The sequence below is a fragment of the Numenius arquata genome, chromosome 6 (genome assembly GCF_964106895.1).
Source record: "Numenius arquata chromosome 6, bNumArq3.hap1.1, whole genome shotgun sequence".
NCBI classification, from domain to species: domain Eukaryota; kingdom Metazoa; phylum Chordata; class Aves; order Charadriiformes; family Scolopacidae; genus Numenius; species Numenius arquata.
The window spans coordinates 51,029,593-51,173,771 of NC_133581.1; the positions used below are offsets into that span (position 1 = coordinate 51,029,593).

At 38.2% G+C, this 144,179-nt stretch overlaps 4 protein-coding genes and 1 long non-coding RNA gene across 10 annotated transcripts; 4 read left to right on the plus strand and 1 right to left on the minus strand.

Moving 5' to 3' along the window:
* Positions 1–908: 908 nt before the first annotated feature.
* Positions 909–8,896, plus strand: ZNF770 (zinc finger protein 770). Of its 2 annotated transcripts, none has more exons than XM_074149534.1 (2): positions 909–946; positions 4,902–8,896. In XM_074149534.1, exon 2 carries the CDS (start codon positions 5,043–5,045, stop codon positions 7,221–7,223), a length of 2,181 nt encoding a protein of 726 aa, XP_074005635.1. In that variant the 5' UTR covers positions 909–946; positions 4,902–5,042; the 3' UTR covers positions 7,224–8,896. The 2 variants fall into 2 exon arrangements, with proteins under 2 accessions (XP_074005635.1, XP_074005634.1); XM_074149533.1 differs by lacking the exon at positions 909–946 and adding an exon at positions 1,650–1,730.
* Positions 8,897–17,292: 8,396 nt separating this feature from the next.
* On the plus strand, positions 17,293–73,970 carry AQR (aquarius intron-binding spliceosomal factor). Its single transcript, XM_074150027.1, has 35 exons — positions 17,293–17,437; positions 18,287–18,343; positions 19,449–19,489; positions 20,469–20,504; positions 22,400–22,520; positions 23,799–23,939; positions 25,566–25,634; positions 26,133–26,233; positions 26,912–26,988; positions 28,285–28,349; positions 30,301–30,417; positions 31,375–31,488; positions 32,310–32,413; positions 33,245–33,347; positions 33,731–33,851; positions 36,699–36,840; positions 37,619–37,797; positions 39,675–39,842; positions 40,289–40,458; positions 45,287–45,528; positions 47,109–47,255; positions 47,792–47,861; positions 49,138–49,248; positions 52,296–52,405; positions 54,994–55,129; positions 56,564–56,773; positions 57,584–57,721; positions 58,375–58,446; positions 62,151–62,338; positions 64,017–64,188; positions 66,784–66,954; positions 67,697–67,782; positions 68,876–69,050; positions 70,114–70,227; positions 73,376–73,970. The coding sequence occupies exons 1-35, from the start codon at positions 17,354–17,356 to the stop codon at positions 73,622–73,624; spliced, it is 4,401 nt and encodes a 1,466-aa protein (XP_074006128.1). The 5' UTR covers positions 17,293–17,353; the 3' UTR covers positions 73,625–73,970.
* Positions 73,971–100,836: 26,866 nt separating this feature from the next.
* LOC141466219 (uncharacterized) lies at positions 100,837–103,189 on the minus strand. Its single transcript, XR_012463292.1, has 3 exons — positions 102,766–103,189; positions 102,470–102,637; positions 100,837–102,214 (listed from the first exon to the last, which is right to left on the minus strand). It is a non-coding gene; the product is annotated as an uncharacterized lncRNA (long non-coding RNA).
* Positions 103,190–103,930: 741 nt separating this feature from the next.
* Positions 103,931–110,271, plus strand: ACTC1 (actin alpha cardiac muscle 1). 5 transcript variants are annotated; one of them, XM_074148775.1, is made up of 7 exons: positions 103,931–104,435; positions 105,094–105,242; positions 106,093–106,417; positions 107,037–107,198; positions 107,308–107,499; positions 108,669–108,850; positions 109,212–110,271. In XM_074148775.1, the coding sequence occupies exons 2-7, from the start codon at positions 105,114–105,116 to the stop codon at positions 109,353–109,355; spliced, it is 1,134 nt and encodes a 377-aa protein (XP_074004876.1). In that variant the 5' UTR covers positions 103,931–104,435; positions 105,094–105,113; the 3' UTR covers positions 109,356–110,271. The 5 variants fall into 5 exon arrangements, with proteins under 5 accessions (XP_074004876.1, XP_074004877.1, XP_074004879.1 ...); XM_074148776.1 differs by having other exon boundaries at positions 104,391–104,712; XM_074148778.1 differs by lacking the exon at positions 103,931–104,435 and having other exon boundaries at positions 105,114–105,242; positions 106,093–106,219; positions 106,331–106,417; positions 109,212–110,265.
* A 19,545-nt stretch (positions 110,272–129,816) lies between these two features.
* Positions 129,817–131,289, plus strand: GJD2 (gap junction protein delta 2). The gene is made up of 2 exons (XM_074149275.1): positions 129,817–129,887; positions 130,446–131,289. Exons 1-2 carry the CDS (start codon positions 129,817–129,819, stop codon positions 131,287–131,289), a joined length of 915 nt encoding a protein of 304 aa, XP_074005376.1.
* The last annotated feature ends 12,890 nt before the right edge of the window (positions 131,290–144,179 follow it).

A 144,179-nucleotide genomic window follows, 5' to 3' on the forward strand; every position in this document is an offset into this window, starting at 1 on the left:
AAAACTGATGCCCCTTGTCCTGTCACTATAGGCCTTAGTAAAAAGTCTCTGTCTTTCTTATAAGCCCCCTTTAAGTACTGAAAGGCCACCAGAAGGTCTCCCTAGAGCCTTATCTTCTCCAGGCTGAACAACCCCAACTCTCTCAGCCTGCCTTCAAGATGAGAGGTGTTCCAGCCCTCTGACCAGTTTCATGGCCTTCCCTGGACTTGCTCCAACAGGTCCATGTCTTTCTTAGGCCCAGGACCCCAGAACTGGATGCAGGACTCAACTGTAAACAGTTTCTGGCTGTTCCCTGGTGTTCCTCTGAGGTCACCTCAGCCAGGCTGCGCTCACTGAGGGGGCTCTGGCTACTGCACGGCCCCTGCCCATGAGCTCTGGCACTTGTTTGACCCCTCTCTCCCGCAGAAGAGGCAAAATTCTGCAAAACCGTTACTTCCGTGCACACTTGTTATTCAAGGTCTTTTTGGACTTCCCAGGGAATCCCCTCTTTTCCTCTTCCATTCCAGGCGCCACCTCCCAGGTTTTTTGGCGGCGGGTTTGGCCTTGCCATGCGTTTATCACACAACCGGGTAGTTCTGCCAGCACCCTTCAGTTGCAAACCCCACAACCTCCTGGAAGAGGATATTTGCTGAAGTTGAAAATGTGTCTTATTTGTGGGGAATAACGTGTCACCAGCGACAGATAAATGATTCACCAGCAGAGCCAGGGGGCATTTTCTGCTCGGAGAGAAATAATGCCGGGCCCGGCCTCCCCTCAGCCCGGCCCGGCCCGGCCGCGGCGCCTCAGAGCGGCGGAAGGCGGGGCCGGATTGCGCGGGGGAACGGAAAGCTCCGGCCCGGGTTTCCCGGCGTCCCGGAGCCTCGGTGCCATCCGGGGGGGAAGAGTTTAGGCGGCAGCAACCCCGGGAGGGATGAAGAAGGTGGAGGTGTGGTAGTTGTTTTTTCAGGTCGCTTCTTCTTTGCCCTCCGGTCTCTGCTTGTCGTCCTTTCCCTCGGCCAGCACCGCTGCAGGCTCCTCCGGGGTGCTGGGCCGGTTACGGCCCCGTTACGGCGCTGCCGGTCGCCAGTGCAGCGCGTCGGGGCCGGGCCCCTCGGCAGCGCCCGGGGCCGGGCCGGGCCGGGGGAGCCGCGGTGAGCGCAGGGCGGGCCGGGCCGGGCCGGGGGAGCCGCGGTGAGCGCAGGGCGGGCCGGGCCGGGCCGGGGGAGCCGCGGTGAGCGCAGGGCGGGCCGGGCCGGGCCGGGGGAGCCGCGGTGAGCGCAGGGCGGGCCGGGCCGGGCCGGGGGAGCCGCGGTGAGCGCAGGGCGGGCCGGGCCGTGGCCGCCCCAGCAGGGATCCCGCTTTGCGCTGCGGGAAAGCCGGCCGCGGCTGTGCCCCTGTTGGCGGTCTGCTTTCTGTAAGAGCCGCCTCGCTAATTGCTTTTAGGTTTTCAACTGGATGTAAGTGTGTCTTGTTGGGGGCGTGCGTGTGTGGTGGTGTCAGTCCCAGGGGGCTGGAGCCCTTTCAGCAGAACTTAGGTTTGTTCTTAAACCAGCCCTGCTTCTCCGTCCTGTGTCTCTTGTTTTGTTTCAGAAAGTGTTTTGGAGAAATACATGGAGAATAACGGAGAAGGTTAGCTCTGAGGCGCCGTAATGTGTGATGTTGATTTCTAGATAACGAGAGGTGAAGGTTACGTTTCTGGTGAAATTTGTTCCCCCATCGCAGCAATCTGGTCTTTTCCCGAGGGAAAGCCGGTGAGGAAATCCAGCACGCAGTGTGTTTGTCGCGGCCCTCGGGTTCCTATCTCTATGATTATGTGGTTTCTGTTGCATGTGATGTGTTTCATAAATCAGCGGCTGGATTTTCACTTTTCTGTTTTGTAGCTAATGTTACAAGAGGCATCTTATGTTTCTTCACACGTTTATTATTATTATAATTTTCTTGTAATTGTGGTTGGAGAGCTGTAAGCATTAGCTGTAGGGTAGGAGGATATACTAATAACAATGTGAAAGACTTCTTCAGTGGCAAATTTGGAATTATCTTGAATTTTCAATTTTTAAGTGGTCTGTTGTGAATTATATTAATGAGTCACAGGAAAACAAACAAGAATATTCATCTTGTATAGGGTCAACTATAAGGGTGTGGGAATTTGAGACATGTTTGTACAACCTCTTTTGGAGACCTCCAGTGTTGGAGGTAGAGCACTTTCCCCATGCAACTTATTTGTATGCTTATTAAGAAAAACTTTGCAACTGTAAGGACAATAATGTGCTTGCTTTGTGCTATAATTTGAATCCATTTCTAGTTGCAACTATAGATGGCTTAGGAAACAGCTTATTTATGTTTTCTTTAAAGTTGCTCTTATGTTTGGTTTTGTTTTGGGGATTTTTTGTGCTTTTTAATCAGATTTCCTCTATTTTAACTTAAACACTCCCAGTTATTTTAACATTTTCCTGTATATTATGCATTTGAGCTGTGATCATTCTTGATCTCTTCTCTGGACTCATTCCAGTTAGTTCATATACTCGACTCAATCTGAAGGGCAGCATTCAGAACTGGACAGAGTACAGCAGCTATTGTAAACAGAGTACGGCAGAATTATAAACAGTAGTGAGTAGAGTGGAAGATGTATGTGCCATCAAAGCTTTTTTTTTTTCTGTTTACGCATCTTGCTGTGGATGGCATTCTTGCTGTTTGCATATTCAGCTTCTGTTCCAGTTTAGACTCCAGGTCTTTTATGGCCTATGTTACTTCTTGACTCTGTTTTTCTGTATGACCTTGCAGCCAAGATGAAAAGTAGTGTCAACTTAATATTAAATCGGACCTATGCCACAAACTAAATCTTTATCACATAAGGAAATAGGTTTTCTGACTCTAACTAGGACAAGACTGTATACTACCAAGGCTGGCAGAAGACAAAATTCCAAGCTTGTCTTTTGCTCTTTGATCGTTAGCAGTAGCATGTTTATTCCTTAGATGTGCAAGGTGCAGAGCACCCTGAAATAGATGTGGAGAAGTCTGTCCTTAGTAAATAGGATTTGAAAATATATTTGGGCCACACAATAATGCCTATCTTAGCTCCTTTCTCTTTCTCCCGCATCCCCTAGGTTTACCTCATCTGAGCCTTTAGTCTTTCATGGGGCACAAAGACCACAGCAAGAAACTCTATTCTGCTTTTGACACCTTGTACTACAGAGCATTTTCCCCATTCACCAGATAGACTCTTTACAAAATTTATAAGCTAAATACAAAATCCCTTGTGTAATATGCCACAGCTGTCTCTTACTTCAGAATTTTTTTCTGTGCATGTCACTATACTGTTTGAGCACTTTCCTGATGTGTAAATTAGATCTGTATGACAGTATGTTAACTAAAATTCATCAGTCTTTACAGTTCTTTCTCAGGAGGTTTTCCTTCCCTGCTAATGGAGGCTGCCTTGAGCTGTACAGAAACTTCCAGCATAGCAGAGAAGCTTTTCTCCTTTGCTCAGCCTACCTGTCTCTAACTTCACGGTAGCACAAACTAGAAAGCATGTGATGTCATGTGCTTACTCTGTCTAAACTCCCTGCCTTCACGTGATGTGACAACAACTTGGAGGAAAAGGGGGTCTCCTAAGAGTGTTGTGTTTTCTTGCATCTTCAAAAGAAGACTGAAACTCAGTAGCTGTTAAAATTCTAAAGGAAAAGAGAATAGGAAAGGAAAAATTGACTTTAGAGCTGCTTTATAGCATTGATAAGTCCTATCCTGAATGATTTCAGTGAGATTAGTTAACTCCTTAGTGTAGTGACAACTGCATCTAAGGCATACATCCAAATGTTATTAAATAAGGCCCACAATTATAGGAACGTATCTAATAGAGGTGGAACAGTCCTACGAGATGACCAGGTTTCTTTCCATTAATCTTAAGAAAGATATTGATGCACCAGATATTTTCAGTCTTTTGTGCATATATCTTGAATCTCATTGTAACTTGCCTTATATTGCAGTAGGCTTTTATTCTTTGCAATGACTTTGAATGGACTAAATTTTTGAAAACTAGGGCCATTAACTCTTTCTGAAGAGACAGGGCTTTTGAAGACACTGAATAAATTACTTTTTATTTGCTGGTATGTAGAAAGACTATACAACTTGTGAGTTGTAGTATCAAAATACTACAAATTATAGTTAGTAGAAATGTACTGTGTATCTCAAAGTTCTTATAAGTCCTAACTATTATGCTGTTAAGTTAAAGTTTGCTCCCTCCATCCCTTTTCTTTTTTATAAGGGGATATAGGCAATACCATAAGAAGTATTTTTATTCTGCTGTTCTTACTACTGTTGTGGACTGAAATACTTAATCTGTCTTAGATGCAGCAATTTTGGAAGGATGTGACCAATTGAAATTAGTCCAGAGACAATTTAATTTTACTTTTTTTTTCTTTTTTTTTTGAAGCCCAAGAGTGCCCGGTTCTCTTTATAAAGACATCTTTATAAATACTATATTGTAAATACTTTACATCTTCATAAATATTATATTGGGGAGTTAGAATTATTGCTGTAGGGGATAAATTTATTACCGTACATTTTTGTGATTTTAAGAATATGCTTTATTTGTATATAACCTAAATGTTATAATGTAGCTGAACTGTATATTATTTGGAAGTAATTGCAAATTACTTGCAAATTGCAAATTGTAATTTGGAAGTAATTTGCAGGACTAAACAGTATGTGTTGCACAGATGACTTAAACTTGTTTGTTTCTTCTGAAAATTAGTTTTTCTGTATCATATAACATGATGAGTGATTACTCTGTTATGAAGAAGGGACTTTAAGAGAAATCAGGAGTATTCTAATCTAGATGCTTTTGGTCTCATGTGGAAAACGAGACAAACTTAAACAATTACGTATTAATATAGGCTAAAATAATACTCTCTTTCTTATTTTAGGGACCTGTGGGATTTAAGAATATCTCTCCTAAGAAAACTTGCTGCTTCTACAACCTTCATCTTAGTGAGCGATTGATGGTTTCACATGAAATAACTATCTCAAGAAATTAACAGTAGGCGAGGTGTAATTGCTTTTTAAAAATGTTAAAAGTTCAGCAGTGTGTAGCAGCTGACAGGATACCCAGGAAAAAGCCATATATTTGTGACATTTGCTATAAACAGTTTGAAACACCATCAAAATTAGCTAGGCATTATCTGATACATACTGGTCAAAAGCCATTTGAATGTCATGTGTGCCATAAAACATTTAGGCAGCTAGTCCACCTGGAGAGGCACCAGTTAACCCATAACCTGCCTTTTAAGTGTATTGTTTGTCATAGAAACTTCAAAAACTTAATCACTTTCTTAAAGCATCAGCAGCTTCATAATGAAAATTATCAGAATGATACCAAGCAAGCAGAAAACTCTATGAATTTTGAGCAAGACAGGGTCACTTATGCTGTATTTCGATGTTCTATGTGCTGTAAATCTTTTACAACTGAAGAGAGGTGGATGCTGCATCAGTGCCTGAAGGCAGATCATCTACATGGTGCCAGAAGGAGAAAGAAAACTCATGCTTGTGAATCGTGTAACAAGACATTTCCATCAAGATCTAAGCTAGAAAGACACTTCCTTATTCACACTGGCCAGAAACCTTTTAAGTGTTCTTCATGCGGTAAATCTTTCAGACAGTCAACACACTTGAAAATCCATCAGCTCACGCACTCAGAAGAAAGGCCTTTTCGGTGCTGCTTTTGTCAGAAGGGGTTTAAAATACAGAGCAAACTCATGAAGCACAAACAGCTCCATGCCAGAAATAAGACTTCCCCCAATATTTTATACAAAGCAAAGACTCTTAAATATCCCAGACCACAGAACCTGTTGGAAGGAAAGAAGGATAGTTTTGAGAACGCTGACACTTACGAGTCACACGAGAGTGACCCACATGATGTTCACTCGATTTATATCGTACCCTTTCAGTGCCCAGCATGTGAGCAGTGTTTTGAAACGGAGCAGGTTCTAAATTTGCACAAATGTTATCTGAGAGGTGGCAAAATTTCAAATAATGGTACAACAGCACGCAGCCACAGAGTCAGCATGAAAAATAAGATCCTCACGAAGCTGAAGCGTACTGGAGGAAAGGCAACAGATTTTTCTCTGACTGACAGAAAAAAAATAAGATCGGGTCACTTTAAAAGTCCTGACCTGGTTGGAGCTAGAGATCAGCGTTGTGATCAGCATGCTTCCACTAAACCTTTCAAGGATTGCCAGAGCAAGCTTGACATGCACAAGGCACTTAGTAATCGGATGAAAAGAACGTTTGCTGTGCCATTACCTAGGCAAGAGCACCCACAACCTCATGACTTTGGAATTAATTTAAAAGGTATGCTTACTGGGGAAAGCATGTTAAACATCGGTGATTCACTGCATAATAAAGATGACGCTTTTTATGGTTTATCAGATGATGGCTTCTTTGATAATCCAGAAGTACTTCACTGTGCTTTTTCAGCTTCTGCTAAAAATATACATAACAGACACAAAGTGTGTAAATGTGACAGATGTGAAAAAATCTTTCCATCTTCATCCAAACTTCAAAGACACTATCTTATACACACGGGACAGAAGCCCTTTGGCTGTAATGTTTGCGGGAAGACATTTAGACAGTCAGCTCACTTAAAAAGACATCAGCTCACCCATACTGAAAAGAGACCCTATAAAAGCCCCGTTTGCCAGGTAGAATTTGAAAACCTGAGCAAACTTTTCAATCATCAGGGAGATCACACTGAATTTAAGTCTTCAGAGCCTGTGGGTTATTCTCAAACACCTTCACAGGCATCTGGCTTTCAAGAATTCAAGCTGATTCAGTCAAACCAAGCAGCTGGAATCAAAGTTGAAATTGAGTCAGGGGACTTTGTTCTCGACACCAGCAGCAGAAACACACAGCCGTATTTGTGTAGTAAATTGTTGGAAATGGAGCAAAGCTGTTACAGCTACTGGCATGACTTTTCTGAAGGTACTGAAAAAAGTGACGTTATTAACAAATTGTATCAGTGCAGTATCTGCTTTAAAACTTTTAAATCGCCTTCTAAGCTTGAAAGACATTACCTAATGCACGCTGGACAGAAGCCATTTGAATGTTTAGTTTGTGGTAAAAATTTCAGACAGGCCCCACATTTGAAAAGACACCACCTTATACACTTTAAAGAGAGCTTAAAGCTGAGTTCCACTGAGCAACGACAGGAGAATATGCTGTTTTTATCAAAACTGGGTAATGTCCTATGAAATTATATATTAAAATTTTTGGTTGCATAATTATTAAAAGGCTGATGTCAGACCAAACAATTGACTGAAGGAGATTATCTTTTCTATTACGGAGATGACCTGGTTGAAGAGTTAACTTACTGTCTTCACAACCGTCTACTTGATATAATTTGCGATGAATGCGAGATGTTTAAAACAAAAACAACATGCAACAAAAAAGCCACCTTGCATTTCTTTTCCTAACTTAGTTTATAAATACACATTCTTACTATATTAATAGCGTTGCAGCAATCTGCAGTGCTTCATGAATCAGCTGTTTTAAGTTATGCCTTTTCCCGTATAGTATTTTATGACGTTATGCTGTCCAATGGTAACGATCAAAAAAGTAAAGATAAAAAGGTAATTTTCAGAATACAGAAAAAAAGAGTACTTTTACTTTTTTCTGGCTCTATATATGTTGCAAGAAAAGGACACTTGCTGTATTTTTTTCATACTTTTGTTAAAAAAAATGGGTTTTTTAGATAAAAGATGCAACAAAGAAGAAACTCAAAAAAGAGGAAAAGGAAGTTTAATGAGGGAAAATATGTTGATATGGCATCATAGAACAATTAATAGAAAAAATTTAACTGCATTGTAATGTGCTTGGAGGTCTATGGATGAGGAATTAGAGCTTTTCCCTTTTTATCATAAAACTATAAGTAGACAATGCTAAAATAGCAGAGTTTACGATCAATTAATCCATTTCACCACTTAATTATCTCTACTTCTTTGTATATCCCTTGCATTTTCCCTTTTTGTCCAATTCATGCAATACTGAACTATTTTTCTGCAAGAAAAGAGAACAAGAAATTATCATTAGTATTACAGACGGGCTTACTATCTGTTCCAGTCTCCTTTCCTTCTAGCGTACATATTACACCAGTAAAAGAAATATTCTCTAAGATGTGATAATAACTCAGATGAACAGTTTTGTCAGAAAGTCATCTTCTCGTTACATTAAATGTAAGAGACTGAAAATTACTATTAGCTTAAATTAAATAATTCTGATTTTGTATTAATAGAATCTGTAGTTATACTTTCTGGTAAGTAGAGAGCTTTGCCCATTGTGCCTGTGGGGCTGGCAAAAAGTGTAAGTGCAGTGGAGCTTTATTCATTATGAACAAGAATGAAGTTTGTTTCTTTTTTTTTTTCCTCTGAAAAAACTACCTTTTAGGATATTTTCCGTTGTTACGCATATTCTGAATAGTTGAAACCTGAAGTTTTTAATCCTATTTCTAAATTAACATATCTGTAAGATATGTGGCATTCTTTTCACTATTTAAATAGATCCATATTTATTTAAGTAAAATGTTTTTGATTATTTTTTTTAAGTGATTTATCTGGATCTTGCTGTGTCATAAGCTTTGTAGTATTTGGTATAAATGAAGTGAAGGGTGAAGGGAGTTTTTATTTTATTTTCATAAATGTTTTCAGAGAGAATAAAACCAGGAAAGATACTCAGAAACAGACTGCAGTTATTATGATTTTTGTATGACAGACAAATTCAGTATGGTAATAATGACTATAGTTATATATTGAGATTTTTTTCTCCCTATGTGAATTGTTTCATATTGAAAGACAGAATACTGTATAAAATGTTTTGAAAGTGTATTGTAGAGCTCTTTTAAAATACTCGTAATAAACTATTTTATTTATATTGTACTTTTATTATATACTTTACATGCAAACCAGAGTTTCAAAACTACAAAACATTCAGTATGCTACAAAGTTCAAGACTACACATCCAAATAACTAACTTTGCACTGTTAGAAACTATTGTTAATAGGTTTTGTTTCAGGTATTTTTGTTATAGAAATAAAATAGATCTTATTCTCTTTAAACGTATTTCTTTCTTAAGGAGTCACGGTCGTTTTAAAAAATGCTATGTTTGAGAGTAATGTTTAGCGAACAGTAAACTTGGTATGTTTTGCAAATATCAGTTTGAGTAAAATGAGGGGAAGGCAATACAGAAAGCTACTTTGCAGGCATGAATAGACATATGTGGGAAGTTTGATAAATTTGGAAATGAATTAAATCTTTGGGCTCAATGGGATTTCAGAAGGGCAGTAAGGGCCGCTTTGTTTATCTGGTGCTCTGCCCCTTTGTGAAAAGTTTTGTGTTGGTATAAATTCACAATTTTCAGGGGATTATAGCATAAACTAGCTAGAAAGGGGTAAAGCAGTTTCTAAGAGTCAAGAGAAAAAAAAAATCTAAGGTTGAAATCCTGTCTCTTTTGAAGTTAGCAGTAAAAGTATCCAAGTACCTTTGAGAATTTGAGCTAGAATGGTTTTTTCCAGTGTTAACAATAACACTTTGTTGTTCATTAGTATGTTAGTCATTTTCCATAACGCTTCAAGGCAAGTTCAAGCCATCAGTCTTTGAAGTACCTTTGGTGGCAGAGACGTTGCCTGTGGTTTTGTTAGAATGAGCTGATATCTAGTAGTAACAATCTTGCAGTACTGAAGTAGTGGATTTTTTAAGACTCTATACAGAACCAAAGCATATCGTAAACAGGAAAACAGTGGGTCCTCCAGTGTTAATATCGAGCTCCCTCCAGGACAGCTTCTCAAATTGCATGGATTCAGCTTCAAGGTAGTTCTGGGTGGACTAAAAGAAGGGTCAAATACTTCAAAACAAGCAGAAAAGGGTAAAAGGCTGTTTGCTGTTTCTTTTTTTTAGAAAAGACAAAGTGTGCAATACTAAGTTGACTGGAACTGCAGCACTAACTCATCAAATCGTCCATTTTCTATCTAGGAAATGTGGCCATGGATAACTTTAAAATGTTCCTGATTTTGGTTATGTGCTATCCTTGCAATATTTGGAGAAAGTCAAAACTTGCAAAAAAAATAATGTATTTACGTATTCCTATATATGTCTAGGGAAAAATTAAAACAGGAAAAAAGCCACCATAAATCACAGAACTGTTTAATCACTTTTATAGCCGCTTCTCAGCGAGTGTTTGGTTTCTTCCTTGTCTGTCATCTGCTCTATTATACTCAGCACTAATAGGAAAAGTTGTTGAGGCAAATGGAAGACAGACACAAAAGGAATTTAAGTGAAGTTAGTGAGAGCTTAGGCTTCAAACTGAGATGCCGGATCTAATGTTTAGTTTTAGTATAAATGTAAAACTCTGAAAGTCATGATCTTGTAACAGTAGCTCACTCGTGTAACACTTAAATAAGTACAGTTGGATGACTCTTAAATCAATAAAGACTATGGATTCGGTCCTTCTAATGGCCCCTTGTAATAATGTTGAAAATGCCTAGATCTCCTAAATAACTAAAGGGGTCACGGTTCATATTCCTAGCACAAGATTTTGTGGATTTTTAAAGTGCAAGTTTTAACTTAATAGCCTAGTTTTATGGTCTGATGGCTATAGATGAGATGCGTCTGAGAGGCAGTTATCATAAGGAAAATTGAAATTACAGAAGTGACTTCTCTATGCTCTCATATATCTTGTTTTCTCCAGGTTGAACAAATTAATTGTACTTCTTCATATAATGACTATTTCTGTCAAGCAGCTTTTAAATAGCATCTTTTTTAGCATCTATTAAAAAAGTGAATCTTCAAAGTCCATGCAAGTGAAGGAGAAATCAGCCTTACGCCAACAAAATCACTTACAAGTAGAATTGATCATTTTCTCGTTCAGAAACTGCCGTTCTAACATGAAAGTGTCATTATGTCTGCCCTGAATTGTAACAAATCTTTGAATGCTGTTTTACTTGTGTACTCTGCCATTCCAATTCCCGTCTGCTTCCAGGATGTGCTAATGTGTAGCTTGATTCTGCTCTACACCTGGCACGGTTGGGATATGCGGCTGCAGTGTTTCCTTTTCATTGCAATCCCTCCAGTGTCCCTGGTCCCAATTTGTACGGATCTGTGAAACCCTGTATGTGACAGGGAGAGGACGGAGCTGGTTGTTGCAGGTGTGCTGCCCTGGCACGCGAAATGCTGCCTGAGGATGCCAGAAGCTGCCCAGCTGTGACACAGACTGCGGCCTGTCATTCTCCACTGAGAGCGGGCTGGGTACCAAGAGCATATTGAAAAGGCTAATTCGGGTTTGCCCATGGCTGCTTCGCTGGAATGTACCTTGCTGGCACAGTGAAGGAGGGGAACACACAGAACTGTGTGAACACGGCTATATAAAAAAGCAAAATTATGTTCCTAAACTAAAGAAACCAACTACGCAGGCTGTCTCCCCTCCCTAGCTGTGCTGCTAGTGCCCTGCACTCAATTTCTGTAGGCATCAAAGAAAACGCTATCTTCCTGATATGCAACTTTATTTTATTCGTGCATTTTTTGAAGGAGTATAAATTTCAAGGCTTAATATGTGTTTGCAGAAGTAGCTTGCTCAGCTCCAGAACCTCAGATGATTTCCTCAATTTCTACTTTATTTTGATTTGAAGAGGATCCTGAAAGGTTTTTTTAACTAAAAGAAATTATTAAAAGTTAATAAATTATTTTTCAGTATTGCACCAGTGTGAATTTTGCTGTTTTCAGTAGGTATTCTGTTTTATTGCCATTTTATCCTCTCTTAAAATCCTGACCTGCTAATGGGAATGCCTACCAAAAGCATACAAAATATGGAGAAATGCAAGGATGAACTCTTTAGGAGACTGGAGCTGGCTCTCAGCATCTTAGAATTGTTCTCTCTTGATTAAGTTTTATGCTGCATATTAGATATGCTTCAGTTTTGTCTGCAATCTATTTTTTTTCTATGTTGTGAGAAAGGCTATGTGATTGAGAACCTACTTCTACAGTAATTCTGCAAATAGACTCAACTTTTCTATAACATTTCTCATGCTAGCACTAGCAGAAAGGAAGTTATTTGCCTAAGAAATTAATTTCAGTGATGAAGGCCTTATGTTCCTCCATCAAACATTTATCTTGCATTAATTTTTTTGCCCCATAGAAATTTTATCACAAAACAGCCTCTCACAGGATTTCTAGCAAATATTTCTAGAGCTTTACTGGCCATTGCTTTCTTATGTTCATAGCACTCTTCTGACTCGGTAGGAACGGAACTAAAAGTCTCTGAAGAGAATTAGAATAGCCCAGAGCCTGCTGTAAGTTGAGCTGTTGCCCAAATGTGAGCCCAGCAACAGAAAGCTGAGTGACATAAACTCCCGTATTTCCCCACCTCCTTCACTAGAGGCACTGCTTGCTATTCTGGGATATAAAAGCAGCTGGGTTGCTGAATTAACCATATTTTTCTCTAGTCATAAGCTCGGAATTTCCATTGAAGTTACTGTAAGTTTTGCACAAAATCAGGGGCAGTACATTGGCCAGAACGTGTGCTAAATAAATATTTATACACAAATCAGAATGCTACTGACGGCTTCTTTACACTTTAAAATTCTAAATATTTTAAGAAGCATCTGTTACTAAACTGAGGCATCATTTTTGAAAGTACCCATATTTACTGAGTGGAAGTACACATATTTACTGAGTACCCATATTTAATGAGATGAACACAGTGACAACTCTTGAACTAGAAGAATGCACATAAATAAAATAGTAAAAGCAATGTGATGTGATTGAATTAAAACTATAATGAACATTTAATTTATGTGAATATTAACTGCTATGCAGAAAAAACTGTTAACGGAAGCAATAATCCCATCATTGTGCAAAAGCTTTTTACATATTCAAAGATCCCCTGATCTTTACTGAGAAGCCTTTCCAAATTTTATTTACCTGAAAGCAGGTTAAATCAGTATGTTTCTTCTGTTGTTTCAACAGGTAAGAGACATGGGAGGTTTCTGGTCTTCTTTGAATAATGTACATATTATTTCATTTCTATGCCATTCATACCCCTCACCCCTTTCAAAAACTGACTTCCTGTAACTTTGTAAGTAATATTTCAAAATGCATATTCACCATCGCTTGCTTTCTTTGGTTAGAGGAAAAGCTGTACGTGCAAGTTTGTATATAAACATGGTGAGTCTTGAAATTCTCATGTTTGGAGCTTTTCTTTTCAGAGAGATGCCTCTCAAAAAGAGTTTTGTTTATGTGTAAAAGTCAACAAGCTAGAGACGAAATGCTGTCTCCTAAGCATTACAGCCTTGCTGCACAGAAAGCCTACCCGACAGATGGCTTCATGTCACCGGGGCTGGGATTCATCTGCCCTAAGTTAAGGTATCCAGTGTGCAGTATTAGGTACTTCCCTAAAGCTAGGCTTACGCATTTTAGTATAATGCAATTGTATTAGGCCAGGTAACAAATTCCCGTACAGCAGTAAGATGCTCCCCACCCTGGCAAGAAGGTTTTGATACCTTAAATTCTGTATTATGTTATGGGAACTTCCGCCATCTCTGTTCCCCTGGTGACCAGGAGTTCAGGCGACAGAGGTGTGATAGTAGCCATCCCGTCATTCCATGTCAAAGAGCCAGGAGAAATTGCTGCTGCTCTACTGCAGTGACCAGGCTGAGGCACATGGGGAATCATCTGTCCCTAAGGCAGTGCTTGCTTGGAGAAGGAGTCGTCAGCGGATGCTTGTTTATAATTTTGAAAGAACCTGATGACTGGAATGGGGAAGGGAATGCCATTTTGCAACCTGAGTGCAGTCCTGGTATTTGTTACCTGCTTTGGAGCAAAGCTTTCCCACCAGAGTTTACATAGGTGCAATACGGTATCCATACCGAGTCTGCATCTCTCTGTGCAGGGTTTATTTACATCTAAGAAGCTGAAAGATAAAAGATTCAAAGGATAAATCTCTGTATTTGTGTAAAAGAGGAACAAAAAATGAAACAACTTTTATAAAGTATGTAGCTGCTGGAATCTAGTTCCACTGGTCGTGTCTCACTGGAGACCCTAAAACAATAACAAACCTTAATTAATATTAGAAATCTGTAGAGATTAATTGTTTAGAGTTTTCATTGCTAGAATTAATCATTTCTCTGACTCTAGGTAGAACCTAAAATAATCTAAAAGATAGACAGGCCAGAACATAGAATCAACCTCTGCTAATTATCACTCGATACTTCCTGACCCCCTGATACTGCATTCCAGAGAGTATCATTGAGATAAAAGCAACGGTCAGCTTATTGATGACCTTGGCTTTTATCATTTACAAAGAAGAGGAGAAAAGCATATTTTTCCTGGCTACAATAATATAGAAGGGCAAGCATCCAAAGCAAGAAGAGCTAATTAAGCAAGAAAGCAGCATTGAATATAAATTGACCAGGACTGTATGCAGCCTAGAAATGAATAATAGTCTTGAAAACTGCATCTACTCAAATGTGTGACTTTTTAAATAATACATGTCTTCATGAATGAATTAACAGATTTTTGAAGAGAAAGAATATTTTATTTTCTTGGCACGTTAAGTCAATGAGCAGAGAAAGATGGAGAACTTCACAGAAGGCTGTGGGGACCATGGAGTGCAGGGTTTTATTTTTCCTCTGACTACAAAGCATTTTGGGGTGGAAAGTGACAGATGTGCCTCCACTCTGGGGGAAACTGAGCGTAGCATTCAAGAGACCAGTCCTAACAGACAGTTGTGAGCTGGGGTGAGAGTTGCAGATGGGGACATAGGTACAACACCAGATATCATTATGCCTGGTCCCACCACAGCTCCTCTTTAAAGGTTGGGCTGCTCGTGAGGCTTGATGTATTTTACCAAAGCACTAATTTATACTTTTGTTATTCATTTGTAGTCCTACTGTGTAACTAAACAATAGCCCTATGTAACTAAACAATAGGGAGGAGATCTTTATCATTTTATTTGACATTGCCAGCAAGGGATGTAATCACATTGCCTATCAGGCATCTAATACTAGTTTCCAATATCAGAAGCTCCTTCAGAAAATGAGTCAGAGAACTTAAATTAGTTGTTTTGCCCTCTGGAGGGACTTTTGTCACCACACTGACTGTAGGCAGGTTTAAGACAACTAACCTCCTCACTGGGACACCTAAGTGCCAAAAGTTAGATAAACACAGATTCCTCGTTGAGCTTTCATAGCTTTGATACCATATGGTTTTAACCAATTTGCAGGTTTTGACACATGCCTAATGATCTATCAGAAGGAGAGGTGAGAAGGTTGAAGTTAGCCTTGGAAGGCTGTTCTAGAAAATTTACCAAGTCCAAAATCTATTTGCCTGCCTAATTTTTGGCGTGGTAATAACTAAAAAAAAATAAAAAGAAGTCACATTGTAGGTAACACTTGAGCATGTGGTTAGAAAAGAAGTCTAAGGTAATCAATTACTGCCACCTCCGATCCCAAGAAATCATCATAGCCTCTTCTAAGCATCCCATGGTCCATCTTAAACACAAGTCAAACTTTTGGCTTCCATCTGAAAGCCAATTTTAGAAGCTTTCCTATTTTCAGGCAATATTTATAGGTAACAAACCTGTATTCCTTTGCTCTTTTTCACCACTGATTTATAGCTTCAATAGTTCCCTTCCTGCCATTTACCACTTATGGATAGTAAAAACACTCGTTTTGGGGTTTTTTTTTTGCCACCAAACTGACAAGCTCTTACATTTCTACTTGTTCTGATACATACAAACATAAGCTATGTATGTTCGTTTCTGAGGCAGTCAAATATAGAACAACCTAACTGTGGAAGGTAAGTTGGAGAGGACACTGTAGGCAGTAAAGGCGCAGCAACATGCTCATATGGCTCAGCCAGCTTAGAGCTTAGGTACATTTCACTTGTATTTTGTACACCTGTGCATGGACACAAGTGCTAGCACTTGTACCAAGTGACAGACAGGGCAGACACCAAAAGGGGTAGTTATATTTTCATAGACTTCAATAAGCCTAAGTCAATCACGAAGCTGGAATCTCTAGGTTGATTAACGTAAAATGAAGCATCTTAATACAGTGATTTTTATCACAATTTAAGTGTCAGATGGGGTACATCAGTTTAAGTGTATTTTAACTTTTGCATTTGCATATGTTTCATCACATAGAGATCTCTCTAAAGATCTCAATCATTAGACAATGCTCAGTCCTTGTTATTGACAGAATTTATTACTGGTACTTTTGTAACTTTTTGATTTAACTAGCTTTCATACAGAAAACTTAAATCTTCTGGATCATTTAAAGCAAAAGCATGCAGTAGGCATATTTATTTGAATGCAGTCATTGTCTGATCCTATCCAAGGTACTGTCACTACTTTTTTCCATTCCCATTGTACATTCTAATTCAACTTCAAAAAGAATATTTAGTTTAACCTCTGCTTGAAGAAATGAAATGGAGATCACCTTCATATCAAAACAAAGGAGGTCATATTCAAGCAGACTTCAATGGTATCTGCCTGGAAGTTTAAAGTACTCAAGTGGCAGGTGCTGGATAATGAGCACAGAAACAAAGCACTGTAACTTCTCTGGGGAGCCTGTTAATTTCCTCCTTAATTAATCTGTTTACCAAATAGAATGAGTTAATTGCGAACCATTCTAAATCATTACTGAACTGCTGACTTCCGTGAGCCTGTACTTTTTCCCTCTTACCTTTGCCTCTCCTCCACAGATTTCCCCAATTACGGGGACGTGTGTCAAGCGGAGCACGGAGCTACGCTCAGATCTCGGTGGCGTTCGCTTGGTGTTACTAAGAGCGGGTCTTTTCCACAGTAGATGGACAGAAACCTTTGCTCTAAATGATAAATAAACGATACTATAGAAGGAGTCACCCTATTTACACAGCAGTTCAAGGGCGAGCGTTAAAGCTACCTGGCACGTTAACTGCCTCCCTCTTCTTTTATCGCAGCCTTTCGGCCTTTACAGGCCCCTGAACAGCTCCGTGAGCTGCTGCTCCTCGAAGTGCTCCTCTTTGCCAAGGACGGCCGGGCCCAGCAGGCGGCCCGCTACCGAGGCCGGCCCCGGGACAGGCCTTGACAGCGACCGCCGGAACGCGGCCCTCAGGAGCCCCTCACCGCCCCAGGGGTTGGCTGGGGCGTCCCCTGCTCCGCGCCCGCCGGCTGCAAGGGCAGGGAAGGCGCGGCAGGGGGCGCAGCCGCCTCCCCGCCCCTCGCCGCCGCCGCTCTAGCGCTCCTCGCCCCGGAAGCGCTCCCCTCTCGGCTGCTCCTCACCCGGAGGTTGGTTCCGCTCGGCTTCCGCGGCGGGCCCGGGCTGAGGGCGGCGGTGTTCCCGGTGTGACCCCTCGCCATGGCGGCGCCGGCGTCCTCGGCCCCGCCGAAGAAGATCGTGGCGCCCACCGTGTCGCAGATCAACGCGGAGTACGTGACCCAGGTAGGGCCGGGCGGGGGAGCGGCCCCCGGGGTCTCCGGGCCTGGAAAAGCGCCTCGAGTTAGAATGGCCTTTGCGGTCCGTGGGTGTTAGGGAAAGGGTCCTGCTTTGTCGTGAGCGAGGAGAGATTTAATGTCTGTGTTACACATGAAGGAGCACGCGCCCCCAGCGTTTTGAGGCTGTGGAGATTTACAAGAGCAGCCCGGCAGGATAAATCAGAGTTGTTATAATACGTGAAAAGTCGCTGACAGTTTCTTGTAGCTGAACGTTTCAAGTGGTTTTATACAAGCCCTCATTTTTTTGTGCTGGCAATACTGCTGTCCTTGCTGTTCTACGGCATAAAATTGGTTAGGAAGCTCTTGCTACCGTAGCTCAGGAGTTTTGGTAAAGTGATGGCTACAGCAAACAGCCTTAAGATATTAGGCCTTTGTATGTAGATTCTAGTTCTTTGTGAAATTTCTCTATATAATCATTTGTAGTCTGACGTGTGCAGTCCTTGAAAGATCGTGATATATATTTGAGGTAGAAGTAACTTAGAAAGTAGAAGCAATAAGAAAGTAAGGCTAGAAGTAACTTAAGAAAAAGATCTGTTTATTTTATAGCAGTCACTGCATCTGAAATTTTTACAGAGGATCACAATTCTGTTGAAGAAGGTTTAGACATAAAACCTTCGGTGGTTGAAAAGTGGTGGTGTTGGAAAACATAATTTTGTTACCTGTAGTTACCATAAGCTGAAATTAAGCAAGATGCTAATGAAATAAAGTTTGGGGATGGGATCTGTTATAGAGTTATTGTATCACTACAACTGAAAATGTATATATTTAACCTTTCTTTTATTTTCCCCCCGTACAGTTAGCAAATAAATACTGGGCTCCACATGTGAAGAAAAAATCATCTTTTGATTCGAAGGTAAATACTGGAATTTTGTTGGGGTGTAAAAGAATGACGATCAGCCCTTTGTCTGATGTACTTATTTTGTATAAGAGTACAGGAGATTGCTTGGAAGGTCAACAGTTGCTTAACACACTGTGATTATAAATTGTTATGTATCTGTAGTTATGAAGGTGTGCTATAGCAGTGCAGTTCTGTATGCTATTTTAAAGTTTATTTTGGCCAATAACTTATGAGGCTAAAAGATTTTTGAGCATGTTCTTTTGAGGTTAAAAGATTTTTGAGGAGAGACTACTTTTGGAAATCAAAGAAAGATAAAAGATGGAGGTCTTACTGAACTGTACACTTCTTCCTAAAAGTTTCCTCAGAGAGTTTTGAGCAGACAACTTTAGTGATGTTCTGGTGGATACATGTGTGTTGAATGTTTAAAATTTGGCCTGATATGTTTGGTTTTGTGATAGTTTTCTGTAGAGCAGGGTTCTTAAATATTAGGTTTCTTTCCCTTGTAGGTATTTGGCTAAATCTCCCTTTCCAACCTCAGTTTACTCACTCTCTTTGTAAGTATTTGTGATAGCATTTGTCTGGGATGTACGTAAGCAGCTGAATTGCATCTCTGTGTCATGCGATGTGCACAGATTCTTTCATTCCTTTTGGAAAGACTATCTAAAAGTATCTGGATTTGATTGTCAGTTGAAAGAAACAGTGACAACAGATAACTGAGTTGATGCAGACTTGACTTTTGAAGACTGTTCTTTAAATTCAACAGTAAGCCAAAGATTAACAATAAAAAAGCTTGCTTATCTGTTTGACTTTAATATAAAAATGTTAGTGTGGTGTAGGCTATTCATTCAGAATAATTTGAATGAAAGCCCTATCAGTTCTTTTATCATTGTGTGCTTTCCCCTAAGTTGATTCACAATGTGTGACAATGTGTGTCTGAAGCTTTTGGACTCTTCAGAGCTGAAACATAATTGTTACAACATTTTTGATCAAATAGCAGTAAGCAGAGAGTAATTAATTCAGAGGAACCTTTGAATGCCTAAGATATCTTAATGCATTTTTATTCACTTCATGAAGTATGTAAAATTCTTAAGCATTTTTTTTTAAATATTCTTTCCTGTAGGTTATTGAAGATGTATATACAAAAGAAATTGTCAGGTCAAAGTAAGTACACAAGTCACTTTCACTTATAAACAAGCCTTCCAACATTGTCTGTGTTGAAGTGGTTTCTGATATTTCACAGAGGATTTTAAAATTCAGTAATGTGTTAAAAGCAGTTGAAAATGACTCAAAATGAGTTACTTAATCATTATGGTATTTCAAAGTCTGAATGTGGCAAAAAGTTCATGAGCTCATAATTCTTCAATGTGATGGTTGGACATAATATTGTTTGGTTTCTTATCTGTTGTGTTTTGTGCTGGTTTTGTTGTGATGCTTATAGAAGGCTGGTACCTTCTTTTGTCACCAAGGTATATAAAGAATCAGTTGAGTAATGTGCTGCCTCTGTCTTTTTGCTGTTTCCCTAATTATTGTTACCAAGTTTATAAAGGGCAAGTCTCATTTCAGTGAATTGTTATGTTAGATGGGGGAGACAACACAGGATAAACTGCATTTTACAGCTGTGTGTACAGAAAACAATTGTAACCGTAGCTGTTTGGAGCTTTTCAGGGGAAGTTTGAGCTCTGGAGATAAATTTATTTATGATTCCTTTATGAAAGTAATCTAAGAACTGCCATACAGGATTAGAGCAAGCTTCCATTTCCAGTCACTGAGAAGAGATACCATTACGAACTGATTAAATATATGGTTGTAGTTCTCCAGAAGATACTCTCAGCTTCTAGCAATTTATGTCTTCAAGGCTGTTGGAAGCCGCGTCTTCATATTTAAAAGATCTAAATTTTTTTAATGTGAATTTGATTGCATGAACCTGCATGAACTTTAGCTTCCACAGTGCTGCAGGAGTTGCTTCTGCATTCAAGCAGTTGCTCTTGCATGGAAATGGGGGGCAGAAATAATTCCTAGATGTTTATACAGGTTTCATTATATAACAAAATAAGGAAAAATATAGCTGATTTCCATCCAGCTAACATGTTCATGGGAGGCTTTTTACCCCTGTGTTAATTGATTACTTTTTCCTTTCTAGGTTTGCTATTAGAAAGATAATGCTTCTTGAATTCAGGTAAGGTAATTGGGGTGAAATTTTAAGTCACGTTTTTGTAGGAACCTGTAAAGATGAGAAGCAAACGTAGGGTAGTAAGTCAGTTTGAAGGTAGTATACTTGCTTGTTAGTACCTACTAAAGCCAAAGCTTTGTGTATGTAGGAAAATTGAGGAGAGCTTAATTTGAGGAGGAAATAATTTCATAAGCATAATTAATATATCAGAATGTCTTGTTTTATGATTCTGAATTTCTAATTTAAGTGAAGCACCAAAGAAGGCAGTGTGAATGAAATAGGTGAAAAACTTACATCTGTAATTTGGAATGTGTCATTAAGCCTTAAGTCAGAAGTCGCTGATGTCAGCGGAAGTTTTTGGATTGTCTCTTACTGTGAGGGTGAAAATAAATTGTGCTGCAGCAGCATCACTAACACTTTCTTCACTTAAAAAGAAATGGAAATTTGTTTGGGGGATTTTTACAGCTAGTTCAGACTTTCTTGGAAGAACATACAAATCTTGTCTAAAATGATATAAACCAAATATTTTTAGTATTTACATATTTAGAAACCCAATATTTAGTGTTCTGTTTGGCTCTGTTTTTTTCTCTCAAATCTTACGAGCAGAAAGAATGAGATGGTTTTTGGTTGAGATAGTTTCTCTGAAAATGCTGAAATATATAAGTCGAAACTAGACCCAAGTAGAAAACTAGGACAAACTTCCTCTGTTTCCTGCTTCTTTGTTAGAGAAGGCAGAAGAGGAAATGTAAGCTATAGTTTGGGATTTGGCGCTAACAAATGGCATGCTGGTGCTGTGACTTCTGGAATTTGTATGCCAGCAATACCATGGAGTTAGAGGTTTTTAGTCTTTCTGTGAACATTTTTAATGTTACCAGCTCTAATGTAACTTCAGTACTTTCTGGTCTATAGCCCCATCTACTGCTGTTTGTCCTGCAAGTCATTTTCTCTCTTTTATTTCCCCCCAGACCTCCCCATCAGTCTGTCAAACTCTCCTGTTTTCACACAGATGAAATTTTGTTCTTCGTTCTTGCTTACATATATTTATCCTCACTTGGGGGCATAATAGTGTTTTTACTAAAATGTATTTAAATTTATTGGAATTCCTGGGTGAAATTAAGTATGGAGTTCTGTGGATTTTGTGGAATTTTTGCCCCCATTTTGAGATGGATTTAGGGATTGCCTCCTCAGGAGTAACTATCCTGCATGGCTTCAAGAGGAATTTAAAGGAGGGAGACAGTTTCTTGTCCAAATAGCCTCTCTAAGATGTAATTTTAGGAGTTTCTTCTGAGAAATGTGCTATATTAATGAAGAAGAAATTCTCGTTGCTGGGAAGCTGCTATTTTCCAGTGTCCAGTAATTTTTTTTCACCTTCTTGAAAACACTTAATCACTTAATTAATGATGAGAAGCTTAAAATCTCTCTAGATGATTCGTGGTTTTTTAGGAGAAATGTTATTGAATGATACAAATAGTGTTATACAGTAGTTGTTCTTTGTGTCTTAAGCTAGGAAATGCTGCATGTGACGTTCTTTGGGGGTGGAGAAGTGAAGGGTTTTTCGTTTGTTTGTTTTTTTTTTTTTCCTCCTTTTGGAAAATCAACACGAATTCATGTCCTGACTTTGTATTGAGCTGTGTCTATGTGGCTACTTGTTACATTTGAAAACCCTCTGGTGAATGTGTCTTCCTGAAAAGAAACTCATCTGTCTCTTGTAGCAGTTACTGAGTCTAACAAGTTTTGCTGCAGTGACCTAGATGAGAGGTAACTTCAGGAACTACTCACGAACTATAAGGATGGCTTTAAGGAGAAGGAGGAAAACACCCCTGTGGATAACTGCTCATTCAAATGAATGACAGATTATGTGGGTGGCAGCAACTAATGAAATACTCTTTGTCTCTTCACAGCCAGTACCTTGAAAATTACCTATGGATGAATTATTCTCCAGAGGTGTCCAGTAAGGCATATTTAATGTCAATCTGCTGTATGGTGAATGAGAAGTTCAGAGAGAATGTCCCTGCGTGGGAGGTAACCAATTTCAATTACAGCTAGAATTGTCTTTGATCTGCGAGTTGCAGCTCTTGCGGTGTGCTCACTTACACTGACAGAAGGTAGCAAAGCTTGTAGCATTAAAAGTAAATGGTACCTCAGCTGGAATGTCTCATACAGTGTTTTAAACTGTGTGTTCTTTTTGGAGAAAGCAATGGATGGACAAAAAAAATCACCTAATTCTTTCTGGAATTCCTTTGTTCTGCTGTGTGATGCCTGTACATAATCCGCAGCATTTGTTTTTTTGGCAGTTGACAAAGGTTGGACATTGACAGAGAAGTTCTTGCTCTGATATTGAAAGAAAAAAGATTTTTATATCTATGGATAGAAGAAAGCACTGGAAATTTAACGTATTATCCAGTAGTGTCTTGCTTAAACTGTGAATATGGTTTTGTAGCTTTCTTCCATGAAATTTTATACTGACATAGTCTCTTACTCTGCTTCCCTGTGTACTTTTTTTTTGTAATAATACGTTTAGAAATGATTCAGTATTTCTACAAACCGTTCAGTTCTCGCAGGCCATTTCAACAGCATGAGCCTATTTAGAAATTCTATGCAAGCGTTATTTCAGAAGGTCACTTACTCCCATAGTAGTGCCATTACTTCAGTGCTGGCAAAGCACAAAGGATTAATAACTTGCTCATATGATGTCTATGCCTGGTTTTGTTCTAGATGCAAAATGACAGGTACATGTTACTTTCCAAGCAGCTTAGTTAAATTTGTTATTTGGTACATGGCTGCTCTTGTAAAGAAACCATTTTATTTGCACAGTTAATTGGTTTATCCTTTTCTAGCTTAGATACACGAATGGGAGTTCCTCAACTGTAATTAATCTCTGGTGGTTTTTTACCTGCTTACTTTTTGCAGATCACTGAACAGCTGCCATAGTTTTGTCCCAAATCTACCGATTCTCTTATAACCTGTGTCATTTTACAGTAATTCTGTGCCATCACCAGTTGAATATCAATCCACTCTACTCATGCTTCTTTGTCCTGTGCATCACCTTAGATGAGGCAAAAGGCAGTAGTCCCACTGAGAGCATTCCCATAGTGTGAGGATCCTTGGTCAGGAGAATATCATTAGTCTCTTTTGTTTGTGCTGCCTGGTCAGAATAAATGAAAAAGAGGAATAAAATAATCCAATCCTTCCTTTTATAGATTTAAATGGGTTTAGAGAACTTTAGCTATGTTGTGTGAATGAAGATTAAAATGATTTTTATCAACCTGACTCAAAATTAACTTCCTCTTCTATTCCTAGACGTTCAAAAAAAAACCAGAACACTTTCCCTTCTTTTTCAAATGCATACTGGAAGCATCGCTGGTTGAAAATGACAGTGAATACTCTCTGCATGAACAGACAGTCCTGCTGCTTTTCCTTGATCACTGCTTCAATAGTTTGGTATGTTAAAAGTAACTGTAATACTTCAGTGTGTTTATGCTGTTCTGTGTGAATAGGCATTTAGTTTAAGCAATTTCTTCTTACAAGACAGATGAAGCAAAATTCCCATTTAAGGAAGAAGATGCTACCAGAGGACTTTTATCTCTTTTTTACTCTTGCTTTTTTTCTCACATCACGTTTGCTTTTCTCTGACACGAGGTCATAAAAGAGACTCGAAATTGGAAGATTGGCACTTACTGCCATTTAAAGGCATATATGCAGACAAATTTTAAATGGTGCTTAAAAAAATGTGTTTATATTTGAAAAGGTGCTTCGCACTCAAAAGCAGATTACTTACTACTGTACTCTTTTTAGTTTGGCTGGCAAATTGCGCAAAATTATTTCCATTAACTATTGAGAAAGACAGTAATTTTTTCACTTTTGAAACCAGGTTTAGATAATATTTATATCTACACTTCTCTTGAGTTAGTTTTAAGAAAGCATTGGACCAAGTTGTGCTCTCAGTCTATAGTGGACAAACAGTTATACATCCTAATTAGCAAGTGTGGAGACTAATTTAAAATTATCTGTTACATGAAACAGTACTCTGTTACCTCTCTTGCTACAGGGTTTTTTCTTTACTTATACACAGGATGTATCAGTCAAAATCAGGATCTGCACAAGTAAAGAACAAAATCGTGTCTGGCAGACAAAACAGTTGAGAAAATGTATGATTTGATGTTTGGACTTAGGAGTGATTATGGGAGCCAGTAACCATTGTGAACCTTATGCATATACTTTATTGAGGTAGTATTTTTCTGTAGTGGCTGTGGTACAACGGATCTTCACTTTAAAGGAGGGTTTGATAGTGACTGTACAGAATCCAGTTTGCAGAGCATGTTTTTCATGTAACATGGTATAGAAGCCAGTAACAAAGTGTTTGTAAAAGCATACTGCTATTTGATGCTGCACTTCTTTGTGAAATGCAGAATGGGATAGACACAGTAGTGTTTTAAGTAAGGAGAGCTGAAGTGTTAAGTTTCAGAATGCTGAGAATACAGTATCTGTCTGTGAAGACACGTTTAAGATTTTGATGGAAGTTTTTCAGTAGTTTAGGCGAGAAAGAAAGCTTTGTGAATCCAGGTCACGGGCAGAGTTGGAGAGAGAACACTTGAAACAACAACTGAAGTTACATGAATTATAGAAAAAAATAATTATTTCAGAGAATGGGAAGAGTGTAGATGAAGTTGGAGAAACTTGATAAATGAAGGGCTTCAGGAGAGAACAAACAGAGTAAAAACAAATAGAGAAAGCACAGTAAGAAAATTCAGTTCAAGAGCAAGAAATGACTGAAGAAGCGACATCAGTTCTCATCAGCTTCTGTGCTGAAAATACTTACATTGATGGGGCCCCTGCTAAGTATTAAGAATCCATGAAAAGAACCTAAAATGCAAAAATTATCAACAGTTTTAAGTGTTACTGGGTAGGGCTATTGTGCAGTTTCCTATTACAAAATTGTGAAATCTAATACAACAACATACAGATTTTTGTCAGATAGTGATGTACATGGATGTATTTTGTAAGACAGGCACATCAGAAAACATAAGAATTTTTAAAAAACATTTTCTGTCTGTAACTTTCTAACAGGAAGTGGATTTGATCAGAAGTCAGGTGCAGCAGCTCATTTCCTTACCGATGTGGATGGCTCTACAACCTGTAAGCATAACACTGTAAACTGGCAAAGCAATCTTCTAGGCACTATGCAAGTCCTGTAAAGTGAATTCTTACGGAGTACTGTTATGGAAGTCTAATATTTAAAGCTGCCTGCCTTGCTATGGAATTATATTTTTGCTTGCTTGGTAAAATTCTCTTTATTGTTTGTTGTAAATTTCCATGTAATTGTAATTATTAATTAATTATGTAATTTTTCATAAAACCAAGCTTTGTTGCTTATAGCTTTTTCAAGCTACAATTTGTAGACAAGGCCATGAGATCACAGCAACTGGTGAGTGGAGCTGACATCTAGCCATGGCTAGACTCTCTCTGGCGATTACATTCTTGTTTTACAGTGATACTTAGTGAGATTAATCCAAAGCAGCTGTTTATTTCAGTTTGTTATATATTTTTTCTTTTTCAATAAGAAGACTGGATTGTGTTTTGATCTCTCATGAAAACAAGGATTCTTGGTGACTGAATAACATTTTAACATTTCAGAAACGACTGGAACAAGAGCTGAAAAAGACACCAAAACTAAGAAAATTCTGGAATCTAATTAAGAAAAATGATGAGAAAATGGATGAGGAGACAAGAATGCAGTATGTTACAGAAACCTTCTTTCCTGTTAAATCCAAAGCCCTTAATGTGTTCATTGTGTTTCAGCTAAAATAAATTGTTTCGTTAAAAAAATGTGTTTTTTAAAAAAAAAACTATAAAGATGGCAAATAAAGATTGATCATATGTGGTTTCCTGGAAACTATTTTGTTTTCCAGTAGTCTTTGTGCAAAGTACTATTATAGAATTCTAATGTTTTATTTGATCAGTGAATTTGCGATACCAAACATTTAAGCTAAAGGATGAAAGCCATAAGAGAATATTCGTGTAGTTACTCATATTTTTTCATGACCTTTAGCAAATGTTTAGCTCTTGAGTAAATAGCTTATGCAAGTCTTTGACTAAATTTCTGTGTATCTCACCAAAGTTAAATGTTCCAATACCTTTGTGTTGCAGTGTGGTGAGGTGTAGGTGGTGACATACTTCTCTTGGAGTCAGTAGAAGCATGGGTTGTTAATGAGTTCTGTGCCTAAAAATGTAGACTCTGCTAATCTGTCTGCATGAATGCAGAGAGAAAAGTTATCATCTAAACACTTTATGTGTGTTTCAAAGCACCATTATATAAATTTTAAAGCAGCTAACTTTGTATTAGTGAAAGATACAACGTGCTTCTAGTCTGCATTTAAGGAATGTTAATGTTTTTATCATATGTCTGATTTTAGAGCATATCGGGAGAGAAGATTTCTTTCACAGCTCATTCAGAAGTTCATTTCTGTGCTAAAATCAATACCTGTCTCAGGTAACCGTGGTTCTTTTGCTACTTTGTTATCTGATAATGTCTTACATTTTTTTTTTTCTGTTGCTGACGCAACTACTCCTTAGGATACCAACCTGAGGTTGGTGACCTTGTCTGGATGGGGTTTTAGTGAAATCCATGCCTGTCTGTATGGATTTCATGTCAAAATTAGTATTCAAATCTGTATATGCTTTAAAAATGAAATAGCAGAAAGCTACTTTTAACCTCTTCTCCTTTTGTTCAGTATGGATTTAATAAAGTATTTCTGGGTACTGATATTCTTTGTTGTGTGCTTACAGCCTTCTTACAGCATTAAAGCATTTCTTACATACTTAGATGCATTGTTAAACAGGTGGTATAAATGCATATCATAAGGCTCTATTCTGTCAGTACTGTAGATTTACGGTAAGAACAAAAGTGTAAGTGAAGTGAAATTCTGTAAGATTTGACTGCTCTTGATTTATAAGTCATTGTGACAAGCAAAATTATATGCTTGCCTGATTTAGAAAGGAAATGTGTTTGTACAGGGAGGTATTAGCCTTTTGACAAAAAAGGCTTATTATGCTTTAAGTGCAGCACAATTTGGGTGAAATCACTTCCCAGAGTTCTGCTTTTCCTCTTAAACTCTTAGCAAACTTCAGCTCTCAACTGAGCTCTAAGGGGAAATTCTGTGTATCATGGCTTCCTCAGAAAGGATACCTATCCCCTTTGTTTTCCCAATTATGCAAGGCCTTTTTTAGGAAGATTTACATGAACAGTTCTTTGGAGGCTTGAGGAAATGGATATTCATTAAAGCAGACTTAGCGTTATGTTTTGACATGATTCTAAAGGCTCCTTAGTAGCCACCACTGAGCACCTTTCAATATTGTCAAGGCCTTTTGCACACACCTTGATTGTAGCTTTTAAACAGGTATTTTTGAGTGCCTGGAGTTAAAAGTTCTTAAGCAGCTTAGCAGGCCCTTGGTATCTTGTGGAAGTGTGCATTTTTGTATGTCACATTGGTTGTTTTTTTTCCGGAGTGGATAAAATCACTTCTGATACTGTGTGATTCCATTACTTTCTTATATCCAAAAATCTTCTGGTTTGCAATGAAAAAAAGGATTGTTTCAGAAAACAAGAAGAATATGCTAGTTAACTTTTTTATTTTGTTAATCTAATACTGGTATATTAGTAGCATTTATTACATTTTTAAAGAGTAGTTCAAGTACAAATATATTGTGATGTAGATCAATGGCAAAAAGAAAGATTTTTTTTTTTTTATTATTTTTATTTATTTTTATTTTTTTTTTTCCTATCTAGGTCCTATTTCTATGGACAAAGTTCATTATTGTGAGAGATTCATTGAACTCATGCTAGATCTTGAGGTAAGTTACTAAATTGTTTCAACCTGTTACCAGGTGTGCTTTTCTAGGGTTTAAATGTATAAAGTCATTATTACAGCCTTATTCCTGTTACCAGATGGTTATGTCACAGTTGTGCATATGGTTGCTTAATAGTGGTTTTCCATCTGTAAATAGGAGGTTGTAGCAGTGCATCCACATTGGGAACTGACTAGCAATGTTTATAAACCAGATGAACTGTTAGATAAAACTACTAAATTGCTCAGTGAAGAAGACTGTTAATTGGAGTAGTGGTAGGTAATGATTCTGGCAATTGATGAAAAAGTGTGACACTTTAATCCGCTAGGAATAACCCAGGAGTATTCTTCCCAGTGCCTAATATGTCTCTTAAAGTATCTTTTGTGTTGTGGGGTATAATCCCAGAAAGCATTGTTAGTTCTGAAACGCAAGCTATTTCTATTTGACTAGAATTCATTATCTAGAAGTAACAGTGCTGCTGATCTAGGTTTGTTAAAGAATAAAAGGAGGTTGAGTGAGGTTTTTTCCGTAGGTACTGAGAAAGTGGGATGCCTTACCACATTGCTTCACACTACCAGGATTAAAATAAAAGACATTAATTTATAATTTGTCACAAGTAGCAATTTATTTAAGATAACTTCAGATTTAGAAGACATTCTGAAATAAGACGGTTTTCTGAGACAGTAAGCACAGGGACTTTTAAAATGGCTTGATCTTGAACTTATACAAGCTAACTGTCCTCTGCTAAATCACTTAAGTAGCCTTTGCTTTTAGTTGCAATAGAAGGCATTCTTTAAATGAGTGCTTGTTTTCTTACGGAGATAATATACCCTCATAGAGAAAATTTGTATTTGAAGGTAAACTTAAGTCTGGCTGTTGGCCAAAATGCTTGGTCAGTATGTTCGATGTTGGTTCTCACTAGGTATTACAGGAAGGTTGAAACTCAGTTTATGAAGGCTGTGTAAATGACTGGAAAAAGCAAATGAGAAATTAGCTGTAAATGCAAGTCTTTTTGCCTCAGTAGCCTGTACTGTGTTCATGGGCTCTTTTTACTTATGTTGAGGCCTCTTTTGGAGTATTTGTTTCATATTAAAGTATATAGACTGCCATCAAAACTTGGTGATTCGGTAATTTGAAAGGAATGACTCCATGGAAAGCTCTTATAATTTTCTGAGTTTGGTTTTTGTAATTACTGTGCAGGGCAATTAACATTTTCTACTGCAGATTCTTTTATTTTCTTCTTCTTAGTTCTAAACACCATGTTGATCTTTTTGGCTTTCTGAATTTAGTCTGTAGATTCCATTGAGAACAACTCATTTTTCTTTTGAATTGTTGAGGTGTACTACTGTATGCTGTTGAACAGTTGCTACATATAGCAGCTTAAGCTATTTATTTATTGAGAAGAACTGATCTCAGTTTTGTTTACAAAAAAACTTTTACAGGTTTTTAATTAAGGTTTGTAAAATTCTTTGATCTAGTTTGAGTATAGAGTCTTGACTAGAAGATACCATACCATATTTAGAAGTAACACCGTTTGCAGTCTGGAGAAAGACAAGCTTGTCTTTCATTAAATTAGTATAGAAAACAAAAGTTTAAAACTATTGCAGTACTTTGACGTATCTTTTTGTAGCACACAGCCATTATGTAGACGCTTAGTAGTAGAACAATTGCTTTATCTAATTTACTGTTATTACTGGCAGGATGCAATCCCACTAATGGCAGGTTTGTGCTGTGTTCCCACTCCTGTGAAAGGCTGTGTTCGTACCTGCATAAAACCTGTGTCTTGGCATATGTAAATGCTGCTTTAATATGAGACCTTCTGTTAGTGTATTAGATATGTAAATAACTGTGCAGCAATCTATCTTGATATGCCTTCTTGAAATGTAAAGTTATGAGAAACCAGGATTTCTTAAATCTTGAAGAATTGCTTGTACTAACATGAGGTTGTTTACCACAGGCTTTGCTTCCTACACGGCGCTGGTTTAATACAGTGTTGGATGACTCCCATCTTGTTGTTCACTGTTACCTGTCCAGTCTTGCTAAAAGAGAGAAGGAGGGTCATCTCTTTTGCCAGGTGAGATACAAAGTTGGTGAAAGTAAGTTTTTCGTTCTGATGCGGCTCTAAATATCTCAATTGTTTTGTTTATTTTTTTTGTTAAGGCAGGTTTTTCTGATGGATGCAAAATACATGTTTATTTAAATCCTTCAGACAGTAGTTCTTCCTTACCTCTACGTCTGTGTGTAACTGCTCTTAGGTTTCTAGCTCTATTTTTGACCAATTCTTAAAAGTACAACCTAGAAAACAGCGCAGCTTCTGGCATGCTTTACCCCACGTATTGCAGAAGTTGTCACCAGTGCATTCTTCTGTGCTTCGTTTTGACCTCAGACTGTTCTATATCGCAGCTGTTTTTCACTACTGTCCTTCAGTTTACTCAGTCATAGACAGTATATTGTTTTTTATGGCAGGATCTGAAGCTCTCTCCCCTTTCTTGCATCTCAGCTGCTTTTCCTGCTGCTTGCTGTCCCCCATCTCTGGCATTTGCTCTGTTTTGCTGAGGGTCAGCATTGATGGAACACAAAGCCAGCTGCACATCTGTATAATTTTCTTCTTCTGAGTTAAATAATCTTGTTGAAAGGTTGGATGAATTCTGGAGCTGGCATCAGAACGGGCAGTAGGGAGCAAGACCCTCTCCCATTTGGTAGCAGCAAGCCATAAGTTGGGCTCAGTGTCTCAGTGAACTGGGTTACCTTAGTGCAGTTAGTTTCAGTTTCAAGTCCTGGTAGGTAAATGAAAGGGCATTGATTGTGGTCTGTGCTGTAATTTCTATGGCTTGTAGATGAGATACCTAAACAAAATGATTTTGTGCATCAGCCAAGTATAAGATTTACATACCACTCCTTTGTTCATTTCTTCAAGAACTGTGAGGAGCTCTTGTTTGTGCACAGAGCCCAGATTTGTCCTCTTAAATTTTTGTTTGTGGTAGGGTGTCTCTTATTGTTAATCCACTAATTTATACGGATGATGTCTCAGCTTTTAGATATGCTTAAATTCTACACTGGCTTTGAGATCAACGATCAGACTGGAAATGCTTTGACGGAGAATGAGATGACAACAATTCACTATGACAGAATTACGTCTTTACAGGTAGGCGGACAGCAAAGTGCTTACAAGAGGAAAGGATTTGGTTTTATTTTTTTGATCTAATTTGCATTTGGAATAGACATTAAATTATTTCCCAAAACAAACCTCTTATTCCTGTAACTCAACAGGAAAAATAGTTTTAACTTGACTTTCTATACTATACCAAAGACGCTAATGCTTCAGTGTTGTGTGTGTGACTGTGACTAAATAATATGCTCTAGCAAAAGACCACCACTTTTGATTTGATACTGTTGAAATGAACTGCTCCCATTAAATCTATTCAGAAGGGAAAATTAGGTGGTGTAGGAACTTAACTTATGATTATGCAGTAGATGGCACCATTTCTTCAAGATCAGTGCACGTGTATGGTATCAACAGTGGTCCTTTGTACATAAGAGACAAAGTAAAAATTCACTTTACTTGTAGTCATATAATTTTCAGATTTCTTTTCCCATCAGTTTAAACAAAAAAAATAACCAAGGAAGCATGGTTAAATTAAACATGTTCCTTGTTTTTCCTAGTTGTCTACAAGGCTACGTGTCTGCCCCATTATGTTTTATTTTAATGATAGAACAAATGCTGATAGGAGGCTGTATAAAACAGATGGTGTGTCGGAGGCACAAGAGTAACAAATAGACAAATAGGTGGTGCTAAGAAAAATGGAGATTTCACCTGGGTTTTATTAATATCCTGGTAGCATCCACAGAGTGGTACTATGTGTTACAAATCAGAGGAAGCTGTGCTCTTGTATAAATATGTACATTTTTATTAAGTTGTTTCATTAATATGCTTACATTCGGTTTCTGGGCATGGGTCTTTTGTAGAGAGCAGCGTTTGCACATTTCCCGGAGTTATATGACTTTGCACTCTCAAATGTAGCTGCAGTAGATACTCGTGATTCCCTGCTGAAGTTATTTGGACCCCTTAGGTAAGTTACCAAAATGAAATTTAACATGAAATTCAAATTCTTTGTTCTCAGTATGTTTTAATTTAAAAAATTTCCAGCCTTTTTTCTTTCTGATTTCTCACATGCCTTCTTATGTGACTTCTGAGGTCTTTGTGACTTGTCGTGGTGCCTTTACATCTGCTGAAATAGGGAGCAAGGGAGAGTTTGCATCCACTAGTCGGGAAGTACTAGAATTCCAGTATGAGAAAAATATCTGTATTTTCCTTTATTCTGATGAATGTGAGAAAGTGGAAAAAAAAAAAGTGTGTGATTTTTGTGGAAAATAGCTAGCTGCTTAAACTAAGTGTAGCAGTAATTCGCTTACAGTAGTTAACCTCTAATTTTTTTAATTTGACTTTTTTTACTCTTGTGCAAAAACTACAACAGCAATTGTAAAAGTATACCACTGAGTTAACTGTACTGTATTGTAAAAGCTGTGATTAAAAGGATAACAGTCTGTATTTTGACAAAGGCAACGTGTGCTCTGCTGTTTGGTTGTTTTCAGGTACATGTCTTGAAACAATAAATATTCACACCTTGCTGTGTTTATTGCAGATGAGTGGTTCAGCTTACAGCTGCGGCTGAGCATGGTTCACCCATGGAAGTGCTCCAGAGCACTTTTGTAATAATTCCAAAAATCAATATTTTAAATATGTCTTCACTTAAAATACTGATCTGTAATTTATGGTCTCTGATGAATTTCATAGTTGGAAATTTTTTTTTAAAGGAAAGCAAAAGAAAGTTCCCATAAGTGCTTTCTGTGGCGTTTCGGTGTCAGTGACATAAGCTTGTGTTTTTCTTTCTGCTGTGCAGCTCGAACGTTCTCCACCAGGTGGCATCGTACCTCTGCCTGCTGCCGCCCCTGCCCGACGGGGAGGACTCCAGCTACGACAAGGAGTTTCTGCTGGAGTTGCTGGTAAAACCATAATTCATATTGCTTGTATTTTTTCATTGCAAACTCAAGGTGCAGCTAAATCGAGCAACTACACTGTAGTAAAGTAGCTATATAGGACCTTTTTCTGAACCACCTGTGAACCACAACATTTTGGGTCTGCTGAGTAGCCAAATGCTTGTTTGACTATAGTGCTATGACCAATAGTTGGACTGTGTATTTGTTCATCTTCTGATGTCACTGTCATTTATATATTTAATTAAAAAAACCTACAAATCCAGAACTTATTAAAAGAGAGAAAATGGCAAGTGACCACCAGCAGTCTTATGGATTAATGTGTATGTCTCAAAAATAGCTTTATTGTCTCTTTCTGACTTACGGAAGTTTAAAATGCATCCTTTCTTTAGGTTTCCCGTCATGAGCGACGAATATCTCAAATTCAGCAACTCAACCAGATGCCTCTTTATCCCACAGAGAAGATTATTTGGGATGAAAATATTGTACCAACTGAGTATTATTCTGGAGAAGGTATGATTAGTAGTTCAGTAAATGCTGAACAGGGAAGTAGACACTGCAAAAAAAAAAAAAGCAGTTCTGATGCTGATGTTCATTCTGTCTTTGGAACTTATATATGCAGTACTTTGGCACACTCCAGCATGTTAGGGTAAGGTCGGGTTTTTTTGAGTTATGAATCAAGAACTTTGAGATGAAATTGTTAGCAAATTTATAGTGAATTTAAAGAAAAATCCAAAGGCCTGTGTTTATACAAAGACACTTACTTGCTTCTAATCTGGGTAACAGATGTGCTGTACCACCAGCTGTGGGACAGGTAGTTACTGTAAGGTGAAACAGGTTATGAAGCCTTCTGAAAATTAAAAAAGGGTGAGGATGGGAGGAAATTAACACTAATTATCTTACTCTCTTATTTCAAGGTAGAAGTGTACATGTAGAGTGCATATGCTCCCTTTCATTAACTAAATTTAGAACCTAGTGTTCTTGCTCAATGTGTCTGTGATGAAGGAAGCAAACTGCAGGTATTGCAAACAAGGAATTACGTAATTTTAAGCTTTGCAATACACAGCATGTATATTTTTGTCTAGCTACTTTAAAAAACTTATTTGAATGTGGATCATGAGAATTTTTATTATGAATCTGAACATTTTAATTTGGAATGTGGAAATTCCAAATAACAGTATATGTTTTCGAAGACCAGTATAAAGTATGTTTCTGGTTTGAGCAGTGAGTATTCTGTACCCTCCTCTGTGTAGGTTAGATTCAGAGGGCTTTTTGTGTAGGTATAAGCCTTAAATTCAGCTGCTTAGCATAAATTAGTTTTTTGGGATAAATTTTCTATGAACAAGTATTAATGAGAAGGAAGAGATTTTTGAAATTTGACTCCTTTAGATAAGGCAGGGTTATAGGAAACAAAGGATCTTTTCCAGACAGATATGGTACAAATGCCATCTAGAGATCTGCTCAAGAAGAGATGAAGTACTTATGTTTGCTATGATGCAAGTAATTAAAAGCTGATTCAGATTCTTCTGAATAGCAGGTCTCCTAATAGCGGGTTTATCCTTTAAATAAAAAAAAAGGCACAACAGAAAATAGACCAGAAAAACCCACCAAAAAAAACCAAAACAGGGTGATTGCTGTAATTTCTAGGAAATTAATATATAAACCAAGATTTTTTTATTTTTATTTCAGTAAACACAGAGGTTGCTGTAATACTCTGGAACATTCAGGTTTTTAAATACAAGTCAAGATAGCTTTACTAGCTGTCACTCAAACTGTATTCGAAGGCTGACTTTGCAGTACTTGAACTTGTTCATGCAGTGTGTGTATTTTGTGTTTTATTAGCCAAATACATTAACCACAATATATGTGTTGGTGTGAGGGGGAAGGAAAAATAAAGAGCGTCTCATCACACCTGTTTATGTGCTGTTTTGTGACTTCTTAATAATGGATTGAAGAAGTTTTATTAATGGTGGTATGTAATTTTGGCAAGTAACAGTGGTTGTTAGTGGAAACACTTCCTCCCGTGGTGACCTCTTTTGCTGTTATTATCTGTGTATTGATAGCAGTGTTGGGAAGCATTTCTGTTACTGTCAGACTGCTACAACTATTTTTCTATTTTGCTGCTTTTAGTTTCAGTTTATACTTTCTCATTTTGATCTCCACGTATTCTCCAGCCCTGATTTCAAACAAGACAGTTTTGGTTTCACCTTGGGGTTTGGTTTTTTGTGTGTTCTTAAACGTAGCTAAATTCTTGTGTATAAAACTTAAAAAAGAGTAATTTAGCCCAAGAAAGATAGGCATATTGTTTTTATTTTTTATTTTTTTTAAATGAGGGAAGAAGAGTATCTGTCTGATAAATGCTGTACAGCCTTTAAGAGGTGTTGCTTCAGGCCCTGCCCTTTGTGCATATAACCAGCTTTAGAGGACAGGGTTTGCTACTTGGTGTTGGGAAATGTGTTAAAGTATTTTATCACCATGAGGCTTTCCAGAATAGAAATTACTGTGTTCTGTCGCCTTTCTTCACTGCCATTGTATCTCAATGCATGTGAAAGCCAGTATGTAGTACATACACCAGTGAAAGGTTTCAAGGATAATATTGCAAGTTACAAAAGCCTGATGCTTTCACAGGACGTAAGCGTAGGTGTCAAACTGGAACTTCAGTCCGGAAATGTTAAATGAGTACCATATAAGAATCTTTATTATGGAAAATTTGCATCTTAGACTACCTTCAAGCTGTGCAAGCTTTAGGACCTGTCTAGGAGTTTTAATACTCATTGTGTAGTTAGATCTAATCTTCCCATATTTTTCATTCTCATTAAAAAAATATATGTAACAGTAACAAAAAATTGTGTATTAGAATTTGATTTCTTGGCTTAAAACTTTTTTTGTACATTAATGGTTTTCATGACTTCAAATAAACATAAAGGATTGGAATGGAGGACTGTTGGATAATGCATTGTTTTTATTAGTTAGTGAGCCTTTTTCACTATTATTTAATGCTGTCTTAGTACTTTGGGAATTCAACAATTGTTATTTTGCCCTGCATTTTTACAAAATCAATTTTATTGTAGTCTGAATACAGGGAATGATTCAGTCTTTAGAGAGTTCACTGTATTACTGCTAGAAGGATGAAAATTCCTTTAATCTTGTGCAGGTTCATCTAGAGAAAACCTGAAAAATGTATGATTTTTAGTGGTGTGTATGTATAAAAGGAGTAGTCCTTAGAATCTCCCAGAATAACAACTATGGTAGTTACATAATAGCATGTGTGCGTATTTATGAATCTGTATAACCAATATATTAATTAATCTTTTTGTTTATCCATCAAATACCTCTTCCCTTCCACCCTTACCCCATTAGGCTGTCTTGCACTTCCCAAATTGAATCTACAGTTTCTGACTCTTCATGACTACCTGCTGAGAAACTTCAATCTTTTCCGCTTGGAGTCCACCTACGAGATCAGGCAGGACATTGAAGACAGTGTCAGCAGGATGAAACCATGGTAATGTTTATTAGCTGATGCAAACCAGTCAGTTCAACTTCAGTTGTAATCAAAGTGCGTTCAAGAATGAATAACTGATACTGTGTGTGTATAACAAATACATAGTAACAAATGTTTTCTAAATAATTGCATGGATCCTATGTTTCATGCTAACTTCTTCCATGAGGTGTTGCCATGCTGTGGGATGATTTTGTAAGGTTGTGTTGATACTTATCCTTGTAGTTGTGTTAAGACAGTCTGTTGGATGCTGGAAACCAACCTTTGTTGCATTAAGACAGGTGATTTAGTTTTCTGAAAGTACTAAGCCTTGGCTGACATTACAAAATCTGGAAACTTTACCACCACCTCTTCTGGTTTGTGAAGGGTGTTACTGAGTATTCTTGAATTTACCATCTGCCACACTTCGATCCTCTATAGATTTCAGGGGTTCATTTGGTGTGTTCTCTCTTATATTCAGTCGTTGCTTTTTGTTCTCTTTTTCTTTCCTCTCTGTGAATTTTTGTTGGGTTTTTGTTTATTTGTTTTATAAAATCCAGCATAAGTTGCCTTTGTTTCTTGAAATATAGGAGTAAGTCAGTTCATGTTATGCATCAGTTCTGAAATGCAGGATTATGTGAATCTACTTCAATAGCATGTAAAATTAATACTTCTGCTTTTGCCTTAGAGCTGACTGTGAGGTAAATTGTTTCACAGTTTAAAAAAAGAACTAAATCCCTTATCTGATAATGACTAACAGAACGTTGGTGGTTGGGGGGGTGGTTGGTTTGGTTTTTTTCAGGTTATCAGAATATGGAGGTGTGGTCTTTGGTGGATGGGCCAGGATGGCGCAACCCATTGTCTCTTTCACCGTGGTGGAGGTGGCAAAGCCCAATATTGGTGAAAACTGGCCCATGCGAGTACGAGCAGATGTTACAATTAATTTGAATGTCCGAGATAACATCAAAGATGAATGGGAAGGTACTTATATTCTTTGAAATAAGGTGCTCAAAATAGGTGCTCATCAAAATACACTTTGATGTAATCTTATTTTAAGAAAGGTTTTTGGTTTTTTTTTTGTCCAAGATACAAATTTTTCCAGTCTTCATGCACTGTTTAAAAGTCAGTTACTCAAATTCCAAGTCTAAGAAGATTATACTTCCTTAAAGATCGAAATTATTAAAGTATTTACACGTCCGCTGAGGACAGAACATTTGCTCTTTCAGATTGATGTCATTCAGTTTATAACTGTAAAATTCTGCCCTTTATAGGGAATGTAGAAAAGTAACTTAGCATTTTAAATTAATATGTGTGCTGATAATGTAATAATGGAAAAGTAGCGGGGAATGTGATATCTGTCTCACGAGTGAAGAGGACAGATTTTGATTTAATTCAAACCAATGCATTTTAGTAGTTTTCAGTGTATTTGAATATTATTAGGAAGTGTTGACTGTACCAAATACTGTTTCTTATAAGTATCCACAGGCGACACTTCTCTTGCTTGGGGAATTGAACTTTAGTTGACCGTGTTGGCAAGTGGCATAGAAGCATGTACTTGTACTTGGATTATCAGTAAATGTCACTCCCTTCTCTTTTGTTAGAGAAACTTGTTAAATGTGCTGGAGCTGCATAGTGTGATTACAGGTCATGCAGCAAAACGCTAAAGCTGGAGCATGTGATAAATAAGCAGATACAAGTTTGGGAATGTAGATTTCTATTAAAGTAGAGAAGGTGGGAGGATGGCAGCAGACTTCAGTGTGCTGAAGGTAGCTATATAGTGGTGCACCTAGCTTTTTAAATACTAGAACAGCCTCTGTGATTTCAGAAGCCGTAATGCTTTAACTTAATCAAAATTGAGTTAAAGAATTGATGAATCATTGCCCGGTGTAAAGCAGTTTCATCAAGACCTTATTAGGTTGGATAATATCCAGTGAGTAATGAGAAGTTACTTGTCTCATATGAAAAATACAGCATGGGTTTACTAAAAATTTGGAAGGTGTCTTAGATCTGTGAGAATCTGCAGGCATACTAAAGAAAAGGATTAGTGTTTAAAATTACATTAGTTAACTGGAGAAATTGCAATTTAAAAGTAGGGTGTAGTTCAGCAGGGATGAATATTAAGATACTAAACTAAAGCCAGAACAAGTCACTGCACAAATGCATGTTGGGGGAATAACTTGTTAGGCACTAGCTCTGTAGAATGAAAAGAGTCCGAGGACATCGTTGCTCAAAAGCAAATGTGACTCCACAACAATATGTTGCTGCTGAGGAAAAAAGAAAAATACTCAACCAAGTCATATTGGGATTTATAAACTGGAACGTAGCATGGAAAACAAGTAACTTAAGTGACCTTTTACCCTGTTAAGTAGATAACTAAAATAACTATTTAGGATTTTGTGCCCCATTCTAGCCACTGCACTTAAATTGTTGTGGAAAAAATAAAATTGGAGGTTAATCAAGAAGAAACCACTGAGAATAAGAGATTGATGGCACACAACTTTTGAGATAAGACTGAAATTATCTAGGTTGTGTAAGTTAAGTAAGACTATTGAGAGAAGAAAAATCTTGAAATAAATATTTGTTGTCATGAAAGTAAGCAGACATTTTCTCCTTTTCATATGTAAAGTCCTAGCAGATATTAGTGTGCAGGAATAGTGGAAAAGATGACGATATCCTATGGTTCTGTATCCTCTAAGTTAAAGGCATATTTTGAAACAGAACACATCATTCTCTGTAAACAGGTGAGGTTTTATTTAAAAGAAATTTTCATGTATTCTATTGTGTGTATATATATATTAAGGAATGGAAAAAGGAAAGGGCGTTCAATCAAATCACTGAATATTCCTTTTCGGAATCAGGTCTGCGTAAACATGATGTCTGCTTTTTGATTACGGTACGTCCCACACAACCTTATGGCACCAAGTTTGACCGACGACGACCTTTTGTTGAGCAAACTGGTCTGGTGTATGTCAGAGGCTGTGAAATACAGGGCATGTTGGATGAGAAAGGACGTGTTATTGAAGAAGGTATGGCATACCAAAGCTTCTTCAAAATATTTACTTTTTTTCTGCTTTTTTTTTTTTTTTTATTTGTTAACAGCCTAATCATGGACTTGCTTCTCTTTTGAGTAATTCTCTTTGAATTCATTTCCTACCTGAAAAAACAAACTAATTCCATAAGCAGCCTGAGAAAGGTTAACTAGTTTTCCTCTGGTAAAATCTGATATAATTAGATTATTTAATAAATCCATTATATTTTGGGTTTAGGAATAAAATAACTTATATTCAAAAACTCTATTAGAAGTGGGATGAAAACAGGTAATAAGAATGTTTGTAATGCCATGCAGAAATTAGTTTCATCATCTAAATTTGTCTAAATTTCATTTTAAGAATGATTATATATCACTTAAATGAGTGATAATCTGCTTGTAACACTACTTCAAATTCTAATCTTACTGTTTTATTACGGGCAGGCCCTGAACCCAAACCAAGACTTAAAGGGGATTGCAGAACATACAGAGTATTTCTGGACCCAAACCAGTATCAACAAGACATGACCAATACAATCCAAAATGGAGCAGAAGATGTTTATGAGACATTTAATATAATAATGAGAAGAAAACCAAAAGAAAACAATTTCAAGGTAAGGTACTGCTCATTGACTCTAAAGAGTTTGTCTGAATATGCCAGCAGTACTGAGAAATGTTCATTTTAGATGCATGTAGTTAGGCTTTTTAGATGGTGTTGGATCACTTCAGGAAGTCAGAGCATGTCACCTGGTGATAACTTCCCCCTGCAGCTAAGTGTTGAAATGACTGAAAATTGGAACACTCCTACTTCACATGATTATATAAAAAAAGATTAGTGCATAATTTTGGTCTTTTAACCACTAGCCTACAGATCAGTTGTATTCGTCCTTCTGCGTCAAAGGATTATGTGGAACATTTTTGTTACCTGATGTAGTAATGGACTGTAGGAAAAGGAGGAATAACTACTCAAAAGGTGAAAATCAGAGAAACCTGTTAGCTTCTTATTGGCCTTTGAGGGTGTCAGATGAGATTTTTAGCACTGATATATTTGATAGTCCTTAGAGCTTGTATTCTAACTGGAGCTTTGTAGATTGAATGGTGCTTCTTTTCCTGCCCTAATAGTTTTCACACTGTTGCAGTGCATTCTTTGGCATTTTACTTCCTTGGGTACTCATTGTCAAGAGAGCCTTCAAGGAATCTGGTCAGGGTTCAAAATAAAACTGTTGCTATGCATTATGATACTCTATATTGCATGTAAGTAAGATTAAAATTATACACACAACTTTAATTCAGTTTTGCATATAAATTCAGCAAACATTAATGATAAGCTTTCAGGAAGCTTATCAGTAACTTAACTTTCCTTGCCCTCTGTTAAAGGAAAACCAGGAAAGTTCCCCAGCAAAGTTGAAATGTGTATTTGTGTTTCTAGAATTGGGAATTGACATAAATTTAACTTTGTCCAAGTGGTCAATGTTGCCCATAGTAAACTTTTTTGATCAGGTGGCATAATTACACAATCATAGGATCATTCAGGTTACAAGGCAGCTCTGGAGATTATCTAGTCTGAGCCCCCTGCTCAAGCATTGTCACCTGCAGCAGGCTGTCCAGGACCACGTCTAGTTTGGTTTTGAATATCTCCAAGAATTAAGAATCCAAAACTTCTCTGGGCAACCTCTTCTAGTGCTGAATTGTTTTCACAGTAAAAAAAAGTGTTTTCTTGTGTTCAGATGGAATCTAATGTTTTATTTTGTGCCCATTTTCTCCTGTCCTGTCACTGGACACTGCTGAGAAGAGTCTGGATTCCTCATCTTCATCTTTTCCTATCAAGTATTTGTCACATTGATACAATACCCCTTGAGCCGTCTCTTTTCCAGGTTGAACAGTCCCAGCTTTCTTGGCCTCTCCTCCTGTGAAAGATGCTCTGGTTCCTTAATCGTCTTTGTCTCTGCACTGGACTCACTCCAGTAATAAAATGCCTCTGGTTTACTGAGTTTACTGAGGAGCCCATTGCTGAACTGAACACAGTGCTCCCAGTTGGGGGACAGGATGCCATTCAGAGGGACCTGGAGAAACTCAGGAAGTGGCCCCATGTGAACCTCATGAGGTTCAACCAAGGTCAAGTGCAAGGTCCTGCACCTGGGTTGAGGCAACCCCTGATATCGATGCAGGCTGGGGGATAAATGGATTGAGAGCAACCCTGAGGAGAAGGACTCAGGGGTACCAGTGAATGAAAAGCTGGTAATGAGCCAGCAATGTGTGCTCACAGCCCAGAAGGCCAACCATATCCTGGGCTGCATTAAAAGAAGCGTGGCCAGCAGGTCGAGGGAGGTGATTCTGCCCCTCTACTTGCTCTGCTCTGGTGAGACCCCACCTGGAGTACTGCATCCAGCTCTGGAGTCCTCAGCACAAGAGGGACATGGACCTGTTAGAGTGGGTCCAGAGGAGGGCCACAGAAATGATCAGAGAGATGGAACACCTCTCTTATGAAGACAGGCTGAGAGAGTTGGGGTTGTTAGCCCGGAGAAGAGAAAGCTCGGGGGAGACCTTATTGCAGCCTTTCAGTACTTAAAGGGGACTTATAAGGTGGGGACAGACTTTTTACTAGAGCCTGTAGTGATAGGACGAGTAATGGATTTAAACTGAAACAGGATAGATGCAGACTAGATATAAGGAAGAAATTTTTTATGATGAGGGTGGTGAAACACTGGAACTGGTTTCCCAGAGAGGTGGTAGATGCCCCATCCCTGGAAACTTTCAAGGTCAGGTTGGACAGGGCTCTGCGCAACGTGATGTAGTTGAAGGTGTCCCTGCTCATTGCAGAGGGGTTGGACTAGATGACCTTCCAATGCAAACCTTTCTGATTCTGTGATTCAGCCTCAACAGTGCTGAGCAGAGAGGAAGGAGAACCTCTCTTGACCTGCTGGCAACTTCCTAATGCAGCACAAGATACTGTTGGGTTTTTTTGTTGGGAGCAAACGTGAAAATATTTTTTGTATGCTTGCTCAGTTTCTTTGCTGTTAGATCATTTAGACCTTTGAATCTTTAATGTTCCTTAAGTTTTCCATTATGAAAATGCAACATGAACTAAAAACTGCCTTTCTTTTGGTGCCTTAAAATCATGCATTGTGTAATTGAAGTGACTTTCATTTTAAAGGCTTCTTCAGCAACTTCTGTGCAGATGGGTAAAGAGGGAGGCAGGAAGACTTTGCCTTTTTATTTTCTGTATCTGGAAAGATGCTTCTGGTGTGAAACACTAGCTTGCGGTCTGCCCAGAGCATTCTGGTGCCATCCAGCTGTGGATTGGTGGACTGGAAGTACTTCACAGAGGGTCCTTTATAACTCTACTTTAAAACAAAAACCACAAAAAAAAAAAAAAACATTAAAAAAAGAAAACAAACAAACAAACCTACCACCTGGAACTGATTGTTAATGTTGTGTGTCTGTGAGCACAAGTAAGCTCTGCCAAATCCTGTTTGCATGTTGGCACTATAGACTTTTTTTTAATTCGCATTTGTACGCATTTTAAGTGTTGCAGTGAAGTGCTGCTTAAGTTTGCTCAGAATTGCTGTTAGATGTGAGTGTACCTTTCAGATTTGTGCTGTGTACTTGCAGCTCAATTACAGGCAAATCACAATGCAAACCATTCTATGCTGGTTTTACGTAAGTCCCATGCATTTCTTTGTCAAGACAAACTAAGATATTTCCAGATTTTTCACGTCATTACCAGTTTGGGTGCAAGCTTTCCATGTTATCTACAAACTCTTCTAACTTCAGCTGGATAAAAGAAAACAAGGGTATCACCGTGATTAGTGTTGATAGTGTATTGAGTAGATAGAAGGCAGCTTGAAGTTTTAAGCTGAGCTTGTAGGAGAGAAGACAGGAGAACATTTGTGCGGTCTTGGGAAGTTAAGCAGATGAGGCAGCAGTGGAACTGCAAACACAATGTGTTTGCTGGAGCTGACACCACTGTGTCACTACAATTGGTCAGCGGTGTTAGTTCTTACAACACCTAATCCTACTGGTTTTACATATATAGAAGTTACTTTTGAAAAGCTGAAGCGAAGTTTTTGTGATGTCAAAACAGCACATGAGCTGTTAGGGACATATTTCTTAATCTTTCCTCTGAGAAATCAATCATCTAGATTTAGAAAGATGACCTGAAGAAGTTTTCCGATTTATTTGTGCTTTTGTTAGCACAAATATGTTATGCTATGCTTAGTATGCATTTAAGCCAGAATCACTTGTTTTATATTTGCAACAAAAATAAATATTTTCAGTTAATATGGGACTCGTCCATCAGTATATCTTGGGCCTCTGAAGTAATTGCAGGACCTTCAGACTTCAGAAGTTCAGTGCAGGACCTCTCATTTAGTTAAAATGCACAGCCTCTGTGCAAGTCTGAAATCTGGAGTTTTTACAGAAGATGGAAAGGAGAGAAAATTCCGACATAACCACAGATGAGTAGAGAAATTAATTTGGGGATGAAGGGCAAGCTTTTGGAGGGAAACTTTAGCTGGCTGCAGGGATGAAATCTCTAGGTTTGAAGAAGAAACTTTAAGCTGCGTGAGGGTGTTCTTGAATTTATTAGATTTCCAGTGAAAAATGAGTCTAGGTTTTAGGGTGGCTGAGGCATCCATTTGCCACACAGTTGTGCATTACACTAAATACCATTTTTGTGCTGTTCAAACTAAAGAATAATTGTTTTAAAACACCCTGTGTCTGTAGTCTTCAAAAAGCCTGACCTAATGCTTACCATTTGCTGCTTCCAGAAATTGGTAGCTCAATCAGTATCCACAAAACTGAAATTGTGTAGAAGAATATGTATTTGGAACGTGTTGGGGACTCTGTGGTGTCATCAGTTGTCTTCTTGGATTAGTAAATTCAGTGGGGAAAGAAAGGGCCAAGAAGCAAGGCAGGTGCAGTTCAAGATTGTACACAGAAACCCAGTGTGTGCCAGGACTACAACCATGCAGAAGTTTCAATGTATTTTTGGTATAAGCAGCTTGACTGTATGAAAGTCCTGGAGAAGAACCTCAAGCAGAAATATGTGTAGCTATTGACAAAATGTGAATCGTTCATTCTAAAACCAGGGCAATAACCTAGGGCCATAGCAGACACTATATTTTGTTCGTAGGTTATTTTGAGCTATGCCTTTTTTTTTTTTTCTCCTCTGACTGTTCTGGAATGAACACTTTACTGATGATTGTGGTCCTCTTTACTAGCTCTTTATTAACAGGATAGTTTAAGAATGACATGGTTTGATGCTGTTCTGTTGCATTTATACACAGTATATATATTGTCTCAACCTAACCAAACACCTGTCAGTTAAAGACTGTTATGTGCTAGCATCTTAGAATAGACTTGTTTAGTCTTCAGTATGTCACACATTCTTGGTAAAAAGTCAATCTCTCTCATAATTTTTTCTATTTTTCTAATTTACAGGCTGTTCTGGAGACTATTAGGAATCTGATGAACACAGATTGTGTGGTTCCTGACTGGCTGCATGACATCATTCTCGGATACGGAGACCCAAGTAGTGCACACTATTCGAAAATGCCAAATCAGATTGCAACTCTGGATTTTAATGACACTTTCCTGTCCATTGATCACTTAAGAGCTAGCTTTCCCGGATACAATATTAAAGTGACTGTTGACAACCCAGCTCTCCAAATACCCCCCTTCAGGTGATCTCAAAATTTCAAGTATTCCTGGTCCGGTATTCTTGCTGAAGGGCGTTGTCAGGTGGACTTGAGTTCAGTGGTTGAAAAGAGGTGCCCTTTCTTTTAAGAAAAGGTGTTAATATGTGAATAGTAAGATTTAAATAGTTATATAACAGAGTTAAGTATACTGCAGTTTGGCTCAGGACCAGCTTCTGCTCTGTTCTGTTTAAAATTGCATCAGAGCATTGCTTGTAGATCAGCCTATTGAATATATGGGAAAAGCAACAGTGTGATATAAAATCAAGACACATAGTCGCTTTTGCATTATGGTATCTAGCTTCCTCAAGTTCAGCCTAAAGATTTTTTTAATTACATAGTTCCCTTACATATCTCATTAAAGCAAGCTAAGAACAGCAATTTCAACATCAGTTAAAATTTGAGGTTTTAGAAGCACCATTCACTGAAAATAATTAAGCCTGAAATCACATGGTATTTATTTTAATTTAGAAATGCTTTCTGAAATAGGATGTCTACCTTTGTGACCACTAAATGAGATTTACATGTTTTGTATCAGTGGTGCTGTTGTCCAGCATTTTTAGACTTGACAGTTCTGTCCCCCCCGTGGACCTCCTTGGACTTGGCAACTGAATTTCACAGTGCATGGCGTTGGAGAATAGTTTCTTTAGCTGGACTGAAGAAACTCTGTCTTTTTTCCTGTATAAGTTAATAAGAATTGAAATATATTTCCTTTTGAAGGAATAGATTTGACTGGGAAGGGAGAAGATGCCTTTCCCCCCACAACAGTTAGCTCTCGTCATGGCTAAATTTAGTCTTGAAAAGCAGGGAGATAATCTTCCATGCTTCTTTTTCAAACACTGCCTGTAGAATATGCGTGGAGAAGGCACTAACGCTGTATGATCATGCAAAAGTAGTCTGAAGGTATCAAGACAAGATAGCATGCACAATTTCCCCCAACAAACTGATACTCATTTTCAGTTCATAGATTAAAATGCAGATATTCCTATTTATGAAGAGCTATTGCTCTTCCTTCTGCTGCATTTGTCCTGTAAAGAGACTAAGAGATTTATTGCTGTTAAAGATGTCTGCATTGTTGTCTCAAGATATTTGGATATGCATTGGAATTCCTTCACTGTGACTTATTTCTGAATTAGAGTAGAGAAGCCTGCTAACATATGATACAGAGGGCTATAAAACCAAGTTATTACTGCTGAACAGACAGTGCCAGTGGCTTTCTGTTATAACTTTATTCCTGGCCCTTCCATTTTCATTTATGAACTCTTTGCCTTCAGTATTTTTTCCAGCTGGCTCACTCTCAACTGCTTCTGGCTTTTCAAGCTATGTGAGGAGCACTTCTGATGTACTTTTTGTCAAATATACTTTCTTAAAATTGGCTTCATTGATTTATTTGTCATTTCTTTTCCTTATCCTCATTAATACTTTGTTGTCTGCAGCTCTGGTTTCCCTATTGTGTGAAAGTTTGTCCTAATGGTGAAAAAAAAAAAAAGTCTTTCTGTATAAACTTCTAAGACAGTCTGGTGTCATAGAGAATGTGTTGAAGTGTAGTCTTAAACTATGTGTTACAGGATAACTTTCCCAATAAAGGGTGGTAAAGGAAAGAAAAGAAAAGAAGAGGATGGGAATGAAGAAAAACCTGAAGAAGCTAAAACACTGATTGTAGAGCCTCATGTCATTCCAAACAGGGGACCATATCCATATAATCAACCAAAACGGTAATAAACAGATGCGAACTTAATTACAAATGGTAACACATGCATAGCAGAAATACTTAAAAATACGTTTTCAGAAATACTTAAAAATAATATTGTTGTTTGTAAACAAGTCATTACTGAAAGAAGATTTGAATATGAGACTGGTTTGTTTTACATTTAAATCAAACTAGTCTATTATCTGCTCTCTGTTAAAAAAAAATTCCCTTGAAGAACAGTGAGAAATACTGTCTTTTAGTATTGTTTCAGGACTTCGAACATTAGGAGAATCATACCTAAATAATTTTACAGCATTCTCAGCAAATAATAACTAAAGACAGACAGTCTTTTAGATGGGATGATTTTGTTGTTACATGGACAACATGATTTACTGTTTTGCAAGGTTGTTATGTCTATAAAAAAGTTAATCATTTGCAAGCATGTGGTTCTGAAGAAACATGTAGCCAATTAATTTAAATCAAACTTATTAAAACAATTGCTTTTATCAAAACTCTTGGCAAAATCTATCAGTTCTCTGATCTTGTTTCCCTTTGTTACAGCAATACTATTCAATTTACCCATACTCAGATTGAGGCTATACGTGCAGGAATGCAGCCTGGGCTAACTATGGTAAGAATTCTTTTTAAGGATTTTATACTCTTCTTTTATGTGATTCTGGCTTTAGGTACATTTCTATAACCTTGCTGAGGTCACTTCTATTAATAGTTTAAAAATATGAAAAATTAACATACAAAAGTTCAACATCCTCTCATCTTCACAAAATCATACAGAAACACATTTGATTTCTGTATAACTGTATCCTGTGTTTCAGTGGGTGAAGACTGTTGACAACAACTGAATTTACTTTTTTGGTGGTTGCATTGCTAGTTTTAGAGTGTTAAGCTTTTGCCATGTCTGTTATTTTTGGCTATTTTAAATTACTTGCATCATTTTCAGTTTGATCTAACTCCATTAAAGGAAATGAAAGTCACTGAATTGTCTTCAGGGAGTTTTTTTTTGCTGTCTTGTGAAATGTAATGTACAGTCCTTTATATCCTGCTGACTTCTAGAACTAAGAAGTTACAAACCAAACCAAAGCTGTAGATCTATTCTGAAAGTAATTTTTGACCAGCGAATTTCTGCAAAGGTTTTTTAGGTTTACCACTCTCTATTAGACTTTGAGGACAAGCATCTGTGTCCCAAGGAGGTATAGTCTATCCTGGTAGTGACTCAGTGGAATATTTTAATGACTTTTCTCTGATATTTCTCTGATATATCATCAGTGGTAGATTTTTGAGTAAATAAAAAGAATGGACTTTTTTTTCCTGTTCTTTATATCTGCCTCACCTTATTCTCTTTCAGTTATGTATTTTGATGCTTTTTTTTGCCATTTCACCTAGTCTGTCCTGAGGCTGCTAAACAGCCTCTTTTCTCTTAGGAAGTCTGTTTTCATGGGTTGTGAAACAGTACTTCATAGTACTGTGAAATAGTACTTCGTATGCTGGACTACTGTATTCTTCTTTGGCAGGAATCTTCCTAACTAACTTGAATTAGTCTTTCCTAATTAATTGTATTTGTTCTTGAAGTTCTCAAAAGCCAGCAAGTAATTGCTGTATTACTGTATTCCTCTTAGGCAGGAATCTGCATTAATGTTGGGCTAAGTCTTTCATAGTGTGTGCACCGGTTCTTGAAGTTCACAGAGGCCAGCAAGCAATTGTACATGAAATGAGATTTTTTTATTGTTAATGTTTGATGTCAGTGTCTTGTGAGATTGTTCTGTTTTTTTCCAACTGATTATATTTCTGTATTGTGCAATATTCTGATAAATTGTGTGGGGTTTGTTTTGTTTTTAAACAAAAACTGTTGATTTTTTGTTTGATTTTAATCTATTTTGTTTTGGTTATAGGTGGTGGGTCCACCTGGTACTGGAAAAACTGATGTAGCCGTCCAGATAATATCTAACCTCTATCATAATTTCCCAGAACAACGAACTCTTATAGTTACACACTCTAATCAGGTAAAGTGTCAGTCATGTATGAAATTTTCATGTAATTAAAATCAAGAAGACCAGCAGGTATTGAGGTCAGTAGGTTTGGGATTGTAGTTGTCTCTTAACAATGAAAACTTGAGTTGGCTTGTGTGTGGTTTTGCCAGTTGCATAATGTGAAATTAAACTTTTGAATTTCAGGTTTGTAGTTCTGAGCTATTTATCAGAAGTTTTCAGTATATTTAACTGGTTGGGGCTGGAAATTAGGAATTATTTTGAAAAAGTTGTTACAGTTGCACATTCACTGCATGCCTGCTAGATTTTTGCTAACCAAACCAGCTTTCTTGGACACTGATTGCTCTGTGCTTCATATTTGTAAGGAAAGGGATGAAAGGTAGTAGGTAACTTATCATAGAATCATCATAGAATACCAGGTTGGAAGGGTCCTCAAGAATCATCTCATCCAGCCTTTCTTGGCAAGAGCACAGTCCAGACAAGGTGGCCCAGTACCCTGTCCATCCGAATTTAAAAATATCGAATGATGGGGAACCCCCTGCTTCCCTTTGGGACATTATTCCGATGGCTGACTGTTTTCATTGTGAAAAAATTTTCCTTTTGTGTCCAATTGGAATCTCCCCAGGAGTGATTTGTACCCATTACCTCTCATCTTTTCCACATGACTCCCTGTAAAAAGGGAACCTCCAGCCTCTTTGTCCCCACCCTAAGTACTGGAACGTGGTGATAAGGCATCCCCTAAGCCTTCTTTACTCAAGGCTGAACTAACCTAGTTCTTTCAGCCTCTCCTCATATGACAGGCTTCCCAGTCTTTTGATCATCTTGGTGGCCCTTCTGTGGGACACCAAGGGAGTCCCCCTCTCCAGCCTGTCCACACCTTTTTTGTATAGCGGGGACCAAAACTGAACACAGTATTCGAGATGTGGCCTGACAAGCACGGAGTAGAGTGAGATAATGACTTTTCTGTCTCTGCTGGTGATGCCCGTGTTGATGTAACGCAGCATCCTGTTCGCTTTCTTTGCCGCAGCAGCAAACTATTCAATCATACTGAGCTTGTTGTCCACCAGGACCCCCAGGTTCCTTTCCACAGAGCTGCTTCCCAGCCGGGTAGATCCCAGCCTGTGCTGCACTCCTGGATTGTGTTTTCCCAGGTGCAAGACCTTACACTTGTCCTTGTTGAATTTCATAAGGTTCTTGTTAGCCCACTCTTCTGGCCTATCCGGGTCTTCCTGCAGGGTAGCTCTCCATTCTGAAGTGTCCACTTCCCCACTCAGTTTGGTATCATCAGCAAATTTCATCAGGGTACACCTGATTCCATCATCAAGATCACTTATGAAGATAGTAAACAGCGCTGGGCCCAATACTGATGCCTGGGGGACCCCACATGTGACAGGTTGCCAGCTTGAAAAGGAGCTATTTCCCACCACCCTCGGGGTGCAGCCTGTCAGCCAGTTCCCCACCCACCGCACAGACCACTTGTCTAGACCATAAAACATCAGTTTCTCTGGGAGGAGGCTGTGGTGAACCGTGTCGAAAGCCTTGGAGAAGCCCAGGTAGACAATGTCCACCACTCACCCCTCATCAACCAAGCCGGTTACTTTGTCATAGAAGGCAATCAGGTTTGTCAAGCATGATTTGCCCTTGGTGAATCCATGCTGGCTTTTCCTAATCATGTGCTTCATTTGACTTGTGATAGCCCCCAGGAGGATTTGTTCCATAACCTTCCCAGGGACTGAAGTAAGACTGATGGGCCTGTAATCTCCTGGTTCGTTCTTTAAGCCCTTCTTGTAGATGAGGGTGACATCAGCCTTCTTCCAGTCTTCTGGAATGTCCCCTGATCTCCACGATTTCTCAGAGATTATGGGGAGCAGCCTTGCGATGATGTCTGCCGGGTCCCTTAACACTCGGGTGGATAGCATCAGGGCTCATCAACTTGTAGGGGTCAGGCTCCTGTAATAGCTCACATACGAACAGTTTGTAACCAGTTTGGAAGGATTTGTTTGGAAGCCAGGGTTATCTATTTTCTGGTCTCCCTAATCAGCCTATCTTACCTCAGCTATGAGCTATTTTAGCTGAGTGTACCACTTTGAAAATGTTTAATCTTTTTCCATCAAAGCAAGATCAGGCACTTTGACTGTTGTTCAAAGAATGGTGGATGGGGCTTCATTTTGTTGAGGAGTTTCAAACTGGAGTAATACAGGCCAGCCTACAGTGGGTTGCAGGAGAGTAACAGGTACTGTAGTTGGGAGAAAGGGTTGAGAGCCTGTCTGTTGGGGAGAAAAGGAAGGAAATAATTTGAGGCAGGTAGGAGGCTCTTCTTAACAGACAAGACCAATATGAGAGCGTGACCGTGAAATTGTACTTCAGGAAATAAACTGTATCTCAGCAGGGTTCATTCCCTATGCCTTGACACTGTATTTTAACATATTTGCATGACTTCCAGCTGACATGAAGTACAAATGAAGCTTGCTCATGTTTATTCTTCGTTTCATAACTTGATGATCCAGCACTTACAAACGTAATTACACTAAATTGTACAGCTGTGAGAGAATTGAAGAGTTTAAGGAAGGAGACTAGCACACCTTCAAGTTTAGTTCAGCAAAACTTATTTATCCATATGGAATACAGTTACAGCACCTGCCAGTCAGTACCAGATCATGCTCTTCTAATATACAGTAAAAGTTAAATGGTTTAAAGTCATCTAATGAAATCGGTGTTTGCAAAGTGTGCTTCTTGAGGCAGTTTTATAAACTGATAGCTTTATCAACGAAGTTAACTAGGTGATAGAATCGAATTTTAAAATTGCTTAAAAATCATAAAATGAAATTTAAGTGTTGTATAAAGTATGCAATTACTTTAGTAGAGTTTTAGTAGGCTACATTACCTGTTTTCAAGATTTAGAGCTCTAGTTTCAGTATTAACTTCATGTTTGCTTTGGCTTTCATTTATACCAAAATAGGCATAACTTCCTAGCTGGCTTACCAACAATTCTTCAGTTTTCCCCTCCAAGAGCCTTGGGACTTCTAAAAACTACCTTTTCTCCTGTTCTTGTCAATCTTTAGGCCTTGAACCAGCTGTTTGAAAAAATCATGGCTCTAGACATTGATGAGCGTCACCTGCTGCGTCTGGGTCATGGAGAAGAGGAATTAGAGACAGAGAAAGATTTCAGCAGGTGAGAAAGGAGGTGCTAATGATAAACTCACTTGCATAAATGTTTGAGCAAGATGTATGTGTTGGATCCCTTCTACCTCCCTTGGAAATGAGCAAGGGGCTGTGCGTGGCAAGTTTTACCTTTCTCCTATTATTGCATAGCAGTAATGCAGAGTACACTTGTATTCAATACAGGGTTAAGTAATTTTGGTTCTTATTCACTATAGAAACTGTGTTCTCTTGAGAATCCAAAGGCAGAATCGGGCAGTTGCTTGTTCACAAACTCAACTGCCTGAATAGGTGCAGTTCATTATATTCTGGGCCCATGTGCATTTTATAGAATTGATCTGTTTTGTGAGAGAAAATTGAATACTAAAGGTAGGTTGTTGCAGTTACAAATTTTTTTATGCAAATATATCGCTTCTACTGGCATGGTGAATATTGCATTAATAAATATAAATATAAAATTAAACTTTCTGATTAAATTCTTTAGAATATTGCTTAATTACAAAGTTGCTTATTTTATTGGTAAACAACACATTTTGAAGAATATATATATAAGGAAAGCTATCAAGTCTGTGTCTGTTCAAAGATTTAAGAACCTGTTCTTGTAAATACTTTTACATTAGTCCAATTGACGTCAGTAAGATTACACACATTCATAAATGTAAGCAGGGGTATAAGGGTCATGCACTGGAAATAACTGAACTGTCCAGTACTGGATTATTGTAGCAATACTTTGACCTCAAAAGCTGCAGTAAAAAATTATATATAGTCACTAGAAGCTACCCACATATGCATAGTTGAGTTTCATTTAGCGAACAAAATACCTTGTGATTTTTGGGGGTTTTTATTAAATTTCACTGCTTTGACATAGTCAAATTATTTCAGAAATTTGATAGCCAAAATCTTAGTGAAGTGATGCCATGGCAGATATTTATTTAGTAATATCTGCAGTTTAGTATATTCCTTGAACGGTACTGCTCATCATTAAAAGGGGTTTTCTTTGAGACATTCTACATTGTCTATTTTCATTCTTTTTCAAGGTAGCTCCAGACATTACTGGGAGTCCCGTGGGTTCTGGCAGTTTGGGAGGGAGGGATAAGGGTTGAGGAATATATTTGAAGGTGGGCTGCACTGCTGTGAGAAGAGAACTCTACTTTCCGTTTGCCTTTTGGTTATTTTTAGGTTGCTTCTGAGTTTCTGGTTTTTCTGTGTCAAGCTGCTTTAGAGGGCACAATACTGCTTAAGGAATTTCTACTGCTTGGCAAGCTTGGTGTTCCTTTCTTGCTACCTCTGCAGGCACAGCAAAGCTGGGCAAGGGGTATAAGAACATAAGGTGCAGAGGATCTGATTGAACTGGTGCTGTCACTTAAACACAAAGGGAATCACAGCTAAAGAAAACTTTTTTAGCAATGAATGAATACGTAAAAGAGGGCATATGACTTGAATTGTGAGAAATAAGAGGACATTGGAAGCGTGAGGAAAAAAAACACAACTGGTTGCAGTCACTTGTAATTACAATGGATTAGTTTTGTTGAAGAAGAAAAAACTATTTAGTATTCCAAGGATCTTAACTGTCATAGTTCCTGAGGAACGTTTTTTCTAGTTGTGAACAATATCATATTCAGTTGTCTTCGTAAATTCAAATTTCCAGCTTTAACTACAGCTTTAACTACTCTCACCCTTCTAAGTAAGACAGTGGAACCCATTGTGATTACCAGGGATAGTGGCGGGTCTTTTTTTTTCTGCGCAGAAGGCATATTTTATGACTAGTAAGTTTAATAAGAACTTGAAATTTAGCCTTTATTCACATTTGAGTTTTTAATTGCATATGCATTTTTAAAAGAGTGTCCTGTTCCTCTCAATTCTTTAATTCCACCCATTTATACTACTTTTTAATTTGTTTTCTTTTTAGAAAATGTGATACAATGATTTTTGTTCTTCTTGTACCCCTTCTGGGATGGGAGAAGTGCATGGATTAAGGAAATTGATTTATAAAGGGAAAAAATTGGGCTTGAATTGGGTAAAAGGAGGAAGAATGGAAGGAGTAGTTACAAACTACTCAGTCATAAAAGTTATTGAACTGGCAGCTGTGAATACAGGACCTCCCATGTGTGGATACAGACCTGTCTGTTATGGTGGGCTGAGCATTATTGCAAGACACTTCATATATCGCCAAAGGAAGTCAGCCTTATCGTACTGAAACTTTGGGTATAGGTTCTATTTATGATGCTCTGTAGACTTGTATAACTTGCTCGCGTTTGTGTAACGTGGTATAGCATAATTCCCAAACTGCACATTGAAAGTAATGCTTTTCTGCTTTACAGGTACATTATGAGAATGTTAAGCTTTTATTGACATGATAGGGTAAAAGGAACTTTTTCTACAGTAATGGCTTTTGCATGGCTTTGTAAATTATTAGGTCTCTACTGATAGAAATACTCAGCATATAGCAAATTCTTGGTTTTTGGAACCTAGTAGTAGTTGTGGGGTTTTTTTTGGGGGGTGTTGTTTTTTTGGCAATCTCGCATTGTGATACTCAGATAAAACAGTTTTGAATTAAATATATGTAAATACAAATTATGTTATATTTAATCCACTTTGTAGGTATGGAAGAGTTAATTATGTCCTGGCTCGAAGACTTGAACTTCTACGAGAAGTTGGGCGATTGCAAGAGAGTCTTGGAGTCCCAGGAGATGTTTCTTACACTTGCGAAACAGCTGGCCACTTTTTCTTATACCAAGTAAGGACTGAAATACTTCTACTGTATGACCTCAATATGTTATGAAACACTTTGTAAAAATTGGACTGAATTTTTCAGAATTGAGTCTAAAAAAAAATAGGCATTTTCTTTGGTGGTTCAAAACATAGTAACAGCTAAAGCTATAATTGCAACATTACTTACTTGTATTGCTATTGTTTTAAATTCTGTGCGATGACTCACCAGTTGAAAGGCTAGCATTGCTGCTCTTCATGACTGCTGGCAAAGATTCTGACCTGAAGTTTCTCCTTCAGATAGGAAAATCTGTGGGCTGCTTTACATTTTGGACAAGCATTAGGGCAACTATTTGATGATCCTGCTAGAAAGCTTCTGTGGTGTTACATGCTAGTGTGAAATCAGATGCATAGTATACAAAGTGGTGATCTTTCTGTATATCCCTCATTTCCCTTCCATATATTTTTCAGGGACATGGTCTATGTTAGCAATTAGCGTGGCTTAAGCAGACTTGTAGAGTGGTACTTAGGATCAAATGTATACACTATGTGGTTTTACAGAAGTTACTCTGGGCTAGTTTCAGTGTAGGCCTAAACATCAGATGGATATTAGCTGTTGAAGAATACTAGGAGCACTGCTAGAGCTCATCTTCTGGCCCCACATACCAATGTCAGAAGGAAAAGGAGGAGAGGCACCTCCAGGCACCAGAGCAGAGATTCCCCCATAGCTCACGGAGAGGACCATGGTGAAGCAGGCTGTCCCCCTGCAGCCCATGGAGGACCATGTCAGAACAAATATCCACACTGCAGCCCGTGTAGGACCCCATGCTAGAGGAGATGGATATGCCCTGAAGGAAGCTGCAGCCTGTGGAAAGCCCACGCTAGAGTAGGGGAGAAGTGTGAGGAGAAAGGGGTGGCAGAGGTGCAGTCTTACGAACTCAAATGACAAGCCCCATTTCTCCTGCACTGCTCAGCATGGGGAAGAAAAAGAAGAATTGGAAATGAAGGAGTGAAATTGAGCCTGGGAAGAATGAGGGGGTAGAAAAGAAAGACAAAACTAAAATCACCTTTCTCACCATCCCACTCTATTTTTAATCAGCAATAACTTAAATTAATTTTCCCCAAGTCAAGTCAGGTTTGCCTGTGGTGGCACTTGCTAGGTGATCTCCCTGTTCTTATCTCAACCCATAAGCTTTCCATCTTATTTCCGCCCCCCCCCTCCCCCCCCCCCCCGTGCTGTTGAGGAGGGAGAGCGAGACTTGCATGGTGGGAGTCTGGCAGCCAGCCAAGATCAACCCACCACAGCATCAAAGATGTTGTCCTGATACAAGGTCAAATGCTAATTTAAACATACCTTACTTTTGTGATTTTTTTTGTTTTTTAATACTGTATGCAAGACTATCCCTTGACAATGACTTTATGATACAAAAACTTGTAAATATGACACTTTTGTTTGCCATAGGTAATGTCTCGTTGGGAGGAGTATATCAGCAAAGTCAAAGTTAAAGGTGGAAAATCACCAGATGTTAAGGATGTTTCCAGTTTGTTTCCTTTTCACCAGTATTTTGCAAATGCTCCTCAACCAATTTTCAAAGGCAGATCCTATGAAGAAGATATGGAAATTGCTGAAGGGTGTTTTAGACATGTTAAGAAAATATTCACTCAGCTTGAGGTAAGATATGTAACTATTAAAGGTAAGTGGATCTGGCTAATCCTATAAAAAACTTAACAGATCCAAAATTCTCCTTTGTCTTGCATCCTAAAAGGAGTATATGCTTCTAGGCAGCTTCTTTAGCTTGCAAGGCATTTAGGTGAGAATTTCCACCTTTAATATAGGCATATTTCCCAGCAGGGACAAGGGTCTCATCTGTTTTATTTTGATCTTAGGAAAGAGCCATTCTGCATGTTTCTTTTTCACTGATTTGGGTCACAAGGGTTGGTGTGCCAGTCACTGCTCCTTTGATCCTCGCAGGGTCTTTGTATTTAGGGAGGGATAACCTACAAGTAACTTAAACAGATTATCTTCTGTTTTTCCCAGAATTGCTTGAGAGGCTTTTAAAAGTTAGGGTAAAGGTGATCTAGGTATCATTTGGTCATATTAACTCTATTGGTCTTTCTAGTACTGAACTTGATGTGATGTTATGATGCAGTAAAGCAGAAAACAAGAAGATGTAGTAAACCAAAATTTGGGGGGAGATTCTAATGGGGATCCTCAGAATCAATTAAATAACTGTCTGCAAATTTTTATATGCACACAGGTTACAGAATTCTTGGATGTTGTTTTTAAAAGATTGTTCTTTGAAATATTGCTGTTGCCAGGTTTAGCATAAAAAAATTATTCACATGGGATTGTTAATGGTAAATACCTTCATAACTTTCTGACATTATATTAAGAAGGTGGCCAGATATTTTGAGTAAATATATTTTATAAGCAATAATTTTTTGAATTCTAACTATCAAGATTTTCTTTTCTCCTCCATAGGAATTCAGAGCATTTGAACTTCTCCGCAGTGGCCTGGATAGATCCAAATACCTGTTGGTGAAAGAAGCAAAAATCATTGCCATGACTTGTACTCATGCAGCTCTGAAGCGACATGACCTGGTTGAATTAGGTTTCAAAGTAATGATTATACTAGAATTACTATGCTAATTGTTTTTTGGGCTCGGGTGTGTTTTTTCTCCCCCTTGTTTAAACCTTTTTATTTGTCCTAAATCTAGGCAACTAGATTATTTTGAGATGCATTTTTTTTATCAGTATATTTCAAATTGTAATTTTAGTGAAGAAAAATTTAACTTCTGTAAGTAAGAGGTGAGATGACTTTTAAGAAGTTACTGTATGTATAAAAATGCTTAGTAGTGCATCTCTATTTTAAAATAAAGTTAGATTTGCCATATTAGGTGATGAACAGCAGTGATGTGATTGAGTAATAAAATAAAGGCAGAATTGGGCAAATCCATGGCCTTTATAACTTTGTTTACCTAAAAAATTAATTATTTGAGGAAGAACAACTGTGACGCAATGCTGTTTTCACTCTAGTGAAAATGTAAGCCCTGATTGGTACAGATAAATCTGCCATCCATGTAGTAGAATTTCACCCTCTGACATTGATTTTTAGTAGTACCGGTATTTTTCCTGTAAGGTAAAATCCTGCTGTAACTGTCCCATCCAACAACACCCAAATGAGTAATTGATGCTTTCTTTTGGCAGGCTGAATAACAGCATTAATTTGTATTACTTGGTTGATGGACACCTATTTACTTTTTCTTTCTCAGTATGACAACATCTTAATGGAAGAGTCTGCTCAGATTCTGGAGATAGAAACCTTTATACCTCTCCTGTTGCAGGTAAGACCTGAATTATAAAACATATTACAAAAAATGATAAAGGAAAGTCTGTGTTCTTGAACAATATAGAATATTAAAAGGAAAATATCTTGTGCATAAAGTAACCTACAACTGATACTTGCCATTTGAGTGGACACTAAGAACTTTCACATTGTTCTACATTAGTTGTTTATCCTAGTTTTCTAATATTACAGAGTAAGCTAATACATTCTAAATATATTGCTTTTACTGACTAAGTAATAGTATTAGCAGGCTTTCATTTTGAAAACAAAAAAACGAATATACTTATGTAAACTAGGTCCTGGCTTTGTTACTTTTATTGTTTCTCATTTAAAGGTGATTATTGCTAATTTTAAAATTTTTAAAAAATAAATATTTTATATTAAATAATGGGTTTGTTTCCCGAGAACATAAGGCTTACGTAATTGCTCTGTGTCATCCTGTCGGCTTGTGCTGTTTGGTCAGTTTTAGTCAAGATTAATGGAGATAGAGAGATACCAAGTACCTGCAATTTCAGGGAAACGGGAGCCAAGTGAGAGGGAACATTCTAATTGATGTTACAACTCCACAAAAAAGAAAAGAAATGGTTACTGGTTCTACTTCTACTTTTGCCCAATAATTATGCACCTTTTGTCTAGCTAATTGGTAAATGTTTAGCCTGGAATAAACTGCGGCTTGTACTGTGTTTGGCAAACCAACAATTGGTAGATGAAGGAATGAAGATCTGATACAGTTGAGCAGAGGAAGCCTTGCAGCTGGAAAAGGGGCCAATGTGGCACAGGGAACATATACAGCACAGTCTTTAGGGAGCCAGGAAGAAATGACCCTGCAACGTAAGGGATTGTTGTAATAGAGGGTCAATGCTGCTACTTTTAAAGTTGAGTATCTTTCCCTAAAATCATTTACTCCGAACATTGTAAACTCAACACGTTCACTCAGTCTTGAAATTTTTGTGCTTCCACTGAAGGTTATCTCTGGTTGTTTTTAGCAACCTGAGCTCGAGATGCATCGCTTTCCTGTTTTAAGAGCTAGGGGATTTCACAAGTAAGCAAAATGTGCTTCTCGCACATCTGGAGCTCTGTAATCTCAGATTATCATGATAAAGTCGCATGTCTGGAAGTGAAGTAAGGGCTCTCTCAGGAGCTCTGTGCAAACCGTTTAGCTGTGAGAAGTCAGTAAAACTGAAGGCAGTCTGTGCTGTTCGTTTGATTCATACTCCAGTGGCTTTCTGAAAAATGCATAGTTTGCATTTGCTCGTATTCTAAAATTAAGTTTCCTTTTAGAAGTTTTCCCTGGAGCAGATATTTTCGTTGAAAAGCAGTAATTTTAAGTCTTCTAGAAAACGACATCTAAACTTTTGGATAATCATTCTAAAAGAAAATTAATATCAATTGAAAAAGGTGTGATAGAAACTCCATTAAATATTTGATATATTTGTGATTTTAGGTCATAATTTTTTTACTTTCCGCTTTAACAATGGGGAGTAGAACACAATTGTAGGAAAGTAACTCAGTATGGGCCTAGTGCACAAAAGAGTACACGTCCAAGTTAACCATATTGCTACTAAAGCTCCAGTCCTGTTCTCAGCTGCTGTTTTAGCTCTGTAGGTTTTTAAGTTTTAGGGATATTAATGTAGTTCTTTAACACTTTCTTGACATGTTAAAGACTTGATGAGTTTTGATGATTCTGAGGCAGCTAATTCACCTTCTAAACCCCAGATACTGCCTGAACTCTGGACAGGAGCACATATTTGTCCGTCTTGTTGGGTTGTTTAGAGAGCAAACCACTACTGGGTGAGGTTTCTCACAAATCATGAAAACAGTGATAGTCAAGCTCTCTTTTCCTTTCACTTATTAGTTCAGCAATTATAATAATACAGTGAAAGATACTTGGTTCCTCTCTGTCCTGCAGGCTCTAGAAACGGTAGTCTCTAGAACAACATTCAATTTAATTAAACCTAAAATACAAGAATTCTTCTTGCTGTTTAGTTAGATTCACCTAACTGTCAGGTATGGAGGTGTAAGTTGTCGTTTAGGTGGGTTCTGCAATTAGGTATTTAAATCTGTGTGCATAAAGACACATGTAATACTTTAGGCTATTGCTTTTGTGTTTTGGCAGTCTTGAATTTAATGCTACGACATTGTACTGTAGTGCTGTGTAATGAATAATTCCTGCATGGCTTTTACCATAGTTTTCATTGATAATTAAATTATTATATTTAGTGAAATAAGCATCTTGCAGTGTTTTTCAAATGTTTGAATGAGCATTGAATAACCAGATGCATCAGGCTGGTGAGGTGGAATAAGTGTATATAAGCAATGCAGAAGCTGAAGAGTTTTGTGTAATTAAAACAGACCATTTCACCATGGAGCCATATTCTGGGGGATATTCCATGACCATTCTTACAAGAGCCATCCAAATAGTCCTTGAAAATTCAGGGTATTTTTAACAAAACCTAAAGAACTAAGCTTCCAGAGCAGAAGTACTTGATTTCTTGCACTTGCAATCCAGAGTAAGAAATTTTTAAAAACAGAGTTCTTTGGAGGGCTCCTTCTCTGAGATTGCAATTGCTGAGAAGAGCAGAATGATTATATAGAATGCTGGGTTTTCTCCAAATCAGTAACCTTTTTGGAGGAAAAAAATATAAAAAAAATCTTTTCCATGCCGTTGAAAATAATTTCCATCCTCTTAGTTTCTTACTAAGGCATCTTCAGGCTTGATGAACTGGGCAGTCCAGAGTACAGTTTTCATCCCTTGCTCTCTGATCAGAGAGAGCTTCAGCACTCTTCCCCTTCAAGTGGCAAGAAAAGGAATTTTAGACTTTGTCTTGAATAGTGGGGAAAGGGAAATAGTGCTATGGGAAAAGGGAAATATCACAGGAGTGTGTAAGAAATGAGGGTTTAAATTGTAAAACTGGCAGATGGAAATGTTCAGGATTCTAATTCCTGGATAACATTACCCACGTCTGGTCCTTTTTTGTCCCTATGTTACAACATTCCTTCAGGAGCTCTGTCAGTATGTAACATAGATACACAAAGGATAGTGAGGAACTGGAAAGAGATAGACCAAACATACTGAAGAGCATTCAGTCCAGGAGCTGGGGTGAGGATTAATTAGAGGCACATCCTGGTCATGGAATAGGCCAAGTGGGAATTCCAGAGCTAAACAGGTGAAGCACATGAACCACGGAGACGCTTGAAAAGCAGGCTCAGTTTGTGCCCCAGACATGAGAGCACTAAAATTGCTTAAGATGCTTTAGGCACTTCATATTCACTATCTCAGAATCTAAAAGATAATGTTTAAAAGACTGTCCTATAGTAATAGTACTGTGTAGAAATCGGGTTTTTCACTACTGTAACTTCTGTAATTGGTTGTTCCTTTTGTCCTCTGATAATACACTACTTTTGGCCTTTAAAACAATGTAATACGATATTGATCCTGATGTTTCTCTGCTGATTTTAATAGGTAAACTTACCTGTTGCTTTATAAAAACAAGACTATTTGAAATACTACTCCCTTTTTCTGGTAGTAGATTGGAAAGAAGCTAGTAGTTGTCTTTAAAAGAACTGCAGTTTAGTGTAGCTTAAGAACAAATGTTGAAATTTAGGGCTAATCTAAGACAGCCAGTTTGACTGTTAATGTGTTGTAATTACGTGCCTTGATTATATTATAATAGTTACAGTCATGTAATTGTTTAATTTTAGAACCCTCAGGATGGCTTCAGTCGTTTGAAGCGGTGGATTATGATTGGTGACCACCATCAGTTGCCACCAGTCATTAAGAACATGGCTTTTCAAAAATACTCCAACATGGAGCAGTCCCTTTTTACACGGTTTGTTCGTGTTGGAGTGCCAACTGTTGATTTGGATGCACAAGGAAGAGCAAGAGCAAGGTGAGACAGAGAAAATGGCATGTCTACTTTGTAACAAACTACCAGGACAAAAATTGGAAAAACACACCTAGTATTGGAAACTTCTTTCCTATTACTAGGAGAGCAGTTTACAAAACTAATTTAGTTGTTTTGTTCCATTTGTTTCAGCTTACACTAGGAAGACAGATTTTACCTTGCTGAAATGCAATCAGTTGTACTTTCTTTTTGTAATATAGTAGTACTCTGCTACTGTATGAGTACTTTAATGAAAATGCTATTTAAAAGAATTTTAATAGTCTTAAGTGTTTGGGTTTTTTACAGCTGAGATCTTTTTCCAGAAACTTCCTTTTCTAAACGAATATATTTAATATATTCAAGGCGAATAAAGATTCTTTATTCAGCCTTGAATATCTCATATTTCCCTTATGGTCTACAAAAATATACTTTTCTTGTAGTATTTCAGCAGAGCTCCAACTTTGGAGAAAACCAGGCTCTCCACACAAAAGTGTAATGCCTTTTTTTTTTTTTTTTTTTATTAAAAGTGATACTGCTTCTCTGCAGTAAGATAACTTTTCTTTTTATCCATGTATTTGTTATTTCATTGTGGTAATTTAGATGTCAGATTTATTTATTGTGTAAAGTACATGTTTGTGGTTTCATATTAACATGGAAAAATAAAACCAAAGAAGAGAAAATGACTCCATATAAGATCGTGCTGTTTAAGTTTAGTTTTAAATCCTAATTTTTTTAGGCATAAAGTGGAATGAACAATGTGAAAGAGAACTTTAATTTTTTTTAATATAAGAATATGTAGAATATTATTTTCTAGTCATATGCATAACAATTACTTTCAGTATGACTTTAAAAATGCAAATTATATCTGAGTATGATGATAAGTTTATTTTTCTGTCTGCTATTTTGTAACATCTCATAGAACTTCTTCGAGATAAGAGAGCAGAAGAATCACTTCACTTTGCAAGCAATCTCTTGATCAAGGATTTTTTTTCCATACCTTCTTATGCTTTGTCTTTTCTGATAATAGGTAGCTCCCTGGTGAACCGTCTGCTACTTTATCTGCTCTGGAGATTGTTGTGCATTTCTGCATGAGGCATTTTGGTTATATTACTGTCCCTATAAATACCAGATATGATTAAGAATTACATAGATTTTTGTTGCTTCCCTTCACATCTCATGTTAATACATGGCAATACACAAAATAAGAAAATAAATTTCTTTTTGCAGTAAGAGGCTAAGAGGCTTTACAGCAGATAATGCAGAAAATCCTTTTTCCTTTATTCCTTCCTTTTTGTAAAGAAGCATTAATATTCCTTAAGTTTTGTTCCCCATGAAAATTCCTACTATATTTCTTTGCAAAATGTGTACCCTTTAGAGCAGAGCTGATCAAGTGTAACAGGTTTCAGGGTGAATGTGCTGCGTTGAGCTTTCTGAAAAGTGAAATCTGAAGTTTTCTGTGAGAGAGAACCGAACAGAATCAAAACTTAAAAGATGGTTGCTGGATAATTTGTAAAAGTATGTGTATTTATATCTGTACAGGCTATTCAGCAGTATTTTTTTCCACTGAAAACCTATGGCAGCATTCATCTTCCAAGCAAGGGGTTGTGTGTGTCTGAACTATTTTGAGTGAGTTCAAGAACCTGCTCTAACTGTTTGGGGTTTGTCTCTGTGTGTCTTTGGGCAGTTTATGCAACCTCTACAACTGGCGTTACAAGAATCTGGGTAACCTGCCTCACGTGCAGCTTCTGCCAGAGTTCAGAACAGCCAACGCTGGCTTTTTATATGACTTCCAGCTTATAAACGTAGAAGACTTCAATGGTGTGGGAGAGTCTGAACCCAATCCGTATTTCTATCAGGTAAGAGAAATATTACACGTATACTTTATTTAATCTGGATGTGGCTTACTAAATCTGCAAAGAAGACAGACTATCACAATACCAGAAACTGATGTTTAATTCATGTTCTCAGATAGTCATGCGTGTGCATGATTTTTTTTTTCTCCTTTAATCAGTTTTGAGTGTTGAAAATTATAACGTATTATGTTGTGCTTTTTGTTCAAAGTGAATGATTTTGCTTGATATCTACGCTTCCTCAGTGTTGTGAGAGGGGTGAGATTTGGTGTATAATTCATTATGAAACGTTGTTTTGGCCTATGGCAAATAAAAGTCCATTGTAATTCAGTTGTACTGCCATGATAGTGAAATGAACAGTAGCATTTCCCCTGTACATGAAGGATCAAAGTTTGCTGTGTGGCACATTTGGGTCTGAAGAGTCACTGTTTTGATTTTGATCTATATGTAAGAATGCTAAAAAGCCCATTCATAAAAGAATGAAACAATACTGCAGGAAATATACATAAGAAGCAGGGAGACATTAGAGGCTGAAGTAAATTACCAAAAAAAACCTTAGCCTTGGAATTTCTCAACTACATTTTCAAATTAAGCCAGCAACAACAGCCTCTGTCTATTTTTCTTAAATATAGGAAAACGTTTAACTTTTGGAAGGAGATGCTTACATTTTCAGTCTTATTTTTCTTGTTCTAAAAACAGAAATGAAAACAAACTCTAGTATTGTTAATTACCAGTGTGGGTTTCAGCAAAGTTAGAGGCTGGAGCTGTGTGCAAGTTAGTAAGTTCAATTCAAACGTGGAATTACACCTTGTATTTCATTTAATATTACAGAAAGCAAACAATATACTTTAACATGATAATATTTGTAGTCGTTTTTTCCCTGTGAAGATTGTTGAGAGTTATGTTAGTCTATTTTTAAAAAAGTATGAAAGATATTCATGGATTCCTCTCACTTTTTTTTTTTTTTTTAATTTTTAATTAGAAGTAGTGTGCTATTAGTGAACAAAGCAGTGGTAAGTCATAATCCACTGTATTTCATTTCTAGTTTGAGGACAGGGTTGTTTGGAGGGAAGAGTTTCTTATGATTTTGTTTTTTAAGCTGTAACACTGTAATGTAGAAGTAGTAAAAGGTTGTCCTGTGGAACAGCTGAAAGTAGCACCTTAAAAACAGGATTCTGATAACTGAGAATCTGAGCGTTGCTTTAGTCCGCTTCTGGGCCAGAGAAGGGTGAGAACACTCGCACAAAGACACAGAACTCCTTTATCATTATAAAAGTGCTTTCATGAGAAAACTCTTATTATAAGTCCTACAGTAAATTTTTTTCCTGATCTTGAGGATGGAGAGGTATTAGCAGAGCGTGTTGGTGACATTGCGTGGTTTTTCATGAGGTAGCAAATTCCTACCATGTATTATTTCTCTCTTTGTGAATTTGGGCATTTCTTTCCAGGCTTAAAGGGGATTAGGATTTGCAGAATAGCTTTACACCCACAGGTGTCTGGGGTGCATAACAACTGCATTTTCCAAGTAATGCAGAGCCACTTTAATAAGAGGAAATAAAAAGAGGCTGGTGTGTCTAGCCTAGTCAAACATACACCAAGTGGGGATACGATTCCCAGTATAAATAGGGCAGAAATAAATGTCAGCAATCAAAGGTAACTTTTTAGCCTGAAGGATAATTTTTGTTGATGTAAAAGGCATTTAAACAGGCTATGAATAACTTCAGTCCAGAAGTAGGACAAAACCTACTACAGTCAGAAGAGTGGTGCTATGGGACAGACACTTATTAGTAGTAATGGCACAGGAAAAAAGTTACAAAATGCAAAATAATAACTGGTCATTTGAAATTCAATACATATGGCCTCAGTAGAAATAACTGGATTTGATAATCCAGGTGTCTCTCCTAATTAATAGTTGAAAGGAGTTTAGTTACTCTAGTTCAACTAGTTCGTTCTTTCATCTCACTGGACAGTGAGTCACTGCAACGTTTTTGCATGCTTATATGGAACCACGTTAAATTAGTACTAAGTGTTTTTTAAAACATTGTATTTAAATACAAGTATCTGTATTCTTATCAGCTTGTAATACTTTTTTTAAGAAACTAGCTTTTTGCATGTGACCTTTAGGAAGGAAAAATTAAGTATTGCTTGAGTTCTGTAAAATATAGTTAAGGTGGCAGTTCCATTGGGCAGACAGCTATAAGCATATAAATGCATTTTTATACGACTGTGTAAATATTTAATAGCTTATAAATAGAATTTAAATGGATTATTAAATATTTAGATTTTAATCTTGTATTGAAATAAAACTGGGAGCTTCTGACTAGATATTGGAAACTGTCAATCAATAGCTAACAATAATACTGATGCAGAGATTTTCAGCAATGAAGAGGAATTGGAATGAAATCATTAAACCTACTTGTGGTTCTTTTGTTCTTTCAAAATGGCTTTTAAGTGAGCAAATAGATTGAGAAAAAATTCTCAGCACTGAGATTTTTGTCTAAATACGTGATAATGTCACTTTTATTCTTTCCAACCTTAGAAGTTGAGTAACCCCTTTTTATTTTTTTTTTTTTTTTCCCTCTCTTTTCTTTTAAACTTAAGAATCTTGGTGAAGCAGAGTATGTTGTAGCACTCTTCATGTATATGTGCCTGCTTGGTTATCCTGCAGACAAGATAAGTATCCTGACAACATACAATGGACAGAAACACTTGATCCGTGATGTCATTAATCAGCGATGTGGAAATAATCCACTGATTGGACGACCAAACAAGGTGACTTTGAAAATATATCAATCATTGGAGTGGTTCTGGTTTGTTTGTTTATTAAATTGTCGTGTTATAGAACAGACTAATTGAATAGATTCAAAGCTTTTTGCACAAGTATTCCCTGGTTAACTACACATTTATTAACCTACATTCTGTGGAACTTCATAGAGTAGTGCCCTCATTTCTGCCCATTTGTAATTTGACATACGAACAAACTGAAGTCAGTGAAGTTGGAAAGGCTACAGACTACATGGGAAAAGAAAATAACTCTTTGTCATTTATTTTGTCCTAAAAAAAACCAACCCACACCCCAGAACCACATCTTTAGGAAGATCCACCCAAAGTGGAAATAATTTGTTAAATGTATGATGACAAATCTGATTAAACAAATAAAAAAACATAGTTATAAAAGTCTGTGCTAATTCTGCAGGTTAAAACTCTGTATTTTGAAATGGATGGTTTTCCGCAGTCTTTTGTTATTAACACCCCACTGTTAGCTGTCTGAATTGCACCAAAATGTGAAAGAGCCCTATACAGTCAGACGAAAGCTCCTCACAACATCTCCCAAAAAGAACAGGCTGATAATTTTTGATTAGAGGTCACTTAAAACAGAGTAAAAGCATTTTCTTTTCCTGCTTACTGCAGTCTCTCTCCAAAGCTGCTGTTAAAATTTTGGCGTCATGTTTTAATTAAAATGGCAAAGATCAACTTACCAAGATTTTTTTTTCTTTGGTTTTTGATTCTCTAGGTAACAACTGTGGACAGATTTCAAGGTCAACAAAATGATTATATTCTCCTTTCACTAGTGCGTACCAAAGCTGTAGGCCACCTTAGGTATGTAAGAAGATACTCTTGTAGTGTCATTAAACTGCACGTTTTCTGTATCGGAAAGGTGTTCATAGTACATTATACAAAAGTGTTCAGTTATTTGAGTATGTAGTAGAAATGGAGTTTAATGGTATGTATTGAATGAAGTTGAGGCATACTTTCTCTTATAACTGCCTGGTACCCTCTTCACAACCACTTCATCCTTTACACTATAATTAGTTTGAATTACTGCAGATAGGCTGAACCTTGGTTTCACTCTAGTAGAATAGTAGGAATGTAATGCTTGTTGAACAAATACAGGCTTAAATTTTCTCACAGATTCTTTCCTGTAAGTGAACTTTTTGTATATATTCTATTTTTAATATATTAGAAGTATCATTGGTCACTGCATAGGTTGCATTATGATGTGGAGTTTAAAATGTTTGTACTTCATTTTTGGGATAGGGTGGAGAAAACTCATCTTACTGCTGCTGAATAGACAAGTCTATCAAACTCATGTTTGCTCATTCAGGAATGCAGAAATGCTATTGTGATTTATTCTCAATGTAAATCTTTACCTCTGAAGTCTGGGAAAACAGTAATTTTTTTCATATCATTATCAGTACAGTGAACCCTTTTTATATAATGGTTCTAGGATTTGGTAGTTATTGGAACAGTAGGTAGGGAAAAAAAAACCAAAGGCAAAATAGTATCGTAGAATCACAGAATAGTTTGGGTTGGAAGGGACCTTAAAGATCATCCACTAGACCAGGTTACTCAAAGCCCTGTCCAGCCTGGCCTTGCGGATGCCCCATGCCTGGAGGTGTTCAGCTTCTCTGGGCAACCTGTACCAGTGTCTCATCACCCTGACAGTAAAGAATTTCATCTAAGTTAAATCTACCTTCCTTCAGTTTAAAAGCATTACCCCTTGTCCTATCGCTACGCTCCCTGATCTTTCCTGTAGTCCCCCTTTGAGTACTGGAGGCCTGCTGTATAAGGTCTCCGGAGCATTTAGTAGATTATTTTATATTTCCTTTAAGACTTCTGTATACTTAGCGTTATTTTTATTGCAACTATGTTATCAGTGAAAGAACATGATTGGGTTTTTTTGTTTTTGAAGGGATGTCCGACGATTAGTTGTTGCCATGTCAAGAGCCAGGCTCGGGCTTTATATCTTTGCAAGGGTATCACTGTTCCAGAACTGTTTTGAGCTAACTCCAGCTTTCAGCCAACTCACAGCTCGACCACTTCACCTCCATATCATTCCCACAGAATGTTTTCCAACAGCAAGACAGGTAGGAACAACTGCTCTGAATTTTGCTATCTACAATGGGCATTTGTGTTTGCCTGCTTTTTTTGAATGGGCTATAAGAGGTAGGACCATCTTCTCTGCTAAACCAGTGCCTCTTGGATAATTATGTCCCTAGAGTTAACTTTCATCATGATAAACACTAGAAGGTTTTAATTGATTTTTTTCCATAAAATTTATTTATTAATGAAACTCTCTTGTGCCTGCTTTTTCCTAAGTTCTGCCTGTGTAAGTGATTAAATATTTTTCCTTTATGATAAGTAGGTAAGCTATTAGTGTGTTACATATTTGTGGTCTTGTTATGAAACAAAATGTTACTTCTCAAAAAAAACTTAGAGGTAAAATTACATTTGACTGTGTAATTCAGGATAACCCAATTAATATTTTTGGTTTTGTTTTTTTTTTAAATTGGGTCCAGAATCGCATAAGAGTTTTGCTGCTGAGCTAAGTTCATAGGTGTGAAAACGCACTAGATTTTTAGGGGAAGGTTTGTATTAAGCATCTAGCAGAGAACACAGAGAGTAGGATGCTAAATGAAGAAATGGAGGAGCAGATCTGCTTTGCTTCCTGGAGCTTTGAGAAGGGGTGCCTGCAGGTACTCAAAATTCAGTTACAGATCTTTCCCTGGTCTTAAGTCCTGTTGACAAGTTTGTGAGGGAGCCGTGAAACTTTCAGGTCCACTGTGCAACTAAGACTACAGTGTGTATGGTCAGTGAATATGAGGAAGAAAGAGCTGGACAGTGGTGGACAAGTGGTGGACTAAGTCCAAATCTAATCCTACACTATTTGTGCCTTTAATATGTTAAATGTGTCGGGTCCAAATGTACTTTATGAAGTAAGCATCAGAACCCAGCCTTTCCTTTTGAAATTTATTTGTTGATTTAAGTTCTACACTTCCTATCTTTCCAAAGAATTTAGTTATTTTTTTCTTTAAAAAGCATTATTTAATTTCTTGAGTTTGTTTTCTAATGTAGTTAAATAACCTTTGAATAATGGTTGTTTTGCTTTGCTTTCCTTGCTGAATGTCCACTTTTTTTCCCCTTCCCTAGAATGGAGAAAGACCTTCTCACCAAATACATGTTATTAAGAACATGCCACAAATGGCTAACTTTGTGTACAATATGTATATGCACATGATACAGAGCACACGCCATTATCAACAGGTAAGGACCTTCTGGCTTTTGGAAGGTGCACGTTTAAAATAAAATTGATTTTTAGTGATATGAGATGCTGTTGATGTTTGTGACTGTTTCTGTTTTGTTTAAAACTCAAGAAGGTTTTATGACTGGCAATGAGAACATTAAGGTCTTTAAAATCTTGCAGTAGCAAGATTGGTATCTTTCAGTAATTTAAGGCCCCAAAACCAGCAGTAATTGATGCTGAGTGCTAGACATGGCTCTGTCTGGGCTCCAGAAATTTGTCACTAATACTAAAAAGCTAGCCTGTCCAGTATTTACTTGAAGTAAACAGGCGTATTATGTTTCAGGTCAGTGCAGGCAGTGCTATTATAGCACCACTGCATGCTGCAATAATGTTTTGTAATAGACGTTTTAATGACAAGCTGCAGTGTATAGAAGGACCAGATCATGTCTTGGAACCATTTTAACCCTGTTAGCTCACTGTGTTACCCAAACTGGTGAGCAGCTGTAGCATTTTTATTCTGGAGTGTTTTTTTTCAGCACTAGTTCAGCACCAAGCGAAATAGCATGGGGTTGGAAGAAGGTGTAGATGGTTTCTCACTTCTGTACCTAATTTTGTCAGTGTTTAATCCCTGAAGCAGAATTCAGAACCCAGCAGAAACACCTTGTCTTCTTATGTACGTGAGCAGAGCTTTAAGGTAGTTTAGATAGTACAGTGAGCAGAGAGCTGCCTTTACTCAGTGTACTTGGTAGTTGACAGCAAACACAAAGGGAGAGGTCTTACATGCTACCCCTCAACTGTATTAACTTTCACTTAATGTCCGGGATGTCTCATGATTATATTACCTATAATTTATTCTTTCATGGTACTCTGAAGTTCCCTTGTTGGTTTTTGCTCTTTTGAAGGATTTCCAAAAGTGGAAAAAATTGATGTAAAAGGACACTACTCACTCTGTATTAGCTGGCTGTGGGAAGAGCGTGTGAGCGTGGCTCTGTCCTTGAACAGATTAGTCCAAGGTGTTTGTCTGTGAGATGTAGGTTCTGTTCTTTAATGCAAGGATGTTTCTCTGTCACCTTCTCTTCCTTCCTTCTTCCAGCGACTGTTTCATCTAGTATGGAACACTGTAATCAGTAGAGATCAGAACCTGAAATTCTCCTTTAACTGAATATCAGACTTACAGATAGAAAATGTCTTTTCCTCTGCAGTTCTTATCCAGTGTATCTTTAATTTTTTTTTTTTTTTATTTTTTTTTTTTCTTCTGGGCGGCATAGCTTCAACCAACTTTGAAGCATTTCGCTACCTAGAAAAAGCCTTTTTCCAGGTGGGCAGGATACTTTCTCACCATTTTGGGGAAGTGCTCTAATTATCTGTCTCCTGTAAAGATAAAGGGGATAGAGAAAGAGGAGCGAAACTACTAAAATCCTCTCTTCTTGTAACTCTATTTTTATTTTTTTTTTTAAGTAGTGAAAGCTCACACTGTTTTGTTAGAAACCTAGTCCTATAAGCACATGATAAGACTTGTTTTGGAGCCAGTTTGTCTAATATACTTGGAGATCTCTCAGCCATGCAGATCATGTGTGATTAAGATTCAGTGGACTGTGCAGTTGGTCACATTCAGATGCAAATGAAGAGCCTTGTCAAAACTGAGAATTGTATACTTATCCTGGAAAGCAGATGGTAGCATCTGAATTTTACCAAAAGATGGGTTTGCTTGACAGCTTAATCAAATATGGAACCGACCCTTCTAATACCAGTTTTTCTTTTTAGCATCCTAATCTTATCTGTTGTTAGCTAAAATTAGTTACAAAACTGCTGGTTTCCTACTGCGGCAATGAATCACTTTCTCCTTGCAGGAGAAGCCAAAAAGTGAACTACAAAAAAAAAAAGAGGCAGGCATTAAATTTCTTTTACCTTATTTAGTACAACATGATATTTTTCAGTTTCTTTTATGCTACTCTTAACAGTAGTAGTCACGAAGCACAGCATTCATCTGACTAAATCACAGAAGAAGTCTGAGTTTGTCTCATGCATCAGGAATATTTTTTTATAATTAAAGGTTCTCTGGCTTTGAAATACACCTTAGTGTGAACAAATGGATTACAGGGACTGGTCTGATAACTTCAAAGTCTATAAAATCTCTGGTATCTCTGGTACCATATCTCTGGTAGTCATAATTGCGTCATAGATTTTGCCTATGCTTGTCAGAAATTTGTAATATTAGTGTCATCTAACTGACAATAAGACTTCACTGTAATTAAACACTTAATTTGTCATATGAAGCCAAGTTGACTTTAAGCTAAAAAAAACCCAAACCTAAGCAATCATCCATGGGAGGTTTATCAAGCTTTCATTTCATTAAAATGCTTCACAGTATTCCAGGGAAATACCATTAAATAACGGCAGGCTGCAAGAAGTAGGAGTGTTTTGTACAGCCGGGAGTTGTAATGCATTCTTCAGCGTAGTCTGCAGCTCACTGTATTCATGCTATTTTTTTCCAAAGTCTGTAATATAGCTACCATTTCTGATTATAATGTTTTGCAACCTACTTTTCCAGAAGTATTATGTGAAAAATATCAAAGCATTGCTCTGTTACTGGAACTTACATTGTTTTACACTTACAGCTGAGGGTGAAAATTTTATAAGTATAGATAACATTCCCATAAGTTTTTATAAGATGTTTCAAGGGGAAATTACAGGAATGAGTTGTTAAAGACAGGCCAGCTAGAGACCTCTAAAAGCAAGTTAAACATATCTTGGAGTTTGAAATGGTAATTGACGAGATTACGGTAGGAATGTGCTTGTTGCTCCAAGTAGGGATTTACCATAGCTCTGTTGTTGTCTGGCTGTTCGGGATAATGAAATGTGTTTGATATCCTTGAATTGGAAGTACTGAGTTTTTAACACCCTTCTTTCAGGCAAAAAATGTGTCTAATAAGACCCTTGTGTGAGCTAAAATTATTCTTTTTTTTTGTTGTTGTTATACAGGAGTTAAGTGCCTACAAATGATTAGGGCTTCTGAATTTTAAGTCGTTGTTGTTAACCTGTTATCTAATACAAAGTCTTAAATATAAGGCGAATAGTTCAAGCTAAAATAGGAACAGATGCCCAAGTAGATGTATTTGTTGTAAAAACTGAAATTCCTTTATTTATTTATTGTTTGATATCATCTAGCGTTTACTGCCCCCACCTGCCATGACTGAAGAAGCTGAAACTACTCAAACTCAAGAGACTGAAGTAGAAGGTGAAGCGCAAGCCATGCAGGAAGAAGCAGCAGCAGCAGAAAATAAGGTAGAGGAAGAAGCAATAAAGGAAGGAGAATTGAAAGTGGCCGAAGTGGATGAACATCGAACGATGCCAGAACACCCCGGAAGAGACAGTGATAGTGGAGACAGTGAGCCTGAGAATGAGACTGAAAAGTGATACACGTGATGTTTGTCCTCTACATGTTTGGGAAACAGATGGGGGAAAAAAGCAGTTAAATATAATTGCTATTTTTACATTGACTTTTTAAAATGGTTGCTTGTGTAAACGTGACCTGTTTCATATATTTTTCACTGAATATTTTGTGGACAAGCAAAAAGTTTGACAAACGTTTTACTGAGTTCTTGTCAGTATGAGTAATGTAATTTGTTTAATGGCTTCAAATGATACACAATTTGCTTTTTATAGGTTGTTCAGTAAAGATGCTTTTTATACCAGTTTTGAATATTTGACCTTTAATTCAGTCACTGAGTTATCCATTAAACTTCACTAAATAATTAGATTCAGTATTGGTCAGACACTCTTTATAGCTTCCTTAGTATTTTGCAGTGGAGAATTCCGTCCGCAGAGCTGTGCTTGTATATGCTGAGATGGTATTTTAGGCGTAGGCTCAAGTTCAGTAAGATATTTAATTGTATCTCTGAGAAGTGTGAAGTACCATGGGAGTTTGCAATGTTTAAACGGTTTATTGAATTGGGACCTTAGCAGGTTCTCAGAATTTCATAAGGCCCAGATACTTGTAGCGATTTCTCATTGACTTCTGCTGCTGTTTTTAATTGATCATTATTTACAGAAGAAGTAAGGTTGCAGCTTCTCAACAGCACTCTTTTTTTTTTTTAAATTAGTGTTTTGAAATAAATTTATTTTGCTTTAACAGGACACAGTAATTTCCCAGTATAAAGCCACACAAGGAAGAAAAATGATGGTGGTTCCCTGAATATGGGATTTGCAAAACATACAATATTAATGACATAATGGTTGAGTGGGTTTTCTAGGGTAACTTCCAAGTGTACATCTTTCATAAAGTGATCAGAGAAAGGTTTTTCCCTGGTTCATTAAGAATACCTGCCAACTTGGCAAATTATTCCATGGTTCAATGAGACTTAGGAATTTCCAAGTAGATTTTCAAAAAAAGCAATAGCCATAGGAACACCTTTTATTGCTGGCAAAGGGAAAATGCTTGCTTTTCACATGTCGCAGTTGTGAAGCTGCCAGAAGGACTTCCTCACTAAATTGACTACAGAATAATAAGTTTACAAGCTTTTATTAATAGCATTGAAGTTCCATATTTTTCTTAATATTTTTGTAGTATAATAAGGAAAAAAGAAATAGTATAAAGTAAGCCAAGCTTCATGAAACGCATCTATTGCATACTTGTGCGTGCTGAGAGCTACTCTGCCCCTCCCCCTGCAATGATTCTCCCCCCATCAGTTAGAGGGGAGCTCGGGAGTACCAAATCCTGATGCTTGCTATTGGTACACAGTGTTCTCTTATGTTTTTCATTCACTGAAATTAAGTTTTCTCGAACAGGAAAACAAATCATTTGAGCACAATGTGTGTTCTTTCATTGCTTGTTTTGATTGGAAGGGATTGTACTGTTTATTACCAAATTGTCTACTTTGGGAGAACAAATATTACAGTGTGGGACATTGGGGTGGTAAGTTTCATGCGGTAGCATTCACATGTTCATGCAGGGTTGAATAATACAGGGCCTTCAGGCCACAAGCAACTAGCTCAGCTGAGGGTTGTCATCTTTGTTTTCCAGCCTATCTTCTATAAATATTTGAGCTTGACAATCCTTTATTGTACTTTAGTATTGTAGGAATTGGAAAAGGATGCTGGAGGGTTTTTTTCTAAAATGGATAATTTAACTGACAAAGATTCTATCAATAATTAGGACAGAATGACTATTAGCAAGCACCTAGAGCTGAAAGGAGCTGCGAAGGCCTTTTTGAGTTGTGTGGAGTTTGCAATGAGCTGTGACCACACCTGCCTGTGTGGTGCTGGGTTCCGGCTGCAGGTCCCAGGTGTACGTGGTCTCTCCTTGCTCAGTCCCTGTAGAACAGCAGCCGAGTGTATGGAGTCGTCCTAGACTTCAGTGTTGCCCTGGAATGGTGAGTGCAGTTGTAAGGAAGACTGTGTCTGGCTAAGGTGTGGGAAGAGGCAATTGAACCGCAAACAGTTGCAAAAGCTTGAACAGCCTTAGTATGAGGTTTTCTGATGGACTGAACACCACCTGGAAGAGAGGTGAAGGTGTTACTGGCTTGGGTGGAGTTGACCAAGTCATTCGTTATCCTTGCTGCCATCTTCCATATGTTGAACTTCACTTTTTTCAGGAACGTGTTGGCATTAGGAGAATGCATTTTCAAAAGTCTGGAAAATGATGGTTTTATTGTAGCAGTGGTTGGAGGAGTGGCTGGAGTTCTTGAGGCTTTGATTTGGATTATGAGTTTAGGGTTTTGGAGCTTTTTTCCCCCCAAAGCTTTTCAGTTCTGTTTTTCATTTTTGGTAAAGGATTAATTATTTCTTTTCCAACAAAACAGTTTTTATGTTCTATTTACTTTTTCTTATAAGAAAATGTATGTGGGATAATTCAAGCAGTCTAAAACTATAATTTTGGTCTATATGGTTTTTTTTCCGGTGGCAATATTTACTAGGGATTTACCATCCCCTTCTGATGTCCCTGTGTTTATTCTAGTGAACAACAAGATCCAGTTGTTAAACTTAAATGTACTGAAATTTCAAAAAAACAAAATTACTTATACAAATTTAATTATTTTAAAAGACAGAATCTGTGAGTGAACAAAACCATTGTTAAAATAGCTTTTAAAAAATTCTATTCAAGCTTTATTGCAAAGAATTATTATAGCACTGCATGAAAACCTAGTGAACAAAATCGTGGTGAAGACAAGATTCTTTAAGGATATAAACCAGAGGAAAAGATATAAAATTACTTTTATTGTTCTAAAGTCATGTAATAAAAAAAAAAAAAACACTAAGGAATTCTTGAGTGAAACTAAAGAACTGTTAGTGGTTTTTCTTATTTATTTAGTGAATGGTTCCATGAATTGCTTAATTTTCCTCTGTTACACTGAGCCTGTAAAACAATTTAAGCACTACTTTCCAGATGTATTTAAATAGAGACTAGTTTAGAAACAGTTCAACTCTTGGACTCCAGTCCAAGTATTGTGCTGATACAAAAATGATACTGCGATTAAAGGTACTGTTCATTTCTGCAATAGCCAGAAAAACAAGGGCGAAGAGCATTTTACTTAGGCTTCTGTCTTCCATACGTAGCTGAGATAGTTTTATATAAATACAGGCCCCTTCCCGTCTGTGACTCTGGAATAATGCAGTAAGTGCAGGTGTAGGTATAACTGAAGAAAATGCCTTAGTAACGCTCTCAGAGCATGGCTTGCTTTTGCTTTGATCTGTATGGGACTCTGAAATGGCTTGGCAGTGTGGCCAAGCCGGTGGATAAGTTAGTTCTAAAAAGTTCAGGGCAAAGTTTGCCAAGGGGAAAAGAAGACAGAAGCTGGAGGTCTCAGTAAGCAGTTTACAACAATGGATATGTCCATAAACTCCTGATGATTGTTTTACCATTACTTTTTCCTAGCCTACCTTGCGTTTGCTTTAGTAGTGGATACCAAATACTGCTATACGTGTTGAATAAGGTAGGTTCTAACTTTCTTCAAAAGGGAAGCAAACATCTGGCCCCTTGGAATGGATCTCTGCAGTTTCCTGGGACATAAAAGGATGTGAATCCTGAAGAAAAATGTTCTCGTGAGGAGCAGAAGTTAAGTTTTCCTGACAGGCTGGCTTTGCTGACAGGACAAAGTTTTATTCTCTGAAATCACAGAATTATTTTAAAAAAGAAGGCCTAGAGGCGATGTCGATCACACAGTGGGAAAACATAATGACATACAATTCTATTGAAACAAGCATTAGGTAACACTTGAAGTCTTGTGGAGCAGACAGACAAAAGTGAAGGTCCCAGCCAACAAATGAATCACAGCCCACAGCAGTCAAGAAGCTGTGAATGCCACTAAGACATATGGCAGTGTACTCTCCTCTGCCAAACATGGTAATCCTCCCCGTAGAAACAATCAATAGAAAATGAATGGTTTTGGAGGCTGTTTTTATGGCCCTTAGGGCTTCCTTTGCTGTGTGGTTTCTCAAGTGTAGTTCTCTTACAATCCTTTCTCTCAGAGGACTGGTTGCTTAGGTACCTGTCGAAAAAGCCCAATAACTGTGCAATGTTTATGTGTTGTAGTACTGATAAATACACTTTAAAAGAATTCTATTTCCATTGCAAATCGAAAAAGAACTTCCTTGAAAGACTTTCAGCTAAGCATCCTCTGTAAGTCTGTGTGTTTTCCTAACTTTGGGGAGGTTTCTGAAAAAGTACAGTATTTAAAATTCCAAAATAGAATTCCTCCTTTCCAACACAGGCATCTACAAAATTACTAGAGTGAAGAAAAGAAGAAAACATACCTGCACTATTACTCCCTCTCAGTTTGTAAATAGTATTATTTCAGGAGACTAAATACTACTACTGTAGTGAGTAAGTTCTTTTTTTTTTTTTTTTCCCCACTCCTATGGCCGGTAACAAAGATTTTTTTCTCTGAGCCGTGTTCTGGCAGGGCCTTAATCAGCTTAATCTAGCCCATATCAGGGATAATGTAATATGTTGCTATTAAGAAAAATAGTTACGTTTCATTTAGTTTCCATTGTGATTTTTCACTCACCTTGAAAGAAGCGCAAGGACAAGAATCTTTGAATCAGGTTATAGCGTTACTTAAGCATAATACAGAGAAGCCTGTTGCTGTACTGTTATATCTGGAAAACGAGATAAAAGCAGAAGAAGAGTTATTTCAGCTATAGGTAAGAAACTTTCCAGAGTTCGGGCATTTATCTCCCTGCTGGAGAAACACTATCAGAGTAAACGGAGTGTGTTTCTGTATAAGTGTCTTTTAAGAAAATATAGACCCAAGCAAAAAGCTGAGCCAGCTGCTGTCAGTTACATAGTTCATCTATAGATGTCAGTGAAAAAGGGTATACAACTGCAGTGCATGTTTGCCTAATGAAACATTAGAATTTTATGATTCCAGAGAGCAGCATAAAAGAACAAGCTAGAGACCCAAATAAGGGTCAGGAATATATCAGTCCTGGCTCTGTTTGCAAGAGATAAAAAGAAGCCGCCCTTATTGCATTTATCAAGTGTGAATTCCTAAATTGCTGCAACCCAGTGTAAGAGAAGCCCTGCTACGCATCTAGAGACGCTTCAGCATCCTGCTGTGCTAGCCTGACATCTCTTGTGTGTCAAGAGCACTTATTTTTAGATGGGACAGTCATTGGGGACATAACGTGTCTTAACTACTGTAAAGGAAGCAGTTCAGGGGCAGCAGAAGTGGACAGAGAGAAGCTCAGTACAGAGGCACAAAGAAGATCCTGTTTCTGACCTTAATCCACAGCAGCACAGAGCTGCCCTATTTTTTAGAGTGATTTTTGGCAGCAGCAGTCCTGTCCTATTGGGCAATACCGTGTTTTCTAAAATGAGACATACCACATGTTTTGCGTGCTGAGTCAGAGAGGGGAGAAAGCGCCCTACCGGTGATCCTCGTGTGCTGAGGACACGCGCAAGAGCACTGAGACAAGAATAACTGGGGAAAAGCAAAGCCCAGTTGCAGCAGAGTTGTCCTACTGTCTGTCACTGACCACCTCTGGGAGCATGAGCAGAGTTAAATAATAGCTGCATTGCAATGTATGTAAATATGACCTAAGCTCAAACAGAACAAACGTATATCCAAATACTGCCTTTGTGTGGCTCTAAATTAAAACCTAAGAATGGCTAAAGTTGATTATCCATAGCTTTTATTGTTACCAAACTGCTGTCCTTAGAGACAAAGACAGGAGTTAGTCACGTGTGTTCTGTTCATTTTGCCTGTTGGAAATAGTCTTCAAGAAGCTTCTAGTCTGTCTTCTCTTACTTATGCCTTACACACTCTTTGTTGTGCCCAAGTTTCATCTGTTTGTATCAGTTGTTCTTTTTATACACACATATATATATATTTGTGTGTATGTATGTATAACCTCTAGCTATAAATATTGTTAGTTGCATTTAAGTCTTTTTAAAATGAATTTTTCAAACAGCTATTGATGAGATGGTGGTTTTGCTTACCAGAAGGATATCTTGAAAATTACTATTCTTTGATTGATAAAAATCTTTACTGAAACTAAAGTCTTTATTTGCTGTTTTGTGGTTTCATACAGATTCTAAAGCAGAATGTTAGATATTTGTCTTTGAGAAAACGTTGACTTCTTATTTTGCAGACTGGCTTTTACTGATACCCAACTGCGTAGTGCTCTGGAGTTTTACTTTTTTTCTCGCCTTTCGCTGTGTAGTAGGGAAAATTCATGTGGAGTGAAAGGCCAGAACACGTGGCATCCTGCTGAGTTCTGGACTTATAATATTATATCTAAACTGTTGTAATGAATGTGATTTATATAAGCCTTAAGTGATAAGCTAGGGGTTTTCAGAACAGAAAACATGTTAGGGAATTAGGAAACTCTTGTGGGATATTGATTTAGGAAATAATGCATTTGTAGAGTTGATCACAAGTTTTCCAAAGCAATACTTTTCCTAAAATGCGACTTCAGCTGAATGTTGTACTTTGTTTGTTTTTAAATACTATACCAAAGAAAAACTGTTCAAGCATTTTGCTTTAGTAGTGCACATGAATCATATATTATCAAAAAGTTAAAACAAGTGATAAAATAGAAAGTAAAAGACAGTATTCCAAATTCCAGAAAAACACAAAAACATTTCACAGTGTTTAAAAAAGTCTGATTTTCTGGTCCAATTAGCACTGAAAAGATATTTTAAAATTGGGAATTTCACACAAAATGAAAGTTTGGAACACAGACCAGCTCTGATCAGATATGTTTGGATGTTGAACCCTTCCTGCAGTACCACTCGAGTTCCAGTTTTGAAAACTGGCAGACCTAGACACGGAAGTAAATGATTCTCTATAATCTTCATGAAATTCAAGCTATTAAAATGGTCCTCAATGCCCTGCTTTCCTGTCCTGGTGCGGGATGTAGTAACATACTATTTCTTTCCTTTTTCGGACTGACCGTGTTTCAGGCACCTGCTGGTTTTACTCAGAGCTAAGAAATGCTCCTGAAGTAGCTCATTACTTTCACAGGCCCCGATCCTTATCTCATTTGATCTCTAATGTACTATGAACTAATCTTGCTCCTGCATACACAGATACTTCAGCGATGGGGCAGTTGTCCTGGATTGCTCCCTGCTCCTGCAGTGTTCCCCCACTGGCGTTCTGTCAGTCCGGGCTGCGTAATGAGATGAGGCACTGGGGACAGCTGCTGCTCCTGACTCATCTCGGTGCTCAGTCCTACGCGCGGTACCTTCCTGGAACAATCATCATTCTAAACTGGAAAGAGAAACTGAAAAGAAAAACCCTAGTGTTTTACATTTTATTTACTGAAACACAAATATCAGTGGAGATACACATGCACACCTTGTGTAGTGGTAAGTTTATGTAGAGAAAGTTGATTCCCAAGAGAATTTCTTACTATCATCACAAATGTGTTATGCTTCCTTGTGTCAGCATGAAGTCTGGTATTTTACTTAATATGAGGTAAAGCCTATTCTGTAAACTGCTAGTTTAAATGGAGACTTAAAATGTTTTTGATACTATTTCAATACATGGAACTATGAATGAATATATACCCCGTATGCTCTCTCCCTATGGGAATATATGAAAAGCCTTCCCATTTAAACAATGTAATACCCTTTGTAATTACCCAATGTAATACCTACACCAAAACTGGTGTTTTGGCATCCCATTTTCCCAAAAGGGGTTTGTCCTGCAAATTTAAAGTTATTCTATTTGGATTTATTTTATTATATTTAAAAAAGGTGCCTTACAATGTTCCAAGACGAATACAGTGGAATGAAGAGCCGACGTAGGTTATTGCTGATGCTCCTGCACCATGGAGGAGGAGGTGTGGAGGAAGAGGTAATCCCTCTTCTAGGTTTGTGAATTCTGCCAGCAAAGGAGACTACTAGAGGAGAGTGTGCTCCACCCAAGCTTGTGAGGGTTTGGGTCAAGAATTTTTACCTTAATCCTCCCTATAGCTTAGCTAAAGATGCTAAGTTTACATACATGCAAATATAAAGCTGAAAACTGCTATCCAAAGGTCTGTGTAAGGGATTGCATGTCTGTGAGCAACTGGGACCTAGAATGCAATAAACAGAAGCCAGTGAGGGCATTAGATCAGAGGTGCAATAAGCATAATATGTAATAAGCGTGTTGGGAGGAGATGCCCAGTAACGTGTAGCAGTAAGCTGAATATCTACCTCAGTATTTCAGCTGTAAATCTACCGACAGTTCCATGTTTCTTCTAGCATGATCTTTTAAATGAACTATAAATACAGTTGCAAAAAAAATTAAAAAATATATGCCCTAGTAGGGAAAACGTTTTAGCAGCTTTAGATTAAAAAACTGGCATAGATGTGCAGCTGACACAGATTAACTTGTTTTATTTCTTTCCAAAGCCAAAGTTCAGGAGAAATGTACATGTGTATGTGTCTGTGTACTGGGTCTTACCCAGGTATGAAAGATGGCTACTTTCCTAAAGATTTTGAAGCACACTTTCACTATGTGTCTAATGGATCTTGGTCTTCTGTGTGGTGCCATTTAGACTAAAACTGTACTTAATTTCACTGAAATGCTAAACTTTTTGAAGAGAGAACCATCACAGTAACTTTAGGGCACTGACTTGGACTGTATCCTGACAAGCAACTTCCACTCCTTCCCAGAATAACTGGTTTTACTTTGTGTGGGGTTCACACCTTTGGGGAGAGAATTAAAACCTTCCAGTGGAACACACGGTAAGAAGACAAAGTAGTAACAAAGCAGTATCTGTGTGCAGGCAGGTTGGCCATTACCAGATATAAAGATCATTGCTGTGTGTCAGGATTTCTGTTCTGGAGTCTAGAAAATACCTCTCTGAGAATGAAGTCACTCTTAACTCACTGAGCTTGCTCTCCACACTTTTCTTTCACATTATCCTACAGAATTAAAACAAGAAGGTTTAGAAAACCAACAGCCCCGTTGGAGTATTTATAAGTGATTTCTGGGTTTGGGATGTCTCAAAGGCTGATTTCAGGGTAGTGCTGTTTGAAGAGAATTAGCAGATAACAGTAAGTCCATGAGAGTATTGAAGGGACTCAAAGCTAAAAACCAGGACAGAAATCCTGCAATCAGAGGTTGCTATTGGATTCACTTGTCATGGATATCCTTAGCCTTTCTTTCATCTGCTTTGATCAAATATTTTCTGAATTGGCACCTGTCTCCACTTTAGGCTACCTTTCTTCTTTGAGAACATAAGGAACCGACTGGCATTCATGATTCTTCTCATGCCTGCAGAGAAAACCTCTGCTGCTCAAATCAACCAGAAAAGCCTAGGTGGGAATGTTCCTCTACCCTCCACCTTCTGACATGGGTTCACTGTCTCAGTTGCTGGTGACGGGGCCTTTATTCTCCTGCTTGGTAACTGTTAGCTGCCTGAGTGTTGCTGCAGCTTTTTGCGATCTGGATATGGTCACATTGCGCACAGAGTTGAGGGGAAAGACATAAGCCTTGATAGCATTTTTGACTGGATATAGTATGCCTGTGAAGGATGGAATGTGAAAAAGAATGAATGTGCTCATAAGTACAAGTTTGTATTAGAGAAATTGGCCTAAATTGCCAAACTGCCAGTAACCTGTTTTGGCACTGCCTGACTCTGAATTTAGGCCGTGTACATCGAGGTCTCTCATGAGCCATACAACCCTTTGGGATTAGGCAGGAGCTATGTGCAGATTTTCAGGTTACATTTTACATTTCAATGTTTACATGATGTTGTAGTCATAGAAGTCTTTTTTTTTTTTCCCCCAATCTAGCTCTAGGCTGTATAGATGGATGTATTGGCTCCATCAATACATGGAGAAAAACCAGTGAGTCTTGCAGCATCCTTTTCAGATCAGCAATCTTGGAAACAAGGAACAATTATTCATAACAATCTTTTTGGTAATTCTGAGAAAAGAATGTATTTAATGTGTTTTCATTAAGTTTTGTGGACTACCAACGTTTCAGACACTCTAGTAAAATCTGCTTGAAACAGGGAAGTCATTCAATAGAACAAAAAAGATTGTACTTTCTTGTCTTGTTCTAGCTTGAAGCGAAATTTAGGACACTTGAATATATTGGCAACTGAGATGTTTGAAGACAGTTTTAATTAGCTATTTCACTAGTTTGTTTATGAAAGGAAATCAGAAATTGTGCACTAATCTGTAATATTATTTCAGTGAGTACATGTTCAGAGTGAAGATTAGCCTGTTGATTTCTAATATAAGAGAAAAAAACCCAACCATCTGCAACTGAATTTTAAGGGCCTGTGCAGCAAAGACAAGACTGAAGACATAGTACCAATGTTTTGCTATGTCCTGTGCAGTTTCTTTATTTGAATTCATTCTTCTGCTTAAGTTGCCTGGGTGTTTAAAATTTCAGCTGGCAAGCTGTCAGGCTTGCCAGCAGCATTATAACTGTGAATATCATGACATCCGTATACTTACATTTTCAGCCATAATATTTATTTAGCAACTTCACTGCTGAAAAAATTTATGAAACAAACCCTACTTCTTCATATACACTGTGAAAAAAACCATTGACATAATTCAGACATAATTTTGACATAATTCAGATCACCATATATTTACCTTGATTATAAGATGTTTTGTTAAACTAAATGCTCAAATCATTTTGTGGCTAAGACTTTCTTTGAGATATCTCGATAACAAGAAAGTTACTAGAATATCTTACAGCATTTCAGTCTGATGTGATTTAACATAGCCTAAGTGGATTTTACCAGAATTTTCTGAAGCATAAACATAGTTGAATTATAAAAAGCTGCCTATACAACAGCATTTGTGAGCTGTCTTTTAAAAAATTACCAAATGTGGCAACAGAAATACATGCTGAAAATTCCTCGGAAATTATAGAATGTTCTTAATATCTAATAAAAAGATGGAAAAGCCAAAATGAAGGACATTGGAGGATTTAAGGAATATCTGAAATGCTTGTGTAACTGATATAAACAGAAACCTTCTCATTGGGACATACATTTCCCCCCCTATTTGGCTCTTTGCTGTTTCTATTGTATGCCTGTTCCACAATTAACTCTTTTCCACAGAACACAGTGGAGTTTTCCCTAAGATCACTGCAAAACCATTTTAGCCATCCTTATTTCTTTATCCCTGTCATGGAAGGAAGGGGGAGACACATTTTTAATATCTCTAGGATATGCCAGGTCTCTCCTCCAAAAGTTTTCACTAATCAAAACATGACACGCACATGTATTACTGTCTGTATTTAGTTTCCCTACCTCATGCGTTTTGTGGTTGAGATGATAGGAAGACACTTCTGTATCAACTGAAAATGCAGCTGCCAAAACCACTGCCAGGGCTGGAAGCTGCATCTTCAGCTCTGTGGCACAGGTGATGTACCACGGCTTTGACAGGACAGCTGGTGATTCCCCTTGGGATTGTGCAGTCTCTGGCTGATGTTGATGACTTCAACACACTTCTGTCCTTGCCCGGCAGCTTCAGCCAGCCCAGCCACCCTATTGGGATTACATGAGCCAGGACAAACATAGTTTCTCCCAAGGTTGCAGGTTTATGGTTGGGAACATCAGGGAATGCGAGGCTTAGGGGTGCCACAGTTCCTGAGAGACGTTTGCTGTTGTGAGTGATCCCTCGGTTCCTCACGGCCCACCCAAGACCCAAGCCACTTGCTGAGGCCATCTCTGTTGCCGTGGGCATGTCCGTGTTTTGGTACAGTGCAGTTGGTTGTGTTCAGGTGGCAAAAGAGGAGACAAGGGCTCTCATCAAACAATTTATACAATTTATTCACCTTGCCTTCTGCTTGAGTGTATACCTGGCAGAGAAAATCTGATCATTTAAAAAGCTATAGAATTGTGCCATAAAAGTAAAGGCTATTTTCCATATATTTATCTGCTTTTACTGATAATTGAGCAATTTGTGTATTTTCACATATGATATCATAAAGCAGCATAAATTCAGATAATAAATCCACACCATCCTTTCATGTTCATGCATTTTATTAGCGACTAAATTAGAGCAACCTGTTTAATTCAATAATACTGTGCCACCCACAGTGATCACTCATTAGGCTGAGTAATAGTGCATATAGTAAACATTTGGGGTTTAATTTTAAAAGAATTTCCTGAGCAGTTTGTATTTTTACCATGAAATCTCAGTTATGAATTATTAAAAATGAAACACTGAGAAACGTTCCAGTGTTTTAGCTATGAACAGTTTGTTTTTTCATTGTTTGATTTTCCTTCATTTATTTAGCTGCTGGATATCTCACATGACCAGCAGAAAATGCCAGGTTGTGTTTTGGATTGTGTAGCGTTTTCATACATACAAATATCTCTGCAATTTTCCAGACTGCCGAAAGAATGAACAAGGCAGAAATAAAATGCTCTGACAGCTCACAACACATCTCAGTCACTGGGGAGATAACTGCTAATAGTCTTGGTGGATAATAGGCTTGATGGATCTGTTAAATAAAGCTCATAGTCTCAAAGCTCAGCACAGGGAGTAGGTGATAATGAAAAGGACTAGCAGATATGTAAACTCAATTAACCTGGTACTAGTTGTGTGCAACCTGTTTCCCATTAAGCCAGAGAGTAAGCAATGGGATGCATTCTCCTTAGTTGCCTGTTGACAGCTTCAGAAGTTCTGCAGTTTCATGATCTAGTCTTAGTCTGCACCTTAGGATTTTCTGAATCTTCCAAAAGTATTGTATTCCAAACCTTAATCGTGTTCTTCATCAACAGTGGCATTTTCTCAAGTGTTGAAAGAACATTGCAAGTTTTCTCTTTAGTGCTATGTTAAAAATTTGCATCCAAGCCATTCTTGTGTAGAAAACTAGGCATTAAAGCAAATCTGATATTTCCCTTTCCTCCTTAGGAAGTTTCCCAGGAGGCACGTGTGACTCGGTATTTGTTACATTAGACTTTTGTTAAATATAGAAAACAGATTTTTCGTGGCTGAAAATATCTTTTTTCCTCCAAAAATAAGATTTTCAAACAAAAGAGAGTTCTATATAAACTTGCAGCCAAGGTTAACCCCTCTTATCCATGTCACTGGGGTTCAGATGGCAAACTGCAACTGCTTAGTATGGGGATTATTTTGGCTCATTGTGCTGGTGTTGCTTGGCTGGCCCATAGCCTTGTGTGGCCTCTATGGATTCCTTTCTCCTCTCGCTACTTTAATAGGACTAGATGAATTAAGCACAGCGCTGCTGAAGGGGACGTGTTTGGGGAGGCAGCATGCTCAGAATGTGTGCTATGGCAAGTGCCTGTTTTCAGCAATGAAGATAGCCCTGCTTTGGACAAGCATTCGACTGTATGCTGCTGGATTTCGTAGTTTGCTCTGTTAATTTTTCAGTCCTAAACAAACTGTTCTTAGTTTTTAACTGTGTACATTTCTCTTGAGGATGTCTAAGAAACCTTAACGATCCAGAGGTTTCTCTTCTAAGGTATACGATAAAAGTTGACGCTATTGGTTTGAAAAACAGTAATGATACCATGTACTCAGAGAAGGTAGCTATGTAGGCATCTCTCAGGTTTTGAGCACAGTGTCAAAGTATAATTAAACAGTTGAAAACACTGCCTAAGAGGTAGAATGCACCTACTGGGGCTGATTAAGACACTTGAGAAGAGTGAATACTGAATTGGAAATTTACTTTTGTGAATATTTTACTCTACACTGTACATTACTTATTAATAGGAAAAGTGAAATTCTGATCTGATGTCTTTACAGTGTGTATTTTTTCCTTTGCAACAGACATTAGAAATCTTGCGCGTTACCATCTCATTTTGTGTTGATTTCCTGTGAAGAGTAGTTTTTTAATGGAACAACTTTGCTCATGTGGGTTCACTGCAATGATTTCAAGTATATTAAATTAATAAAAATATTCTGTAAACACACTCATTGGAATGTCTCCTACTTTGTCCTTTGTTTGATATATTTTATATTTTCATGATACATTGAACACTAAGCATTGTCCAACCATTTACTTGTAATACTCTCAATTTCTAAGAATTTTAGTAGGTCTTTAGAGAAAATACTTTTTTATTTTGCTTTTTAAGGACTGTGTTTGCTGGTTCTGTCATCTCATATTTTTATTATAGTGAGTAAAGACATGAAAAATAAGATTGGTTTTCTAAAGATTTCTTACCTTAAAAGATGTTGCTTACCTTAAAGTGACTATCTGCCAGTGACAGCGAGTACAATTTCCTGTGTGTTTCCAGAAATGTTTTAGAAATTAGGAAGTCTTGAAGGCAGTTTAAAAAGGTTTAATTGATCCAGAGGAGGATATGATGAGATGAAACAGTGTTTCAGTGCCCTGTCAATGTGCCAAGAAAAGAGAGAAGTTGCCCTTTGAAAATCAGAAAACCTTCAGAGAGGTCTATAGTGGCTGCCTAGCAAGTTCAGAGTTATACTCAGTGATACAAGGGAACTCCCTGAGGTTGGAGAAAACTTACTTTCTGTTAATAATTTTCAGTCATTCATCACTTCATCCAGTTTGTCACTGAAAGAATGTATTTTGGCTAAAAAATAAAAGAAAGTTTCCCCCAATTCAGCTGTAGGAAAACAAGAGGATTACACATGCTATCTACCTGTAAGCCACTGCAGTTAAAAAGCCATTGTAAAATAAAGTTAGCCATAACTGAAGCATTTTTGTTAGAATAGCATGGGGCTTGAGCCCTTAGAAGGTGATTTCAGGGTGTGAAGCTGACGCTCTGGTAAGAAAGAGCATCTAGGCTTTGGAGATGAATGGTATTTCAGAAAGACCCTTGTCCTTGTTTAGCCTCAACCATCAAGGATCACCTTATGCTGAATTAGGTGATGATACATAGGAGAAGTTAAACATTTTAAAGGACAAGATCAGAGAAAAGAGTGCTGACTGAGGTGATTCACTGGTGGTTTTTTTTTTTTTTTTTTGCTGATTCTGTTCTCTGAAATATTTAACTTCCCCTGTGTATTAACACTGACCTCAGGAGCTGTGAATTCCGCTAGGACAGAGCAGACAGCTAAAACTTAGGCATTAAACATTCATCTAACATGCCTGTTAATATAAAAGGTGGAAATACAAGATTTGGACTGACAACAGTATGTGTTCTGAATATGGAAAACGAGAGAAATAAATGCACCCAAACTCAAACCCTAAAAATAATATGTGGTTCATGTGATGGACTCCCTATAGAGACCCTTCAAAGTGCTGGAACAAAAGAATACTTTTTGTTTGACTTACTCAGCACAAACAGAATAATCTGGATATTTTGTCTTTTCTCCCCCTGTTAGAGCTCCACAATAATCAAACGAAATTGAAACAAACTTCTGAAAAATTGGATTTTTGTTGAAAGCTACTTTTGAAATACTTGTCTGTGGTAATCTTTTCTTCTGCATAGAAATAAGCTTTATGAAATAAATGTTATAACTAGATTACCTTCTCAATCATAAATGGTACTGTATGACTTCCAACAGCAATTGTACCTGCTGGTAAAATGGAGCCTGAAATGTACAAACATTTTTAAGTTATTGCTTGAGCCTAGCACCTACGTTCTGGGAGTATTAGAACATGAGGTTTTTTATTCTTAATTTTGCTTTCATTACATATCCGCTTGATAGCACAGAGGACCCGTTGTGTCAAGGTTGAGTCTGTGACACTGAGTCACAGTAGAATTTGTGAGAGATACACTGGGATTTAGAATCCTGAGTGATCTCTATGAGCATCTCCTTATGTTGCTCTTTCCTCCCATTTCTCTCAAATTAGAAATTACCAGGTGATTGCTAAAATCCTCTTGGATGTTTTGGAGTCCAGCAAGCAAGAGAGATGTGAATGTTTGCCAGAATAGCCTTCATTCTTTTCTCTTTTCTTTCAATCCTAATCTAATTGTCCATCTTTATTCTCTTTCCTCTATTTTTTCATATTTTTGTTGCTTTTTAATTAATCATAATTTGCATCCTGTGATTTTTTCCCATGAGATTTTTGATCTTTTTTTGATTTAGAGTTTCATTATCTGATCTTATTTTCCTTCATTTACCTTCACCATTATCTACTTTAGTTTGTTGAATTTCCTTTTATACTTATAAAGTTGCTTTTATGCCTGACATAACTGTTGTAGAATTCCTTTTGCTGAGTATGTCTTAAGGGGCTGTTGTGTTTTGTGTTTGGATCTCAGTCTGTTAAGCCTTGTGTTATTAAATTTACTTGTTCAGCCACCCTTGATCAGATTTTGGACTGCATCCTATTGTTTATTATTTTTATTTATTATTATTTCCTTGTGGGAATGGGTCTTCAGCAGTAAGTGTCCTAGACTTGTGATGTCCAAATTTTTTGATTATTCTGTAAAACATTTTTGAGCACGCACCCCCAGTATATGCATATTTATTAATGTATAAATTATGTATGGGTTCTACTGTAGTAGCACATTCTGTACATTACAAAACACATAAAAAAATAAAAATTAAAAAGACAGTGAGATAAAGATGAAATAAACACTTTATTTTTTTTATTTTTTTTTTTATTAATGGTTCGAAAAATATTTTCCTCCTGCATCCCAATGGATTGTCATGCGCACCCCCTGGGGTCCATGCAACCTACTTTGTTAACTGCTGTTCTAGATATTTCCAAAACAAACATCAGCACCCCCAAACACACTTCTTCCAAACAGTACCTGAGTTCTATAAGTGTTCTTAGTTTGTTATTCCTGATAAGGGAAGCAGATTTTGTAACAGCTCCAGAATAGCTAGCATGACAGTAGAGTTAGTTGAAACAGTAATTCCTCACATTTGTCTTCCTCTTCTTCATTTTCTTACCTTTCTTGTGTATTTTTTGCCCATCCTTTCAAAGTAAAAAATGAAATACATTTACAAACTGGTCACCCTTTTACACAAGGCAATTATGATTCTGCTACTAGGTTAGAAAGAATTCCTGTAATGTTCTAAACCAGTCCATGCTTCCTTCATTATTAATGGTGTAAACAAAACTACTTTTAACTTCATTCTAACAGAACTTTTTACGCAGTTCTGTGCTAGTGTTAGAAACTCTTTAGATCTGCATTATTAGTGTGCCATTCCACAGTGAGAAATTAGCTCCCCTTGGTTATAGGAGGGCTTGATTCTGAATAATGCCAGGTACTTTAGGATGAGTAGCACTGCTGCTCTTGTTGCTTTACCAATTTCCTTCTGTTCTTTAAAGACAGGAACGGAAAAAATACCTAGAACCTTCCACAATTAATCCAGAGATCATTACTAAGCAAGCTGTGTTTTTGTAACACTTTTAAATTTATTTTCTTTCATCTCCTGTAAGAGTAATGATGTATGACAAATAGATAAGAATTGATGGAGTCTGATGTTTAAATATGTTATATATGATCATTGAAATGAATATGCATTGCAAATGGAAGGCCATTCAAACTCATTAATATTCAAAAGCAATAACCTCATGTTTAGCTTTATTGAAATTTTACTTGCAGATATATCTACCCAACATTTATCTTTTGTAACATTCCTTTCCCTGACGCAAATTTCTATGGTACAATGTAGAACCAGAATCTTTTCTTCCTTTAGTTATCCTTTTAGAGTTCACCAATCCCACATGACTTTTTCCCAGGTTAAGCAATTAGTCTGCTCATGACATAATATTAGTTGCATTAGCAGTGGTGAGATTTTGATATCTGAATGCATTTTCATAACAGTTCCAAATGCAGGAGGTAAACAAAGAATTTATGTAAAATTGTTCTTATTTTCAACCCACTTGTGTTTCTGTGCTCATTTGAATTCCAAGATTGTCTTCTTTCCTTTCATTTGAATACTGCAGAGATACTTTTCCTAAAGGTAAGCCCTTCAGTATTTCATTTCCTTGTTGTTAACAATTGAACTCAGAATCTCACTTGTCACAGCTTCAGCTGGGTATAACTTTGCTGAAACCATCAGAGCTTCCTACAGCTTTCAAGCAGATCAGCTAGGAGAATATGCTGAGCAAAGCAATTTCTTCATCGTGACAACTATTTGATCTTGCTATAGTCATCTGTAAAATTGCATGCTCTAAAACACTAGTAGGAATGGGGTGATAAGTGGAAAATTTGAGGATGCTTAAAAGACCGGAGTTGTTCTTCTACAATTCATTTTTCTTTTTGAGATTGATCATCAATTTCCTGTTCATCACTGAGTCAATTAATCTGTACCTCATTGCCTTATGTATAAAAACCTCACAGGAATTTTGAGACTTTAAAATTCACTAATAAATATGAAAAACTAAGTTATACCAAACTGGAAGGCCTGTGTTTAGAGCTAGAAATCTACTTACTTTAGGATAGAAGCAGGTTGTTAGCTAGCACAAGACCATAATTACAGTGCATATTCTAGCTTTTTCTCTTAGTGTTTCAAGCTTTAAAGCTTATTTAGTTTATATGCTTCCAGACCAACTGATCTAATTTTCAGAATATGCTTAGACATGATATTTTCAGCATTCATTCTATTATTTATTTAATCGTGAATTTATTTTATGTTCATACAAAATTTCACCTACTTCCTGGTGCTATAGAAATCAATCAACAAAATAATATTTCAATCAATTCAGTATGAATAGCCCTAGGGAGATCACTGTCCAGTTCTTGCTGGGATTTGAACTCCTGCAGCATCCTTTGAAGATGACAACATAAATTAATGGGTTTGTAGGGTACACAGTGATTCAGAATTAATGGCCAGAGTAAATTTGTTAGTTATAGTTCTACCAAATAAATATTTCTTTATCCTTGGGTATTTAGGTCAACTATAAAGAATTGTTGTGTCCTCCTTAATTTGATAGGAAAGCAATATATATATAGATATATATATCAGGTTGGATATTAGGAAACATTTCTTTACTGAAAGGGTTATCAGGCATTGGAATGGGCTGCCCAGGGAGGTGGTGGAGTCACCATCCCTGGAGGTATTTAAGAAACGTGTAGACATGGTTCTTCAGGGCATGCTCTAGTGTCCAAGATTACTGGTTTGTGGTGGGGTGCTGTGTGGGTGGGTGATGGTTTTTGGTTTGGTTGTTGTGTTGTGTGTTCAGGTGGTGGGTGGTGGTTTTGTTTGTGGTGGGTTTTTTTTGGTTTTTTTTTTTTTTTTTTTACTGTTGGTTGGACTCGATGATCTCTGAGGTCCCTTCCAACCACTACGATTCTGATTCTGATTCTGATTCTGATATATAGACAGTAATTTCTGGGCTTATTCCAAAACCTATATGGGCAATGAGAGTTTATAAAAAAATTTGGTGCATTTGTATCAACTCCTTAAAGTTTCTTCTCAGGACTTTCTCTTGAACATAAAATAATCTTTCTGAACTTCTGTAGTTAATTTGCATTTTTCTTGCACTTGGATACTTAGAACTCACTGCGGTATTCTAGGTGCAACAGCTTAATTCTTAGAGCAGCCTTTTAGATAATTTTTACTTGAGTTGTCATAGGGTCTTCACTGGGAACCAGCTTGACCATCAATGGCAGAGAAAGGAACCAGTGCAGATGAGTCTTACAGAAGATAAAGTATTTCTTTCCAGTTTCCAAAAGCTTTGACACAATTTACATTTCACAAGAGATTCTGTATTAAAGGAATTGACCTTTAAAATGGTGTATATTTTGAAAGCACCATGGATTTTAATTGCTGCTTTCAAAAAAATCCATGTAGCGTGCTAAATGTAAGGAAGGCTGAGATGCTACAGTACCTAATTCTTAATCGCCTGTCACTCAGGCAGGAATCTAGAGAATTGACATAGTTGTGTAGGTTCTACCTAAAATATATCATGCCATAGAACATGCCAGAAAAAGCTAAAGTAATGGTAAGACATTTAGAGCTAAAACACTGGAAGCACTAAATCCTGGTATGTAGCTGAAACACCCTTCATTTCTGGACTTAGTGTACTTGAACTGGAGAAACTAGCAGAGAGATATCCTGTTTACTTGGGAGCCAGGACCTGAAATCCTTGTACAAATTGCCAGAATCTTTTCTTCCTAAGCATCTAAACAGGACTTATTCTTTATTAATTTCTTTTTTTGGGTTCTTTTTTAAGTGCCACCTGAGCACAGAAAAGGAGGTGGAGGTAGAGAGGAGGCTAGTCCTACTCCCTTCTACTACAGGCTGGAGGTCAGAGTACTCTGCTGGGATGTGAGATACAAATTTAATGTTCTCTTCAGCTCTTAGGTTAGCATCCTAAGCACCATAATGCCTTTGAAGCTTAACAGAAAAATTTCTGCCTCATTCTGTTTCATGTGGGCCTCTGGGTATGAAAAAGCAAAGGGAGAGAAAACAAGAGATGAAACATGACTCTGCAATCTCTTAACTATACTTGGCTGAAGGTTTCCTGGGTATCTGCTTTTCTTTTTTTAACCCAATGTCTGTGTAAAGCCTTGGTGAATGGTGGTGAGTGGAGCAGAGGCAAGTACCATATTGACTAGAAAAGCCAAGTGGTGACATGGCTAGCAAAGAGCAACAACGAAGGGGTGGTGCAGCCAGCAAGATCAGTAGCAAAGCTTTTGGTGTTGTCCCTCAACACCAGATGGGGGATCCCACAGGGGATAACATGACAGGCAAGGTAAGGCAGGGTAGGGGTCCCACCAACCAGGTCCCAGTCCCACAGCGCCTGAACGAGGCAGGCCTGGAGATGGCGGCCAGGTACGAGCAAGAATCCAGATCATAAGGCAACATCACAGTGATGAGGCAGGTCTGAGGAAGTCAGTCTACAGGACAGGGTTCAGATCCACTGGTGGCCAGGAGGACCATAGCAACAAGGCTGGGCTTAGATGTCAAGGTTCAGATGGGGATCGGGAACAAGGACGGTGAGGGGAAACAGGCTCAGACGAGGCCGCAGAATGGCTGGACAGGGCTGTAGGGATGGGGACGGGCCAACTTCAGCCTGTGGAAAGCTGGACACCACCCTGCTGCCGCATCACTGGGCTAAGGGCTGACAGCCTGGGGGGCTGAATGTGGTCCTGGGCTGTGGGCAGGGTGGGGGGAGCCCCAAGAGGCTGGGCAGGGACGGTCAGGCCTGTGAGTGCCCTCAGGGCCATGGCAGATACCATCTCCAAATGTCATGTAGTTAAACAAAGTTAAATAAACATGCTTTTTTTTCTTTACTCTGTCAGTCAGCCTGAATATAGTCTGAATCCTTAGAAACCTTGGTCATCACTATGTCTATCAGAGGATAATGTCCATGCCAGCCCATCTGTGTGCCCCTGTTCTCTGTAGAGTATGGCTGATTCAAGACTTGACAACCTCACTCAGCAAGTAACTTCTCTTTTTTACTGATTTTTACTGAGTTTCTTGTCTTAGGGCCACTTTTGTTTTTTTTTCATTTTGAAGGGCAGTGTGCTATATTTGAATTTTTCTGCATGTCAAACTTTGTCAAATGTCTATCCAATACCTTGGTCTATCCAAGACATTTTGCACTGGGAAACAATTGCTTATCATGAGAGTCGTTCCTCTGAGCACAACTACCACGTGGCCTGGTAATTCTGATACTGTTTTCCAAAGTAGGAAAACATATAGATTTTCTTTGTGGTGACTGCCTTTGGTTGTGTTTTGTGTATTATTTTAGAAGATATTTTATGGGAAAATAATTGCTTTATGAACCATCAAATTGACCTTTTTTTCCCCTGAACATCTACTATGCTTAAGGCAACGTATTAAAACTGTATTTTCAGCAACTTTTTCCCCAGTTGACTTAAATGCTGAACTTCTGCCAATGATATTTTACTGGTGCCATCTGGTACTTCCTCTGATCTTGAATCCCTGAGATTTTAGGTAGATTCCCTGTTCCTTAAATATACATTTAACATTTCAATTTTAACCCTCTTTTTCAGAAGTTTTCCAGGTTTTTGTAATGGTTCAAACCCCAACCTGCAGCAGATAATTTTTCCCAAGTTCAGGATGGTTTCTGTCTGGCCATTCTTTACAGGAAGAATGACAATAAACAGAAATTTTAGATATGCCTTAGAGATATTTTAAATGGAAGAGTACATTGCTGCTGTTCACAACTCTTTATCTTCAGGACATGTTGAGCAGCTTTATAGAAAATAATAATTTAAATTTGACTTTTAAACATCTTTGTATCAAGCATAAATAATTACTAAGTTGGCTGAGCCAGTACAGGTGTTCCTATGTCAAAGATGACAGTAACTAGAATAAAGTATTCATATATATTGGAAATCAAGCATTTTGTTCTCTAGGTAACTCAGAAATGCCCCTATGACATTTTTCTGTGATATTAATGAAGCATGTTAACTGAGTTCTGAAATGCAGTGATTATTTAAAGAATACGTACAGAGACAGTACGAACTCCTTACTAAAGCCTTGGTAAATGCTTAGTCTTGTCTAAAACAGCCTTTTTACAAGAAAAAGGAGGTAGACATTCATTTTTTCTGTACTTAGAACTTTGGATAAATAAGTGTCAAAATAAGTACTGGTAGAAAACATTCCTCATTGTCATTCTAGGACACTATTTAGAAAATCATTAAACCCTAGAAGTAATCCCCTTTTAGTACACTGAAATTGTTTCTATCACCAAGCATTCTAGAATGGCTCAAAATGTGGTTTTGCTATTTTAATTTCAGTTGAACTCTGTTTCTTCGGTGTGGTATTTTTTTTACCCTGTATGTACTTAATAGGAGTAGCTTAGTAAATGATCTCTGAGATCTGAAAAATCTGTCAATACTGTTATCCTGTTTTTATTGTTTATTTTTTTATTGTTAAAATGAAAAATGTCAGTCTGGTATGGATTCTTGTGAATTGCACTGAACATATTGTGGGAATGCTGAACTGAAATGAAGACTGCATTACAGAAGATAACTCATTGCAGAGTATTGATTTTGGAAATATTTGTATATTCTTTATAAAATACACTATACAATTAACTATTCATAAAAGCTAGTGAAAAATATACTTAGGCCGTACCTACACAAAAAAGTGTACTCATATTTTGAGTGCACTGTGAAAGTAAAATTTATGGTCCAGTGGCTGACTGAAAATCCAGGAAATTGAACCCATGTTACATACCTATTATCTTCACTGGAAAGTCTAGATTTTTGAATGATGCTTTATATCTCTCTCTGCTCAATTCCCACTGGACATAAGGAGAAATGAATAGCAAAAATTTGATAAAATTTGCATTTGCAATATGATATGTAGTCAGAATATATCAACTTACACTTGTACTATGTTTTTTATATTACATGAAGTCTCTATATAAGGTAGCTTTGTGGAAGCTTCTGCAATCTTCTAGCTAATTGCTAATTGTTTAATTTTCAAGTGATTCTAAAGGTCGGCAAGATTCTAGAGAAACTTTATTTTTATTATAAAACTTTTCGATTAATAAATTGCTACGTTTGGGTTAATTTCTCCATCTTTTGAAAAAGGTGATATACAAATATTTTTCTATTGAATTTGTATAAAAGGTAAAAATCTTGAAAATACTGGGAAACAAAACTTAGAAAAAAATTGTTTCTGTCAATTAAGACTTTTATTCATAATTCGGATAGTTCTTTTCTGAAAAATAAATCTGTAGGTTTTGTGGATTTTTTTTAACCTATAAGAGAATGAAATGAGCTGACTGGAGAGCATTCTTTGAAAAATGGAAAATAAAACTTCTGGGGTAAAATATATTTTGAAGAACCTCTGTTTCTTAGCAAGATAAATAATTTTGCTAGAAAGTTCTGACCCAGTCTCAGCATCCTCCAGTTCTGCTCTTGAATTCACTTACTGCAACGTTTTCTCCACGTATCGTGGTTCAGCTGCATCCTTTGTTAATAACTGAGATGCTTTTATCTAAATCATCTTACAACTTTGGAAATTGTAGATTGAAATCATCATGTTTCTATGCGACTCATCACATATCTCTGTGTTCCTAATAGCAGCAGCAGAATCCATCGGTCTTGTAAAATGATATTTCTTAGGGAGGATTTACCTATCAATTGTGGCAAAGCAAACTGTTTCTATGGACACCACAGATTCAGAGAGCCTTATGTACTCATATATGAGAACAATTACAGGCTTCTTATTTAACAGCTGGAATTGGTCTTCAGAAGTAGGATTCAATCCTTACATAAACTGCTAATTTGCATTATGACTTCAGTCAAGTCACTTCATCCTGCTGAACTTTAGCTTCTCAACAGTAAAGCAATGCTTCCTTCTCTCCTTAGTTTATACAGATTAAGAAAAGTACGTCCTCCTGCTTTAACAGACAGTACAAGAGAACACATGTACAGAAGTTAACAGAAAAGATGGCATTTGATGGTTTCCTTTATTTGAAGTTAATTTCTTAGCTAGAATGCAATTAGAATAGACTGTTTCATTGTTGCTTTTCTTGTAATTATGAGACATTTGTCTCTGATTCTGAAAAATAAAAGGCAGCTGAGAAACAATCTGGAAGCTCACACAGCGCTTTGCAGCAGCTGGTAGGTTCGGGTTCCTTTTGTTTCAGATTATTGAACCCTACTCGTTGCAATGGACTTCAAATCTGCTCATGCAGATTGCTGAGACCAAAGCAATGTGGTGAGTTATAAATAAGAAGACCGACCTACAGGATATGCCAATAAAGACAAGATGTACATGTTAGATTTCATCTTCCTACAAATACTTGCTGGGGAAGAAAATGGGTATGTTTCTTGTTTCTCTGGAAAACATTTTCTTGCAAATTGAATTCTCTTTTCTGTTATCTTCACAGAGTTGATATCTGCTCATTTTGCGTATTGGTGGCTGCACACAACAATCTACGCATACTGCAGAATATAGAGCCAGAGAACTTACAGATACATAGTGAGGAAAACAAAGATGGAAATGACAAGAAAAGGAAGGTGAGGATAGCGGGAAAGTGATAAAAACATAAATAGAAGTAAGGGAACTTGATGAAGAGAGGGGCATTAGAAGCAGAGAAAAAGGGAAAAGATCAATTCCTAGGATGAAACATTCTGAACTGTTCTTAGAAACTGGCTTTGACTTGAATTACCATAGGTGGTTGTTTCTCAGAGACCTTGCAGGAGGACTTAGAGTAGGAAACTAGACTAAATTGAAAGGTTACAGCCATGCACTGGGAACACTGTCATTGGTAGATTTGCAACTGCTCATGGCACTGGTCTGGTAGCAGTTGTGATGCTAAATTTGAAAAGCAATACATAGATAGGCTATGAAGTCCTGATCACTTTCTGTAGAACATGACAGGTGCAGAATCTGTGCCAAAGAAACAAGAGCACAGTGAGCTTGGAGGAGACTGAAGGTGGAGTGAGACATAAATCAGGATGAGGAGGTGACTTTGGCTACAAATTTCTGAGTTTATGTCTTGCTTTCTCTCTCTCTCTCTCTCACTGTTCTCCTTTGTTGTTTTTAAGTATCTAGGTATTAATCTACATAATTAATATACTAATGAAACGTCTGCTAAGGCTCCATGTAATTTCATTACACTTCCTGGGTGACCATTCTGCAATTCTGAGCTTTTTACAGTGGCATATAAGAAGGAAATATAATTTAAATAAAAATAATCACAAATTTCATTTAACTTGGCAGAATTTAGCCTTACGCATTGGTGGTTTTGGGAAATATTCCTAATGTAAGATATAGCCAAACTATCTTTGGTACATCTAGAAATTGCTCACTGCCTTTGGAATTGTTATTTATTGATATGGTACTAGCAGGCAGAGACTCATCAAGTATGAAATGATGATTGTGTGATCCTGAACAAACACACAAAAAGGTTTTTTCATGTTCCATCTGTTCTGGTCTTTAGGTCAGATGTGTTTTCCAACTGGAAAAAACTCCAGCAGTTGAAATGAGACTTAGAAATACCAGTAGAAATACTGCCCACCAGCTTTCTAATGTAGGGCAGGTATCTCTCAGAGACACTGCACAGGACTGGCAGCCGAGATACATGCTGGCAACAGCTGAAGTGTTCAGGACATATTTCCGTCCTCTTGAACTACTCCATGTCCCTCAGTGCATAAGACAGCCTGAGGAGCCTAAATTGTAGCAGTTTCCCTGGGCTGCATTTCGTTTCAGAGCAGCCTGCAGTCTTTGCAGCGTGAAATGCTGGAGTCCTACCCTGTCATGCCTGTCATGCTCTGGCTTGCAAGAGAAGCACAGCACTTCTGGAAGCAAGACATTCCGCAGTGCTTTTAGGATCTCCTGGCACTCTCTGAGCCCTCTTTCTGCTGCAAAGAGAGTGTAATGGGAGTGAGACTCCCAGCCTTTCTTTGTTAGTGACATGTGGCAAATAATGATTCTTTGAGAGTCAGAGCCTCAGAAGTACAAATTCTTTTCACTGCTACTCACCTGCAGTTACATTACCTGTGCCTAATTCTCTCAACTTCATAACAAGATGTTTTAGCTGCATCTCTAACTCCCAGTGCCCACCTCATTATTCTATCATTTCAGCGCACACTTAAGATGTTTTAGGTTAATTATAGATGTGCAGTACATGAGTGAGTGAGAGAAAGAGACGCAGAGAGATGATAACAGCCTGCAACTATGCGAAGGGTTTAAATGCTGAGAAGACAGGGAATGTGTAAAGTATGAAACATGGGCTATTACAAGCATGAATGAGACATAACTAAGGAAGGGAAATACCCAGTGAATTCTCTGGAGAAGTTTGCCTGACAGTGTGATAGTTAAATTGGGAGACTCTCCTCTAGCAGATCAGAAGACAGATTTCTTGCTTGTGAGGTCCAAAATCCTAGGGAACAATTTCAAGGTGATGGCAACTGAAGAATTGTCTTTTCTGGCTTCTCTTTGTATGTCTGTATACAAACAGAGACAGTCTCATAACTACAAAGATGTAGATAACCATGTATGACTCCATCATGACAGCAATTCATTCATGACAGTGATATTCATCATATATTGTATGTTTGGCATTCTCATCTCATCAGGACTCCCGCCCATCAATAAGACTCTGCCATGATGCTTCTTTTATTTCTGAATATATTTCTGCATATAGCTCCAAACAGCTGTCATGGGACAAAAGAAAACATGTCAGAGTGATATTTGCTTCTTATTCTTGAAAAAGTAAAATTACTTCCAAAGATGACGCTGGCCTGAGGCTTAAGAGAGGTAACATTTGGCTCTGTGCAAGGACATATTTTATATGTCATTATCCATTGGATTTAGAAATAGCAGATTTTAAGTGAGAAGTCATCTGCTGTAAAACCTGCTAGGTCAGGGTATACTGTACATGCAATGGTTTGGTGTATTATGAAAAGTTTATTTTTTTTATTGGAAGAGGTACAGATAATAAAAGAATAATCTGAAAGATTGGAAAAACAAAAGTATGGAGATCCTGCACATTTTCAATTCCTGAACACAATGTTAACATTACTGTTAATGTCATTGTACTGTAAATAATCTGGAGTCTGTGGTAATAAGTGTTCTATGCTTTAAAATTTTTTAAGAATCGAGGCTTTATTTTTAATTGAAATTTTTTTTATTCAAAAGCTGAATAGCAGTTGAAGACTTCTGGGCATCGTAAGATTGCGGTGTGATTTCTTTTTTTATTCACATTTTTACCATGCAGAAATGTTCTGATTTTGGCTGCAGTCACAACAGTGTCTTGTTGGTTGAATAACACATATATAACAATAATATATATATAGGACGTATGTCTTATATACAAGATGTATGTCTTTTATATATATATTCCTGCTTCGGCAGGGGAGTTGGACTAGATGATCTTTATGGTCCCTTCCAACTCTAAAAATTCAGTGAAATTCAGTGAAATTATTTTGCTGGCCCATTAATATTGTGTACACTTTGAGGTTTCATGCTCCCGTGTGTTCAGGCTGTTTTGGGGTACAAGCAGATCATTTCCACTGCAGACCTGTCTGCTCTCCCAGTACTCCCCACTGCCAGTGTTTCCTTTCCCTCTGAGGTCATTCCCAATAGCTAAGTCATGAGAAACGTACACAGCATGTGGGGACCCTGGTCACTCAGGCGCGAGAGTATTTTTCCTCTAGATGACATTGCATAACATACTTCAGTAGGTTTTTGCTTCTTTGGTATGTTTGAGGCTGTAATATCACTTTATTGCAGAAAGCAGAATGATTTTAGCCAAAGGAATAACTCTAACTGGATACTTTTTGAATGACTACAAGGAAGCAAATGCAGTTTTAAATTTCGGTACAATGTGTGGTGCCTTTTTCATTTGACCTTGCAACATATGGGGAGGGAGGAGGGGGGGATTGATGAGCTCTCAAGTGCATCAGTATCCTAGATGTGAATCCTGCTGGATTATGAGTTTAAAACTTGAGGAAAGAGTAGAGAAATTCTATATTTAGTTGTAAAGTAAACAAGAAAATACAGTCAGTTTTGTGTAGATTTTGCAGCAAGAGCTGGCTCTGTCTCAGCTTCAGCAGTCTGTCTCTCTCTGTAGCAGAAGGGAATGCAGGATGTGTCAGGGAGGGTCTGATTGGGGAGGAATTCAATGCAGCTATCAGCAGGGGGCTTCTATGTAAATACTGTAACACCTCTGAACCGAGGAACAGCTGAGATAACACTGTAAACTAATCTCTAGTGCTGGAGAAGCTGGCCAATCCCTCGCATTATACGGTTTCTGTAGAAAAGACGTGCTAGGGAAAAAAAGAAGCACATTTAAATTATATATGGCAACTTACCACAGGGTAAAATATGCTGACTTTTTAAAATTGAAAGCAGCATATGGTAAAGTATTTTTTTTCTTTGAAATGGTCCTTTGTGCCAGGGTATATATGCTTATGCATCCTTGCATATATAGGAATTCTTATATAAATAGGCATTGCTATCATAAAAATATTTTTAACTCTCTGTTACCTGTGCTTAATTGATTCAGATAAATATATACTCACTTGGGGTCTTATCCCACCAGTGTTAATTTTGGTTGATTTTTCATCAATACCAGGAAAAATAAGAGCCAAAGTTTGTCCAGAGCAGAAGCACTGAAGGACAGTCTTTCCCTGCTTTGACCTTTTGAGGTCACTGTATTTCACAGTCCTACACCGTCCTCTCTTAGGTGGCTAAGAAATAAAAGTAATACATACTCAGATACATACACACATACATAATATATATGTGCATATGCACTTATATATACATATATATGAAATATACATACACACACCTTTATACACAAATAGTCTCTCACCTGAAACAGTTTGTCTCTCCTCGAGGCATTTAAAGAAAAGCAGGAGCTATCAAATGGCCAAGAAGTTTGTTGCTACATCTGCTTCAGAGCTGTGCTCATAATTGGGCACAACCCCAAGATAAACTGGGGTTGGGGTGGAGCTAACCACCTCATTAATTGTGCTAGAAATGAGGAAACTGATTCCACTATCTCCAATTTCAGAAGAAATTAAAAGTCCAAGCGTCTCTGACGCCCCCTTTGGATATAGTTTAGAAGTCAGTAGCCGGCAATTTCCAGTTCTCGCACCCTTTGTCAAACCACAGTGCAAGGACAGCTCTTACACCAACACCTCCCAAGCCCTCAAACTGCAGGTTGAGTTGTACTCACAAGCTCTTTCCTTCCATCTCATTTAAGATGTAGATCACCATGTGGTGGCTGTCAGCCCTTGTATGGCATCTGATAAACTGGACCTGTGTTTAAGCAGTTGATCCAGTTTACTGAGTGTTGCCCCCTTGACCCTCAGTTCTTTCTTTCCTCTGTGTTGCCTCGCACGGGCAGACATTGGGCAGTTTATAAGCTGAGCTCCCAAAGGACAGTCTACTCTGCATTATAATGTGGTTCCTCTGGGACACACGTTGACAATCTCTGCCTTCGCATACCAGGCCAAACCCACTCAAGGGATGCCTCTCCAGTCTTTCTATTTTTAACTGAAAAAAAAAAAAAAATCCTGAAGATACATGGATTTTCTAGGTTCCACCGCTGGAACAAATTATCAATGTGGATGTTTCAACAACTGAGCAGGAAAACAACTGTCACATTACATTAATACCATAGCTGGTTTTTGTCCAAGCTATTCCCATCTCTCATCCTCCGCCCTATGCATATCACTATGCGTTACTGATCCGGTGTGTATTGAAAGAGCAAAAATGGGGAGTTTACATATATGCATATTAATGTAAACAAGCAGATCCCATTTTGTGCTATAGATGACAGCCAAAAGCAGTGACAAGCATGATTTTTGCTGCATGTACTCATCAAAGTTTAAAAGAAATTGAGTGTGCACTGCTCCTTCCTAAGGCAATACAGGCAGCAGATGCTGCCTCCATGCAGTAGAAGAGCCTCAGTTGTTGGCACCAAACTAACCTCACGGGTCGTCGATTAAATAGGAGCTCGGCTGGCTTTTTTCAGTGGAAAAATGAAAAGCCGAGGGAGAAAACACCTGCGCAGCTTCCCCCGCACCCTCCACCAAGGCCGAGCATCTCCATTTTTTGGATCCACCGGGGCTGGTGCCTGGCGGATGTCGACACCCCGGGGGTGCCGGCGGCGGCAGGGGCCGAGCCCATGGGAGGTGGCCCGGGAAGCCACCTTTCCACCCCGCCACCCGAAAGCGCTGGCCCCCGAGGGGCTGCGCGGGGCTCCCTATTTGGCCATGCGGCGGGCCGGGGGCGCGCTGCCCCGCGCCTGCCTTACATGGGCCGGGCGACCGGGCTGTGCCGGGGCTGGCCGGGCTCCATTCATGGCTGCGCGGCCGCTCAATGGCGCGGAGCCGACCAAATAAGGAGAAGGTGGCTGCCCCGTCCCGCGGCGGCCCCGGCCGACGCTGCCCCTCGGGGGGGTATAAATTGGGGCGTCTCCGCCGAGCCGGTACCCAGGCTCTCCTCCGCAGCCCCCCCGCCGCCGGTGCTGGTCTGGTGAGTTGCGCGGCCGCGCCCACAGCTCCGCGGGGCCGGCTCGGGGCGGGCAGGGAGGGACGACGTGGGACGAGACGGCATAGGACGGGACGGGATGGGACGGCACGGAATGGGATGGAACGGGATGGGACGGGACAGGACAGGATGAGATGAGATGGCACAGCCGCTGCTCTGCCTGCGCACCTCCCGGCTTGGCGTTATTCCCGCCGGGGACACCGCCCCCGTCCCCGGCCGCGCCAGCTGCCGCGGCCCGACGGGGCGCGACGCCCCGCCGCAGGTGAAGTGCTGTGGGCAGGGGCAATCTCTCCGATTTCAAACGCTTTCCCTCTCGTTTCAATCTGCGGCCTGAGGGTACGGCTAATGATGCCCAAACGAGCGTCCTGCAAGCCGGGGCGCCTTTTGAAGCGCGGAGAAGAAAGCGGCTGACGGATGCTATTTAAAGCCCTGCCCACGAGCGTGGCTGAGCCACCGAGCATCCTCCCGGGACGAGTCAAATTTCCCGCTCCCGCCGCCAGCTGCTGGTGTGCCGCCGCCGCCCGTGCCCTCCGGGATGGCGGCGGGAGGGCGCGGAGGGGCCACCCGGGCGGGCTCGGCGGGGCCCGGCGGCAGCGCCGCGCTGTCCGCGGGGCTCTGGACGCGCCGCCGCTCTGTGTTTCAGGTCCGTGCCTCCCTGCGAAGATGTGTGACGACGAGGAGACCACCGCACTGGTGTGCGACAACGGCTCGGGGCTGGTCAAGGCGGGCTTTGCCGGAGACGATGCCCCTAGGGCCGTTTTCCCGTCCATCGTCGGCCGCCCGAGGCACCAGGTAAATACGGGGGGCGGGACCGGGGGCAGGACCGATTTTACCCCCTCTCTCCGGAAGTCGCCTCTGCTCGCCCCTTTCCTCCTTAGTCCTTCTGTCTTGTCCCAAATACCCTGCGCTTCCCTCTGCTCACTTCTTGCGGTGGTACTAGTGAAGCCATTTCAGTTCTCTCCAATGCTTCCCTCAACTCCCCTGTTTGGCTGTCCCTTAATCTCCTTTCTGTCACTGTCTCCCTTTCCCCCAGTTATTTCTAATTCAGCAACTTTTGCCTTGACTCTCTCCCTGTCTTCTCTCCTAATGAGCCCAAACCCAGCTTCCTACAAAGCTGCTGCCCACTCCATCCCCAGGCCAGACCTGCTCCTGGTGCTAGTTCAAAGGCATCTCCATTAAACTACAATGTTTGCAATTAGTATATTGTTATTGTGAATACATTACTGATGAGGCTCCACAGGAATAGTGATTTTGGGAGTGTCTTCCTTCACTAGAAGGTTTATTTCCCTCTGTATCTTCTTGTTTGTAAACTCTGTTTGTATGTCTCTCTGTATCTTTCCCTGCCCATGATATTGTGCAGTTTACTGTCAGTCAAACTTTGGACAAGAAAGAAGTAATTGAAAATAGAAGATGTACTAAAAAGGGGGGGAAATCTTTTCATCTGATTAAAGAAAAAATGATTTCATGAGGAAACTTCAAGTTCTGTTGACTTAATATTTCAATAATGCTAATTTCTTTTCCTAAACAACTTTTCAGTGGTGTGACCTTTCTTGAAAATAGCATGCTTGTCTGTGGTGCAACTGTTTGGGCTCTGTGATGTTATCTTCCTCAAATAGTGCTTTTCTCTATTTTCTTCTCTTAGGGTGTTATGGTTGGTATGGGTCAAAAAGATTCCTATGTGGGTGATGAAGCTCAGAGCAAAAGAGGTATCCTTACTTTGAAATATCCCATTGAACATGGCATCATCACCAACTGGGATGATATGGAAAAGATCTGGCACCACACTTTCTACAATGAGCTCCGTGTGGCCCCTGAGGAGCACCCTACCTTGCTCACAGAAGCCCCCTTGAACCCTAAAGCTAACCGTGAAAAGATGACCCAGATAATGTTTGAGACCTTCAACGTGCCTGCTATGTATGTGGCGATCCAGGCTGTCCTGTCCCTGTATGCCTCCGGTCGTACAACAGGTAACGTAAAAAAATAAACACTATTTATCAGGAGTCCTCCTTCTTTCTCATTCCAAATAGGAAAAAAAAACCCCATAGCTCATTCAAATCTATACAAAAATAGGTATTTTTAGTTCATAGCAACTGATAATAATATAGCAGAAAAGCCAGCACAAAATAGTCTGTGAGAACAGCAATGTGGACCTGTCTACATCGCTTTCAGAGGGGCACTGTGGAATTGACTCTCCTGCTGCTTGTCATGACACAAATGGTGAGACATTCCTGTGAAGATACTGCAGTTACACAAGTATTACACCAGTTTAAGGGCTTAAAGTGGGCCCAAGAGATGACCATTCACTATTGCAAATGTACTTATTGCTCAGCGTAGTAGCAGTGGCAGGCTGTTCGTATGGATTAGCTTAAAATATGTATGGGACAACTGTTTAATGGGAAAGTTCACACCAAACATGAACTTCCAGACAAGCAAAGACAGAAGCAAGGGGTGAGATCTTTATGGCTAAAATAGAATGATACTATTTTATACTACCTGAAAAATCCTGTATTTTTTGGTGTTTGCTGCTGCTTACTGTGCCTGAGGTCTCCCGGTGATTCCAACTGCTCTCTGACATTTCTTTCCCAGGTATTGTTCTTGACTCTGGCGATGGCGTCACCCACAATGTACCTATTTATGAAGGTTATGCTTTGCCTCATGCTATCATGCGTCTGGATCTGGCTGGCAGGGATCTGACTGACTACCTCATGAAGATCCTCACGGAGCGTGGCTATTCCTTTGTGACAACAGGTCAGTCCTTCAGCTTTGCCCTCCTGTGAAAATCCTTGTGTCTCTCTTGGCCATCTTCCTCTAGTATTTTGCTTATCCAAACATTGATTTGATTCCCATATATCTGCAGCTGAACGTGAGATTGTTCGTGATATCAAAGAGAAGTTGTGCTATGTTGCACTGGACTTTGAGAATGAAATGGCCACTGCTGCCTCTTCGTCCTCTCTGGAAAAGAGCTATGAATTGCCTGATGGTCAAGTGATCACAATCGGTAATGAACGTTTCCGCTGCCCTGAAACCTTATTCCAGCCATCCTTTATTGGTAAGTGTTCCCAGGAAATTCTCCTTTCAGTAGGAGGTACTAATGAATCAGAAGATTTAGGAGGTGTCCCACTCCTCTTCCTGCTTACCTAAATTTGGCATGAAATCGGACAGAAATAATGAGATAGATCATCTGGTCCCTGTAAGCTATGCTTAATGTAAGCTCAGGTGGTAATTAACTGAGCTCTGGGGTCTTCCTGCAAGGTTTAGACCAGGTTTTGGGGTCACAGTTTTTTGTGATAAAATGGAGCTAGAATATCATCATGTCATGATGGAAAGAATAGCTTCCAGTGCTGTGTTTGTAAAGCTTATACTTAAAACAGTATTTGACTGCAGGAAGAAATAAAGTACCTGTGAGGGGAAAAAAAAAAAAAAAAAAGAAAGAAGGTTTGTGTATATTTATATGCACGGTAATTGAACATTGGCATGGTCAAGATGGTCAGCTTTGCTGTTTGTGAGTGCAGCTGACGGATATAGCAAATGCTTATACTCTACGTCCTGAGCAATAAGTGCAGTTGTTCACCAGCTGACATCTTACTGTGGATCTAGCGGGTCTAGTGTCAGCCTTTTCAGGAAGCACCTGTCAAAATTAAAAACTGGAATGCAACCTACAAACACTTGCTTCTGGTTTCTTTTTCCTTACCACCAAGTACTAATATCTTGGTTATGTCTTGCCTTGATGTTTATAAGTGGTATAGACTGTATTTTGAGAAGGCTGAAAAAGAAATTAAGTTACTATTGTCTTCTTTAGTTCTACTTCAGCTGCTTTTGTTTATTGCTGTCTTTTCTATATTCAACTAATGCTTTTTGTGAGACTCTGACATAACCTGATACTCATATTTTCTATTCTATATAACTTTCTTCCATTACCATATACTAAATGAGTTTATCTTGTGTCTACCTCTTCTCTTACTGCATATTTTGAATATCTTTCCTTTGCACATGCATTATGATTCTTACCCTTTCTAACAAAGAATTTTTGTTTTCTTAGTTAGTTCTGTAATTCTATTTTTTAAACATTTTTCTATAACATTTAATGATTAGTAAGTAATTTTACAACAAAAATATCGTAACAGTTCATATTAATGATGATGAGAAATGCCAAGAGTTCTCTTCATGAAGACCTCTTGTATAATCTACAGATCTACTACTGTCTTCTTTCTTCTCAAGGTATGGAATCTGCTGGTATTCACGAAACTACCTACAACAGTATCATGAAGTGTGATATTGATATTCGTAAGGACCTGTATGCTAACAACGTCCTCTCAGGTGGAACGACAATGTACCCTGGCATTGCTGATCGCATGCAGAAGGAAATCACCGCCCTTGCTCCTAGCACTATGAAGATCAAGGTGAGGAATTTGACTCTCTTCTATAAAATGTGGGTATGGATGGGGAAAATGCCCACATCATTAAATTGGCATACAGAAGGAACTCAAAAGTGAGATCGACAGCTGATGGACAAGTGAGAAGAAATCCCATTTAATCAGCATAAACATATTGATTAGAAGCAAGTATTAGAAAAGAGGAAAAGACGGTTATAGATTTTCTTAGGGAACTTTCATGTATTGTACCAGCTGCTGAAGATCAATACTGTTATTATAGAAAATTTCTTTAAGGACATATCTAGTGGTTTGTTACATTGTTGATGTGAGTTGGTTGTTCAGAAACGTAACTGTTAAATGAGGATTTTGTTGCTTGTCTTTATCCTAGATCATTGCCCCACCTGAGCGCAAGTACTCTGTCTGGATTGGTGGCTCCATTCTAGCATCTCTGTCCACCTTCCAGCAAATGTGGATCAGCAAACAGGAGTATGATGAAGCTGGTCCATCCATTGTCCACCGCAAGTGCTTCTAAGCACTTTTCCCTCAATTTACTTCCCACTCAGGATGACGACAATATGCTTCTTGGAGTCTTCTGGCAACCCTTCCTGAACTCTTCAGTCATTGTACAGTTTGTTTACACACCCGTGCAATTTATTTGTGCTTCTAATATTTATTGCTTTATAAATAAACAAGATCTGGGACTTGCAACCTACAAATGATTGTCTTTTTTTTTTTATTATAATTTTTCTTTGGTTAAAAAAAATGACACTAAACACCCTGGAATTTGGAAACTCCCATCAAACCTATCAATGCCTTCACAGCATGCATGCCCTTCTAACCGATATAGGCATGTTAGGTCGTGGTTTTCTATTAGTAAGAATTTATAGCTTATAGTTTTCAGTTTGAAACTTGAAACAAAAGAAGCATCATATATCAAAGCTTACAAAGAAATAGCCTTGAGGGTAGACCCAGTAAGTGAAACAAGTGGAAAGAAATCTCTTATAGTCACTCACTGGGTTTAGAAATGTTTCTTCTGTTGCATTCATTATAACCCAAGTATTTTAATAGTAATTTATTGAAAGCCAAAGTTTCTGTAAGAGTATTATGTTAATACATTTAGAATGTGATTTATAACTAATTAGCTCAATCCCAAAGAGTCATAAAATTGTTTTCTGTGGGCTATAAACATTTATGACAAAACATTAATTCAAACTGACAGTTTACTCATCTTCCTTTATCTCTTTAAAGCCAGAAATAAAGAAGTGAAGCTTTTATTGTACTAATGCAAAACAACCAAACTTTTGCTGTATAAACACACAATTGTTATAGTCACGATTATTTTCACATCATCATTCATATGTCTTTGGCAATTTTTAATCCTTAATCTTCACTATTCTTTGTCGCTATTTGACCCAGATACTGCAATCAAAAATTGCTTACTTTCTGCCAGCTTTTGTGTTCCTCACCATGACTTTTTACAACTGTGCTCTCTGACTTCTTTTTTTTTTTTTTTTTTAAAGGAGTATCTAAAAGGTGAAGTACAGAATTATCTGGAAGATTTTCATTAAATTAATGGGACCAGTCAGCATCATAGTTTGAACTATGCACAGACTGGAGTTTGCCTAAACTTGATTTAGAAAATTAGTTAAAGCATTTATCAAGCTGTGCATGTATTTAGTTAGGCATGTGCTTAGTTGAGAGCCATTACAGGTGTTTGAAAAGATTAGATTTCGTGGTCATTTCATGCTCAAATGCTAATTTTTTTTAATAAAAAAACAACCCAAAATGTAATAACGGGCAGTTTACACAACTGCAGGGAAACTTTTCCCGTTTCTCCTCCCTTTTATTTTCTGGAAACGCATTAAAACTAGACGCTAAATGTGATCTGCAGTTAAGCAGAACTGATTTTTCTCTATGAATATATGAAGACATATTTAGTATCTGTCTTGAATTTACTTATCATCCAAAGACATTTTACTGAGACACCATTGTAATTGCCTACTATCAGCTTGCAATTGAAATATTCAAATATTTCTAGATATTTTTGCTTTTGGGCAGACAGGGAGGATGGAGTTGTTAAATATAAATGAAATTTAAACATAAGCACAAAATTTTAAACCTCTTTTACAATTTAAATATTTTAAACAAACATAAAAAAATTTTAACGTAAGTATGAAAGTCTAAACATAAATATGAAATACCTCACACTGCACACAGTATTAGTGACATGCTGCTACAAATAGGCCTTTTCACAATGCAATCCAAATTAATTGACCAGTGAATCTGTTAAGGCAGAGTCAACATCTTCTACTGCCCTCAAGAAGGTTTCCAGAGTAAGGAGTCACTCTGAAGTTCACACCATGGAGATATTTTGGATGTTTTGAAAACATGGGAACATTTCCAGATTTCTGACCAACACAAATTTAAGTATTCAAACTTAAATAACATTTGCCAATGAAGTTTGCATATTGTTATTCAGAACCATTGCACTTTTCTTGCTTGGTCTTGCTTGCTAATTTGAAAGATTCAGCTGGTCAGAGAGGTCATCTCAGGTATTAGTGTGAATTAATAGGGTGATACTGGACATAAATTGCAACTAATTGGAGCTTAAAATGTTAAGCAAGTATGCAAAGGGCATGCTAAGTCAGCCCCAGTGAATTCCTGACTGCCTAGCTCTGACTGATAGGTCAGGAATGGCAGGGACACAGCTGGCACCACAGTCACGGTTGGGATTGGGAGTTCGCCCTTGAGCATGTGGGCATGAGGAGGGAACTGAAGGAAGCCACCGATTGCATGACATTCTTTCCATAGACATTTTTGGGTTTGTAGTTCACAGTTTATGGAAATGGATATGAGCAGCAAGGATTGTGCAAAAGGCTGAGATGCTTGAGTACGTGTAGGATATGAACAAAAAGCAGCAGTGTCATGCTTACTCCCTTATAGCGTGTTTCCAAATGCATTCAGTTTTAATAGAGTAACCACATACTTTGTATATATGTATTCTCACTCAGTGCAGTGAAAACTTCAATAATTCAGTGGGATTAGAAGTATTTTTATACATATATATAATTATTTGTGGAAGCAAAACTTGGGAAAAGTGTAGTTCTTTTGAATATGGGTAATGCAACTGATCAATTTGATTGAGAGGAATTTGAGAGTTAAGGCACATAAGCTAGGATTCAAAATTCTAATAAGAGATGCCACTGCTTAAGTTCACCCTCTGTTTACATTTTACAATAAGCCTTAATCAGGGTGGTATACATTTTGTATGGCAAATGAAGATGGGGAATGAGATGCAGAAGTTAACTGGAGAGCACCTATATGATAACCAGTAGGATTATTGCAGATACTTGCTTGCAAAAGGCAAATTAAAAACCGGCTGTACCCAATCCCTGCTGTGAACATCTATTGGGGTTCAACCTACAGCTTTCATCTCTGAAACACCCCAGCTAATGAAGACATTGACATAAATTTTGAGACTGAAGGATTGCAGCTAACCTTCACTGCTCTTCTTGAGATTGTTTTTGGACGGAAGAGGGAAAGTTAATGTTTAGCCAAACTTATAGATCCAACACACGCATTTTGAAAAGCAGAGTGGATACATGGCAAAACATCTATCTGCCACAGTGAAGTGTGTCCTGTTATTTGACTTTGCAACTCCTTGTTGTTAAATATGTAAAACGGTGTGAAAGTCATTCTGTGGAAGTTGGTCTGATGTGATTTTTAACCTAGATAAGCAGGCTTTATTCAGTAACAAGGGCTAAAAATGTTAAAAAAATACTAACATACATCAGTAAGAGCTAGAACAAAGTCAGAGCAACACAGCCCAGTACTTCTGATTTTGACTGAAGGACATTGGGGTTTTGCCACTGTTGTCTGATCCACTGATCTTACAGGAAACTTTCCTTGTAGATCAAGGAGAATGTTGGCACTTAAGGAGTATTGAGAGATAGGATTATGATCAGAACAGAAAGCTTGTCACATCTTTATGGAGTAGGTGCTAAGAATCCTTAAATCCTTTGATTCTGCTTAAAACGATGTATTTTTTGACAGGAAACAAGGTGTTTCAGAAGTCACTTGTTAGTGCTTCAAGGCTTTTTCAAAAAAATTGGTAGGACAGCCATTATAAATTTGATAGAGTTGTCTACTTTGCACTAATCTACTCTTAAAAGGCTGTTTTAGCTAAAGACTTTAAAAAGTCAGCCTGAGGCAAAGCACTAATATGAAAATTCTTAGCTTGAATAATTGAATTCTGTAGAGTGATAATTTTTTTAATGTAGAATAAGAGGCTTTTATACTTAAAAACATTAGGTGATTCTAAATATATGTGACAGTCAGATTAGTCTACAATAATAACACAACAATAGAAAAAAATTGAGAAAAACCCGTTGGCTGCTGGTTGGACAAACTGAATATGAGGCCCAGGTAGAGATTGCGGCTTTCTTTCAATAACAGCTGAACCCAGTCCCAGCCTGAAGTATCCTGTGACAGAAACCTGTTATTATCCAGACACAAGAAAAAGAAAAAAATAAATTATAAAATTGAGTGAATAATAAATCTCACTCATTACACTCAAGAAAGAAGCAATTCAGGTAGTTAACGTACTGTCTACTGCCTTTGCTTTTTCTCCTGAGGATGACTGATTGCTGAAACTTGAAAATTCAACATATAGGAATGTTAATTATTGGAAAAAAAAATTATGCTGATATATAACTAAAGGATGGATTTAATTTGTGATTAAGCTGTCCTGTGTGAATAGTGTTGTATGAATAGAGTTTAACAGACATTAGCAAAAGTTAATGTAAATGATGGCAATCTTATTTTTCATCATAAAGAAATAATTCACAAAATACAGTATATTTGAGGTCTACCAAATATAGGGCAGTATGCTCTCTTAGAGGAGATTAATTGTATTTCAGAAACAATTTTTAACCATTTTCTGTCTGGTGATATAAACATGCGGGGGAAAAAGTGGATGTGGAATAGCATAAAGCTTTATTGGGATAGATTTACATAACATGTAAATGATGTAGTAAATCTGGGAAGGTACCAAATAAGATCCAGGTAGTGAGGCAGTAAGAAAGAGCTTAAAGATTAGTTCTGAATTTCTAAGTCCTTCAGGTTTAGATAACCAGAAAGGGTATCGTCAGTGATAATGAAGACTACACGAGCTTTTGTTCCAAAGCGTCCCGCATGCCTTATGAACTACATTGTGGCTTCTAGACATTGTTTTGCAAAAAGACGATACTCAAAGGGAAATTGAGGAGCTCCTGGGTGTTAGAGAGGGCCTTGCAACTCCATCTCTTCTAGAGGACATGGAAATAGGTGGCTGTAGCAGCACAGCAACTCTTGCCATGTATTCCTTCCTCTGCCCAGCTCTCTGTAGGTGACTCTCTGTCTCAGCTGACATGAGAAAGAAAGAGGGTGAAAAATATAGTTCATTGTGTTCTGGGAAGGAAGGGGTTGAGCAGGCACATATTGCTGGGCCAGTTGGGGAGGGGAGTTCTCCACAGCATCCAAAAGCACGGGGATTTTACAGGAGCTACTATCAAGGAAAAAAGATAAGTTTAAGGGAATTCAAGTCATATCTTCATGTTTATGTTATAGACGAATTTTGGCACTGAATTTCATGCTACTTCTTCTTTGTTTTTTATTTTGATTATATAAGCTATTTTCAGGACATAGCCTCTCATAGCTAAGCCTCTATTTTGTTAAAAAAAAAAAACAACAAAAAACCAAACAAACACAAATGGAATAAGAAACATTAATCTTAAGCAAGAAAAATGTCTTTTTTTTTTTTTTAACTAAGTATTTTTGGTTACTGAAAAAGTTTTAAAGTTAACTGTTAGATTTGTTTGTGTGTGTGTGTGTGTGTGTGTGTGAGTGTGTGAGTGACAAGCCCAATGCAAGTTGGTTTGCAATTCTCTGGTGAGCCAGACGGGAGACGAATTCTTGCAGGAATGGAAACTTCAGCAGATTTTCGGGTCAAAACACTGAATGAGTCATAAGAAGAAAGTATTTTACTTCTTTAGCATGAATTATGCCTTGAATTTAGCACCTAAACTGGGAGATCCTTCCTTTTCAAGGAACACCACCTACAATAAAGCTTTGTTTTCCACCAGTTAAATTAAGTCCGTTTCTTTGACTGTAACTTTACTTTAGGTAAAAGATTAAAGGGAATCCTTAGTCTTCTGTTACAAGCTAAAGAGCATACACCTTTCTTGCGCTAGACTTGTGGCTTCATTATCTGATGTATGAGTTCGACAATTTGAGTAGCTGATTATCTAAATTAATATCATTAACCGAGTGATATACTACTTCAGTGCTGGTTGTGAATTCAACTTTATTACCCTACTGTTTCATATCATAATTAATATATTGAACTCACAGCAGATAGCCTGTTTGTATATGTATGAATGTGAGTTGGGAAAAATGCAATCTGTGGTTTTACTCTTACAAATGTTTAATGATTTCTTTGATCTGTATCTAAAAAGTCATATGTACATTTACAGGAATGAATATATAGTAGGTATTTAATGTATATTATGGCTCACTAAATGTCATAATCCATTATGAGATACTACGAAGTGCCCAGATATGCTTTTAAATTGTAATGTATCGTATTGTAAAAACCTAAACCTTTAATAGGTGACAAAACCTTTAATATGTGATGAACAAGTTTACAAAAATGTTCTTAGGCCTCACTAGTCTTACTGATGTGGAAATGATTTTAGATTTATTTTTAATTGACTTGGAGCTGTTTCATGCAGCTCAGCTCTGTATGGCAACCAGATAAACCACAGTAATGCAGTAGCTTTTGGTCTTTGGCCCATATATTTGGACAGGCAAATTGAATGGACTTTAAAAGAGACTTACATGGAAGGGGTATCTTAACTGTACATAGGAAAATGAGTGATTATGTTATTGCTGATGATAGTCACCCTTGTATTTCTTTGATTCTGTGTTCTCCAAACTGTTTGCCACAATAACATAGACACACACACATATATATTTTTATACATACATATATGTATACATATGAATGTGTATATACCTACATATATATACATATATATTTACACATATGTATGCATACATATGCATACAAATATTTTCCCTAAGTCTTTTCTTTAACTTCAAAATGTAAGAGTGTTCCTGGCTTGGTAACAAGTTTCAGAGACCACGTCTCTATGACACAGCACATGTGTATACCCTCTAGAAACTAAGCATAGTGGAAACTGGAAGGATAAATGTTTCATGTCAGAAACATCACAGAGATATTTGACTAAGATGCAAGTGTGGATATTTTGTAGCCTAAGAAAAGTTGATTCCTAGTTTACTTTTCTGCTCAAGACAAAACCTCAGAATTTTTCAATTTTGAGAAAAGATCAGAAATGAAGTGTTTTTGGTGATAACGTGAAATACTCTTTCCTTCTTACATTGTACACTGACTGTACAAAACTACGGTCAAAGTGTCACAAATTATGCTCTTCAGACATAGCCTGAATACATCACATACTGCTGAAAGTGTAAAAAATATACAAATACATGTAGAGAATAAGTTTGCGATGTCTGGTCTCACAATCTATTTTAATGGCTGCAGCAATAATTTTGTAGAATTTTCTTTTCTGCTCAGACATAATGTTGACTCTTGTCATCAACTGGGTGGACAAATTTGTTTCTGCCTTTTCATTTCAACTGAAACTATGAATTCTGCCCATTGTACCGGCACCTAACAGAAATAGGAAACTACCGTCTGACCTTATTTTTGTAAATGAACAGCATATGAAATTATCAGGAATAGTACCCTGCAGGCTCTTCTTTCTGCCAAAAGATATACAAAGGGTTCCTTTGCTCATCCTGTCCATATATATTATACAAAGCAAATCATGAGCAAATATATTGCCAATTAAAATCCTAAAAAGATTTTTTCTTTTGTAAGTAATAATACAGAGACAATGATTGTGCAATCTCCAAATAGGGTCGTGCGGTGACAAGGAGACAGTGGGTGCTATTAAAAGCTTGACATTTATCACTCACAGTGGTTAAATTTATCGTGGTATTTGTGGCATTTGCCAATCTAAGTATAGAGAATGCCACAAATACCACAGAACAGATAAATACTGCTGTGCAAACCCCAGCAAACTGCAGGTGGTGCTTTGCTAAACCTGTAGCGCTCTGTGTTCTGGAAATGCATTGCGGGTGCTACTAGCTAGGATTTTCTCAGTGTGGAAAAAGTTTGTTATGCTTTTCTTTTCCTTCATCTTGCCTATTTAGACCAAAAGGTCTATTGTATATGAAATATTTCTGTGTGTAGCCTTCAGAGCAATGGAGACCCTATCAAAGTTTGAGTGTCCTAAAGCTCATAAAAACCAGATCATGGCATATCTTTCATCCAGGCAAAATGGAGTCAATCCAGTACCTGAGGGTTAGGAATTCTTCCACTGGACAATATGCCATGTATCTTGTGACAAACAACCCGCTGTGAGAGTCTAGTTGGAAAAAATGGATTTTAAAGCAGAAAGTTGTTCTTTAGGACATAATTTAAGAGCTCTAGAGCTCTGTTTAAATCCTTAAGGACAGAATGGACATAATTAATCACATTGTACACTTACTCTAAGACAAATAGAGAAATCATCATTATTTTCTTTGCAATAACTACAGAAAAGACATTAAGATAACAAAGTGCATAATGGAACTATTTTTTCTTCACCTTATAAAACAACTTTAATGGTGGCAAGGAGATAAAGGCTTTGCCATTGTCCTACAGTCTTGGGGTTTTAGAGTCTAGGCACCCAAATCCTATTTGTTTCTTTGAAAAATACTGTTTCTTGACTTCTCCAGGTTGACAGGGTGAATATGGAATGGACAGCTGCTCTCAAGTCTTATCTGCAGGTATAGTTCTGTCCCTGCTTGACCGGAGGAGGTGCTGTGGTGCTGAAGCACCAATTCTCATAGGCATTAAGTTGTGTAACAGGTATTTTGCTGCAGATTAAGAAAACATAGCAAAAGGTTGAAAGAATGCGGCCATAGTTGTGACCAAGTTCTTCATCTTTGGCAAAGATGTTCACTTGATGTTCACTTGATCCCTTGATTCTACCCTTGCAGGACAGACCTAAGCCTAGAGTTAGATCATTTCCCTGCTATGGAGCTGTTAAGACTGGCTCTTTGATTATCTCTTAGGTTTTTGAAGGCATCTGGTTACAGCAGATGGCACTGAAGAGCGTATAATGAAATTCCTGGGCTATTGACAAAACCTGTGGGTTACAAGTCAGTCCTGATGTCAGTCCTTAACATGAACTCTTTACATTTATTTGGCACACAGTCCCCGAAATTCCCTGCTCTTTCCACAAACACGATTTGCCTGGTGAAAACAATGGAGGTAAGCATGCTAGGGCAAGAGTGTACCCTATCCAACTGCAGTCATTTCTGTAATAATTTAAGATTTACCCAAATCATATGTAAGTTGAGCTCTTAAAAACTCTCTTGAAGATTGGAATGTGTTTTGCTTCAATGAATATTATTTTGAAAGACTAGAACTTCAGATATAGCTTAAATGTAGAACAAAAATGTTACACTATATTCTTAGGTCCTTAAAAAAAATAATTAAGGGCCAAATTCTCAGTTCTGCTAAACCAGAACACCCCTCTTATTTTGAAATGATACTAGTAGGACTGTCTAAAATAGGTGAGGGCATGGCTGTTTTCCTGAACAGTTCTTTTTTAATTCCCATGCTGTAAACCTCCAGTGCATCCTTCTAATTAACCATTGAATATAGTGGCTGAAAAGAGTCAAGTAGAGACACTCTTGTTTTTGTGAAAGGGCACTTACTGTGGATTTATTAAACTGTGTGTCTTGGGCTAGATTCTACTGCAACTTGCTGCAGGCGCCGAGAGTTAACTGAAATGCTGATGCGTACAATTTTTGAATCATTATGCCTACCAAAATGCTGGAGCTTTTATGTGTTAAAAGCAGCTGTATACTTCTAAATGTACTTTTTGGCTTATGAGAAGATGATTTTCGTAACAAAAGAAGTCAAATGTAAGAAACACTTCTGTGTTCTCTTAAGTAAGAATGCAGTGCCATGCGGTCACAGGCAGCCACTTAGACTTTGAGTGATATGCTACTTTAACTTTGCCTTTTCTGTCTGAATAGTGATTTGGTTTTCCGATTTACACATTCACTTCATTAAAAATAAAAATATTTTCAGAAACTATGCATAGCCACTGTAGCAATGTGCTTGATCTGTTCTAGAGCCAGCTGCAATAGGTCATATCCTCTCTGCAGGACAATCATCACTGCCCTGTGATGCAAGTACATAGGCACTTCCTAGTTCTGGAAAGATTGCTTTTCCCTGCTGCCAGAGAAAAGAACAATTAAATATTTTTTATTTGATACTTTTTTGATATATTGATATATTTCTCTGATCAACCCTCCCATTGAAAAGAAAGGATAGCTCTTATTTATTGTGTAAAAAACGTCTTGCTTTGCACTACTCATTCCTTTTGCAAAGCCATCTTAAAAACTGAAGAAAACCACATTATTGGGAAGGGCTAATCACAAGAAGGGAGACCTTATAAAAAGGAAATCTCAGTCCCTGTTCTCTGCTTGAGGATGTTTCTATCATCATGGCACAGGTAGGAGGCTTGCCATCCGATTTCTTTTAGCTTGTTGGCCACATTGTCTTTCACAGTGAAACACGTTGTATTATGTGTATTTTCTATTTAACAGGAACTCTGCCTGTGTGGTGTGTATGACTCATCCACCTGTCTAGTTGGTGTTCTTTGGATTAATTGATCTATCTTTGAGCTCATGTTTTCTCTCACGCCTTGTTTGTCTTTGTGGCAGTCATATTTGGATTTCACACATTCATTTTTGCCGTACATAGTGCCTTCAAGCCCAAGGAACAGTTTGCACTGACATTTCAGGTAACATGACACTGGACTTTGATAGCTAGTTGGTGTAATTAAACTAAATATGCTTCACAGATATTTATTAAAGTCCTGTGGGGATTTGGCTGTCATTTTTTTTCCTCTCCCCCACTGCACTAGCTTTCCTTTAAGCCTTTTGTCTCTATAATATTGTTTCTGCCCCGAGGCCGATCCTTTGCTCTGAGGAAATATATGAAATAATTAAATATATCAAACAACACTAGTGAAATGGATCAGACCAATAATTTATCCATGTCTTTTTGACATACTACTTATTGACATATTTTTTTAACGGGTCAAGCCTTTAAGTGCTTATCAGCAAATATTTGAAAACACTTGCCTGTTATTTTTGTCCATTGAGACCATAGGATGGATATACTTATATGGTGAAATCAGGGCTGGAAATCTGCTGATTTCTGTTCCTCAACATCAGAAGAGGTCTGGTTTTGAGAAAACACTGGATAGCTGCATCTCAGCATGAGGCCTTGAAACTCCTGTCTGAAAATGCTCTGTATGTAATTTTCATCTATGTGAAAATATTTATTAAATCTAAAACCTAGGAGCCCTGGTCCTTCTGTTTTGTTGATTCACTGTAACCCATCTTTTCTTTTTAGGCAGAGTGAAGCCTCTGGGATGAGACAAGTTCTTCATAGACTCGTTCTTAGCAGTTTCCACCGGAAAGTCTGTGTGTCATCGTGGCTCTGTATTGAAGGAGGAAATGCTGGTAACTCCGGATGGGGAAAGGGAGGCTTACTGCCCTGTCTCAGGATGCATGAACTCCTTATTGGTTTGAACACAGCCTGAGAGAGTCTATACTTAGGAATGTGTGTGCAAAATGGAAATATTCTGGAGAGGGTGGCTGAAGAAAATAAAATCCTGTATTTCTTTTATTGTGTTCCTGGCAGGTGCAGACACGTACAAATGTAAAAGATGTGCTTCAAGACCTGAAAAACCAGAAAATGTAGACAAAATCCGATGTAGTATTTGCAATAAATCTTAGTAATTGATACAAAATAACAGTTGATAAAAACATTCACACAAAATATTTATCCATTTGCATATAAGTGTAAATATATGACACTGTTCTCACTTTGTTGTAGCCTTCGAAGTTCAACTGACAAACACTTAAAATGACAGATCCTATGGTTCAGGGTCTGGTTCTGGTGTTCAACCTGGCAAGAGGTGGGTAATGGAGCCTTTTGGTTTCCCTTTGATCCTCAGCTAGGTGTGGAGCTGGGCAAGCACCAGTGGGAATGGTACCCTGGGACGAGTCAAACAGCTGCTCTGCGCTGTTAGTGTGAGCCGGCCTGCCCAATCCAGGGCCCCTAGCCTCCTGGGAATGTTGTAAGGAAGATGTGGATAGGGTAAGAGAAGGTACCTCTTTCCACTCTGTTTCCCACTCAGTAGGACAGACACAGCTTTAGATTAAGGAAATCATGGAGCAAGGTACCATGAAAAGGTTTTTTCTTTTTTTCTTTTTTTTTTTTTTTCTATAAATAACTGATAGTTTGGTTATGTTTCTCACAGCAAAAAAGTCCCCACTCTTACACAGGGAAGTGTGAAAGAGGTTGCAAACAGCTGCAAAGCAGAATTTCTAAATCTAAAATGCAAAGTAAATATCTGGTTAAAATGAGGATAGATTTGCATAGGATGTGTGTAAATCAGTGCAGCCCTTGAGCAACTGTGACCTATGTGAGAAATTACGTGGGTTTCACTGTTATCTAGAAAAATAAACTGTAACTTCCAGTACCATAGCAACATTATGCATTATGCTGATTTGTCTTTTTTTTAAAAGCACAGAAATGAATCATGCACAACTGTAGGTGTCCTACAATGTTTTATGAATGATTGAATTTATCTTTTTCTCTTGCTGTGTCATAAATTCTTTCCTGCAGCATAGTCAAAAATACACAATCTCAAAGAGATTCTGGAAAACATAATAATGGATTGAATATTTCAGAATACAAAAATTTTTTGCAAAATCTATAGGCAACCACTTCAGTTTTCTGTGAGATAAAAGAAATTGAGTACTATGATTACAACTTTATAAAACTCAGGGCTCTTCATTCACAGAAAATTTTGGTATTCCAAATCTGATTTTGCTCCATTTTGGAAAAGAAACATTACAAAAAATTAATGAAATACACATCCTGGAAAACTTTTTGTTTAGGAAAGATTAACAAATGGTGTTCTGAAAACAAAGCATGCTCCACAGCACTGAGCAGATGCCGTTTATTAATAACAGTTGTGGAAATCACAAAAATGCCAGTTTAAATCACCACCTGTGAAACTCCAGATGTGCATGATTGGGATGGGTCTGTGAAACTATTCTGCATCTATGAATTGATACTTTCTAGTCAAAATGTGTAAATCTCTAGACTAGACTAAAGATTCTAGACTAAAAAAATTGTACTTGTATGTACTTGAATGTTTATAAAACTTAAATTCACTTAAAGACTTTTTTTAATATTCCATAAACTCTACAAATTACATCAGATTCTTCTCTCAAACCCGTGACTGCATATTCTTGATCCACACGTACTAATGTCACTGAAAAGATAACTCAATAGCTTTTACCTAGGGCCTTACCTGAGACAAAGTCTAAAATCATGTAGAATGTAAATATATTCTTCAGACCATTTAAATCACCTCAATAATCCTATAGAAGAGGATTACTAGAGAATAGGAGTTCCTATTGAATTCCCTAATAAATATTATTTCATATTTCTTTTTTGCAGTCTGTCATGCAAATAGACACAAATTATAAAATATGCATAAATACATGCACTTGCACACACTTGCATATGTGTGTGCACGCATTTATACCTTATATATCTGTATGGATTTAATATCAAATATATTTCAGACATTTTTATTGTCACTGTAGAATCTCTGAATGACAAAAGGGTAAAAAATCTTCTGCATTTCTGAGCTCCTGCTTTTCACTCCTGCTCACTGACATAGTTTACTTTCAAAACAATCATTGGACTGCCCTAGTTATTTCAAGGCATTGTTTCAGCCTGGCCTCTGAAGGGATGCTTTAATGCAATGTGAATTCCCTTCTGAGACTGGTAAGATTGGGAAGGAGAGGATGCGAATGAGGGGCACCAGGAATACTGAAGACATGTGGTAGTGTAACGATCAAAACAAAGGAAAGCAACTCTGCCACGAATCACGTCACTGAACTGAAAGCAGCTGAGAGTACAGAGCTTCAGCAGTCGGATGAAGACAAATGTAGACAAGGCAAAGCAAAGCAGTAGGTCTGAAAAAAAATGCTTGATGTAAATGCATTCATACTGAAATACTGAAGCATGATTTCTCAGAATTTTTTTTCCTACAGAATATAAGAAACACCAAAACGCTGCTTAGAGTTCCAATATAGAGGACTGTTTTCATATTATTTAACCTTATTTTTTGCTGTTCCAGGTATTTTGAAGCACTAACTAACTCTCATAATTCGTATTCTGCCATTAGAGATCTAAAAATGTTCTGGTGTAAATAAGATCTTAAGGGGTTTTAAATTCTGGCTCCACCAAAGTCAGTAAAAATTACCATTAGTGCCATGAAAAATGACTACTTTATGATGGAGATATTCAGATATAAATTAAAAATAAGTTTATTTTTAGTTTTTTATTGATAATTATAATTAAATTTACTTAAGTTTCTTCTGATTACAATTCATAACTCCTTTTGATTGGTAAGGAAAAGAGGAAAATAAGGTTTGCCAAACTGTGTCTCGCCAATATTCTGTATTGGTTCTGGCATAGTGGCTGCATAATTGGCTGGTATTTTACTTTAATGCACTAATCAGTTATACAGGGCTGTGTATCCTTTGGAATTTGTATCTCTGAAAGAATAGACTCTAGGAAAAAAAATCAATTTTTAATCAGTGAAAGATCATATTGATTCACATAATGAATTTATTATTATTTTAGTATGTGCATATTTCTTTGCATCTTTACAATGCATACTAAATCTGATTATACGGAACCCTTTATACTCTTCTGTGTCCAAGGTATTTTTGAAAAGCCCTTTCTTTAGTGAGTATGGAACCTTAAAGTAGACTATAATGGGAATCCACATGAGATTTGCTTACAAACTTACACTTAAGCCATCATAGTTCATGAACCTGCATTAATGGAGCCTTCGGCAGAAAGTGAGTGCTCTTTTGAGACTGGTGAAAGAGAGAAAATAAGGAGACTGGCAACAGATGATCTGGCTCCTGGAATATTTCACTTCTTTCATTCTTCTTTCCAGCGCCTGTCAACTCATAAGGCTTTGATTCAATGAAGTTTTCCTTCTTTTAGCTGCAGCCTGTCCACACACATGCTGGAGTTCACTTTCAGGAGTTTGCAAGAAGTGCAGACCCTGCTGTGTTGGGAGTTATACATATGCCAGAAGTATATGCAATTGTGATTCAGTATATATGTCCAATTTCCATAGAAATTGATTTGAGTTGTTAGTTTGTTCATGAGAAGGTCCTTGTGCTGACAAACTGACAAGACCCCTGTGAAACTTGAGTGATTCTGTCTGTCAAGGAATAAAATATTCTGTAACTAGAAAAGTGTGATACTTAAATTTTGTTTCCTATTTAAAGCATTTACATTTAAGTATTTTTTAAGTTCAAAACATTGTGGATTATTTACCTAATACCTGCCCCCCTCATAAATATTTCTTATACTAACCCCCTGGCAAGAATAGTTATATAAATTCAGCATGATATATGAGCCTTCACTTTAAAAGCTTGTGAGTGTTCCCTCTTTACTGATAACATTCATTGATTTTCTGAAAAACTTTTCATTTATAGCAATCTTCAGTGGCAGACATGAACTCCTGATGCACCATAGAGTCTTAATATGATCATTACGACAGCTATTTTTTCTGTTTGTGCATTGAGATGGCCCTGAATTCTGTGCACTTGACACCTTGCTATTCTCCAGTGTATACATGCAGGCTGTGTTCCGTCCTCACACCAGGGAACACAAGTGCTTGCCCTGCTATCGACAGTTTGGTCACAAACACTGCTGACCAGATGTGAAGGGCACACTACCTGTTTCTTAGCAGCAAAATGACAGTGTTCTTGAAATGTTGCTTTCTCTTGTGAATGACTGAGGTCATTAGTACATCCAGACCTCGAACCTTTTGGGAAGTCTTTACTTTTCAAACTGTAGTCAAAATGCACTTTCTGTGGTGTGAAACACGAGTTATCTTTTGAAGGAATTTTATTTCAGAAGAAACACAGAGAGGGATTTCTTATTAAGATGCACGTAGCAGCTGACTGCAGCTAGGATTGTACTCATACAGTGGGGGAGTATGCACAAATGCTCATTTTAATGAGAGAGAAAGTGTGGGTGGAAGCAGATGACCTAGATGATTTTATGAATAAAAGATATAATCTGATGCAATGATTTCATTAATACACACATGGCACCAAGTGAAAACAGAGTACAGCAGATGGCTATGAGAGGTGTTAAAAAGGCATTTTCGGTTTAGTAGCTAATGACTTAGATTTCATGGACTACACCAAATACTATCAGAAAGGAAACACTCATCATGTCAGTCTTCCAAAGAAAGTTCTACTGCTTTATGAAAATAATGCTGAAAAGTCTTTTTAGTGACACTAGTTAGAAAATGCAGTCACAAAGCAGATACGGGGCAACACATTTCACAAAACCTTCTGAAAGAAATCCCTATTGTTTTCTGAGTAATAGCTTGCAATTTTTAATTAAAAGCTCTTTCTTTGCTCCCAGTTTGCTACAATTGGTGGAAACTATGGTTTGCAATATAGTAATGAAATAGAGTTATTTGCCATGCATTTTTAGGAATCTAAAAATGACATTATATGCTGCAATTGTGGATCCACTGCAAACAATTACAAAAAAAGATCATTGAGGACGGTCATTGGGATAGTATTAAAAACATATAGCTTTATTCTAAGATAACATATTTGGAATAAATTTAGGATAAATGTATGACTTTAAAATGTGGTGTACGTGGGGAAGACTTGTGTAAGATCTGGATTCTGTTTTTACATTAGTAAACCTCAGCATAGAAAATGATGAAGCACGGGAATACTGTTGCTTAGCACACTGTCTGACAGAAGGTATGGCACTAGCCATGTGGCTTCTTTGTCCCACCCCAGTTGAGCCATCCATGTCCAGGCTGCAGGGGGTCTGACAGGAAAGCCAAATGTGTCAGCTCTGCTCCCAGTGTGTTCCACTCCGTACTTGAGGAACGTACAGCCTGTGAGATTTGACTGTTTTCTGGACCCTTTACAAAACGAGATCAGGGCAAAAGGGCTGGATTTCTTAGAGAGAATCTGGCCTACAGCTTCTTAGAGACAGATTAACCTCAGTTTGGCATCAAACTGAGGACACATACAGTCTCATTCTCCAGACCTAATCCAAGATCAACTCAGCCTGTATTATTTTATCATGAATTAATATTGTGGCAGTGGCATCTTTGAACACACAGACTCTGCAGTTTTCCTTTTGCAAAGCTTGTTTGAGCTCCTATTAGGTACAGCAGAGTTTATACTGAATTTTGTCTGTAGAGGAATACTCATTCTCTTTGAATGCAAAGCAAAACAAAGGAAGATACACTCTCCCACCCAAAAGCCTATGTGTGGAGTGGGCAGCTGGGTTTGTTTCCTTTGTATGCAACTGACAAAAAATATTGAAGAGGACAGGCCTGGCTCTGCTGCAAACTGGTATTGCTGCTTCATTAGGAAATGGTTCTTTGTAAGCTGGGAGACATAAAGCTTTGATAATCCCGAATGCTTGTGAATGAAATGTAGGCATGGTGTTCTAACGTCCATACCGTATACTGTGCAATATACATCCACAGCAATCTTGCCAGCCTGCTGCTCTCCAAATCCTGGCTTTACTGTAGGCTGAAGCATTCAGGGGAATGGTGTAAAACCTAAGATGAACCTTTAGAAGCTGAAAATCTTCTTATGTCTACAACTATCCCTTACCATCATGACTATACATAGTCTGAGCACTTTGTGATTTAGACAATTTGCCAGGTAAGTTTACAGGTTGCTGTTCTACATGTAATGGATAATGGAAATGCAAATAATTACATTCTTCATACACCTTTCACTGCTGCACTAAGCACTCGGAGAACATCATGCTGGTTCTTATTACTTCTATTTTGACAGTAAGTCAGGGCTCAAATTAAGGACCGCAATTCATAGTTCCAGAAATTGTACATGTAAGTTTGAGATGTATGAAGCTCCTTTGAGTTTTCCAGCCTCTTAAGACGTATGATAGTATAAGGAAAGAGACTCTCACGCTGAAATTATTTTTTTTCCCAAACTCACTAGGGTCTTAAACCCATTAAATTTCTCTCAAGTCTAAGGCCAAGTATTCCGCATGTGAATACGGTTTGGTGGGGGTATGTGTGCATATGAGGTTACTGTTAAAAAAGGAGAGTTCACCTATTTTGGAATAAGCTGCAACTCCTGTAAGAGCAGGCCTGAAAGTATTTAACTTTAAACCATATTTAAACCAAAAGCAATTTCATAACAGTGCTTACATGTTTGTAGCATTCATTTGTGATATTTGCCCTCCATGTCTCCATATCTGGGCCATGAGTAGTTAGTAGAACTTATCCCACACAGCAAACACTAACTGTTCATTAATAGGCTGGAGTTTGATATGATCAGAATTTAATTCCTTTTTATTTACTAGTCTTAAAAGCTCAGATAAGTGGGTTTTCTATCCCAGGGCTAGAGAACAGCTTTCCTTTGTAGAAATTCTTATATTTGTCTATGAACCAAAATCTCCTCTCTTCAGTAATTTCAATCATGGGCTTTCCCTCTCTGTTTGGTTTGCTAAATAGGATTATCATCATTAGCTTCTTAGCATATTCCCTGCCCTCTCTCCTTCTACACATGCATTACTGCTTTCTTTACAGCTTTGTTTTAAATAATTTTCAGATTCATCTCCAAACAGATACTTTGGGGGTCCATATGAGACACTCAGTTGTCAGGGTAGTTGGACAGATACTACAGTCCTCTTAAAAAAAAAAAAAAAAAAAGAAGAAACCACTTCTTTTTAGTCATGATGTTGCTGCAGCATGAGGTTTTGGTTTTACAAACTACATGGAAAAAACAAATGAGGGAATTGTGAGAATCAGGTTTCAAGAAGAATGTAGTCAGATTTTAAGGAAAACCAGTGATTATTCAGTCTTCCCAGTAATTCCCAACAGTGTGGGAAGGCAACAATCCAAATTATTGAATGCTTCTTCACAGACTCTTGATTGGGAGAGAAGAAAAATCTACAAATTTCTGTACAAACAGAGGTATTCATGGATCTTCTCTTATTTGGTACTTTCCTAATTCAAAGATTTGGGGATCCAATCAAGGAACTGACCCAATACCTTGTGAATCACAGACCATCTCCACACTCCAAATGAAAAACAAGAAACCTTGTGGTGTCTAAACCACACAGATGTCCTATACACAGATGAAGCTTGTTCCTATCTATTCAGAAAACACTTAATATCATTAATACAAGAGAGAATTGGTTCATGAGAGAGATGTAAATAAAGCAAAGGACTACGCTGTTTACAATGGCCTAAGCAGTTCTGAGAAGAGACTGATTTTACTGAGTTTGGCAGTAGCAGCATTATGATCAGACTGACGAGAATTTTTTTTATGTTGCTATTTAATGAGATTAATTGAGCAAAAATAACAGATATGAAGCTATACTAGATCTTTATGGAAATATACAGAATATATTTTTCGCTTCTCCACCAGAGAACAGTCAATTCCAATTGGTGCCAATGTTTTGAAGTTGTTTGCTGATGTCTCAGGTGCAGTCTTTAAGGGTATCTGTAAAATAAATATTTTAAACACAATGTAGTAGTTTATGGGAAATTAAATTTGTGAACTGATTATAATGCGGGGATTTATTCAAGATACTTTATTCTTGTACTGTTTTGAGATGCTTTGTGTGAAGGTCTGCTGTCTTTCCTACCATAAAACCAATCTCAGTATCAGAATTCTCTGAAATGGCTATATATATGTTCCATTTCACCTTAGTGATTCAAATATTTGTAATCAGTGGAGAACAAAGACGCAGTTTTAAGTCCGGTATCTTCCAAGGGTAAGCAGTATTAACAAGGTAAGATTACTGCTGTATGACACCGCTGTTTCCTGAGCGGCAGAAAACACAGACAAGCTCTGGGAGAGAGGCAAAGCCTAGCAAGCCGTGGGAATCCCCCCCAGCAGCCAGGCGTTCGCGGCTGGAGGGGCCACCGTGTCACAGTCACGCCCTGCAGCAGCTTTTCAAACCGGCAGCCGAAGGGCAGCGCCCGTTCCGTTGCGGGGCTGCTCTCCCTGGCCGGTCCCGCCGGCGGAGCGCCGGGCTGTGCGCCGGCGGGCGGGGGCCGGGCCGGGGCGGGGACCGGGTGCCCGGCCAGGGTGCTCCGGCAAGGAGGCTCTCGGTTGCAGAACGAGCCCCGTGCCGGCTGGGGCAGCTCTTTCTCCGCCCTCCCTCTTCCTCCTCTTGATTTTTTTTTTTTTTATTTAATTTATTTTATTGCATTTATTTATTTATATTCACCAGAATAATAAAAATGAGAAAATCCGAGCGCTGCTTTTGGCTGCTCTCCACCAACCTGTCAGTGACGCAAGCGGAGACTACTTAAAGGCAGATTAGAGGCAGCAAGACATTAAAAGCCAACCTTCCTCCCTCCACGCCGCGGGTCCGCCGCGCCGCACCGCGCCAGGAGCCGAGCGGGCCGGGCCGGTGGTGGCCGCCGCCGGGCCCCCAGCCCAGCCCAGCCGAGCCCAGCCCAGCCCAGCAGACCCCAGCCCAGCACAGCCCAGTCTAGTCAACAGTCAAGGCAGGAATCCTCGGCAGAGCTGCTGTCTCCAGCCGCCTTCCCGCCACCGGACTGCGGGCGGTAGAGAGGGGCGGCTCTTTCGTTTTTCCTCCCCCTGCAAAAAAAAAAAAAAAAAAAAAAAAAAAAAAAAGGAGGGGAGGAAAAAGGAAGGAAGAAGTGAAGAGATCCCCTCCGCTTGCCAAAGTCTTTGTCTCCGGATGAACAGCGATGGGGGAATGGACTATTCTAGAGAGGCTACTGGAAGCTGCCGTGCAGCAGCATTCTACTATGATAGGGAGGTAAGGGCTACGGGGGAGCCACGGGGGGCTTCGGGGGTGGTTCCGCTTCTGTCCGAGCGGAGCGGCGGCACTCGCCGGCTCCTGGCCGTGCGGGGCACCTTTCGCGCGGGGCTCTTACGGCGTGTGCCTTGAGGGCGTGTGTGTGTGCGTGCGCGGCACAGGCCACCGAGGCGCGGGGACACCGCAAACGCCGCCGTCCTTGTCCCCGAGGACTCACGGGGCAGCGGGCGGCCACCAGGGAGACCCCGGCGCCACCGGGGTGCCGCAGCCGGAGCTACCCGGTGCCGCACGCTCCCGTGCTTTCGGAGGCGCCCGCTTTTTCTCTAAACGGAGGTCGGGGCGCGGGGGGGGAGGAAGAGGAGGGGAGCGCTGGCCGCCGCCCGGGATTTGATTTTCGACAGCGGAGGGTTGGCGCGGCCGCGCATGTGGGCGCCGAGGCGATGCCGCGCAGGCTGCGCGCCTCCTGCGCGGGTGCGGGGCGGTGCGGGGGCCCGGTCAGCACTGGACAGCTCCCGGCGGCGCGGCGGCGGCGCGCACTGACGGGCTTCTCTGTTCCAGGATCCTGCTGACCGTGGTGGTGATCTTCAGGATACTCATTGTGGCCATTGTAGGGGAGACGGTGTACGATGACGAGCAAACCATGTTTGTCTGTAACACGCTGCAGCCAGGCTGCAACCAGGCTTGTTACGACCAGGCTTTCCCTATTTCTCATATAAGGTACTGGGTGTTCCAGATCATCATGGTGTGCACCCCCAGCCTTTGCTTCATAACTTACTCCGTTCACCAGTCTGCTAAGCAGAGGGAACGGAGGTACTCCACTGTCTTCCTCACCTTGGAGAGAGACCAGGATTCAATGAAGCGTGAGGACAGTAAGAAAATCAAGAACACGATTGTCAATGGGGTGCTGCAGAACACTGAGAACTCCACCAAAGAGGCAGAACCAGACTGCTTAGAAGTGAAGGAAATCCCCAATCCTGCTATCAGAACTACAAAGTCAAAGATGAGGAGGCAAGAAGGCATTTCTCGATTTTATATCATCCAAGTGGTCTTTCGAAATGCCCTAGAGATTGGATTCTTAGTGGGACAGTATTTTCTGTATGGATTCAATGTCCCTTCCATGTACGAATGTGACAGATACCCTTGCATTAAAGAAGTAGAGTGCTATGTCTCTAGACCCACTGAGAAGACTGTATTCCTGGTATTCATGTTTGCTGTCAGTGGGATTTGTGTGGTGCTCAATTTGGCAGAACTGAACCACTTGGGCTGGAGAAAGATCAAAATGGCAGTGAGAGGAGTACAGGCGAAAAGGAAATCCATATACGAAATCAGAAATAAGGACCTGCCAAGAATGAGCATGCCTAACTTTGGCAGGACTCAGTCAAGTGACTCAGCTTATGTGTGAGGCTGTGACAGAACTGAAACACTGTGCCAGGTGGAACAGACCCAGATACCATTAGAGAAAGGTACATTGCTTAGGCAAGCATTTTATCAAACCACCAAGAAAGCCATTAAGGTATTGGATCTGCACTTACTGAACTAGCTGCAAAATGCAGTGCTATGTAAAAGACTGAAAAAACAGCTATAAAACCGTGCTTGATCTAGCCTTACAGCACAGCTACTATTATTCCTACTTTTCTTTCTAATGATTGGGTGTTATCTGTTGGTGGAGCGGCTTTTTGGTCATCATTAGGATAAGTTTACAGTTTGGACTGTCTGATTAATTGTTGTAAATGTGTAGAATGTTCATATTAAAAATCTGCAAGGTTACTCTATATGGGGTGGGATGGGGTGGGGGAAACTGTTGCAATGTGCAGATGTAAGCATGTTTTAAAAGGAGGGTAATTGCACCGTAAGGAACCTGATCACAGCTCAATCAGGATATCTGCGTTCACCTATCTCACAGATGTCTTATATTATTTTGCTTGTCTAAGTCACAGAGTTTATTCCTGGTGTGTATTACTAGCTATTTTCTATCATAGCTTGTGCATCAATTAGTTATGCTAAACAATAAATGCCGAATATAATTTTGCCATTTTTTTGTTTGCCTGTACACACACACACCAGAGACCTTAATCATCTTACATTAGTCGTGATCCACAAAACATATCAGTAAATTTCAGTTCATTCCCTAATACGTGCATGAATAAGATGGAGTTGGTTCATGCCAGCCAAGTTATGTATTTACCTACAATCACCTAATGATGACACACATACCAAAGGAACAGAGTTCATTGCTTTTAACTGTGAATATATCACCTTCTCTCTGCTCTTATTTATATAAGTGCCATACTTGAAACATCTAACTCTGTACGTAGTCAAAAGGTTGTCTTGGGATACCAGCTGGAATAAAGTGATTTTATACTCTCCTTTGTTTATTTTATGCTATTTGTTTAGTCATTGCAATGGTGTAAAAAGCAGCTAAAATCTCTATTGATAAATAAAGAACTTGCCTTTTTTTGTAAGCCAGAGATTTGTTCTTCTTTATTATTGTATACAGTTGTAGAAATGTACAAGGTCAAAATAATTGACTTACAACAATTATTCTGCAGGGTTTAAAGTGCCTTGTTGATATTCTAAACTCTAAGTGACAAAACCTGGGAAATCAAGACTATTCGTTCTGTCTGTTTTCCTCCTTTAGCAAGCTTTCTTTGTCATTAAAGCCTGATCCAAAGCCCACTGACACCAACAGCCTTCTTTCTGCTGACACTAAGGGCAACACAGTTGGCTGCCAAGGTCACTCCGAGAACAGCCAGAGTACATTTACCTATAAATGAAACAATTGCAGCTTTTCATCAGGGAATCCAAATAGTAACCTCAGCTTTTCTGCCTTACAGCTGGTTCAAGAGATACACTGTTCGTGTCCCATCAACTTACTGGGAAGCCACTGGGGCAGTCACAAATCTCTGTTAACAGCAATCCATTTTATTATAGGCTACTAAGTTTTACTTAAGGACTTTTTTCTTTTTTATCCCCACTGAATTGAACAGAAAATATCCCACTGGCAGCAGTCGGAGTTGGATCAGGACTAAAAACCATACAAGTGCATTCCTAACTAAATAGTATCTGCCCTTTAAAGAAAAGGGACAAAATGGTGCCGGAAAATTTGGGGATACTTTATGACATAAGAAGACCACAGGGGTTCAGACACAAATGGCCTTTTGATTGTAATTTATTTCAAGCCTGAAAATGGATTTTTATTGTATTTTGGCTTGGAAATAATGCATATAAATCTTTTCCTCTTGGCTTACAGTAAATACCTTAACGTTTCATTCTTGTGGTTTGCCAGCATTGTCACTTAAAAATATGTCGATTAATTCTTAGATAGTGTATTCATTATCACTTTCATCTGTGGTCTTTTTTCCTTCCACTGTGAGACATTAAAAACACTTTGAGATTTGTCATGTTTTTAAGGATTTCAAAATATTTTTACTTATGTGTAAACTGAACAGTTTTTCCAATTTGATTATAAAAACCTCTAAAGATGGATTTCTCAAATGATTCTCTGCGATATAAATGCACACTGATATTGCTAGTTGACTGCATGCTCACTGGAAAACTGCATGTTATTTTTAGAAGGACAACATGGCAGCTAAAATCTCCATCTGCAATATAACAAGCTTCTGAAGATTATTACCTGACACACAAATCCAAGTCTGATTTTCATTTTGCACAGTCCTGGGATGGTTTTCAACATCTCCTTTTCAGTAGATACTGAAGGGAAAAATGTTGTTTGACAGTCACAAGCATTGTTTTAATGTTGAAGAAATGGGAGCTTGTGTGCAAAGGGCTTGATCCAGTGCCAATTAAAGTTGAAGGAAAAAACTCATATTGAATTCACTGGGCTTTGGTTCAGGTTCAGCATAATTTCCTGCTAGGCAGAAGCCCTAACGCAAGTTATTTCCAGTGGCTGCATAGCAGTGTTTTGTTAAATTCTAGTGAAGGTGCATGTCTTCAAAGCTGTAAGGTTTTAATACCTTAAAATCCTTTAGGTAAGAGCAAGAAAGGATCTGTTTATAATAGCCAGTGACAGTGACTCAGTGCCTTCAATTATTTTATGCAGTTGCACATTTTGTACTCCAGTACTCCCAGAACTTTCCTAAGAGAAGGGTATAAGGAAATGCAAATGTTAATTTATGCAACAGTATCAGTGATAAAGTAGACAAAGACTCATATTTTGATCAACAGAAGTGCCATCCTCCATATTTACACTAAATAGAATATTGTTTTTCATATTTCAGAAGAAAAATGAAATGGTGTCAAGAGATCAGTTTTTCTAATCTTCCTTTTCTATTGTTATTTTTCATTTCTTACCAACTACTTATTTGTCATGGACAAGAGAAATATTGCAAACACTTTCTTTTGTCAATGTATCATGTGAGAGTCATATGATTAATGCTAATGGACTGTTTGCATGAAAGCTGACTATTCATTTACAAAATAAATGCTTTAAAATTGTCACAGCAATGGAAAAGTGTGTTAACTGAACAGAACTGAGTGAACATGAAGCTGAAGGGCACGTTACTGGCCACTTAGGTCTTGCTCCTGCCTCAGGGAAATTAATTAGTCTTGCCATTGACTTCTATGGAAGAATCAGACATTAAATATGAAAATTTAGTTTGTGTTTGTTTTATTCATTGCATATGCTGTTTTGTATTAGTGGACAATATTGTATGTCATCATATGTGCAAACATAAGATTGTGTTCACTAAGCTCTTATAGAAAACTGCAATAGAATTGAATACACTTATGGTTCCACGGAATTTTAAAATTTACATAAAATAATGATATTATTCCATTTTTATATAGGCTTGATCTTGTGCTTCTCAAACCTGTGTGAATTTCAAAAACAACTTACATAGGGGTTTTGAACCATTTTACTAGGTATACAAAATTTGCAATGAGATTCTATAAAAAGATTTTTTAAAAATTAGGACTTTTTTAAAAATAATGATAACTAGCTACATTTTTACATGGGGAAGGTGAATTGACTCTTCCCATAAATAGTTCAGTTTTAGACACCATTGACTTTGAAAAAATAGAAGAGTTTTCATCTTTTTTAAGGAAAATCTGAAGAACGAACAGAACAGCTGAGATGAATGAATCACGGAAGTGATGAGATTGATTTTAGTTTGTTTTACACTAGTGAAGTCAGAAACACTCAGAAACTCTAAAGCCAGCTCAGTGCTTGTCCTGCATTAGATCTAATAGGGTAGGACATAGCTGCTGCTATTTAGAACCGTAGGAAAAGGTGTACATGAAATGTTAAGGTTAAACACGAGGAAGAATTCTTTTCATCTACATCTAAAAGAATGCTTACATTTCTTGTAGGGCAAGAGGATGTACCAGATGGACGTTGTCCCTGCATCCTTCTGGCTTTATTTTTTTTTAATATAAATGTTCTGCCTTACTCGTTCAGTGAAACAGGTTAGAGGATTTTGTTTGGTGTACAAGTATAGAAATGGGAATTAAAAAATGGAGATGTATGAAGTAGAGAAGAGGCATAAGTTTTCCTCATTTAGGGTCTGGTCTTGTCTTCATGAAATCAGTGACGAGACTGTTTTCCATGGGATCAAGTTGATCAAGTTTCCTTCAAACTCAGTTACATTATTTTATGATATTTACAGGAGAGATTATGCTATTTCTGTATTGCACATCCAACCCTGGTCATTTTGGGATACTTCTCCCAGAAATACTATTTTATTGTAAGCTTTCAGAAAACGTATTAGCTATCAGCTACTGACACCAGATTCTAAACCCTACTGCCCTCTCAATGAAACTCTGATAATAGCTCCATGAATAAAAATTGCACTAGGAAGTGCTTAATATTATGTCTATTAACATGTAGTAAAGAAGTCGAACAGGAGTCAGCAGCCCATGAAGTAAGTGCAGATACGAAGCATTTCATAGTACTGTGTTAATAATAAACCCTACCCTACATGTGTGTATATATATATATACAGACACCTAAATATATGCAGGATTTTAAAAAGAATTTTATCTGAATTATATGACTGTGTTACAGACTGAATTTCAGAGATGGATACAGAAGAAGTCACATATCCGAAGAGACAGTTTAAGACTGTGCAAGTAATGCACAGGTATTCTTACAAATACGTGGAAATTTCACATGCAAAAAACCCCAATAATCACCATTTTCCTGTTAAATTCTGGGGCTACAGGCTATACTGATTGCTTCAGCAAGTTTAGCTGAGCAGCTGTGTATCTAAGTTACAGCTAAAAAGAGAATTGGCTTCATTGCATTAAAATCTATCAGCTTTTTCCTAGTGGTGACTGAAACACAGGATGAATCAGATCTCTAGCTTGAGGAAACTCATGTATACAGTGACTCTCTGATGTCCTCTCAAAGTTAGAATCTCTCCTGTACTTAACAGAATGTGAAAGTAAGGTAATTTTCTACTGATCTACCTCTTTTTTTGTATGTGTTGTGGCTAGAAAGGACAGAGAAAGGTTACCAGTACCTGGAGAATAATTAATACATCCTAAAATTTTAGTTTCTTTCACTGAAAACAGCATTTGCTGCATATGATTTCTCTCTACATATATTTCATGGTACATAATTAAATGTAACTTTGATTTTTGAAACATGCATTCATGATCAATGTTTTCATATTTTTTTTCTAGAAAAAGGTCAAAAGATTGATGGTTGAAATTGACTCTGTCCCTATTTTTTAAAAAGTGCTATTAATAGCTAATCCTATATTTTAAATCTGTTAACAAAATATTTTTTTTTTTGGAGGAGTGCTAAAGTAAATAATTATTTGCACCAGTAAAACTGCATTGCCACTGCAAGAGATAGGTTCCTTTTCAATGACAAGCTTTATTTGTCAAATCTATAAGTGTTTTGTTTTTTTTTTTTAAATTAACATTGAGCAGGGATTTTATAACAGAATTACAGGTTGTGAGGAGATAAGATTAAGGAAGCAAAATTGGGAAAAAAGTAATGATTTGTAGGTATTAAGGAAAAACAGGTGGGCTTTACTTATGCAGTTCAGGGATAAAAGCATGTTCAAAACACATTCATAAGCAAATATACAAGATTCTTTGCATTATCTCTTACGTAAGCAAAACAATTCTAGAAATTATTTACAAATATTTTTCAGCTTTTTCTTTCAAGAATCTAAATGGTACGTTACACTGTCCAAAGTATCATGAATACTAAAGTACTTGTCAGTACCCCTAACTTTAGTGAATTTAACATATCTGGAGGATTTTTGAAATGCACCATATTCTTCATCACTGGTCTGCAATGAAAACCATTTTGCCATCAGAAAATTTACCCATCAGAAACCAGACAGTACTTGACATGGGTATCTAGCAGACTTAAATGGAGCAATCAGACTTAAAGCTTGACGTTAAAGGGTGACTTGCGATGAACATGTGTTATGAATGGAATTATTGCATGGTCAGAAGAACTTAAAATATAAAGGGATTTTCACATTTGCACTCCATGCGATGTACCAGAGACTCAGGACTTTTGAAGAAAGATGACATCCATAGGAAGTTCTTCTTCTTTACTTCTCCTTTGAAAATACAGCCCAAAACCTGCTCTAGCAATGTCCTCTGTGTAAGAATGTATACAATTCTGCAAACATACAGCTTCTTAGAGGGAAGAGTCCACATCTGACATTGTTAAATGCCCACAAGCAAGTGTACTTGAGCAATATTTAGTTTACATATATAGAGATAATACATTCAACACTTTACCACCATTTTCTCCCATGCAAATAGGAATATAATTTGTAAGAGCATGGAAATAATTTGTTCTATCTGCTACATATTTGTACCAATTTCCCCAAAGTAAAACACTTCATTTTTCTATCTCATGAGACTATTGCGGTTTCTCTATTTATAAAAGGGGTGGAAACACATTTCTAAAAGAAATTTAACATTTTTACATTGATTTCACCCCTTCTTTGTTTTTGTTTATTTGATTGGTTGCTTTTTTTTTTTTCTGTGCGGTGCAAATTTTCTTTATGTATTCTTCACTTTATTATTCTCATTATTTAGATTGTGTCTGCAGAGAAGTGCCATTTTTCTGTTTTTCTTTTTTAATTATCATAATTAACTGAGATACTGATAATATTTTAAGGTATTGTAATTCTTAAGAGTGTCAGCAAATATAGTCAGGTTTTTTTTTTGTTAAATTTGCATGAGGCGGACAATTATGTATCATTGGAATTGTGGGTTTTAGTTAAAAACTAACCAACCAAACCAGAAAGTTTTTATGTACCACTTTAATTATTACTTCATTTTAAGAAATTCTCTCTCCCGCATTTATTCATGTAATTTGCATGTAAGTGGAGACCGAAGATTTTCTCAGCCTTCAGCTGTGTGGTATGCTTCTCAGATTGCGGCTTGCTTTTAGAGCAGTAAGACCACAGTGTATGAGCAGCCGAGGGAATCACAATGCTTAGCGGGACACAACAAAAAAAGACATGAATTTTAGAGTGATGTTGATCTTATAACATATACTAAATGAAATCAGTCTTTATGATTTAATCACACATAAATTAATAGATATCATTGTATATTATGTGCAGTCTTACTAACAAAAAGGCAGTGTTATTTATTACTGAGAGATTTTTGGTTTAAAATCGTTAATTTTTTAATTTCTTTAATGGTTGTGTAAAAATCCGTTAACGTGATGCAAAGATTGGAGTGGAATTGTGAAATTGACCCATCTTCTTAAGTTACTGAAGCACAAATGATAAATATATCTCTGTTGGTAAAAGACTGCTTTGCTTATATGTGTGTACTCTTCGACTTTGCTTAGCTGGCAGTCAAGAAAGAAGGGACTTCATTTGTACAGTGTTTATTACACTGCAGTAAAAGCATAGACAAAGTATTTCTAGTATGATTTTTGAGTTTGGCAGCATGACTCCTATTAACATTAATGGAGATTGTGCAGCTGAATCTTAATGTATTAAGTAGAAAATATTCATCCCTGCTGTTTGCTCTACAACTTGACCTTTCTACTGTAAATTAATACAATATTTTGAATTCACTTTAACTAATTACACTTTGAGGCCCTCCTGTACTCTTTCATGAAAACACATATCAAGGAGAAGCTAGCTTGTCAGCATGAGCATATGGATATCTAAATTTAGCCTATTTTATCGAAAAGGTGTCAAATTTGATACATTGAAACTGTCACACCATTGGAATAGCGGTTTACACTTTGCAGTATCACAGGGTTTATAGTGATACACTGTGCCAAAGAGCTATGCAGCACTGGATATTTGATTCCTCTCAGTACTGAAAAGCCTATGAATTCCTTCTGCATTTGTTTCAATGACCTTCTGTTTGAATAAAAGAGGGAAAAAAAAGGAAACATGCGAATAGCATGGTCAGGAGATCTGGCTATGCTAAGGTCCCTGGCCACACTGTCTGCTTAGCAAATGTGTGAGCTTCTAAAACTAAAATATGAAAATGGAACCATGTTTAGAACATCAAACCTAGTCAAACAGGACTTCTGCTCAGAAACTCCCTCTATTAAAAGACTATGAATGATACTACAAGATTGTGACAGCTACTGTAAGACTGCTGCACTCTTGTGTGCAAGGATTTAAATGCAATTAGCTCCTGAGTGGCCACTGGTCCAAGTGTTTGTCCTGAAAATTGAAAATACTGTATGGCTTGCATACCTGGTAGAAAGAGCTAATACTTTTTTTTTTTTTTTTTTTTTTTTTTTTTTTTTAAGCCAGCATCACTCCTCATGTAACTACCCACCATGAGGTAAAACACTCTCATTTGAGCAATCAATGTTTTCTCAAAATTTATCCTAGGACAGTGAATCATATTCTCACAAGAACTAAAAAACACAAAACTGGCTCCAGTCTGTTCAGCAGCATAAGCAAAACCACAGGAGAGAGAGAGAACAGGAAGAGCTGGCTTTGCCAGTTTTCTGCTGCTAAGGAGAAGTGGGAAAGGGAAGCTGTGATTACCATTTGTCCTTGCCTTCACCCTTGTGCTCACTTCTCAGAGGCGGCTGTCACCTCGCATATACAGCCATTCCCTGGACCCAGCAGCTGTGGCGAGCTCTGTGGTTGTGCTTCTTGGTCTGTCCTGCCTGCTGGTGCCTTTGTAGGCAGTGCAATGGGCCCAGCAACTGGAAGAGTCAGTAGATCTTGCTTGTCCAGGGATGGCTTCTTTGCTCTTCAGCGGGACATCGAGCATTTTTCTTGTGCAAGACAGTTGCCTGCAATAATATGCAACTCTTGATAATTCGTGCATTCAATCCATAGCAAAAAAAGGGTTTAATAAACGTGAGAGTTATTTTATTAAATTAAGGCTGTAATTTCTCAGTTGCTAGGAGATATACATAACAGAATTCTTTATGTTGGAGCATTCGTCCAGAAATACTGAGTCATTACAGAATTAATGTATATTTCAAGTTAAATTCTACCTAAGAAAGTGCGAGGGTACTTCTGTCAATGTCAATTAGAAATCCTTAGACTTAGCTGAGAAAGGACATAATGTCACATGCACATTACAGTGGAGAGTAAAAAAAAAAATAATAAAATAAGGGCAACATTTTCAAAAAAGTTGCCTTTTATTTTAAAATAAAACACTACATATGAAAAAGGTCTTACTTCTTTACTTCTGGTGAGCACAATACGCAACTATCTCCTTGCTAATCTTTTTTTAATGCCTTTTATAACACCTTCTTCCGGCATTCAGCATACTCAGAGCTCCAAGATAGTTCAACACTGAAGGTGTTCATTATTAAATACATAAATATCCTTAAGTGAAAAAAGAGAAAGTTCAAAGTCTTCCAAGAAGAAGTATATAGTTGACTATACTCTCTAGAAATACATTGAACTTTTTTAAAACAGAATTTATCAAGAAAAGTTTTAAACAAGTGCCAGGACAGACTAAAATTTTTTAAAGAATTGTGGCAGTGCATTAGGACATTGACTAAAAACTATGTAACATATGTTAGGTGAATATATATTTTGCTGGATCTGGCAGTGCTGAGGGAGGCAAGGCTGCCACAGCTCCATGCCCCAGATCCAAACAGTAGTGAGACTGAGCGTGTATTCCCAGTAGGCACAAGCACACAGTGCACACACATGTGCATCACATACACACATGGCTGGCCACACAGATCCAACAGACACACAGAGAGCTCACATGGGCCTCATTCCAGTCCCCTGGCTGTGCAGCATAGAAGTGCACTAAAGGAACTATATGTATATACACGTACAGCATGGAGCCCTCCAGCAGCTGGGCTCAGACACTGGGTGTCTGAGCAGCTTCCCCTGGATCCCAGTCTTCCCAGTTGCTGTCACCTGGACATATGAGCCCCCGAGGCTGCAACCCCACTCCAGCTGCTGGTGCAGACCTCGCACTCACACAGATACACACCACCCCAGTGCCGGCCAGGACTCCCCTGGTCCCCAGTAGTCAAAGCCCCTATGGTCCTGCCCTCAGAGACACACACACTGCCAGGTCTCACCCCTAGAGGCCCCACAGTCTCACCAGCAGCAGGCTGAGTCCCCAGTCCCTGGTGTGATCTCAGTCTTAGAGACACAGACCTATGCCCTCAGCTCCTCAGTCACTTCACCCACTCCCCAGCTAGTCTGGCTTGATCTTCACTCTTGCTTGCATGCTCACATGTACTCCAGTCGCTAGAACCAGGCCTCTGAGCCCTAGTCCCAGTCATGTGGCTAGCACTAGGTTGCGCTCAACTGCACCTCTCCAGTCACCACCACCCAGGCACACAGACCTCCCAGCCTATGGTCTGGCTCCAGTTGCTGGCACCCAGGCCCTCATACAGACACTCTCAGTAGAGAATCCCTCACCCAGGAAAGTGTTAGAGAGGAATTTAATAGGAAGATGAGACAAACTACGCTTGTCAGGTGCAGGGTATGGTCAGACAAGCCAATCAGCAAACAACACCCAGCTGGCCCCATTGTCCCCCTTATTCCCGCATTTTGTTGTTCCCAAATCACCTCATCCTTGGTTTGTCCCCTAAATGCCCTATAGTAAATCTTGTGCAACCTTACACTTTCCCTGCATCCCATAACATGTCCCGTATCCCTAGGCAGCCCCTTCACCTCAGTCAAAAGTACCAAAAGGTACTGTGGACTTGGCTCATCTTGATGAATTTCATAACCAGACTCTGATACTGAGATTCTTCTGGGAAGGATCTGGACAGGGTAGTCCCCTCCACTGAGTCCTTAAGTTGGGTTCCCTCCTTACTTTCACCCCCCCATATTCCTCTAAGCACGTGGAGATGGGCATTTTATGGGCTGATGACTCCTGTGATGGGTGTGGCAGTAATTGGATGGGGTATTATTTAGGCCCCCCACAGGCCATTGTCTCCCTCTGTCTTTTTTTTTGTTTGTTTGTTTGTTTTTCGTGGCTGTGCAGATGAGCTTTGCCCATATAAAGTCTTTTATTAGATATATATGTGATTTTTGGAAGTTTTGCTGTTCTTTTGTCAGAGCTTACAGTGGAAATGTGTAACAGAAAAACTTCTAAAATCACTTCAGCTGTTTCTGTGTGGGATCCTGCAACTTATTTCAAACTGCTGAAGAAGGAGTTTTAACTAATATGGTAAGCTTTGTAAAGAAGCTGAGCTATATAAATAGGGGAGGTTTTTTTGTTTATTTTGCAAGGGTAGTCAATCACTTTTTGTCATTAATTTCCGCAACTAAGTGAAAGTATCTCACAGTAACTTGAGTGAAAGTTGGCTTTGCATTTATTAAGGAATTCAGTCCTGATGAGTCTCCTTCAAAGAAGAGGAACTGAGAACTGGTGCTGATGACTCCTTAAACCATGTCAGCTGGTTCTTCTGCAATACCTGTCAGCACCCTTAGATCTGATTTAGTCAGCAAAGCAGCTTCTGTACTTCAGTGGCATGTGCTGAATTGCTTTCCTGGATTGAGATGTCAGGCTCTATGGCCAAATCAACAGGAAAAATACCATAGCTTCCGTAAAGGCAGGGGGATTCCTGAGCATTTAGGATGATTTTCATCTAAAGTTCTCATCTTAAAGATGAAAAAACCGACCCTTTTATCTATAGTGTAGTTTCCACAATTTTATTCTTATTGACAGCAATGTTATTAGTAATACATAGTGAAAATTTAAAATCTGGAAGTCTTTGTCCATCTCTGATTTACACCATCTTAAAAACGTGAAGGGATAGATAAGCCTGTCTTGCTGCTTTTGTTCTGGCTTCATTCATTTTATTCGTCTGGTTAGTTGAAATGATAGACTGTATCTTAGCCCTTACTCTTGTAACTCGGTCCCTATTCCTCAGCTTGATGGCTGTTGACAGGCACAGAAGAAAGTATTTCAGAGTGTATAAAATTCCTTTCATAAATGTTCTCTTAGAATCCCAGCAATGGTCTACTTGAATAATTTTTCACTGTCTCAATACAGATGGCAGGTCTGAGTTTACTGTGAAGCAGACAGCAGCTCACTGCCTACCCTCTTGCAAAGACAGTGCAATAAGTGCAGCATGCACAGATCAAATATGAGGACAAAACCACTGAAGGAAAAAAATTGTGCAGAAATGTTTGCAGTATAGGTTGTCCATTGTGGTCTGGACACCTTTCACCAGTGTACAAAGGAAATAACTGCATGGATATTTGTAGACTGTGTGCAGACTCATATTTTTACCATGTCAAGTGAGAACAGAGTCTGGCACTATTCTTATATATAAGCAATGTCAAAAATATAGTTCAGATTAAACTTATTCTATTGTACAATTGTTACAGCTTTATGTCAATATGAACTGTATGACACTTCAAATTAATATGACAGCTGTCTTTTTTATTTTGGTCACATATTTGGTCTGCTTGATAGTTCCCCATTAAACTCACACGAGTCAAAATGTTTACATATATTGTGAAAGTCTGAGGTTGTGTTGACTCCCTCTGTTTAAGCTGCCCTTTCAATTGTTACAAAAGGAAACATTATGAAGGATACTGTTCGTTGCACAGACATCTTAGGCCTTCACTTCCATGTGGACCGTTCTTCAATAGCTGCTCAGCCATGGGCTTATTTTGACTTCACTCAGGTGACTTTAAAAGCTAATGACAGAAACACTTGTTAAGAAAAGTGAGTATCTCAGCCCCATGGCACAGTGGAGCATCTTTGTATCATAGTGAAAGAAAATTCAGTCACCTTTATTTAAAGGTTATATTGTGCAACCACTTGTGTTGAATTTAGCGGTTATTCTTTTTTACAGTTACTCCACCGACCTGACTGTACTCCTGAGGACTCCTGTCTCTCAGGAGACTCTGAGAGTCTCTGTAAGCT

Excerpts from the sequence above, each read along its gene's own strand:
- ZNF770 (XM_074149534.1), top strand. The coding sequence starts at position 5,043 with ATGTTAAAAGTTCAGCAGTGTGTAGCAGCTGACAGGATACCCAGGAAA.
- AQR (XM_074150027.1), top strand. The coding sequence starts at position 17,354 with ATGGCGGCGCCGGCGTCCTCGGCCCCGCCGAAGAAGATCGTGGCGCCC. Across the intron at positions 30,418-31,374 it reads AGGGTCATCTCTTTTGCCAG|CTTTTAGATATGCTTAAATT; the intron begins GTGAGATACAAA and ends ATGATGTCTCAG. Across the intron at positions 37,798-39,674 it reads CATCAAAGATGAATGGGAAG|GTCTGCGTAAACATGATGTC; the intron begins GTACTTATATTC and ends TTTCGGAATCAG.
- ACTC1 (XM_074148775.1), top strand. The coding sequence starts at position 105,114 with ATGTGTGACGACGAGGAGACCACCGCACTGGTGTGCGACAACGGCTCG. Across the intron at positions 107,199-107,307 it reads CTATTCCTTTGTGACAACAG|CTGAACGTGAGATTGTTCGT; the intron begins GTCAGTCCTTCA and ends ATATATCTGCAG. Across the intron at positions 107,500-108,668 it reads ATTCCAGCCATCCTTTATTG|GTATGGAATCTGCTGGTATT; the intron begins GTAAGTGTTCCC and ends TTTCTTCTCAAG.
- GJD2 (XM_074149275.1), top strand. The coding sequence starts at position 129,817 with ATGGGGGAATGGACTATTCTAGAGAGGCTACTGGAAGCTGCCGTGCAG. Across the intron at positions 129,888-130,445 it reads CATTCTACTATGATAGGGAG|GATCCTGCTGACCGTGGTGG; the intron begins GTAAGGGCTACG and ends TCTCTGTTCCAG.